At 32.1% G+C, this 123,669-nt stretch overlaps 4 protein-coding genes and 2 long non-coding RNA genes across 9 annotated transcripts; all 6 read right to left on the reverse strand.

Moving 5' to 3' along the window:
- Nucleotides 1–4,843: 4,843 nt before the first annotated feature.
- LOC143055379 (uncharacterized) lies at nucleotides 4,844–19,653 on the reverse strand. Its single transcript, XM_076228515.1, has 10 exons — nucleotides 19,531–19,653; nucleotides 18,722–18,919; nucleotides 15,427–15,539; nucleotides 13,469–13,574; nucleotides 12,124–12,225; nucleotides 10,384–10,548; nucleotides 8,030–8,164; nucleotides 7,010–7,048; nucleotides 6,343–6,418; nucleotides 4,844–5,450 (listed from the first exon to the last, which is right to left on the reverse strand). The coding sequence occupies exons 1-10, from the start codon at nucleotides 19,601–19,603 to the stop codon at nucleotides 4,970–4,972; spliced, it is 1,488 nt and encodes a 495-aa protein (XP_076084630.1). The 5' UTR covers nucleotides 19,604–19,653; the 3' UTR covers nucleotides 4,844–4,969.
- Nucleotides 19,654–25,411: 5,758 nt separating this feature from the next.
- Nucleotides 25,412–40,024, reverse strand: LOC143053982 (uncharacterized). Its single transcript, XM_076226809.1, has 10 exons — nucleotides 39,901–40,024; nucleotides 38,703–39,333; nucleotides 37,770–37,865; nucleotides 36,921–37,223; nucleotides 36,254–36,496; nucleotides 34,910–35,067; nucleotides 32,752–32,893; nucleotides 32,019–32,195; nucleotides 29,463–29,630; nucleotides 25,412–26,070 (listed from the first exon to the last, which is right to left on the reverse strand). Exons 2-10 carry the CDS (start codon nucleotides 39,283–39,285, stop codon nucleotides 25,430–25,432), a joined length of 2,511 nt encoding a protein of 836 aa, XP_076082924.1. The 5' UTR covers nucleotides 39,286–39,333; nucleotides 39,901–40,024; the 3' UTR covers nucleotides 25,412–25,429.
- Nucleotides 40,025–45,256: 5,232 nt separating this feature from the next.
- Nucleotides 45,257–49,806, reverse strand: LOC143053980 (uncharacterized). Of its 3 annotated transcripts, none has more exons than XR_012971527.1 (5): nucleotides 49,168–49,806; nucleotides 47,989–48,052; nucleotides 47,424–47,505; nucleotides 46,586–46,719; nucleotides 45,257–45,837 (listed from the first exon to the last, which is right to left on the reverse strand). It is a non-coding gene; the product is annotated as an uncharacterized LOC143053980 (long non-coding RNA). The 3 variants fall into 3 exon arrangements; XR_012971528.1 differs by having other exon boundaries at nucleotides 47,983–48,052; XR_012971529.1 differs by lacking the exon at nucleotides 47,989–48,052.
- A 955-nt stretch (nucleotides 49,807–50,761) lies between these two features.
- On the reverse strand, nucleotides 50,762–82,720 carry LOC143053983 (putative leucine--tRNA ligase, mitochondrial). 2 transcript variants are annotated; one of them, XM_076226810.1, is made up of 25 exons: nucleotides 82,582–82,720; nucleotides 81,627–81,767; nucleotides 81,124–81,222; nucleotides 80,406–80,534; nucleotides 78,169–78,260; nucleotides 77,555–77,615; nucleotides 76,544–76,633; nucleotides 76,067–76,210; nucleotides 70,687–70,800; nucleotides 68,976–69,098; nucleotides 66,824–66,854; nucleotides 66,029–66,127; nucleotides 65,068–65,171; nucleotides 64,745–64,798; nucleotides 63,418–63,528; nucleotides 59,292–59,410; nucleotides 57,978–58,144; nucleotides 57,252–57,425; nucleotides 56,077–56,171; nucleotides 55,042–55,132; nucleotides 54,204–54,352; nucleotides 53,619–53,696; nucleotides 53,135–53,287; nucleotides 52,088–52,156; nucleotides 50,762–51,028 (listed from the first exon to the last, which is right to left on the reverse strand). In XM_076226810.1, the coding sequence occupies exons 2-25, from the start codon at nucleotides 81,756–81,758 to the stop codon at nucleotides 50,786–50,788; spliced, it is 2,721 nt and encodes a 906-aa protein (XP_076082925.1). In that variant the 5' UTR covers nucleotides 81,759–81,767; nucleotides 82,582–82,720; the 3' UTR covers nucleotides 50,762–50,785. The 2 variants fall into 2 exon arrangements, with proteins under 2 accessions (XP_076082925.1, XP_076082926.1); XM_076226811.1 differs by lacking the exon at nucleotides 82,582–82,720 and adding an exon at nucleotides 82,150–82,222.
- LOC143053984 (uncharacterized) lies at nucleotides 73,459–75,446 on the reverse strand. The gene is made up of 2 exons (XR_012971530.1): nucleotides 75,279–75,446; nucleotides 73,459–73,920 (listed from the first exon to the last, which is right to left on the reverse strand). It is a non-coding gene; the product is annotated as an uncharacterized LOC143053984 (long non-coding RNA).
- Nucleotides 82,721–98,186: 15,466 nt separating the features above from the next.
- Nucleotides 98,187–103,401, reverse strand: LOC143055381 (uncharacterized). The gene is made up of 5 exons (XM_076228516.1): nucleotides 103,152–103,401; nucleotides 102,659–102,827; nucleotides 101,392–101,501; nucleotides 99,251–99,353; nucleotides 98,187–98,654 (listed from the first exon to the last, which is right to left on the reverse strand). Exons 1-5 carry the CDS (start codon nucleotides 103,233–103,235, stop codon nucleotides 98,332–98,334), a joined length of 789 nt encoding a protein of 262 aa, XP_076084631.1. The 5' UTR covers nucleotides 103,236–103,401; the 3' UTR covers nucleotides 98,187–98,331.
- Nucleotides 103,402–123,669: the final 20,268 nt, after the last annotated feature.

Genomic DNA, 123,669 nt, shown 5'->3' on the forward strand with positions numbered 1-123,669 from the left:
TTGCTCTCGTAACTACACAAAACACCTTACAAATATAGGTTTATTTCATGTTCAAGCTACTAAATTGTCTATTCTATTTACTGGTACACTTGGTTCAATAAAAAAAACGTTAAAATGTGAGAAAATGTCACTCCTTGTTGATGTTATTTGGTACCTCAAACTGATATAAAAAAAAATAAGATTAGTAGGTATATGCAGAAGACTTTATTGTTTTACAATGAACAAGAAAGAATCTTTAGCAACGGTCAAAATCTAGAACGTCAAATTAGGCTTTGACCTTGACCTCAATTTCAAGGTCATAGGTCAGTAATCTCAAATCAAAAGACCCCAGGTCAATCACTTGTATGGTTGTGGAGAAATACCAATTTCAAATATAAAAGGGGAGAAAACTCCTTTAAGGGTTGACCAAAACACTTCGACTTAAATGGGTTGAAGTTGCGCTTATCGTAAACAGTTATTTGGAAAACACATCATTTCATTAACTGTTACAGTTTCTTTTGAATATAGATTACAAGCAAAAATTCAAAATTTAGAATATGACCTTGACCTTCAACTTTGACCTCAATTTCTAGGTCATAGGTCAGTGAACTCAAATCGAAAGACCCGAGGTCAATCAATTGTGTGGTTGTGGAGAAATACTGATTTCAAATACATAAGGGGAGAAAACTCCTATAAGGGTTAACCAAAATTCTTCGACATAAATAGGTTGAAGTTGCGCCTTATTGTAAACAGTTATTTGGTAAACACATCATATTATTAACTGTTACAGTTTCTTTTGAATAACATTAACAAGCAAAATTCTAAATTTAGAACACGACCTTGACCTTTGACCTTGACCTCAATTTCCTTCAAATGGACCAAGGACCATTGTTGTGTGAATTAAAATTATAATTACAGTTATAGTTGTTAGCCGGATAAACAAAAAAATACACGATTTTACTGTACACTTTTAGGAAAAGGTCGTCTCGATTAGTATAAATACTGTATGTGTGGTCAACGGTGTGTATTCGTATGAAAGTTTTATTTAGGAATTCGATCCCATTGAGTTTTCCAAGCGACTTAAAAATTCAAAAGTTTTATATTTGGCTGCATACGGTTCAGCTAGTAAGTAAGATAATTCTTTTACCTTCACCCTTAAGTTCTTTTGCAGTAAATGTAACACTGTCTTAATAAACTGATCCTCAAGTTTCCCCAAAAAAAATATAAAATACTGTCTTATATATAAACTTATATTGTCAAAAAACTTCAAAACACTCGCTTATTCTTTTTTCCGTTTATTGTTTTGTTCATAAATAAGGCCGTAAGTTTCTCATTCGAACTCTTTTATATTTTTTATTTTTCATTTTGGGACTTATAACGCTGAATATGTGGTATGGGTTTTTCTAATTGTCGAAGCCCATACAGTGACATATATTTGTTAAATTTTAGCTTCGTCATGTTCTTTCTGGTGGAAGGTTGACTCATTGGCAATTGTAAAAAAATCTATTTCCTTAAATTTTGACTAATATAAAACATCGTCGTTCGTTCCTTTATTCATATATAGATAACTTATTAAAATACACTGACAATTACCTGTTCATGTCAAACTTTTCGTGTTGTTTGTGTGTCGGGGGAGGGGGCTAGGATATTTCCTCTTGTTCGATTTTCGTGGTCTTGTGCATTAGGCCAGAATTTTTTTCCTCTCTTAAATATTCCTTATTGTTAGCTTAATCATGATAAATAATTTAACAGAATGTGTTAAAGTCCCGTTACTTCAAAACGCACGAGAGATTTTTATTTGATAATGACTAAATCAAGGAAAAAAAATTGACGACAGGAACGGAAGGTTAGTTAGTGTGCATAGATGGTTATCAAAGGTACCAGGATTATAATTTAGTACGCCAGACGCGCGTTTCGTCTACATTAGACTCATCAGTGACGCTCAAATCAAAATATTTATAAAGCCAAACAAGTACAAAGTTGAAGAGCATTGAGGATCCAAAATTCCAAAAAGTTGTGCCAAATACGTCTAAGGTAATCTATACCTGGGATAAGAAAATCCTTAGTTTTTCGAAAATTCAAAGTTTTGTTAACAGGAAATTTATAACAATGACAACATTATTGATATTCATGTCAACACAAAAGTGTTGACTACTGGGCTAGTGATACCCTCGGGGACGAAACGTCCACCAGCAGTGGCATCGACCCAGTGGTGTAAATAGTTATCAAAGGTACCAGGATTATAATTTAGTACGCCAGACGCGCGTTTCGTCTACATAAGACTCATCAGTGACGCTCAAATCAAAATATTTATAAGCCAAAGACCGTCTTACGGGTCTTCGTTAACGATGTTAAGAGAGAGAGAAGAGTAAAGGGCGAGGAAAGAATGGTTCTGGTTACACTCTTAAAAAAGATTTATAGCTCAATCTTTGTGTTTTCGTAAATTATGATTTACGAGAACTTTAAGAGTAGTAACTGGCACCTGGCATGTTCCAATACTGTGTACAGTTAGTAAAAAAAAAATATTTTGAGGTTGGCACGTTATGAATATATTTATCAGTATTTTCATTTTGAACTAATTTTCACAAAACTATTGCCTACTATTCTGATCACTGGACATATTATGAATAAAACAATGTCAGCACATGTATGGTAGTGTGGTTGTGGGTTTTTGGTTTTTTTTTTACAGTAATTCGGGTTTTTTGTAACGCTTGCGAAAACGTTTATGTCTAGCGTTACAAAAAACGTACAAAACATTGAAGAGATTAATTTCCAGTAGTCGAAAGGCGTCAATTTTGTGGCGCTGATTTTCTATGCACTATCCGAAATCGTTGTTTACTATATAGTTTATGCACAAAACTTTTACAATATGTTATAAAAATTATTTTGAAACTATCCCTTTTACATTTCAGTATCATTTGAAGACTCTAATATTAGATTTCAAAAAATGTATTGTCATAAATATTTATAACTTTCATTTTTGAGAATCCAAGTAAAGTTTATTTAATCAAATCCAACTATTTACTCTTGATATCAAATCTTAAACAGTTGGATTTGATTAAATAAACGTTATCTGGATTCCAAAAAATATTAGTTATATACATTCTTTGATAAAAAATAATAATTTTGATATGATCGTTCAATGAATAGTTTGAATACACATTTATATCTATCTATATCAAAATATCACTTAAATGAATCAGCATTTAAATTTAGAATAAGGGAATGTTTCAATAAGACAACCCTACAATAGAGCATAAAATAGCCCAAGGCTATTAATGGGACTTTAAAGCAGCATGTAAACTCCGTATAACGAGACAGGCTTTAGCTAGTCCATAAACAATATTGTGTATTAGTTAATAACTAAACTCCGACGCATACAAATGAAACAGAAAAAAAATACTAACATAGATTAGAGGTTCCACCTCAACTGGCACATGCGCCAAACAGCAGCGGTGTTAAACATGTTTTTGTATAACTCAACCCTAACCTACAGCGATACGTACAGTACATATCAATTCAAAATGATCGAGTCCGGTGTTCATTGTGTTAGAATTGGTAGCACAAAAATACTAAGTAAGATGACAAAGATTATCACAAATTAATTAAGGATTACTTAATATTATTGACATGCCAAGACCTCAATTAAACTGATCATATCTAAAAATCAATAACAATCTCTCTCGTTGTGGGTTATTATCATGCCATCGAACATTGTACGAGAACAATATTTCCATTTTTTCTCAAAAACTAGTTTTAGAATAAATGTGTTTATTTCCTATGCAAATCGTAACTTTTCCAAGGTCTTATTTCGCAATAAGTGTAAGCAATGTCGTATTCATATCGTGTTGCATTTATGTTGACTAATAATAATAAAAAGAAGATGTGGCATGGTTGCCAATGAGACAACTCTCCAAAAAAGACCAAATGACACAGAACGTTACCAACTATAGGTCGCAGTAAGCCTTCAACAATAGACATAGCCCATACCACATAGTAAGCTTTAAGAGGCCCCAAAATGACAAATGTCAAACAATTCAAACGAGAAAACTAACGACCTATTTTATAGAGAGAAAAAATGAACAAAAAACAAATATGTAACACATCAACAAACGACAACCACTGAATTACAGGTGCCTGACGGGACAAGCACATACATACTGAATGTAGCGGGGTCAAACATGTTAGCGGGATCTAAACCCTCCTTTTAACCTGGGACAGTGGTGTAACAGTACAACATAAGAACGAACTATAAAAATCAGTTGAAAAAGGCTAAACTCATCAGCTGGATACAAATAGAAAAACATCTAACAAAAACACAGAGTGGACGTAATAAGTTCATTTTGCTATCAAATATGGCAAATGCTTCTCACATTATCTCGATTAATATACCAATATCATATCAACTTTTTGAAAAGGTACCGAAAAACTATTAATCTTATGAATAAATAGACAGTTGTTGCAAAATATCATTACTATATCATTCCGATTCTTTGATAAAAAAAAAAGTTCTACTTAGTTTCACAATTCAGGAAAAAGTTGTTCAAATCTGTTTGATTGCTTTATTTGTGTGTATAGTTTACAAAGTAAATCGTTTCCTGTTTTTATATATAAGCGAACAGTAACATCAACATGATCAAAGTAAAAAAACTTCTTCTCGTGTATTTTCAATTCGTTTGTTTGATGTGTTTGAGCTTTTGATTTTGCCATTTGATAAGGGACTTTCTATCTTGAATATTCCTTGGAGTTTTTGTTATTTTTATTTTTTATCGTAATTCGATATTCGCCTTATATCAATGTAGATCACACCCATCAAAGAACATGATTTTAACAAATTAAACAATAAAGCTTTAATATATAAATTCAAAAAAAATACAATAGAAGTGCAAGGCTGGAAAATATAAAATGTATTTATATTAGCCAAAGAAAAAGAGAGAAAAGTGAAAGTATCACTTGATCGCAACAATAAGTAAATATAGGCAAATATTTATTATAATCTATCATACATGTCATCATCGTTTTTCCGCTTTGACATGCTATTTGTTGCTGTATTGTAAGTTGGATCAGATTCACACCTCGATGCAATAGTTGTGTCGTATATATTGTGTTCTAATGTGTCGTTTGATGATCGTGGAGTTTTATTCAGTATGTCATATTCGCTTTCGACATCAATTCCATCTTTAGAATCTTCTTCTTGTGTAAATTGTTCTACATTCTTGGTTTTCATTGGAGTCGAATAAACATCATTCGGACGAGAGCAATCTTCTCTGTTATCTTTTTCATTTCTTAAACTTTCATCTGGAACAATTTTGCAAGGTGGTAAACACTGTTCATCGTACAGTTTGTTGTTGTACATTTTACTATTTGTAGAGGATGTCTCCGTGTTATGGTCTTCTTTATAAGTAGGAGATTGTCCATTACTAAATCCAAACAATCTGTCATTTGCCTTTTTTGATAGAGCGTTTTTACACCTGACAAGAACAATATTAACATATATACTATTCGATAGTTTTGTTTTTAATCGACAGTAATATTTAAAGAAAGAGTGAAATTCGTTATTAAAAATATTAAGTTCGAGGTTATACGTACTAGTAAGAATTATCTAAAAACAATTTAACAATCAATCTTCAAACGTTCTATTGATAGTTATGAGAGAGATATGTGTGTCGTAAGTGACAAGAATATTTGGATGGTGATACTTTTTTTTATTTATTAACAAAACTCGATGTATAATGGTTATTATTACTTATTTGTTAATAAAGAAATGATACCGATCAAGTGAGTGTTTACGATTGCTCATACTTCATAGCAATTAAATCAGGCCATTTCTCCAATCATGTCTTTCATAAATAAAATGTCGTTAATTTTGAACGCCAATATGACGTCATTTTTAAGATAGAAGGCGTGTCTGTCATCGTCATTCTGCAGGGTAGTGCCGAAATGATGTTTGTTCCGCAAATACGTAATCTTCTTCTCCATAGCACGTGACGATCTTAGTTTTCCAAATATTTTGTGTAGTATAAGATCAAATGTTTTCACCCGTTCGCTCAAAATTAAAACCCGGTGACGCTCGGTCTAAAAGATAACGGGAATTGTGGTTAAGCCGATTTTAATATATCCGTCCTCATTTGTGAAACAGATTTTCCATAACGGTTAAGCAACTCGTAATTGTGTTGCCGTAAAGTGTTTGGAAAGATGATTTCAACTTCACCATTTGGATTTCTTGGTACACTAGCTTCCTTGTAAGCAGCAACCCTCTTTCAGAGAACACTGTCGGGTTCAGAAATTTTCATGAGGGAGATATTTGGTTGATTATATAAAGAAATCACTAACGCATTACTTTTTTTCATACACGAAACGTACCTGAATTTATAAACTATAATCAAAACAATGACGACAATCAGTACTGTGGTGCCTATGACTCCTCCTATGATTATACCTGTACAATAAGTATATCAGAAATTATAGTATGTATCAATGACGAGTTTATATTATACATAAATCAGCGATGAACAATACCGACAGTATTTTAATGAGAATAAGGTGTACAGTTGACATTTTAAACTATCGTTTTGTAACCTATAAATTCGAAATGAATATTGTGAGAATAAAAAGAAAGTTTCTGAATAAGTTTAAATCGTGAGCAGTAAATTGGCCAACATAAAATTAATCAAATTAGGCAAAGACATCAATATCTGTAAAATCAATTTCGATTTTGTAGAACAATATATTGATTTAAAACAAGCAACATCAAACTTCTTTCATATGGTTAAACAAGTGACAATGGATTGTTAAATTTTTGCCAACCTCCCATTACATTGTTTTCTATCTTGATTACAAACTGTGTTGAAAAGAAATTGAAATTTTATATCATAAGAAACTGTTGTTTGACTCTAACCTCGTTTTAGTATGTAATTTATTAATTGACATGGCAATTTTTATTATTCTTGAAGTGAAAAATTACTGAAATGATACTGAAATGCGCATGAAATATACATGAAGTGAGAAAAAGAATGTGTATAGAAGTTACCAGTATGAGGTGTTACAGCCTGATCCAAATAGTCTGTATCTAGCAAAAAGATAGATAATAAGGGATTTTATAAATAAGACATGTTTAAAAAGCTTTGATATCTTAATAATATTGATTTGAAAATGCATCATATTTAAAATATAATAGGTTAAAGATTTTCATGTACATTAACACCATATTACCACCTGTTGATTAATTAGATGATTTGGTTTCTATAAAATGTATCGATACTGAATGTATATGTTACAGACAAAAATATTTTACTGTTGGTTGAACGATCTTGGCCTTTGTATAATTTGTTCATATTTTTTAATCATATTCTTTATATATATTCTACATAAGAAAATTTCTGTACCAAATTGGGAAAATGATGCTCTATAGGTTTGAACTATCGATTTTGCCATTTGATATGGGACTATCCGTTTTGAATTTTTTTCGGAGTTCAGTATTTTTGTGGTTTTACTTTTTATGTGTGTCATGTATATTGAGGAGAAAGCTTTTTCCAAAATATTTTACAAACTATCTTTTGTGTCTGAAATTTTTATAGCTGTGCTTTGATGTATTTATATTTGGTTGAAGCATATTGCTAGAATACGCTATGAATAAAACAGGGTATACAGAAGAGGTTAGAATGTATGACTGTTTTAATCTAATTTTTTTAATAAGGTAGCAGATATCTTAAGTATGAAACAACAGCTGTTCATTTGGTAATACCAAAATATTAAAAACAGAATCAGGAATGTTTGTCATATACAAGTTATAGTAGAAAATATAAAACCCGACGTGAACAAATTTCGCTCAGAAAAATGTATTCTGTGTTATTTTTTTCGTATGTTCATTTAGCACGTACATTATGCTATTTTAGCCTGCAAGAGAAAAATCCTCCTTATCAATGTCTTCACTTATCATAAATGCTTGGCTAATTTTAACTTTTATGAAAGACTTCGTGTTTATATTTAATGCATTATCATTTATCTTTGTGCTTTCAATTCTTAGTTCGTTTGATAAATATGTACTCACTTTTAGCAAATGCACAAAAAAATCCATCAGTCATAGATTTGCAAGTGGTATTAACATGCATTGGATGCACTTTTTGTTTGTTATAACAGTGGTAATATGTGCATTCCGAAACATCCTTTTCGTTGTAAATTTCATCTTTAAACGGTAAATGTACAAAGTAAAACCACAATAGGTAAACTTTATTATAAAGTAAATTAGATATTGTTCAAAATTGATTTCTTTATACTAAAAAGAATTAATAAAAACACATTGCGTTCATCTTTGAGCTTTTTGTCTGTATATAAAATATTTTTTTAATAAAATGATAAAAATGGTTCGTATTTATATTTACAAATCTTTAATTTCAAGTGCCATATGTGGAGCAGGATCTACCTACCTTTCCGGAGCACCTGAGATCATCTCCACTTTTTGGTGGGATTCGTGTTGCTTATTCTTTAGTTTGATATGTTGTGTCATGTGTAATACTGTTTGTCTGTTTGTCTTTTTCATATTTAGTCATGACGTTGTCAGTTTATTTTCGATTTATGAGTTTAACTGTCCCTCTGGTATCTATCGTCCCTCTTTGAAAGCTTTGCTTACAAGAATATGAAAACTATCCGTTCTTGTTTCTGTTCTAGTTATTATGCAGTAGCCTTATTTAATACATATATCAAATAAATGAGGGTTTTCGGTCAGGAACCTTTGTATATATACAGATCATAACATGACATTTTTCAAATCATACCACTTATCAGCCCTAGGTCATGATATCAGCCCGTGAGCCGGTAGTCTCGATGGATGATTTTGACCATGGGCTGCTGATAAGGGGTCTGGTATGGAAAATGTCATGTTATGTTCTTTTTATCATTTACTTCAACAGAAGACTTACAAACAAAAACCATTTTTAAAACTTGATGCTTTTGTTGTAATATTTGTTTTGCATTTTTTAATAATTTTCCTGATTCCTAATATTATTTTTGTATCCAACTTTGTTATGTTTTACACAAATAAACGTACCAGTGAGGTTTATTTTACGGAAATTGCCGAATGACGTCGAAATGTCATCCGACAAAGTTACAGAAAAGCATGCGATAATAACCGGAAGCAGTTGATAACAAAAGTCATATCACGCGGCTACGACATTTCTTCAAATTTAATGAATAAATATATGTATAAATAATTTTATCATGGGGTTCAATTATACCATTATTTTCTATAAGTATTAGATAAAACCTGCTATCTGTAAAGGGTTATCTATTGACATTATAGAGGCAGACTTAAGATAACACACGATCTGTATGTACTCACTTGATTGGCATAGGTGGTCAAGTTTAGAATTTGAAAGTGTATTTACTAGAAATTGGAAACCTCATTTTGTAAAAATCCAGCGGTACATAATCTTTATTGTTGGAAGTTCATCGTCTGATTTTTTTTAGACCAATTTGTAACACTTGTTTTCTCGATAAAAAAAAGGTGGCAATGACTTATTGTCCGAAAATGATGAAAACGATAGTCATGTTAGGACGTAGCTGTAAATAGATATTGGAAGATGTGGTATGAGTGCCAATGAGACAACTTTCCATTGAATTCACAATTTATACAGTAAACCATTATACATTGTAGGTCCAGGTACGGTATTCAAAATTTAGAGTAAATGATTAAATTTATTTATATTATATTGATTTATCGAATGTTGTGCAACTAAATCCACCCAAGAATTAGATTTCTGCTCATTTTTTCAAATGCACAACTTATGCTATAAGTCCTCATTGTGAAATTTAAATAAAAAACAGCGATAACAGCTCTGCTTCTGTGCTTTTGCTATATTCAGTAAAACTAAAACTTGTTTTATATGCAATTGGTCACCTAAGAACTTTTAAAGATGTTTTAAGTGTGTGTTGTGTAATGTGCATAGAGGTTAATAATTTTTCACACAGGGTATCGGAATTAACATATCCATTCCAACCAGTTCATGACAATAATAATTGATCGTGATAGTCAATAACGGTACATATCAACACTGTAATATATTGGTTACCATAATTTAAATAGTAGCTACTTAGTATTCGTGCGCCTTCTCGAATGAACTTGGGTCGCTCAGATTGTCCATCCTTTTTAACTGTGTTTTTGATAGCTGGTGGTAACCTAACATAAGTTTTATTCATCCCACTAAGTAATGTTTACCGATTGAAGTTCGTGTTATGAAAGAAGTATATGGTTAGAAAAAAATAAGTTTTACGTTATAACGAAAATATGGTCAATATATTTATAGTTTCAAATAAGAAATCAAAAGGTCATTTAAAGCTGGAGACACACTATATAAAGTTCAGACAAAGTTCAAAGACTCCCTTTGTATTATAAATTTGAATACTTACGGCCTATTATCTCAGTCCGAATGGTCAATTTTTGAATAGGTAACCATATACCTCCTCTATAGCCTACATCGTAATGCATTTTGCAGGTAGTGTTTAGATTTTCTAGGACAATATTTCTGCATTTTTCTTGGAACATGTTCCAGTATAAACTGCTTGTACTATCACCTGTATATATAAAACAAATACCGGATCATTCATGATTGTTGAATTTCTTGTGATGTTAAAATACCATTAGATCATTCTGAGTAAAATGAACAGATCTCATTCTAAATCAGGAGTAAATATGTTTACACTGTAGTAGAATTAACATTGTCACTTTTACAACCAATTAGCATATACATTTCTTTTGCACTAGATAATATGAATCATTGAAAAGGGACATATGAATACAATTCGAAATTCATTAAGTATGTTTCTATTTAACCCGCCTCCGCTGGGAACTCGCGTATAACTTTCTACTTTTTGCATTATAATACATTACACAGATATATCGGTTAGATCCCAGTTTATTCATATACAACTCTAGATTTAATAGTTAAGTTGACCGAGTTTTCAAGAGCGCTAAATCGAGTTTTCTATGTCTAAAACGTTTGGTAGAGTGGTGTTCTATGACATTTACCAAATGTTCTGTGGCGATTGACCAAGCGTTCTATAGCGTTTGAACAAGTCTTCTATGGTGTGTGGTCAAGTGTTTACGGCGTCTGGCCAAGTACTTATGACATTTTATCTAGTTTTCCAATGCGTTTTAACAGAGTTTTCAAAATCGTTTGATAGCGTGTTCCTTGATGTTTGAAAAAGTTTTCTATAACGTTTGAACCTGTGTTCTATTGCGTTTTGCCAAGTGTTCAATGACATTTTACGAAGTTTTCTATGTCGTTTGATCATGTGTTTTATGGCGTTTGACTGAGTTTTCTATGTCCTTTAAGCATGTGTTTAATTGCGTTTGACCGAGTTTTCTCTGTCGTTTGACCATGAGTTTTGACTTGAGGTGACGGCAATAGGTTTATAACAGTTTTTAATGTTAATCCCGTTTATAAAACAGTATAAGCGAGTGTAAAAATTGGTTCGTACATTTTTGAAAAGAGTAAAAATATACACGAAAATTCATTTTTGGTCTTTTGCTTGTATTACATATATACACTCGGACGAAAAGTAGGAACCATCAATTTTACTTTTTGGAATATTCCTTACAGTGTAACCATTCTCCAAACGAAAGTGTCTTCCCTAAAATTGTAAACATAAGGTTCCTTACAGATACAAGTAGACCAATCTTTCGAGATGACAGCGCTTAATTGTTGTTCTATAGTAGTTGGATTGTAAGATATTTTATTCGAAGTCAATTGACAATATAGCATTGACACCAGACATATCTGTTCGACTTTATTGGGCAAAATTGTGTTTTTTTTTACCAAAACGAATTCATAATCGATATTTACTCTCATTTTGATTTTACATTTATTATAAGTGAAAATGGTCCCTTAAATATTTTTCTTGCTTTCTCCTGTTATAAAAATAAGCATAAAATTTGAAAAATGTATGGTTCAGTCTTATAACTTGGTAAAGGTACTGTTCGTGACTAAGGTTTTCACCAAATAACTGCATGCTCTGTAAATTAATCTTTAACATTCGTTTAAAAATCTATTGGGGTTTAACTTTTTTCCCGAGTGTATATAGTTAAAGAAAAAGACCTCTTCCAGATAAACACAATATTAATGCTATAAACATTTACTAGTTATTTACCACAAAATGCAACCCGTTTGTCCTTGCAAGAAGATGGAAAAGTCTGGTTTTGTTCACAATCAAAATAGGCACAACTATCTTTGGACTGGTTCAACGCCACAACTAAAAGTAAATTAGTATTCAACTTTAAAACAAAATATTCAAAAGATAAATCATGATGTAAATGTACACCACCGATACAAAAGGCAATATGTGTCCAATATGCATTATGGTATTGCTTGCACCCAATAGTCAAGCAATTCTGTCGTTCAAATAATTAACTTGTTTTAATGGCATCACATGTTTCAATTAACCAACTTAAATTATATTTGCACTAAACAAAACAAAAAAGTGTCTTCTTTATTTATAGTTCAACGCAATCGGCAATCTGATCGACTCAATTTCAAAAATGTTCCTCATTATCATTAATCTCGAAACGTTAAATGTTTTATTTTTTATTTATCTATTTCGTTATTTGTTATTTCAGCGTTTCTTTTTGTTGTTACTTGGGATTATTATGTTCGCTACTTCCAGATTCCCAACATTTCGTGTCGAGCTACATATGGTGTGGATGATTTATCACTACCAATAGTTTGATGTAGCCGTCGTGAGATTTGGAAGCTATAACTGCTTTCCTAAAAGAAGTATGGTTGAAATTTTGATTAAATAATGCCAATAACGCTAATGAAGTATACTTCGTGAAACGGGAAGCCTGACAAAATCCCATACGACTCAAATTCTCGAGACAAAACCCTCCCAATTTATGATTACCAAATTTGAAAAATAGTGTAGTAGCAATTTTGTCTCGTAATCATAGCAATAAATTTGAATTGCTTGAATTGATTCACATTTGGTCATTCCCAAGCCTTTAAAATAAATCACAAAAAGGCATGACATTTTGCTAATTGTTTCCATCTACGTTCTTTTTTTGTTCTCCGAGTAATTTGTTTCATACACACCACAACTCCTTTTTTTTTCGAATACATTAGGTTTTGAATAAACAAGAATGTTATAAATTGTATCGCTGTGTTCCATGTGAAAGTCATAATTCCAATCTAATTAAAATCAAATCCTTTAATTTTAATTAGATTGTCATTATTCGGACATTTAGTTCAAAACCTTTAGCAATAGGAACTTTTGCATGTGAAAGATTATCCCTATGTGTAGGATCATGCGGTTTAAAACGATCATTGCATGATCAAATCAAATTTGGAAACGGTAAGACAAAACGATTTTTTTTTAAATAAATGCTGTTGAATTGCCTGAATTAAAAACAATGCAATGATCCTTTACTTTTTATGTCAAATTAAAAACAGGTGATACATAGTTTATAAAGTCATGAAAATTCTATGTAAGTAAAACATACCTTCGTATGAGAAGTATGCCTTCTTTAACTTAATAAATTCACTGCAGTTGTGACTTTCGTGTAGTGTCATCAGTGCATTGTTGTGTAAGCAAACACATTTCTGGTCCTATAAATGTACGAATATGTGTATGCTGATATAAATTACTTCTAAATATCAAAGATTACATAAAAAATTATAAATTTCTTACAATAAATAATGATTCTACCACTGAATCGAGTGTGATACGATATTTATTCACTTGAAACAGTTGAATATTCAAATTTAAAACGCGAGTCTCGCCAAGCATTTTAAATATTTAAAATTTAATTGTCGAGATTTAGTGGTGGAATCTGTTTCTCTGATGATTTTCTAACAATATGCCGGAAAAGTTATTACTTCTTTTTGAATGATCTGCAAAAAGATGAATTCTTTCTATGTGACGTCATCAGGCATGGTCGCTTTTTTCATGCCGTCACTATAGGAAATTCAGAAAGAAGCAAGGAAATTCGACGTCATAATCTGATTTTAGCCTATGAAGAACTGAGATCAAACGAACCACACGTTAATTAAATGTCTTTACACAATGGGTGCAGAAAGGGTTAAATTGTCGAAGAATTAGAGTTATTAGTTTATATTCAAAATGATTAGAAATGCAATATTGGTAGTCAGGATATAACGTTTGCTAATATTAACTGGTACATGACGGGTGTTTCTGAATTAGATCCTATTCGCCCCTTTCGAGAAAAAATTATTTTAGAAATAGATAAAACACATCACAATTGATAGCATCGATACAAGGTGACCTCGACACTCCGTTTAAGGTCAGATTGTCTACTGCATGAAATGTGTCATTTGTGCTTGCAGTCTTATTAACTATTATTATTAACTAATGTGATATACCTGACTTAGGTTTCGGGACTAAAGACAAGAATATATATTGTAAATAAAACGAAGAGCTTTCAACATGTTCAATTTATGATTCATTTACTTTGGATTCAAACGTCAAAAGAGGCTGATACATGTAATCATCACAACAATCATGGTTAAGACAATACAGTTCCTGAAAATACGGATTCAACATAGATATATATATATATATATAAAACACTAAACCGAATAAGATATTTATATGAACACATTTTCATATCAGGCTTGTCAAATTGAGAATGAGACAAAGAAACAAAAAAACAACAAAAAACAGTCCACTAATGGGTTTTTAGCACAGCGATGAAATCCCGCACTCCTAAACTAGCTTACATATAAGGATAAGAAGATGTGGTCTGATTGCCAATGAGACAACTCTCAACAAGAAACCAAATGACACAAAAATTAACAAATAGATAATCGTACGGCTATCAACACTGAGTAAAATTCAAATCGCATAGTCAGCTATAAAAAGCCCGAAATGGCAAATGTAAAACAATTCAAACAAGACAATTTAAGGCCTGATATAGGTACACAATGATATAAGAAAACGAATATAATACACAGTAACAAATGACAATTACTGAATCACAGGCTCCTGGCTTGAAACCGGCACACACAGACTAAGGCGGGATGAACCTAGTTTGAAGGCGTGCAAAGCCTCACCACCTTACCTGGGATCGTGATTTAATACTACAACATAAGGAGAAACTATTAATATCATTTGAAAAGGGCTTAATTCATCAGATCAGTTCAAAGAAAAATACATCTAATTTAAACACAGAGTGGACGTGACAGGGTCATAACTCATAAAAACAATCATGCGTCTAAGACTAAACTATTGATGAGTAGAATTTAAACAGGGGTATACTACTGTTGCCTTTATCTAACATTCAATGTATTTAGTGTATGCAGACGTCATAGGCAGTCAGCGAAAAAACACATGGCGTTGTGCAATGTATATATTGACCAAAACCTTTCATTCAATTTCTTCAAACTTGGACGGCAAGGGAAATAGGATAGAAATGTATCGTGTTTTAATTTTATAACTTACTCTAAGTCTGTAGGCAAAACGATGGAGGCTAATATTCTGTTTTCTGCATAGTGCAAAACACTCTGACAATGATAGCCAGGAAACATCTGTTGTCCTTGTAATGTTGTAGCAACCTATAAGAACATACAAAGTATTAACACGAATACCAACTTAAAAAGAAAATTAAAAAGGAGACGTCCTAAAAAACTGACAACACCAAACGTCAGACTTGATTAACCAATGAATATTCTGCCTTTTCCAAAGAATATTTTGTCAAATATTTAAAGTTTTATAAATGATTATGGATGGCTGTTAGACACCTTTTGAAAAATGAAGTGCAAATGTAAAACGAGTAAAAATATTAATGGAATGATTATGATTCGATATGCTGAGCCGGATTATTAACGTGTTAGTTCCTACAGTAAGACATATCACCATACACTAACTCATTATTCTGTTTTCTAATGTCTTTTCACTAAAGAACAGTAACATATAAATAAGAAGATAAGTTATGATAGACAATAAGACCGCTCCCCATCAGAGACCTTACGACAAAGACGTTTATAACTTAGGGTCACCGTGAGGCAAAACCAATACGCATAGTCATTATACCATATATCGGATTATTTATGCTGGTAAAAAATTTCTCGATTTTCATTAAATGAGGTATACGGAATAGTTTGACGGTTATTATTTTGGCGGATTCATAACTTTTATTCATACCTTATCACGAACACTTTTAAATTGGCGGAATTTATTTTGACGATTTTGTTCTATCCGCGAAAATAAGGGAAAATTTACACCTCGCGACAATAACCCGCTATGCGTTAATTGGCCTTGAAATACCAAATGTAAAACAATTCAAACGTAAAAACTAAAGGCATTTTTTAAGTAATTGAATAATGAACTCAATACGAATATGATATACAGCAAAAAACGACAACCACTGAATTACAGGCTAATGATTTGGGACAGGTAAATACAGATTATGGCATGGGAAATCATGTTTGTAGGGTCTAAACCTAACCTGGGTCAGTTGTGTAACAGTACAACATATGAACAAACTACTAGTATAACCATCAGTTGAAAAGGGCTGAACTCATCAGATCGATAAAAAGAGAAAAACAAGTTAAAAGACACAGACCGGATATGGCAGTGTAATAACACATCCCACCAACAGACAGGCATTAAGTACAGATCTGAGAGTATTTGTAGTTACTGATAGCTCAGCCTTGTTCAAAGTCAATAACAACTAATAAAAAAATCATGTATCGAATACTTTAATATATATCAGCACGCATCAAACAACCAATGGATTAAGTGTAAGGACATCATCAACAGTCATAAAAAAAACATGCCCTTGTGAAATACTAAAATACAGGAATCGACATATTTTAGAACCGTGAATGTGCATATTATATCAACTGAGTTTGTCTCTCATGGTATTTGGAGGCCGTCTAAAACTTCCTCGTGCTTGCTATAAATGCTCCTTTCATTTTTGGGGCGGGATCAATAAACCGTTATTTATACATCAAAACTCTACTGGTTATCAGCATTTCAGATACACCAAAGCAGGTAAATGTACTTCATATCTGAGAAAGAGATAATATGTGCGCTCAATTGAAAAATGAATGTTAAGATCCCCGAAGGACGATGAGATTTGAACGACTCTTTGTGAGGAGGTCTCTTAATGTCAACATTAAATCAATCTTTGTTTTTATGTTCGAATTTAGTAAAGGTTTTAAGTAATTTATGATAAAGAGATTCCTGACTTATTCCCAGTAATCAGTATATTACGCTCAGTGATATCCAAAACGTCACTACAGACACGGGCATAGCAAAAATTACCTTTTTCCTATACTAAGGACAAATAACTTATAGTTTTTTATAGTATGATAATGGCATTAATTTATGTAAATTGTATATTTTCCGTAATACCGGGTAGATATGAAACTTTATAAATTCTTCTTTATTATTGCATGCCTTTCCGTAACGTTATCGCATGTCAACTCGACGTCACTCGTCGAATTCCGGAAAATACACCTGTACTGAAAAAAGAATGATACAATAAAATGCATTTTTTCAGAAATTTTAAAAATAGTTTTTGTTTGTATTTTTTTTACTGCAGAGTATGTGATAAAAAGATTTGAACTTGTACTTGAGATCCACTTAAAAGGATCATTATATCAAATATTATTTTTCTACATTGTTCAAGCATATGATAAAAAAGATCATAACATGACTTTTCTCATATTAGATGTATTATCAGCCCTAATTTAATATCAGACCTCGAGCATTGGGTAATCTCCTGGGTAACTATTGTATGTCCCTACTATAGATTGGTAGTTGTATATCAGAATCGTGTCTTTCTTTGCTGTTTATGGTGTTGTTCTATGAAATAATTACTGCAGACGGTTTTTCGCTTTTAAGGGCATCCGATGCAGTTTCAAGGGAGTTACCTCTCTTTGCTTGACGTTAAACGTTTCGAATTCCCACAAAGCGTCACTTTTTGCGGGACGTTATGCGTGTAATTTTCCGTAATAAGAACGATATTTTGTATAATCAATGCTCATGTTTTCTGTTTCTCACGCATGCTAACTTCTACACCATTTATGTATGCTTATCCTTTAAGGAATTATTGGGGTATAAAACCACTAATTCATATAGCCTCATTGCTTTCTATGTTAAATTCTGCCATTTCAACCATTTATGGCTACTTTGTCCCGAATTAAAATAAAGTGCCAGTTATTTCATGTAAAACTGTACCTGTGCTGAAAAAGTCGACATACCATTAATCGCATATTAGAGCGTATTGGTTCCCGGAAGTTTATATTATAAAAACAGGAACTTTTGATCTGACCAACAACCTTAATGTGCTCTCCTATAAAAATTTCATATACATCTTTATTATTCAAATAAATCTTCCACCAAGGATTCTACAGTGATCCCAAGCCCTCTAGCTTTCATTTGATACCGAAACTACCCAAATATTCCCCCTATTATACAAAGAAACAGCTATATATGCATAGGAACTTTTTTTTGTTTAAAATATGCACTACTTTCTTGTATGTTCTTTCAGACCGGGCCTGAGATAGTGGTTTTATACCTATAAAGACTGTATGTTGACCTCGATAAGTAATTGTTATGGCATTGGGTTACTGTCCAATTTCAGGTTTCTTTATCTAAAATGTATATTTCAAACCTGTTATTGCTTTTTAAAGGTATGACCATCGTCTAATCAGATGACTTTTAATAATTAAACACTGTACATTTAGATATTTTAACATGCTTTAAATTAAATGTAAACTACAAATACCTTCCCTGGATATCCAGTATGACTTTGTGTACTCTCCTGTCCAAAATGTTGAGCCTTTAGCCGAATCAACGTCACCTTCAATTTTATCACATGTTAATGTGCTTTCCTTATATGTTGCTAATCTACCTCCTGCATGCTGACATTTTGTCTGGGCTTCAAACCAAGTACTTGGTTGTCGAAAATACTTTACATGGACTGCTGGAAACATCAATAAAAGAAATCACAATAATAAGTAGTAAATAACAGTAAGTTCTGCAATAATAAATGCATCTATGTATGTTTACAAATCGACCATTCAAATAAAAGAGTAATTAAAATACAGTTTAAAAATCATTGTTCTACACGAATATTTCTTCTGTAACGTTCTTCTAATTAATCTTCGAATTTGTTTCTTAAATTTACAATTTTCTGAATCGTTTGTTATTACCTGCGTCGTCGAATGCAAAGCATGCATGCGTAGATTAGTAATCGCCGGTTAGGCCTTGAGAAGGAAACTTTTGGACAGACCTGCAAACAAGACTAGCACGTTGATTTTTTCTGTGGGTAACTTGAACTAATAAAATAAAAATAAAAATTCAAATCGAAAGTCAAAACTTGTACTTAATTTGTTTCCTTAATTCTGGATTTTCGTCAAAAAATGTCAATTAGATGGATAGAAAAACAGTTAGTATTTTTTTATGTGAGTATTTTAGAAAAGTTCTAACTTCTAAGTCCGGATATTCCCTGAGAGTTCTTTAACCGAAAAAGTGTTTAAATATTGTCTAACTATTTGCAAATGTAACTTTCAAAATATATTTGTATTAACTTACCACTGGCATTATTGATGATCATGGGAAAGACATGGAACAAAATATATAACAATACAAATCCTACATTATTCATAACTGAAAATTGTTTTCATTCTCAACACAAATATTTTATAGATAACTTTAAACGTATAGAAAACATTACATTAATCTAACATCGATCCGATGTGTGAGTATGATAAGTGAACAAGGAAGTTTTAACAAATACAGATTCAATAAGTTTGAACTTACAATATGATCCCACTGATGGAATGCCTACTATTAGATACTAAAGCATTAAACAAGTACATGTTTCCTGGTATATTCTTTAAATTTTAGATTTGTCTTTGTTATTTTATTTTTGTTGCATTTTTTCTTTGAGATTGGAATTTTGCATTTGCATAAAATTTTCATTACCAGTATTATTTGTTTTCCTTTTGCGCAAATAAACAATCTTTTTTTTCTATTTATTTTCATATTCAACTGTTTCTGACGAAGATATACTCGTCATTTGGTCTCTGATGGATAGTTGGCTATGCTGGTTATCATAATAAATCAATTTGATACGATTCTAAAACTCAGTATAGAAAACATCACTAAAACACCTCTAATAATGTGTATGTACAAAATCACAGCATATAAATTGCCTTCATATGTACATTCATTAAACATATTTACAAGTCCGCTCTGACAGAAAATTTGTAAGTTACTGTGAATTAATTAAGCCGTACAAACGTGTTGTTTCATACTTAACGTACTATTTTAACTAACATTTATCTGATATTTTCCTATATCTTTTATTGTCGGGAGAATAGCGATCATGGTTTTTATAATGCCCCATTGATGGGCATTATATTTGCTGGTCTGTGCGTCCGTTCGTCCGCCTGTTCGTTCGTCGGTTTGTTCGTCCGTTCGTTCGTCCGTCCGTTCGTTTAACCGACCGTCTGTCCTGCGTCAGGTTAAAGTTTGTAGTCGAGGTAGTTTTTGATGAAGTTAAGTACAATCACCTTGAAACTTATTACACATCTTCCCTATGATATGATCTTTTTAATTTTATTGTCTAACTATACTTTCTTACCCAAATTTCACGGTCCACTGAACATAGAAATTAATAGTGCGGAGTGTGGTTTCCAAAATATCAATAGTGTCAACAAACTGATTGGAGCAATGATCTATTCCATACAGTTTGAAAAGTCGTGCCGAATGTTTTTTTGATTTTAATTAACAGTTAACTGTTTAAAACAATTGTGATCATACATGGTCATTTCCAATGATATATCAATATTGTCACAAGTAATAACTTTGAATGGAGGCTAATGAAAGTTATTTTTACATTTGGTGTTTATGCAATATGCCCGTGGAGACGTGTTTGGTACTCATATATAAAATTGACCTCTTAAGTCAAAGTAAAACCAATTTCAAGGTACTAGTAAAAAAAATATTGATAGATGATTTAGGAGTTTAGGAAAATTATTAGAGTCTCGCAACCTTATAACTAGAGGCTCTCAAGATCCTGTGTCGCTCACCTTGGTCTATGTGCATATTAACAATGGACACAGATAAATTCATGACAAAATGGTGTTTTGGTGATGGTAATGTGTTTGTAGATTTTTCTTTACTGAACATTCTAGCTGCTACAAATATCTCTATCTATAATGAACTTGGCCCAGTAATTACGGTGGAAAATATTTCCTAAAAATTTACAAAAATGAACAAAAATTTATGAAAATTGTTAACAATTGACTATAAAGGGCAATAACTCCTTAAGGGGTCAATTGACAATTTTGGTCATGTTGACTTATTTGTAGATCTGATTTTGCTGAACATTATTGCTGTTTACAGTTTATCTCTATCTATAATAATATTTAAGATAATAATCAAAATCTGCAAAATTTCCTTAAAATTACTAATTCAGGGGCAGCAACCCAACAACAGGTTGTCCGATTTGTCTGAAAATTTCAGGGCAGATAGATCTTGACCTGATAAACAATTTAACCCCCATGTCAGATTTGCTCTAAATGCTTTGGTTTCATAGATATAATACAAAATCTACATTTCCTTCAAATTACTTATTACCCAACAACCGGTTGTCCGATTCATTTGAACGTTTCAGGGGCAGATTGATTTTCACTTGATGAACAATATTATCCCATGTCAGATTTGCTCTAAATGCTTTGGTTTCAGAGATATAAGCCAAAATCTATATTTCACCACTATGTTCTATTTTGAGCCATGGCGGCCATCTTGATTGGTTGGCAGGGTCACGCCACACATTTTTTAAACTAGATACCCCAAAGTAAATTGTGGCCAAGTTTGGATTATTTTAGCCCAGTAGTTTCAGAGGAGGAGATTTTTGTAATAGATTATTTAGATTTACGAAAAATGGTTAAAAATTGACTATAAAGGGCAATAACTCCTAAAGGGGTCAACTGACCATTTCGGTCATGTTGACTTATTTGTAAATTTTACTTTGCTGAACATAGTTTATCTCTATTTATGATAATATTCAAGATAATAGCCCAAAAACGGTATAATTTCCTTAAAATTGCCAATTCCAGGGCAGCAACCCAACAACGGGTTGTCCGATTCGTCTGAAAATGTCAGGGCAGATAGATCTTGACCTGATAAACAATTTTACCTCATGACAGATTTGCTATAAATGCTTTGGTTTTAGAGTTATAAGCCAAAAACTACATTTTACCTCTATGTTCTATTTTTAGCCATGGCGGCCATCTTGGTTGGTTGGTTGGCCGAGTCAACGGACACATTTTTTAAACTAGATACCCCAATGATGATTGTGGCCAAGTCTGGTTAAATTTGGCCCAGTAGTTTTAGAGGAGAAGATTTTTGTAAAAGTTAACGACGACGGACGACGCCGGACGCCAAGTGATGGGAAAAGATCACCTGGCCATTTGGGCCAGGTAAGCTAAAAATGGTTAAAAATTGACTATAAAGGGCAATAACTCCTTAATGGGTCAACTGACAACTTTTGTCATGTTGACTTATTTGTAGATCTTACTTAGCTGAACATTATTGCTGTTTACAGTTTATCTCTATCTATAATAATATTCAAGATAATAACCAAAAACAGTAAAATTTCCTTAAAATTACCAATTTAGGGGCAGCAACCCAACAACCGGTTATCCGATTCATCTGAAAATTTCAGGGCAGATAGATCTTGACCTTATCAACAATTTTACCCCCATGTCCGATTTGCTATAAATGCTTTGGTTTTTGAGTTACAAGCCAAAAACTGCATTTTCCCCTATGTTCTATTTTTAGCCATGGTGGCCATCTTGGTTGGTTGGCCGGGTCAGCGGACACATTTTTTTAAAGAAGATACCCCAATGATGATTTTGACCAAGTTTGGTTTAATTTGGCCCAGTAGTTTCAGAGGAGAAGATTTTTGTAAAAGTTAACGACGACGGACGACTGACGTAAAGTGATGGGAAAAGCTCACTTGGCCCTTCGGGCCAGGTGAGCTAAAAAGGCACATTAGAAAATTATCTTAAATAGGAAAAACTTAGTTATCACATATCAATAACCAATTATAAATAGATTTAACTTGTTATTTTGCTGACAGGAAAAAAACTATATTGCTTGGTTTAGATATCTTTTATAATTATTGAGGTACCTCTCTTTATTAACCAAGGTAGAATCTCTCCTACTAATCTGTGGTACCTTGATGACCATAGTAAATGTAATTGTATTGATTAATTTTAAACATACTTTTATCATCTTTTTACGTTATTTCATGATGTAAAAGTGAAAGTATGGTTAGAGCGAATATATCTTGTAGCTATATAATTTTGTCGACTGTTTCCTAGCGTTCATGTGGTGGTTGTCGTCTAATACTAAATTATTCTAACTTTATGTCTTTTCATGAATTAGATTACGATAATTTAAATATTTTTTTTTTCAGATTTTACATAATATTCGTTCTAAAGCCAGGCGAATTATAACATCTTTATCTCTAAGCGGGGTAATATACAATGTTGGCAATTTGATTTATATACGGAACAAAAAGTACACATTTAACCGTACCCCTATGTTTGACATTTTTAACTATTATGTCTGTATGTTTTGTTCATGCATAGTTGTCAATATAATGGAATTTGATGCCATCGTCGTACAAGTGAGCAATTCAGCTAGCTATAAATCTAAGTTCAATCCACCTTTTCTACATAAAAAAATGTCTGTACCAAGTTAGGAATATGACAGTTGTCATCCATTCGTTTTATGTGTTTGAACTTTTGATTTTGACATTTGATTAGGTACTTTCCTTTTTGAAATATCCTCGGAGTTCAGTTTTTTTTTTTGTGTTTTACTTTTTGCTTATATGTTAAATTGAATAATCTTTCCGTATTTGTTCAAATCATCTTTTACTGAAAATTATACTGTTGAAATAATTTCCTTTCATAAAAATTGTTCAAGTATCCATAAAGGGTTCATCTAGAATTACAAAAAAAAAATCCGTTCACTTGTTTTAAATTAAATACCTTAAGGTGGTATGGGTGTCTTTCGCAATCTTGAATTGTAAAAAAAAAAGAGAAGTTAAGGTCCAGATTTTCTATCAAGTTAGCAAAATCTGATGCAGGAATGCAGATATTCAATATGAATTTTCATTTAAAAGAAGCAATTTATAAGAATATAACTTATAAATATTAATATTTTTAAGTGTAGATTTTTTTTTGGTTGTTTTCTTTTTTTTTAAATTGGCATTTTAAGGGGAGTTAACTCTAAAACAATGCATTTTCTGAAGGAATCTAAACGGAATTTTCCTATTTTGTATTTTAGCGGGAACAAACGTACGGTGACCCTATCTTTTCTTTCTGAAAGCATTGTCTGAAAGCTATCTTTTCCTCATATATTTTACAATTCTTTCATTTTGTTTACTTTCTAATCACAAAATGGTGTTTTTTCCTGTAAAATCCGTACAAAATGGACACATTTTGTCCAACTTATAGCTTGAAAAAATGCACGGTGACCTATCATTTTTATTGTATTTTTTAACATATATCAATAAATACTACGTTTTGGCAAAGTATGAACAAATTATATCAATTTTATTTTAGACTCCCATATCACCTTAAGCATGTTAAGATGATCGTTGTAATATGTTTCTAAGTAGCAAGGTTTACTACCTTTGACCTTAGGTACACCTCAATACAGTTTGAATAATGTAAATTTGTAATAGAATAAAAAAGTTACGTGATTGGAGATTAAATTTTAAAAATAAAACAATATGGAATTAAACATTGAAACAAAATCATGTTGTTTTGAATACATTAATTCAAATAATAAAGGAAAGTATTTTGCCAATACAACAGATCATTTTATACCACATCGATTGGCTGATTAATTAAGATAAAGACTTATACATGTATGTCGTGTAAATATGTTTAAGTAATGAACTCAAAAAGAATTGAAAACAAACATGGATATTTTTAAACTGTCAGTCTTCTGGGCGATAAAGGAGTGCACACGTTTCCATTTCCATGGATATTTTTAAAGCTCAGTTCTATTTTTTTTTAATTTTCAAATTGTTGAAATATTTTTATTTTTATTAAATAGTGCGATATGATGACCTTTAAAATAATAAAATCCTACAGTTAAAGAAGAAACATTCTGAAACATATATAACTTTTGATTATCATAAGAATTCTCTTGAATAGCATTTAATTATTTTCAATAGCTTTAAGTAATATTTAAATTGTTGTCAATCAGCAATGATGTAATAATAAATAAACATATTAAATTCTAGTTTTTCAAAGCATAGCAGAATACATAGTATATTGATATTTAGAATGATGTTCTCCATTAAGCGTTTCATCTAATTATTGTAAATCCTAAATAAATGTTGAACTTTGAATTAATACTTAAAGATATGCGCACAAATTCGAAGTTTGTTTGAATGTTTGCTTTATTTGGGAATGTGACCAGATCTAACATATTTCATAAGTCTGACCGCTTCAACATGCATGAAATTGAAATCTCTTCTCAAAATTTCTTCATTTAATTCCTGCAGAACAGCACTGTCGACTAGTTGGTCTGCGAATTCCTTACAATATTTAGACAGGTGAAGTTTTTTAAGAATAACAAGTATCTCCTGGACAGATTTCTCATCGACAAAAGACCTGGATGATCCAGCTGACGAGCTACTTGTGGATGAGCAATAATCACTGTCAGACGCACATGTTTCACTGATGTACATATAATTGTCAGATGATTCTAAATTCAAACTTTCGTCTGCATGCATCACACGATAGTTCTGATCCTCTACAACTAAACTTAATAAATCATACGGCCGCGCTGGTAATGGGGGTCTTTTTTCAGCGGAATATTTTTGAGGACGAGGTGGTACCCACTCAGGATCAGGTTCGGGTAAGTCTTCATAAATATCGTCTTGTTCATCACTTACACTTTTACTTTTTTGTCTAGGAATTAGCTTTGGCGGTACATCATTGTAGTCATCGCCATGACTGTAATCACATGGAAGTAAATCTGGAGGTACAGCATTTCCCGTTCCCGTAGTTGTCGCACCTCTTTCAAATTTGGTGAGTTCTGAAAAAAAACAGTGTGTTTTTCTTTTTTAAATGTAATCTTTAATACACAATTTACATATGTATGTTATATCATCAATTCACATATATTGAATGTTTGAAATGTTGAAGAATTAAAAAAAAATCTTATTTAGAACTTCCGTGATGACATTTCTGTCGTGTCGTTCTGAAAATATCAGTTATTTCAAAGTCAAGCGGCCATTATTTTAGAATGAAGCGAGGAAATTACATAACAAGTTTTATGTTTTTAATTATTTCTATGTAAAATTAAAATTGAGAATGGAAATGGGGAATGTGTCAAAGAGACAACAACCCGACCAAAGAAAAGACTACAGCAGAAGGTCACCAACAGGTCTTCAATGTAGCGAGAAATTCCCGCACCCGGAGGCGTCCTTCAGCTAGCCCCGAAACAAATATATACACTAGTTCAGTGATAATTGACGCCATACTAAACTCCAAATTGTACACAAGAAACTAAAATAAAAAATAATACAAGACTTACAAAGACCAGAGGCTCCTGATTTGGGACAGGTGCAAAAATGCGGCGGGGTTAAACATGTTTATGAGATCTCAACCCTCCCCCTATACATCTAGCCAATGTAGAAAAGTAAACGCATAACAATACGCACATTAAAATTCAGTTCAAGAGAAGTCTGAGTCTGATGTCAGAAGATGTAACCAAAGAAAATAAACAAAATGACAATAATATATAAATAACAACAGACTACTAACAGTTAACTGACATGTCAGCTCCAGTTTTCAATTAAACTGATTGAAAGATTATGTCTGTATCATATGAATATCAGGCACAATCCTTCCCTTTAGGGGTTTAGTATCATACCATCATAACATATATGAGAACAACATAACCCGTGTCATACCAACAACTGGTTTTTGAATAAATGTGTTTAGTTCCGATGCAAAGACCCTATAAGTGAATCAATATTAACGCCAAAATATGCAACATTATTATAACTATATCCCTTCCTAATAAGTCTGTCTAAAGGTTTTGTTAGTTTCTGGGGTGAATTCTGACATTTTTTTGCTTTATAAAGAATATTTCAATATAAAATTAGATGTGAAATACATGAACGTATAAGAAGTCTGCATGTTGAGCTATATTTACGAATGATGTCCTTATACCGATGATAAAATTTAGTAAATGTTTTGACTAGTTTGTGATATCGAAAACCCTGATGTAATAATTTTTCAGTAATACATCAATTTCTCTCGTTAAAATCTAAAACATTGTTAAATACACGAGCGAATTGTACAAGTGGAGATATATAAACACCGTAAGATGGTGACAAGGGAACGTCAACATCTAAAAATGGAGAATTAACGATAGGAAATGAAAAATCATCTCTTTTATCATAAATTTTAGTATTAAGCATTCCGTTAGTGATATAGATATCAAGATAGAGGAAAGGCCAGTGGTCATTTATAGTATTAGCTTTATTTAATGTAAGTTCAACAGGATAGAGCCAAAATATCATCCAAATATCTAAAAGAGTTATTTAATTTGTTTATCAGATGTTGTTTCGATGGGTATTTGTTGATTTTTATCATAAATTGTAGGTCATAGCAAAACAAAAACAGGACTGCAATAAGTGGTGCACAGTTAGTCCCCATTGGACCTGACGATATACGGAATCTCCAAAGCGATCAAAAATGTTATCTAGTAAAAATTTAAGGGCAGATATAGTTTCAAAGCATGTCCAATTGACATAGTTTTTTTGTTTATTGCTACTAAAAAAATGACCTAAAAGAGTTTGAGCATATATATTCAAATTCTGACTTTTAAATGCCCATTTAATTAGGTGTGTAAATTTTTTCTTAATGAGAATGTGAGGCAATGTGGTATATAGGGTAGGAAAATCAAAACTTTGAACAGATTCAAAATCACCAATATAAGCATGCAATTTATCAGTTTTTGACACTCCAAAAGTAATTAATTCCACTATTATCGAAGGCCTTATTTGAGCAATTTATTATGAGGTTTCTCATTGTACCAAGTGTAATGGTAAAAATAATAGAAAATTTAGTAGTGGAACAATGGCTTGAAGACGAAATAAATCTATATTTGTAAGATGTTTTGTGTAGCTTCGGAAGCCAATGCATAGTTGGGACTGTCATTGTATTTGGTTCTGATTGTAAAGCGGTAGCTAAAAGTTTATGCTTGTTACAGATGTCGTTTTCTGAAAATGGAGTCAGTTGGAATGTTGGTGATTGCTATCATTGGTGATTTCTTTTTTCAGAACCTCAATGTAATATTTACGTCAAACAATAATAATATTATTAGCAGCTTTATCGGCCGGGATAAAATCAAATTCCTTGGCTAGTTCTTTTAGTTTGTTTGATACGAGAAATAGTTTCATTGTGGTTATTGTTTATAGAAAAATGTTCTTTAAAATTTTGAATACGTATATCAACTATGTTCATTACTGAATTAAAAAAAGAGTCCAAAGATTTTTTGTCAGATTTTTCCCGTTTTATCCATTTCAAACAGTAAGTACGGACCGAGTCGTGGATGATATTACGACACTCATTCCAATTAATAATTGACAGGACGATATTTAGGTTCTTTCCTGAGGAACGGTTTTAACTCTCGGTCTTGAACGATGTTAAGATCTCCTGTTATAACATGGGAAATGGGTCCATAAATGTATTCGGAATTACTACAATTACATGAAGTACGTAGGTGTATTTTCACTGATATTAACATCTTTACACAATTGGCTATAATCAGACACAAATGTCCGGGTAGATTTCTTGTAAATATAACAAATAAGAGGGAGTTCAGTATTATCAAAATATCAAGGAATTTGCTCTTCAACAGAATAGTCGTTAAAAATACCGGCAATATCTACAAAATCAAAACCTTTATTGCTATACTTTATTTTAAGAAAATGTTTTTTATGATCTTCAGGGCGATCAATTTTGGGAAACAGTTTAGAATGACAATATGCCATTATATGTATATACATGTAATTAAAAGGCCGTCGTACATGCTCATGCCTCTCATTTTGAGAATCCGCGTCATTAGTGTCATTTAATTTGTTACATATCTTTATTGTTTTGAGTGTATTTGTGAAACCAAGAATTGTTGGCTGGTCATTGATAGTCCTGCATAATGTTTTCAATAATTTAGAGTTATCATCTATCCATTGTTAAAAACCAAATTTTGACATCCATATCTATTGTGTTTTTCTTTATCGTTGAGTTGATTCCTCAGTGACCTATTCCTTGTAATCCTTTATATTCAATTCGCACGCTTTAATATAAAATTGTTTAGTCCGTATTTAAAATTCGTCTTATGATATCGAAACCCATAACCATGACAACTATACTAAAACACCGTTCCTATATTAAAACATGGTAATAATTGTTTACCTGGACTACCTTCGTTATCTTTAAATTTGATATTCCTGTGTACAAAGTTGTCCATTGATCTCAGCTTAGCCTGGAACTGTTCCTGCGATTTATGTGTGTATCCAGTAATGATAGATACTGATATATCTGGGCATATAGCCACCAATGCTGATACAGGTGATATTACACCTGTAGTGGAAAAAGATCTTATAGGAAAATTACACTCTGCAATGATAAACGTGCTGTTATGTAATTTATAAGTGTTTCTCGTTTCTCGTTTTTTTTCATATAAATAAGACCGTTGGTTTTCCCGTTTGAATGGTTTTACACTAGTAATTTTGGAGCCCTTTATAGCTTTTTGTTCGGTGAGAGCCAAGGCTCCGTGTAGAAGGCTGTACATTGATTATAATGGTAAACTTTTATAAATTGTTATTTGGATGGAGAATTGTTTCATTGGTACTCATACCACATCTTCCTATATCTATAATATAGGTGATATTACAACTGCTATGGAAAATACATTTAGTGAAATGGTATTTTTGTTTATATTTACATGTAAATAGAATTAGCGTCACATTCACATTATTGATGAACATTGCAATATATAAGATACGTGGAAAGATATCAATTGTAATTTTGATGGCATTTGTGACTAAGTGATTATTCATTTTGTCGAGCCTGCGACGAAAGTCGTGAAAAGCGAAATGGCAAAAGTACATTCCGTCGGTTTCGGCGTCGGCGTCAGCATATGGGTCAGTCTGTTGAAAACGTTTGTAAGCCATTAACAACTTTGTCAAACCTTCAGGGAGTTTTATGAAACTGTTTAATTTTCCTGTATCTTACGACTAAATGGGATATTTGTAGTTTATATTATTGCTACGATACAGTCAAACAATAATAACTCTAAAATGTATCAAACCTGAAATTGTTTTACAAATAAACGAACATTCTAATGCAATTAGTTTGTAACGATAATTTTCATTGGACGTTGATAAATATTTTGAGGGGTTAGATTCCACGTTCTACCAGTCCGTAACTAAGAAAGCCACCATTTTGAATTCCGATTTTTTTTGGATATGTAATTTCTCAAAAAATTAACAAGATATTCTCATTTTGAGCCTCAAAATCTTCTTTTTGTCGATATTGAAACCATTATGAAGCGTACGAAAAGTAAAAATACGTTTAAAATTCATGTTTGACATCCAGATTAAACACATGACGTCACACTGTTAAGATGCTAAAAACAATGCGACAGTTTCGCGGACTTTTTCATTAATGCCATTTTTAAGCCAAAAAATAACATTTATTTTAAGATGCGGCATTAGAATGGAGATAACTGTATTGTATTTTAAGCTTGGCCTTCGTAAAACTTGATTTTACTGTCGCAAATATCCGTTTACCTATCTCCGCTCCGCGTCGCTAGGTAAACTCAATTTGCGACAGTAAAATCTACGTTTTACGAAGGCCAAGCTTAAAATACAATACAGTTATCTCCTAATTGAACAGATGTTTCTTTATTATCAAAAAAAGTATTAATCCCGCAAATGAACAGTTCATTCAGTGGATGTCGTTTGTTTATGTGTTACATACTTGTTTTTCGTTCATTTTTTATATAAATAAAGCTGTTAGTTTTCTCGTTTGAATTGTTTTACATTGTCATTTCTGGGCCTTTTATATGTTTCTATGCGGTATTGGCTTTGCTCATTGTTAAAAGCCGTTCGGTGACCTATTGTTTATTTACTTGTCTATCAATCTAAGTATAAAAAAGAAGATGTGGTATGATAGACAATAAGACAACTCTTTACAAGAGACCAAATGACAGAGTACTTCGCAAATATAGGTCACCGTGAATGTTACATAAATTTCCTGTAAACAAAACTTTGAATTTTTCGAACAACTAAGGATTTTCTTATCCCAGGCATAGATTACCTTGGTCGTATTTGGCACAACTTTTTGGAATTTTGGAACCGAAATGCTCTTCAACTTTGTACTTGTTTGGCTTTATAAATATTTTGATATGAGCGTCACTGATGAGCCTTATGAAGACGAAACGCGTGTCTGGCGTACTAAATTATAATCCTGGTACCTGTGATAACTATTTACAGTTTCAAGAAATATGTGAGCTAACATGCCTCACCCAAAATATGATTATAGTTAGTAAAGAGATAAATATCAAAATACTGGATACCTTCTATTTTTATATGTACCAAGTCGGCGAAGATCCAAAAAATATATTACAGAAATCCGTATAAAGCCATAAAAAAAATGTATAATACACATGTCGTCCCCTAATATTACGATTGTTGTTATCATTACATATCTCATGTATCATGTGTATGCCAATAACAGTTATAAATAAGCAAATAAGAACTTCGAATGAATAGCTGTTGTTACTATAAATTCCCTATTCGTATGCGATTTTGTACATTGCAAACAAATTTATTGATTCAATAATGGTATCTGCTACTTGTTGTATTTACAGGTGAGAACTATCTTTGTGAACGGTGTTTCGATTTTTCAACCTATACATTTTATCTTACCTTTAAAGTAAACAATGTTTAAGGAGTTAATAATTACCATCTTCTAAACAGTTCCCTTGTATGTTATCTTCTACGTAAGTCTTCATGATCAGTATATTGACTCCTTTAATACTTTCCAGAGTAGATCTAAGTTCTATGTTGTAGCTTGCGTATCTTACTTGGACTGGCAAATTATTTTCTGCTAATATTTCTTTCATAAGTTGCGGGTTTCCCACTACGTAAACATAATTGATTTATTAAATTTTATTTCCAGACTATGACTGAAGTTTTTATTGGTGATCTTTATTTTACGTGTTTTACTAAATTATCTGGATTTTACTTATTAATTACAGGAACTAAATGAAGGTTTTAATTTTATTAAATTTAAATGTTCTTTGACTGAAATGAATATGACATTGAAAAGTAGTTTCAAGACTGTTTTTAATCAGTACCTCAGCTATGGTTGTTTTTAAACTATTGTCTGGTCGTGATGTTAGAACTGATGAAACACATTTGATTATTCTTCTATTCTCTTGCGATTCGAAAAAACCTTGAGCGTCTATATAAGGACAGTAATGTATCAACCAATCGAGGTGATGATATTAAACTTTTTTTGTTATCTTATTGTTTTTTGAATTCAGCAACTACAGGTTTTACTTTAATGCAACTTTGGTGTTAGAAAAGATACTGCATTCTGGTTAGTTTTTCGTAATCTTTTTTAATGTATTGCAGTTAAAAACTCCAACACACCATTAAATATTTTTTTACTTCACCAGAAAATGAAAAGTTACCTTTCTTCAAACTTTTCACAACAGCAAATTTATATTTTCCATCAACAGGTATACTTAGGAACTCGTCTCTTTGACTTCCAGCATCCGTTGATAGTCTGGCTAGAGCTCTAGGCTGTTGGCATGCTCGATGGAAACGAATTATCTGAAGAACAAAATCATTCAAATTGTATCAATTGATAGGATCTGTTCAAAGGAGCAAAGGATTTCACCTTGTTGAACATTGTGCGTAGTTTTTATTTTATTTTATTTTCTTTCATTTTTGTGTATGTGTTTGGGGACTTGTCTTTGTTAGACGTTTTCGTTGTTGTTGTTTTTTTAATAAAACTTACTTACTCTATTGGAACAATATCCGTTCTGCAAACACAATGACCTTGATTGGATCTATTTTATTTCCAAATATGAAGTTCTCATTATTGCTCAAATGTGTTAATCAAAATAGTTCTCTTCCTCCTGGCATGAACATTTGGATATTGTTCTATTGAAAATTTCTGTTACAGTTTTTGTTAGTTTATCAAAATTAGGCAAAATATCTCCCAAATGCACAGTTCTAATTCCTTCACTTCTCTGGCTACATTTTTTTCGTTTTTTTAATAAGGTTTCGGATTTTCAAAAGTTTGGCCCTGATCATCAGTGAAGAAATTTTTATTGTCGACATGTGCATTTCTTGCAGGAAAAGAGGAACTGTTCATTTTATTACTACAACTTCTTGTAAAGAGTCCGTGTAATCTGTAAATAATTGTCCTGTCCATCAAAATTAAATTATTATACTACAAGACTCAACTTGATATTACTTAAACAAACACATTATACATTTCATGCGTTCGAGCCGCTTTCATGTTTACCTTTAGCACAAAGCTAAATATCTAAGATAACATGGAACCTGTTGCATATCAGAAAACATTATTTTTAATATCACATTTGTTGTAATTTAAAGACATATCTATTACCATACTAGCATCTGTTAATTATTTTATTTTCAAAAAAATAATCCTAAACAGACACGATAAAAATCCAAAATGTTAACTTTCGTCCGATCAGCGAGTTTGCCGTGAATCAATGATGCATTAAAGTTCTTTGATTATATTATCAATTATAAGGCTAATGTATCATGGAAAATAATTTGCCATCTTAAAAAAATGAAGGAAAAAATTCAAAATTAGATGCCACGGTAATTCCAAAATGGGATCGAACAAGCAGTTGGCATGGTCAGAACTGGGATGATGCACGTTCACGTCGCAAATTAAGAATAACAATAGAAAGACTGGCGAGTCAAAATGGTTCAACACAAGATAGATTGGGAAATGCAGACCCCATCAGACGTCGCAATGTCTAAACAGCGCAGCACGTCTTTTACAATTGCGCAATTATATATTTTTTGCGGAAAATACGGCCCATGGAATACCTGTCATCACAACTACAGAATTTCTGATAAGACAGTAGGTCGAAGACTCAGGGCGGACGGACTGCGTCCGTTACGCTTTCTTAAAGGGCCATTCTTTAAACAGCGTCATAGGAGTGCAAGACTTTAATTTTAGTTTCTTGTGTACAATTTGGAAATTAGTATGGCGTTCATTATCACTGGACTAGTATATATTTGTTTAGGGGCAAGCTGAAGGACGCCTCCGGGTGCGGGAATTTCTCGCTACATTGAAGACCTGTTGGTGACCCTCCGCTGTTGTTTTTTATTTGGTCGAGTTGTTATCTCTTTGACACATTCCTCATTTCCTCAACAAAGTTGGAGGTTACACACCTGGCAGCATATCCTGATGTCTCGATTTGTACCCAGATATTTAGTGATGGACGTATGAGACGGTATACCATAAGCAAAAGAATATCCACTGGACACGCCACAATGTTTGCGTTCTACTCTCATTATGAGTGGAACAATATCCGTTCTGCAAACACAATGACCTTGATTGGATCTATGCGTTGTAGGTGGGATGCTGTGGTAGCTGAAACAAGCGCAAAGTGGAATTTCGGGTAATATGTAATAGCGTTGGTCTGTCTGTATATGATCCAGAAACTGTCTGGTACGTAAATTTGTATTACTGTGTAACGTAGAACGTTAAAGTAGTACTTTTTATTGTTTACTGCAAAACGGTAAGATATATTTTTCTATAAAATTGCTGTGTCGTATCATTTCATTATTAAAGCTTACCTGATTGGTAGCATAATCGTCATAATGTGTCTCCCCATTGAACCCCTTTGTCACGATCACTAGAAGTGGTAGATTTTCCTTATACCTTCTGTGAAATTCGGGTAATGTTAATTGTTTTCCCTCAGAATACTGAAAGAGCCCAGGTCTTGACAAAGTAGCTGCAAACAGAAATGAATATTAAAATGGAACAATTTGAAATCAGGATTGGAAAAGGTTATTTGATCTGAAATATTTTTTATCAACAGATTTTGACAAAATTCAAGCCTCTATGCTATTATAAGGCGAAAGACATATGCTATTTTGATACTCTAAGTAAAAAAAGGTGATTTAAAAATGTAAAACACAGGTTTATCTTTAACGCTGTCGATTGGTTATTGTGCCCTGATTCCAAATGACGTCACGTCATTGCGTCCATAACTACAGTGGCTTACAATGACGGTGTTTGTCTTGATAATTTTAAGAATTTTGCTACAATGGCCACTGGTAACAATGTGCAACCAACGATTATCGATTAAGTGCCAGTTATACCTAATTCCGGCTTTGTGTATAACCATACAAAAATAAGGTTAAATGTTAATATAAATTTGTTTGCATTAAATGAAATAAATTAAATGGAAAACGTGATTAATATGTTTAGAATTTATTTGTTGATGGTTAATTAGATAGTTATAATTGGACGTTTTTCTCTTTTCTATAGAACTTAAATATGCGATAAATAAATTAAAACATGTTATTTCCATGTCGGCCCTAGTATCATCCCTCGACCAATATAGGCACTGATAAATGCCAGGTATCATATTTTCCTTTGTTTAATAAAGGCAACAGTAGTATACAACTGTCATAGAATAGTCGTAAAGCAATTTAACTGAAACAAATATGGTTCACAAATCAAAACCGAAAGAAATACATCAATTATAAGAGGAGAACATCTGAACAACATACACTCTGAACTGCTACAATAACAAACGCCAACAAACATAAAAAGGACAATTTCATAACAAGTGCAATATTACTGACTTGGTTCAGGACATTTTAAGAAAACATGGTGGGTTGAACCTGGTTGTATGGTTAGACAAACCTCCCGCTAATATGGCAATGTTAAAAATACCTACATTGGTTTCTCGTGTGTCTTAAAATTTTCTAAATCTTTTAGTGACATATATAAATTTGCTTTATAAAGTTGCTTTTTAAAGTTGTTCAAATCCATTCATAATGACAATTAAAAAAAATTAAGAATAGAACATCTAAGAAATTAAAACGCAAATATAGTATAATACGAAGACGTGATTAAACGGCGGAAAATAACAGCTATTATTCTGTTATATAAAAGAAGACTACACATACCGTTTTCTATTCCAGGTTCAAGAGTGGCATTTATTTCGTGTTTTTCGGTTAAATGCTTTCCATTTGCTATCGTAACAACTGTTTCAATAAATTCCTTCATTCCTTCTTGAAAGTTTTCCTCCGAGGTCAATGTCTCTTTTTGCAAGCAAAATTGAACAGCCAATGCATGGTGATCAATATGCTGTTCTTCTTCGCTCATTTCATTTTCAGAATCACTGTCTGTTTCAATATCACATAATTCATCTGAAAACAGAGCCTTTACTAGTAATGTTTTTTGTGTCATCCTAAATATCAATCTGCCCACAATTTAAATTGGAAAAATTTCATTCGAAGATAACATTGATAGTATTAGGTTTTTCAATAAATTGTAAAATATGGTAATACATGACGTCGGGAAATAATTGAAAAAATATTGCAAAGATTTAGATATTTTTTTTTCAAACTGAGATAATCAAATTACAACATACTAAATAGTGAATGGTAGTCTACTGATGTTCATTTCTTGTATTTGATTATGAAGAGAAAAATCAGGGGAGAAAAAGAAGACTTAAAGAAACTTGTTTCTGTAAGATAAGGATGCATATACATAAATAGAGAGACACAAATGGACTATACACCTTTAACAGCTCATTTTATAGTTGTAACATTGATTGGTTGTAATTCTTACCTTCAGGTTGAGTGATTATAACGTGAATGCTTTCATCGGTGCAAAAGTCTAGATCTATCAGCTCTGAAATTCGATCCATAAATGTGCCTATCTCTATAAAAAAGGATGAATCTTGTTCCAACAATGACTTTATTACTTCAACATATAAAAGTAAACTTCCCTCTGTTGCTCTATCAAAAACAAATTTAAGTTGGCCCTTGTTAATTTCGTCTTTGAAATCGTTCAGTAGTTTTGCTTTCTCTACAGCATCTCCATCTTGAATCTCGGGAAAGATTAAAACAAATGGACTTTTATCACCATCATCTAGGAATACAAATATAAAACAACATATCCATTAAAGATATATATTAAAGACATTTAACACAGTGTATTGATGAAAATAATAATCTTTTCAAGGCAAAAATAATAATCTTAAGTTAGACATACAAGTTCTTGGTAAATATTTTCTCCTGTTATGGTATTGTAATTATAATGCCTATAATGAACATTTCTATAAACCTTCAAATAACAATTCGCATTGAAAGCGTATAAAACAATTTTACAGTCTAATTTGCGTAATTTTATGACATTGCGATACAAATTTCGACGGAGTTTTCCATGAAGCTTGATTTGGCTGACATTAGCATATTCTTCAAGAACTATTCTTTTCCAGGACTTATAATTTTAAACGCAATTTTAATGTACCTTTTTCTATATTTAAATGCGCCATTATGTTACTTTTTTTCTAAACAAAAATAATACATAATTATGCAGCAAAGCTTATGAGGCTGTGTAGCTATTTGTTTGTTTGATTGACTCTTCTTTTATCTACAACTTTATTAAAATATCGGAGGATCTGTGTATACTCACTAGTTAATGATATTTGCTGTCTTATATATGCTGTCAGTCCCTTTTTATAATATACTGTTACTTTTTTATCCTGCTGGTAAACTAGAAAAGTTGTGCCTGGTAAAAAAAATTACATTGTTCAATGGTACATGCTTACTTAAGAATAATACTATTTGCACTCCATTGCATTGATAGGGTATGCTCCTTACACAAGCACTGCTCTTATTGAGATAAGAGGATAAACAGACAGCTGTAATCGACACTGCATAAAAATACAAAGTTTCTATGTCTAAACTTTCAAGTGACTTCTAATCGCGCTCTTGCATCATTAGATGCCAGAATAGTCGTGTGTTCTGTTAATTCACCGGTTGTGACATTTTACTGAGTGTGCATAAATATAAGAGTGTACGTGTATGACATGAGACACTTTTACCTGTCAAAGCACCCGGTATCGATCTTCTAAAAAATCATGCAATTATTTCAGGTTTTTTTTCTGTATTTGAGCCTCAAATTCAAACGTCTTTTGCATTATATTTTGTTTGTATGAGTGTTCGGTTAGTTCAGTATATGTTATAGTATCAATTGCCAAAATTGTTTCCCTCAAAATATAGTTCAAATTGAGAATTCAACACATAATTTCAAAACTAAAAAGATACCCCTATCAAGTTTCAGATAAAACAAACTATATATGAGGAGTGAAAACCTATTAATCATCTTAAATCTTAAACACATAATTGAATGTTGACAATTTGCATGGGTATAGAGTTTTACTTTTATAAAATGAAAAAGAGGCCCAAAAAAAGGATATTCGAAATTTATTGGTCGAAAAAGAATCACAGAACGCCATGGGAAAGAAAAAATAAAATCAAAAACAGACGTACAAGTAAAAACAAAACTGCATAGAATATGCGATCGAAAAATAAGAAAGATGTTATATAGTTAATTAAATATTACCTTCTGGGTTTTCTACAACCGATGTAGCCTCTAATGTTTCTCTAGTTCTGTTTTCGGTAATGCTGCAAGTGCGAAAGTACTCTATTTTCTTTTCGAAAGACGAATCTAGAGTCTTATTCAAGTATTGATCAATTCGTTTTGCAACTTCAGTAAATTCTTTGAAGAAATCAGACATTATTGTTTCGGATATATTGATAGATAATCCATGTAAATATCTATTTCTAGCTCTACGAATTCTTTCAACATCATCCCCAATCTCAACTTCTGTAGGAATAGGATTTGAACCCCAATTTCTTGTTGGTTTCGTAACAAATGTGTTCCTAAAATGCTTTACAATTCTATATGCTAGTGAAACATCCAACACTTGGAAACCTTTGTCTGGGTTCGCCAATTTGTTAACAACTTGCCATTCCTCTGGGGATAGTTTTTTATTAAAGTCCTTTGTTTGAACAATTCTGTCGTATAATGCTTTGGGAGGCATCTGTGCATGTGCGATTATATCTTGAAGCATCTCTGACAATATGTCAGCCACCACTATACTTATTCGACCATGTCGTGCTTGTTCCGGAGTCGCAGTGGCCATTTGTAACCACAATCGCTTTATTTTCTAATTCTGCCGATTCTTCCTCAGCTGAAATTCAAAAATAAATTACTGTATTAGAAAAAAGTTTCTCTATTTTTGTGAACCCCGTTTCCATGGCATCCTCAAGATAATATCTTAATGTTGACACTTGATTAATTCTTTTTAAATGTCAACATTTTTTTATAAAAAAATTCCACCCCAAAAAGAAAGATTTAAAGATGACTCAACTCATAGCTAAGACCTATAATGTCGGAAACCCCAACCGTGAATACTGAATTCTGATAAACAGATACTGTCCGTGAAGAACAGTGTTCGCATGAATATCTCCTTTGGCTAATTTTACTAATTATTACCGACATCAACGTTTCGACAATTTGAAATTATAGTGTACTATGTTTAAAGTACAAAACTGAAATCGGAAGTAAAACAAATCATAGTGTTGTTAAGTGAGGATAAAAATTCGGAAAATCTTAGTTTATTGATGAAATTTTTTTTTTTTAAATAGTTCTTTTCATACCCCAGTTTAGAACTTCCTGAGGTTCATCGTCAATTTGTTGTACATTCATTCGAAAAGTTTGACATTTGTCATTGTGTTTATGTATATATATTACTCACCAGTTGTATCATTGTTGATCATAAAAACAGACCCGAAACAAAGTACAAAACAAAGCAAATCTCAAGTATTTCATATTCACATATAACACAAACTTTTTTAAAACAATACACTTATCTAGATTCGATGTATAAATTAAACATATTAGATTAGCCTAAAATGACTAGTCACTAACCCACCTTATTTATCTATATTGCAGGTATATGTATTTATTTTAGATATCAAAACATCAACAGTCAACAGTGATTGCTGGTACGAAGACGATTAGCAGTTTTTAATCTTAATGCTTTTTCCTTATGTATTTATTTTTTAACATATATATGTGCTGCATTAAATATAAAATGAAAGTACACTTTATCAATGTGTTACATATGAAGCAATTTCCTGTTTTTATCGTCTACCGGACTGCTCAAATCCAAACATTGGAAATCCAGGATGTATAAATACATGAATTCTTGAGGCGAAACATAACAAAAATAAATTTGAAGATATGGAATGTTTGTCGTTCAATAACGTTTAAATTTGTCGATGGAGAATTATAAAAGCGGGAGGTTTGGTTAGCCACAAAACCAGGTTCAACTCACCATTTATTTCTTAAAATGTCCTGTACCAAGTCAGAAAAATGGCCATTGTTATATTATAGTTCGTTTCTGTGTGTGTTACATTTTAGTGTTGTGTTTCTGTTGTGTCGTAGTTCTCCTCTTATATTTGATTAGTCACAAGTTCCCAGGGTCGTCAAGTTGGTTACTTATTCGTTACTTATTCATTATTCCTTACACGTTACCTATTCGATTTATGAATTTATGACTTTCGAACAGCGGTAAAGTACTGTTGCCTTTATAATAGACCTCTGATTAAAAATATAACACGTTCAAGCAGTCAATCCAATTAGTTGGCGTTTCAGAATGATAAGGCAGAGACAGCAAGTACAGAAAGTTCCTGGGAAGCTTGTTATAAAAGAACCACAAATGTTTGTCTTTTTTAATATTTTCCGTAAATTAGTTCTGTACCACCAAATAATCATTATGTCATTTAAATACAAATAATCATAATGTGATTGGTCGGTTGTAATGTTTTTCTTGGTCTAAACTTAGATAGACTGTGTTGCCGTTCTACGTTAGTTCCACTCTGACATGTGCATGCACGATACACATGAATGGAATCTCGAAGAATCAAAAGTTGAAATGGTTAAAAATAATTATGGTTTTATGCGCACAAAGTGTCATTTTCTACCTATTTTTGTTTTAGTTCTTCATATTTTTTTCATACCAGCTGTGTGCTTACTTGATCTGAAAGTCTTAACCTACCTTTCTGTTGACCCATAATGTGTACATGCTCGATAGTTTCCAATAGCTTCCCATGAGAAGGTTTAATCCGATGTCTCCTGTTATGAAACTGCTACGATCTCTGTACGTTATTAAACCATTGAAACAACTAGTTTTGGGTACTGTATTTGGCATTTTACAATGCAAAATATCTGTGCCAATCCAAAATACTCTCACTTTTCAGTGGCAGTCCAAATTTCCAGCCCTTATCCATGTCGCCTTTCTATTTAATGAATTGATAGTGTATTTCAAACTGAATATACATGAATTTATTTGTCATTATTACTTCAATTTCTATTATTATTCGCTGTTATACTGGGGTTAACATGTCAAAATGTAATCATGTTTGATTTTTTTATGTATTTCTCGGTCCTGAGTGCTCTTGCATTTATTTGTACAGTATTTTTGCCATATAGTATTGTCATTTAAGCGGTTTATTGAACATTGCCATAAAGCGCAAGGGTTAGCTAGCCACAAAATCAGAATCAACCCACCATTTTTTCTTCAAATATCCTTTACCAAGTCAGGAATATTGAAGTTGATATCTAATAGTTCGTTTTTTATGCAGATTGCATTGTTGTTTGATTTTTGCTACAACCCGGTGTTTCTGTTGTTTCGTTGTTATCCTCTTATAGTTGATGTGTTTCCCTCGGTTTTAGTTTGTAACCCGGATTTATTTTGTCTCAATCGATTTACGACCATTGAACTGCGGTAAACTTCTGTTGCCCTTTTTATCGTACTTCATCAACTGTATAATATTTGGAATATGAAGCGACTGGCGTAGAAGTGAGAGATTTGCCGCTATAAAATAGGTTAAATCTACCATTTTCTACATAAGAAAATGACTGTACCACGTCAGGAAAATGACAATTGTTATCCATTCGTTTGATGTGTTTGCGCTTTTGATTTTGCCATTTGATTAGGGACTTTGCGTTTTGCATTTTTCTGACTAGGTATAGGCATTCACTTGTGAAGAAAATGGTGGATATCCACTGTTTTATAGCTAGCTTAACCTCTCAGTTGTATGACAGTCGTATTAAATTCCAGATGTAGATGCCAATGTAACAAAACAAGATTGTAAGGCTAAATTGTAATTATATTCATAGTTTGGCCGTAAATAAAGACTCCAACCTAATTATATTATTTTAAGCCTTGTAAGGGTGTTTATCCAAATATTTTTCGAAGAATATCAATGTTCATTAGAAAATGCTATTTTAGTTAAAAATACTTATCAGACCACAGTCCCTTACTATAATTAGAGTCATAATATTTTCATAGGCAATATATTTCTGCTCATCATCTATCTTTTATCTTGCAAGACAATATTTGACAGCATTATCTTTTACCTATTCCTTTTGTTTGCAGTTTATCTGTCTTTTGCAACTAATGAGTTAACATGAGTTGACCCCTACTGTTACTTGTATGTCATGATAATTTTGACAATGCATCCCAAGTATATTCCACCACATATTTTTTTAATGGCTGCTATACTGATGTTCTACAAGTATTCTATTAAATATGCTCATGCCATTATCTCTCATTACATTGAATCTATTTAATGCACACTGATTGATAATTAAGTTCGGGATAACATGATTTATCTATTAGTTTAAGTTGTGTTTTTGAAAAAGCTTTCAGTATCTGCGAGTACCCTTTGATCAGTATTTTGTGTCTTTTGTTTATATTTTAGTTTTGTTTGTGCTACATACCAATCTGTCGAGTAAGTCACTTCAAATTGATTTTTTTATGTTGTGAAATTACAGCACTGTCCCAGGTAAGGGCAGGGTTAATTTCTCACAAATACGTTTAACCAGGTCAAATTCTGAATGTGTAAGTACCAAGTCAGTGGTTGTTGTTGGTTGCTGTCACGTTTGTTTATCGTTTATTGTTTTTTTTATTATTAGGACTTTTTCCTTTGAATTGTTTCACATTTGGTCATGACAGCACCTTTTCATAGCTGACTGTACATTAATGGAGCATTTTTCCTTACAGTGACATAAAGTTGCTTTCCTCTACAACCATTTTGCCTAGCTTTCTAATACCAAATCTACTTATTTTTTCATGATAGCTTTCAGTAGTGAAAGCTCCTTCCATATATTTGGTTTGTAGTTATAAAATTTTGTCACATTCCATAATAGCATTTAAGGGTAACTTAGAAGTAAAAGATAAGACAACCTTCTTGTGTATATATCCTTTGAAGCAATCAATGACAAAATTAACAAAGTTAAACATATATGGGAAACACAAGACAAAAATATTTCAAAATTGATTTTTAAAATGAATGTTAAACATCTCCTCAAGGTTTTGATACTTAATTTAGTTGTTGATGACATAAAATAGTTTCCTTAAGGTATTCGACCCATAATTAGCCAATATACAACAAGCAAAATAATTTACATTTTTATCAAGGATTGTAAGTAGGGGGGTCTAAGAGTTCTTACTATGAAATAAAAATCCGCAAAATATTTGAGGTTAACAGCAGAGCTGGGTTACAGTGCCCCCCCTTTTTTGTCCTCAAATGCCAAATAAGGGGTTTTAATAGGATAGAATTTTAAGAAATCTATATAATATAATTTACTAATCTATCTTTTAAAAGGAACCTTACATGTAACCTTGTAAAATTAAACATAAAAAATAAATTGTTTTTTTGCTATTCTATTTTTAGAACTGTGTTATTGTTACTAATAATAGAAAAAGGAGAAAAGTCTAAAATTTGTCAATTTTATATCTTCACTAGTTCAAAAGTGAATATTTTAGCAGAGCATTAAAAAATGACATTTAAATTAACTTTACATATTGTTCCATCCTAAAAAAAAATTTTAGAAACTTTTACCGTACCAATTTCAAGAAATTTTGATTTAGAATGTCAAGGGCACAGTTCGTAAATGGAGACTTGGTATCCCTGTTCTGATGTATTTTGGTATAATTTATGTAAATTTTTAGCAAAACTAACCATACTTCATATAATCTTATAATAAGAATAAACTATGATATTTATGACATGTAAAGTTCAAAAGGTCAAAGGTCAAGGTCATTTTTGGAGCTAAAATAAACAAAAATCTCCTTTTTTGCTAAATTTTCAAAAGTGTATCTACCTATTGGTCCCATAATCTTCACAACCTTTGTAAATGAAGACCATTTGATGATATTCAAAAGATCTTGGTTTGGTTTCAACCTTTAGGGGTCAACAGGTCAAAGGTCAAGAAATTTTAGGAGCAAAAATTATACAATGACCTCCTTTTTTGCTCAATTTTCTATAGTAAACTTACCTTTATGTACTATAATCTTTCATTACATTTGTTAACTATGATAACTTTATGATATGCATTAGATATAGGATTAGCTTCAACCTTGAGGTCAAAAGGTCAAAGGTCAAGGGTCAAGGTAATTTAAGGACCTGAAATATGAAAATTCTCTCCTTTTTGCTCATATTTCAAAAGTATATAATAAAAAGAAGATGTTGTATGATTGCCAATGAGACAACTCTCTACAAGAGACCAAAATGACACAGAAATTAAGTGATAGGTAACTACGGCCTTCAGCAATGAGCAAAGCATATACCGCATAGTCAGCTTTAAAAGGTCCAAAATGGCAATGTAAAACAATTCAAACGAGAAAACACACGGCCTTATTTAAAAAAAAAAATGATCAAAAAACAAATATTTTACACACAAACAAACCACAACCACTGAATAACAAGCTCCTGACTTGGGACAGACACATACATACATAATGTGGTGGGGTTAAACATGTTGGACAATATTTATGGTTTTGCTACATGTTTTCGATTTTGTCCAATGTGCAACACCAGACATCACATGAAAGCATTAGGGCTCAGACTGAGGATGCATTTTCTTATATTTCACACCAGCATTAACTAGAGCTCATTAAAAAATACCCCATCATTCCTGTTCAACATTGAACTCAGTTAGGTTAATTATCTCCCATGAAATATTTCAGAAAGTGTTTATTCAACTTCATGCACATAATAAATAATAGAAATAATCTTCTTCGATGATATTAATAAACTCTATCACATTTCAATATTTATTTGTACATTATCATGAAAGTATAACATGGTCATGATGGTTCAAAGGATACAAATAAATATTATCATATCTATATATACAATGTACAATCAATATTAAATCTTTTGAATATTAACATTGATCAATAAAGCATGACAATGAGATCAGGATCAATCATACAGTATACCAAATTAAGCAGACCTATTGCTTTTTGAATCTGATACATGGACTTGACCATGGGTACATAACTTTTTTTTAACCGATCCATGAAATGTGGTCAATGTCAAGGGGAAACAGTTTTACAGACATGAGGAACTTCAATTCATGCTCATTGCAAGTATAGATATCATAGTATTCATAAGAGAGAGAATTAACATTAAAAACATTAATAAAAATTGCTGAGTTCAAAATATCTGTAATGTAGCAACAACTTTTCTCTTTAGTCTAAGGTTGGTCAAATCCCACACAATTCCTGTTATGTCTTCAGCCCCTGATGGTATTGGAGCTTTTAGTACCACATTATATCAATACTGGCTGCCAGTTTCATATTCTATCTCTTTGATATGAGAGATAACATCTTGCCTAACTGGAAGTAAAAAAGAAAATTCATCACAAATTAATTAAAACTTTTAAATTTAACATTCTGAAGAAGAAAACTATCACTATAGTATATGGTTGAAAGCAATCTGACTAACAAATGTGTTTTGTGTTGCAACACTGAGAGATGTTCCAGAAATAAATGTAGGGGGATCAGGGGTCAGAAGACACTTTTTATTTCACCCCCACCATGCATAATATTTCATTTGTCATTTCAGTGCCTTTTATAGCTGAATATGTGGTATGGGCTTTGCTCATTGTTGAAGGCCTTACAATGACCTGTAGCTGTTAATTTCTGCGTCACTTGGTTTCTGGTGGAGAGTTGTATCTTTGGCAATCATATGACATCTTCTATTGTATATAAATAGGGGCATTAAAAAAAAGATTGTAAAGTTCTAGATTTCTTTTTTCTTTTTTTTAATAGAAGTTATTGACTTTCAAATATACACTACAGCTCAGGTGGATTTTGCAATGTCCACCCGTCAACAGTGGGAGTGGGCAAACTTTCTAGCTTGTCAACTCTGCCCACCCATAGGAGTGGGCATGCAATTTCTTTTGTTTAATCAAAAGACTTGCAAGTACAATCAATTGAAAAAAAGCAGATAAGCATTAGATATCAATATTTTAACAAAAAAGAGATATTAAAGTTGGAGTGGGCCGGTGGAAAAAGCAAAATCCACCCAGGCTGTTGTGTAGCACTGTTCAAACATAATTGATTTTAATGTTAGCTAACATACTCAATCAGTTGTTTCAAAGTCCAAAGATGGATGTAGATGTATTCATAGGTCTCTCAACATTTGAAAATGTCTGCTTTGGTGTGGCATTTGGTATCTGGTGGATATATCTGCATCTTGATCTCACAGGCTAATTTCTACAAGAAGCAAATTATAGTTTAACAAATATGTAAACAGTAGAGTAATCTGAGTTCACTTAGTAATAGGCATTTTTAGTTTGATAATGGGTAATTTTTTAATAAAGTTCAATCTAGTTTATCCCTGCCACATTCTGTATGCGCCTGTCCCAAGTCAGGAACCAGTAATTCAGTAGTTGTATTTTAATGCTGTATAACCAATAATTCAGTAGTTGTATTTAGTCTTCTCCTTTGAATTGTTTAAATTTATAGCTGATTATGTAGTATGAGTTTGTCTTATTGTGTAAGGTTGTATGGTGACTTAAAGTGGTTCCTTTATATGTCATGTGAAGTACATGTATTGGGGAGAGTCTTCATATTGGCAATCATACCACATCTTCTTATTTTCAAAATGGCTTTGTACCAATGCAAGCATTATGAATATTTTATCCAATTTTATAGATTTAATTTTCAAACTCTATCCATTATAAGATAAATCATGGACAAATAGAGAAACAAATAGACTAAAATTTTGATAGTACTAAGTAGTTATTAGCTTTTAAACAGGTTAGATAACTCTCTAATACATGTAAACATGGAACATGTACATATTATGTGTTCATGTTTCATATCTATATGTTTTAAAGACAAGGCATGATATACATATATGCATGATATAAAAATAAACATGAACATGTATCTTAGAAAACTGCTCTATTTATTACCTATGCCCATCTGTGTTTGTCTGTGTATTAGGTAAATGTAGCATAAGTTCTCCACAGTCATTAACAAGGTTAATTAGCATCTCTGAAATTTAAATAAAAAGTTCCTTGTCATCATTGATACATTGATCATGTACATGTACATATAGATATACAAATGTAAATAAAAATTGGTTATAATACAATGTAAATTGTATCTATAAGTTAAGCTCAGACATGTTTCAAATAATTTTAGGTACAACCATTTATTTCATTCATTTATCAATGACACTACAACAATTGACAACAAAATTGCTATCAATCTGAACACAAAAAAAAACCTGTGTATTATTTAATGAAAATACACACCATTAGTCTTAATACATGTATCATGTTTTGATTATTTACTGACCCCTAATGTACATTTAAATTAACAGTGACAGATGGGAGAAATACATATACAACTGTACAAATTACAAGATACATGTATCTTCATTATCATATAAATGAAAGAAGAGTAATACATGTATGCTACATTTCTTGGGATGATAATCAAAAATATCTCAGATAATCTGCAACTTACATGTACCTTATCAATTGTGTTTTGTAGGTTTGATGGGATTAATGTTACATCTTTAACAAGGATGGTTTCTCTAAAAAATGAAATATAAATTTCTGTTACAAAAATGTTCTTCATTTTGATAGCACATAGATAAGGAATGTATATATGTAGCAGTACAATGTACATGTACATGATGATGAACATCATTTGTACATGTATGTATGTACAAATGATGTTTGTTAGTTTATAATACAAATTTTCTTACCAAATATAATAAAGTGAAAACTGGACATATATTAAAAAACACATACATCTTATAATAGAATAATATTTGTTGTAAAAATGCTATTTGCCAATGTACATGTACATGATGTAATAAAAAGAACAAATAATCAAAGAATTCAAATATTGAAAAGCTTTACAACTTGTGACCTTACAACGCTGAAAATTAACTCAGGGACAATGCACCTTGATGAACTTGTGTCTTATTAAAGTATCAACTTCTTCTTACATTCATAGAAATTAAATAGAAAAAACTCCCAGATATATACATGTACATGTATGAACGGCCAATTGTTTGTTTGCTCTTCATTTATGTTTCTTTGTATCCTACATCATGTACATGAGCATTTGACTTTTAATCAAATACTGATTAAATTATCAGATGATTTTTAGATGGATATTATCAAATATATATTACAGTATAGTCATGCTAGTATATACATGTATCAATTAATTAGTGTTGTGGCAGTGTCTGTGTCAATGTGACAAGTTTAACAGCCATTGATGGTTCATGCTACATGATGATCATACATGTATATTGTATGTGTACCATGGCAATTCAACTTTTGAACATGTTGAAGGGTAGCCTTGGCTTGAATCCCTCAATTGTCTGATAGCTTGCATGTTTTCCTATTTAATTCTACTGCACTTTTGTTTAATGCTTTCTTGCAATTGTTATCAATATGTTTGTATTTGTTTTTTGCCTTGACTTGGGTGTTTGTTCCTAAATTATTACAAACATATAAACTGACAGACCTGGATTATTTTTTAAATAATCATTTTTTTCATACATGTATCTAGTTTAGATTACTATGACATCTAACAGCTGTTTTGCCAGACAGGCTAGTGTAGTGGGGCATAATTAACATGACAATGTTGTCCAACTCAAGTTTTAAAATGTTTTGATTTGTAAATGCAAATTACCTGGCACCTGCTCAAAGTTTTACACTGAAGCTTGGCATCAGCTTGGCCTTTGGTTTACTAGGTTCTCCATGTAATAGGAACCATAAGGAAGTCGGTTCAATTCCATCCAGATATACACTTAACATATGAATACAGAACTTTAAAACATAAAAATGAACGATCCATTCAAATCGTCTCCCAGAGCAGATCGCCAGATGAAAAGGACAAGTGCGTGATGTGTTTACATTCCTTCTATCAACTAATCTTCCTATGCCGGTACAACATATTTGACAACCAGTTGCATCCAAACTGCACACATTATTTCTGCATCACGATAAGACGAAGAGACTTAAATCGGCGTACTTTTTTTTGGTAAAACGCCTTCGTCTGTCTTGGCAGCCGACCGAGTCGTCCATATTTGTTTACCATAACTTCTGTTTCCGGATTGTCAAAATTGGACAATTTTTCGAAAAAATGAGCGTTTACTCTATAGTTAATGAAAATATACTTCAATTAAGCCTTTCTGATATTTTAATCGTCATTCTAAAAATAATAACTATACTTTCGCTTACTAGGCGGAAAATACCGAGGTGTTGAAAAAATTGACACCTCGGTAAACTCCGGAAAATTTTCCGTAAATCTTTATTATGGGTCGGATACCTTAAATAGCATTCAATGACAAAAATTACGAATTTTATATATAGGAAACATCAGCAAAATATTCTGTCTAAAATAGATTTGCATATTTGTGTGCATTAATGGTGGAAAGTTGGATTGATGATAACAGAAAACTGTTAGAGTCATGTATGCACAAACTAGATATCACCTATAGCATTCAAAGACAAAAAAGACAAGTTCCAAAAAATGGGCAAAATCTCAGGGGAAAAATCCATCCAACTCTGAAATTCAAATGGTTGTCCTACAAAATTCCTTCTTGTTTAAATTTTTTTCATTAAATATTTTTTTAACATGCAAAATGTATTAAGATTGAAAACATGTAGAAGGAAACACTAAGTCATCAATGCTCTTCAACTTTTACTTGCTTGATTTTATAACTATTTTGATCTGAGCACCACTGTTGAGTCTATGTAGAGGAAATACGCATCTGGTGTATATAAGCCTGGTACCGTTAATAACTATAGTGTATTTTTTTTGTCTGCCTTGTTTTACAATTCGAAAGTAACTGGTTAAGAGTTACATTTGAGTTTGGCAATACATAACACTGCATCCCCCCCCCTTTCATGTGTTCCAGATTGAGGATATGATGTACTGCTCTTCCCTTTGCTATGCCTTTTGCATTGTGGTCATAAAAATTATGAACATCATTATTGTACTCATGACTTGGAAATCAACCAATCAAAATACTGGATTTGGTGTTCCAAGCACAATGTGGTTCTCCAAGTACTGAGTAACGTTTAATGACCGAGAGAGCAAGCCTTGCTGTGATAAACATTTGAGCACTATCATCTTACCTAGATTCAAAAATCAACCAAACAAATTATTAATTTTGGTGTTTGAGCACAAATTTTGTTACTGGTAACAGTTTTATGACCAATGGTCCTGGATTAGATAATTCTTTTTTTGGGGTGGAAAAAATTAAGTAAAAATAAAAATCTTATTAATTTTGAATTTTATTAACTTATTTCTTTTTCCTCTTCTTATTTAGTTTTCTAATGACATCCTCATCTATAGTAGGTATACGATAATCTATAATAGCTTTATAGTCTGACTTCACAGTTAGATGTACACTTTTCACTGTATGTTCTTCAAAATATCTCTTATATACAGGGTGAAGATTGCTGATTTGTTGTGCTTCCTCTTTACTCAAGGTGTTTAGTATGGGGTATGGAACAGTTGTATCAAATACCATCTTATTATTACACTGAAATTAGAATATATTAGAAATATGTTATAATAAAACAGAATCTGCTGGCTTTGTTTATATTCGTGATGATGCTATTTATGTTTACCTTTACTTAAAGAGTCAGTTGTCCTTTTAAAAAAAGTTGAAAGGTCTGAAGGTTTGAGTACCAAACAAACTTGTTTAAAGCAATCACATTTTGACAAACCAAGTCAGCCTGTATTTGTTTTTTGTTGTTGTTAGTTCTTAACTATAGTCTGTTGTACTGTTATACCAATATTTCTGCTGATTCTTGTTCTTTTCATATAAAAAGAATAATGTGGTTATGTTATCACTATTAGACAGAACAACTGATTTCTTTGTTAATTCAAAAAATAAATGAATGGTTGATTTCTCATAAAAGTTTTTTCTGCTGTTTCAGTTAAATATTATAGTTATATTGTGTCACAGATAATTTTTTTTTCGTTCAGTGTAAGTATACTTTTTTTTGCCAATATGTGTTTTTGATTGAGTTAAGCCATTTCAATTGATATTTTATAGCGTCTTTCTGTATTTTAATGTTACACCACTACTTCAGGTTAGGGTGAAGATTGGCTTGTAAATATTTTTAAACCCCTGTTCAGGGGTTGCCATTTTCACGGTTCATAAATATTTCTAGTTTCTCTATTTTCTTTATTTTCTACATTTGAAAATGCCTGTACCAAGTCAGGAATATGACAGTTCTTGTCCATTCGTTTTTGATGTGTTTTGTTATTTGAATTTGCCATGTGATTATGGACTTTCCAATTAGATTTTCCACTAAGATCAGTATTTTTGTGATTTTACTTTTCACAGTTCATAAGTATTTCTAGTTTCTCTATTTTAACAAAGATTAGACCGTTTTTTTATGGTTTTACACTACTCATTTTTGGGGCCCTTTATACTTTGTTGTTCAGTGTGAGTCAAGGCTCTGTGTTGAAGACCGTATTTTTAACTATAATGGCTTACTTTTACATATTGTGACTTGGATGAAGAGTTCTCTCATTGGCACTCATACCACATCTTCTTATATTTATTGAGCAACAAAAGAACTTTACTTACTTTTACATTAAGAACCATGTTACAATCTTTATCTAATTCTGGCCATGCCTGTTCTTGCACTGACTGATTCTATAAAGAATAAAGATATATTATTCATTGATGACCTGAAAATGTATATCCATCATTTAATGTTCATCAAAAATATCAAAGCAACAATAAAGAATGAGTGAAATGTTGTGTTCCAAGATAACATTTAAGACTGCAATAAATATATTTGTTTATTTTCCTTAACAAACTAAGGAATGTATACAAAGACATTCCAACTATTGAAATATAAAACAAGAATGTGTCCCAAGTACATGGATGCCCCATCCGCACTATCATTTTTTATGTTCAATTGACTGTGAAAATAGGGGAAAATCTCTAATTTGGCATTAAAATTAGAAAGATCGTATCATAAGGAACATGTGTACTAAGTTTCAAGTTGATTGGACTTCAACTTTATAAAAAAACTACCTCGACCAAAAACTTTGACCTGAAGCGGGACAAACGGACACATGGACGAACAGACACACAGACGGACAGACGTCAGACGCACAGATCAGAAAACATAATGCTCATAAATGGGGAATAATAAAAACAATAATAAATCTTGATTATTTAACATGTAATGGTATATGAATTTGAGTCATTAACTGCCAAAGTCATTCAATCTTAATGTATCATCAATAGGGAAAAAACTTCACCCAATGTAATTTTTTATGTCATAAATAGAACTGATTGAATTCACAAAGGATACCCATATTCCCTTACAATAATACTCTGAGAATACTTTTAAGTAAGTAAATTCAATCTCCACTTTAACATGATTGACAAGGCTTATATTCTGAAATGTTTTACAAACTTTTAGGAGTAATGCACTGACAAGGCACATGGATGAACAGCCAAACAGACACACAGATAGATGGATGGACATAATGTTTCCTATATATCTCCCACTTATACTGTGTTACAGAGGTTTAATTAAAATTGATTGCATCAAACTTGCCAACAAATTAAATCAGTTTTTGTAAAGATAAAGTTTAATACAGATATTTGAATATGTACCATATCACATGTAGAACAGGAAGTAATTCTATTGGTATATCCTTCCCATAATTCACTGGCAAAAGATGGAGATATTGGAGAAATCATAATTATAACTTCTGCTAAGGTCTGTAAAAACATATCACTGTTTACAGCTACTTCTATAGGAACACTCTGAAAAAACACATCATTAATTATAATATAAAATATGAGAGACAGTATCCTAATGATTAAAAAATAAACATTATCAAAATCTCTGTTTACTAGCTATCCCCTTCTAAATAAAATAAAAACTTTAATAATAGTAGTTGTTAGGCACAAAGAACTAAGGGGAAGAAGCTAACAGGTCAAATAAAAGTAGAAGACTGGATTGACAGGTCTTTGTTTAAGCTGTTATCGAGTGAGTTTGCATATTAAAAATGTGAAAATAGTAGGATTCATTCTACAATTTTCTCATCCTGAAAATGGTTGACATTTTGTCCATCTGTCAAGAAAGTCTACTTACCCTTAAGTATTCAGTAAGTTGTTGCATGGCTGTTATTGCTACACTGATCATAAATGTGGTCTCAAAATTGTAGTTTATCTGAAAGGGAAATGGAAAAATATTAGTGTTAAGAGGCTGTCCAAGTAAATATCATGCAAATCCTATGATATGGGTGGCACAACATAATTTTTTTCCCACTGAATTTTTTATTTCAATGCAATGTTTATATCATAAAAAGGATATATATGTGAAAGATATTTTTGAATCAACAGTGGATGGCTCAGAAAATGATTTTAAAGTTAACTAACAATGCAACAAAATTTTGTACAAAATGAAGAGTTATCTCCCCTTTTTAATGAATTTTCAGTGTTCTTTATTTGTTGCAGTTAATAAAAAAACAAAATTTAACTTTGAAAAAATATGAATTTGTAATATGAAATAGATGAAAATATTTTGAAAACAAAATATGTCATGTGCCATCCACTGCCTGGTTTTTCCATGGACACCCTCTTAATTGAAATATCAGACAGACTTTTGAAGTCACGGATAAAACTGACAAATTATCCTCAAGACAACCGTACCATCTCATTCTATATCACAGCTTACCTCAGCCAAATGAATATTTCTGACTTCTTTTATTTTCCTATTCCATTCATCAATATCCTGAAATGCAGTGTCAACCTTATTATAATTCTTTAAAACCATGGTAACAAGACTCCATACCTTCCCTTTCCAGTTCAAAACACCTTTAAATTCTGAAAATGAATATTGATAGTAATAAAATTGAGAATGGAAATGGGGAATGTGTCAAAGAGACAACAACCCGACCAACTAAAAAACAACAGCAGAGGGTCACCAACAGGTCTTCAATGTAGCGAGAAATTCCCGCACCCAGAGGCGTCCTTCAGCTGGCCCCTAAACAAATATATACTAGTCCAGTGATAATGAACGACATACTAATTTCCAAATTGTACACAAGAAACTAAAATTAAAATAATACAAGACTAACAAAGGCCAGAGGCTCCTGACTTGGGACAGGCGCAAAAATGATAAAAAAAAATTGATAGTAAGTATATATAGTCACAAAAAAATAATAGAAAAAATATACTTATTCATTTAATATCAATTTTTCTAATTTCATCAAATTTACTGCATTTAACTAAAACATAAGGTCAGGGACACATATATTTTTATTAATAATAATGGTGTCATTTCATATAGGTAGGTCATTTGATGATATATCTTCTGCTTAAACCCTGCTGAGCAGGAACCAGTTTATTGTTGAAAAAGCATACGTTGACCTATAAATATCTTTTAGAGTTTTTTCTGTTATTGGGTAGCGAGTTGTCTTACTGACTTCTTTTATTCATCATCAAATTGATCTCCATTACTTTATTTTTCTTTTTATTTCATAATAATTTATTTTAACCATATCTAATTTTACCTGTATTAGACCATTTTCTGTCAGACTTAGGAGCCACATTATAAACTATTGTCATTCTTGTGGCAGACACACCATATTCATCAATAATTTCCTGTAAATGGGGTAAAGGGTTAGAATCAGACCTGCATTATAAACATATAACTTTTGTAGCTAATCATTGTAACATTTCTATTATAACTACCACCTATGAGTATCTCTTCTTTAAAAACAGCTGAATCAGAAGAGATCTTCAAAATCGGCATTATGTAGTTATGACAGGTCTTTTTTTAGTTCCATAGAATATCATTCATAATAATTGTGCCCTCAAATTAGTTTTTTTGTTGTAGAAAATATCACAATTCACATTTTAGATATTATAGAAAAAACCTCAAATTCAATCCTGTGAGCTTAAATTTCTCCAATTGAAATTCATTTGAATGATGTAGTATGATTGCTAATGAGACAACTCTCCACAAGAGACCAAAATAACACAGAAATGGACAACTATAGGTTACTGTACGGCCTTAAACAATGAACAAAACACCATACTGCATAGTCAGCTATATAAGGCCCCGATATTACAATGTAAAAAAAAAATCAAATGAGAAAACTAACAGCCTAATTTATGTAAAAATTGAACTAAAAACAAATATGCAACACATAAACAAACAACCACTGAATTACAGGCTCCTGACTTGGGACAGACACATACTTGGATCCCAATCCCCCTAACCTGGGACAGTGGTATAACAGTACAACATAAAACAAACTATGAAAATCAGTTGAAAAAGGCTTAACTCATCAGATGTGGATGTGGACGGGTACTTTTACATCCCAACAACAAAAAGACACTAGGTACAGATCTGAGAGTATTCGCAGCTAACTGACAGCTAGTTCAAAGACTCATAAAACTAATAATTTATCATGCATCTAAGACTAAATTATCAATCCGTACACATCCAACATCCAATAGTTTCGTGTAAAGAGGTCATAAACAGTCAGAGAAAAACATGAACTTGTGCAATGCCAAGTTATAAGTATACATTTTCTACCAACCTGAGGGTCTACACCATTATACTTGGATTTGCTCATCTTTTCCCATTCTTGAATTAAAGGCTTGCCAGTGGATTTTTCTACAGGAGATTTGCGATCTGCAACATAACAGGCATTTTTTTTTTTTTAAGATTTCAAAAACTTACTCACCATGCTTTATGGAGCCTATATTTTAGTGCCAGGAAATATTTACTGATTTCCTAACAATGAGTCCATAAAACACAAATGCCTTACTCACACTATCATTTTCTATGTACAGTGGGTCGTGAAATTAGAGTCAAAATTCTAACTTTGCATTAAAATTAAAATTAAATATATCATATCATAGGGAACACGTGTACTAAAGGAGTAGGTTCATTAAGACCCCTTTTTGGCCCCAAAATATAGCAGTTTTAGAAAATTGTGAAAATGTAATCTTTAAACTATATTTTGGAAAGTAAAATGCTTCTGCTACATTAATATGAGCTGTTTTTGACAATACAATGCACAAATATCGTGTTCTAGAATCATTAAGTCATGCTAAATTACTGAAATCTTAAAAATTTTAGCATTTTGGTTAATTTTTAGACGGTTTCCGTCTAAAATGAAAGTGGCCGCATTCGTGTTCATTCATAATATTGAAATGTAAGTTGTATTTGATGATAATACAAAACATATATAAAGGTTGAGGATGAACTCGGATGCGGCCACTTTCATTTTTGACAAAAACCATCTGAAAATTGACGTTTTTTGGCATATTTGATAGATTTTTCATATTTAAGCTTGAATTAGAGGGTTTTAATGACTAAATCTGTTGAAATCTTTCACACAAACTAATCGAATCAATTGAAATAGACACTTAAGTGTTTAATAAGTGTCCAAAAACTTTCGTTAGATGAACCTGAAATTTGAGGCCAAAATCGGCCCTTACCGGACCTACTCCTTTCAAGTTGATTGGACTTAAACTTCATCAAATTATACCTTAACCAAAAAACTTTAACCTGAAGCAGGACAGATGCTTACATATTTTCTGCTTTTGTCAGGGAATTTGGATTTTAAGTATCTTTTAAAGAAGTCTTATTTTCTATTCTTTAACGATCCAGAAAAAAAAATTATGAAATCTAGGGCTTTTTTTTTGGAAGGTGGTGTTGTTGTTTTTGGATTTTGTTTGTTATTGTCTAAGAACAGAAAATACCTACTAGAAAAATCAATCTCTTCTGGTTTCAGATATTGTCCTGTTTCCTTAACTTTATAGCTCTGTCCTAATACCATTCCTTGAGGCAGTAGATTTGTGAATGGTTCCCTGTGTGATAGGAAACCAGCATCACACAGGAAATGGTTAAAAAATCTGGCAAAGAACATGTGTAAGGTAGCTGAAATATAAAACAAAATTACAATTAAGAATATTAGTTGTCAAAATTAGATAGAGAAACAAATACAAAAATATTTAAGTTACTTTCTAAATACCGGTAAGAAATTTAGTAGAAGATAAAATTTTTAGGGGTGTTAGGGTCCTGATCATACTCATGAATGAAAACTTCAAAATGATTGAGCTGAGAAATGAGCAACTAATCAAAACAGTTAAACTAAAATATTATCTCGTTAGCAAAATACAGTTTTAAAAAATCATTAAAACAACCAAACATCAGAAAAAAAAATACCAAAAAAACACCAGATATTTATAAAGATAATAGAAATCATTCAATTACTTTTTTATAATAAAATTGAATGAAATTAAATTAGTTTTCATTTTGAATGTGCTATTCTAATGTATTTGCACAAAGTCTGACAGAGGAGAAGGGGGAGCATGTTATATGTTAAAAGTGAAGAAAAAAATAAAACTGTTTGTGATTCATTGTATTTTTCTGTACCGGTAAAAAAAAAAAGTTTTCAGTTTTTTTGCTAATTATGAATACAAAACAAACCATGTTCCTTTCCACCGATATACAGGTCGACAGGCATCAGCTGATTGGCAGCCTCTCTATCAAATGGCAGACTACTGTTGCTAGGGTCAAGGTATCTAAGGAAGTACCACGAAGAATCAACAAATGTATCCATGGTATCTGTTTCTCTGGTGGCATCTCCTCCACATCTGAATCAAAAAGAAATTTTTAGGTTTGAAACTTGAATGTATGTTTTATAGAACTAGAGGCTCTCAAGAGCCTGTGTCACTCACCTATATCTACTGTGGTTTGGAAAATCATGTTTAATAAGGTTAAAATCATAATGAATAGTATTAGTTACCCTAATTATGATTGAGACCAAGTTTGGTTTAATTTGGCCCAGTAGTTAAATTAAAAGCAGAAGATTTTTATGCCCCACCTACGATAGTAGAGGGGCATTATGTTTTCTGGTCTGTGCGTCCGTTCGTCTGTGCGTCCGTCTGTGCGTCCGTCCGTCCGTTCGCTTCAGGTTAAAGTTTTTGGTCAAGGTAGTTTTTGAAGAAGTTGAAGTCCAATCAACTTGAAACTTAGTACACATGTTCCCCATGATATGATCCTTCTAATTCTAATGCCAAATTATAGTTTTGACCCCAATTTCATGGTCCACTGAACATAGAAAATGATAGTGCGAAGTTCAGGTTAAAGTTTTTGGTCAAGGTAGTTTTTGAAGAAGTTGAAGTCCAATCAACTTGAAACTTAGTACACATGTTCCCCATGATATGATCTTTCTAATTTTAATGCCAAATTATAGTTTTGACCCCAATTTCATGGTCCACTGAACATAGAAAATGATAGTGCAAAGTTCAGGTTAAAGTTTTTGGTTAAGGTAGTTTTTGAAGAAGTTGAAGTCCAATCAACTTGAAACTTAGTACACATGTTCCCCATGATATGATCTTTCTAATTTTAATGCCAAATTATAGTTTTGACCCCAATTTCATGGTCCACTGAACATATAAAATGATAGTGCGAAGTTCAGGTTAAAGTTTTTGGTCAAGGTAGTTTTTGATGAAGTTAAAGTTACATCAACTTGAAACTTAGTACACATGTTCCCTATGATATGATCTTTCTAATTATAATTCCAAATTATAATTTTGACCCCAATCTCACGGTCCACTGAACATAGAAAATGATAGTGCAAGTGGGGCATCCGTGTACTATGGACACATTCTTGTTATATTATAAAATCAGTTTGAATAGCTTTGGACATGGTTTGGAAATTACAAATATATGCTTTTATATCAAAATATATCAAAATTGGAACAAAGTTTTCAAATTATCATTCATACATTGACTTACTTTGGACATTTAACATTGAGCCATTCTGTGGCATGTGTCAAGGGAGATAATCCTTTCTGTGTCAGACTTTCTAACTTTGGCAATTTAACTGGCAATTCCTCTTGTGGCACTGGTACTATCTATGACAAATAACAAAATAAATCTTAAATAAATAATCAAATAAATCTATGAAAAAGATGTTTTGGGATTGGTACAAGTACTGATTAACAATGTTTAAACATGCATAAAGCAAAAATGGTGTGCTGTGATGAGATTTTAACCAATTAAATTATATAAATAGCACAATTTCACTTTCTAAATTCCTTTAAAATCTATAGATGAAAATACTGTATTATTGTGTATTCTGATATGACATGCTTCTTTCGCTTAGAAAACAACACCGTGATAAAATTCTCGATATATCTATACATAGCACAGACTCAGAGACATACATAATAAAGAAAAAATAACTTTTATTCTTATTTGGATGCATAATAAAAAGAAGTATAATACACAAGAGCTCGGAGAAATCAACAAAATAAAAATAAAATAAAATTCTGTGAAAGTCTATTAATGATTTTGGTGCATTGAAGTCATTTCAAAACCTGACGTCACACACATGAAAACGCTGGAGTTGAAAGTTACGCTCAGGATAAAAGTCTAATGTCACAGCCCAGGCCATGTGTAAATTTCAAACAATCTATGGCTTCATGAATTATTTCTTATTAATTATTTAGATTTACAAAGACTGAACATAAAAAGTGAGTATAATTATTGCAATTTTTGGAAATGTTTCATACAGATATTTATTTCAGACATCAAAGTGTGATTTCTAATTATTGCAATACTTAATGGACTATTCACATTTATAAAATCCTCACTATAATTTCCGAATTTTACAGCAGCTTATTTCACAATTAAGTGACAACCAAAGATAGCACAGCAAATTTTTTTCTTCAGATCTTTATAAAGAAAGTTTCAAACAAAAAAAACTTTGTCATATAATGTAAAACCAGATGCTCCGCAGGGTGCAGCTTAATACGACCACAGAGGTCGAACCCTGAACAGCTCGGGCAAGTATGGACACAACATTTAAGCTTGATACAACTCTGAATTTGGATTGTGATTAAATAGTTGACACAACATAGGTTCTGACACAGAATGGATGTGGTCTAAGAACTTAAACTTAGAAACTTAAAAATTTTAAATTGGACATTTACCTATTATGGTCCAATATCCAAAATCTTAATACATGGTTAGATTCAGCATATCATAGAACTCCAAGAATTCAATTTTTGATGAAATCAAATAATGTTCAATTTTAGACCCTTTAGACCTCAATGTGGACCAATTTGATAACCGGTCCCAAATATTAAAAATCCAAATACATGGTTAGAATCAGCATATTTTAGAACCCCATACATTCATTTTTTGTTGAAATCAAACAAAGTTTAATTTTTGACCCTTTGGACCTTAATGTAGACCAATTTTAAAACGGGACAATACTGTGCAATTGAATATTTCTTGCTATTGCGCAAAACTGTACATTGAAAATTTCATGCTACTGTGCAATATTGTGCAATTAGATATTTCTTGCCATTGCACAATACTGTGTAATTGAAGATTTCTTGCTATTGCACAATACTGTGCAATTGAATATTTCTTGCTATTGCGCAAAACTGTACATTGAAAATTTCATGCTATGGCGCAATATTGTGCATTAGATATCCCTTGCTATTGCGCAATACTGTGTAATTGAAGATTTCTTGCTATTGCACAATACTGTGCAATTGAAGATTTCTTGCTATTGCGCAATACTGTGCAATTGAAAATTTCTTGCTATTGCACAATACTGTGCAATTGAAAATTTCTTGCTATTACACAATACTTAATATAATATTTTTGGACCCCGATTTGGACCAACTTGAAAACTGGGCCCATAATCAACAAGAGTGCACACGCTGAAATGTCTCGCCTTCTATACTAATCATTGATATTATGTTGATAGTATAAAGCTTTATTACAACTGTCATGACTGTCTCATAAACTTAACATTAACCAAGATAACTAAACAAAGACCAATGAACCATGAAAATAAGGTCAAGGTCAGATGAACCATGCCAGGCAGACATGTACAGCTAACAATGCTTCTATACAACATATATAGTTGACCTATTACTTATAATTTTAGAAAAATAGACCAAAACGCAAAAACTTAACACTGTGCAATGAACCATGAAAATGAGGTCACGGTCAAAAGAAACCTGCGCTACTGACATAAAGATCATAAAATATTTCCACACACCAAATATAGTTGACCTATGGCATATAGTATTAGATAAAAAGACCAAAACTCAAAAACTTAACTTTGACCACTGAACCATGAAAATGAGGTCAAGGTCACATGACATCTGCCCGCTAGACATGTACACCTTACAATCATTCCATACAACAAATGTAGTAGACCTATTGCATATAGTATGAAAAAAACAGACCAAAACACAAAAATTTAACTATAACCACTGAACCATGAAAATGAGGTCAAGGTCACATGACATCTGCCCGCTAGACATGTACACCTTACAATCATTCCATACACCGAATATACTAGCCCTATTGCTTATAGTATCTGAGATATGGACTTGACCACCAAAACTTAACCTTGTTCACTGATCCATGAAATGAGGTCGAGGTCAAGAGAAAACTGTCTGACAGACATGAGGACCTTGCAAGGTACGCACATATCAAATATAGTTATCCTATTACTTATAATAAGAGAGAATTCAACATTACAAAAAATATGAACTTTTTTTTCAAGTGGTCACTGAACCATGAAAATGAGGTCAAGGACATGGGACATGTGACTGACGGAAACTTCGTAACATGAGGCATCTATATACAAAGTATGAAGCATCCAGGCCTTCCACCTTCTAAAATATAAAGCTTTTAAGAAGTTAGCTAACACCGCCGCCGCCACCGCCGTCGGCGCCGCCGGATCACTATCCCTATGTCGAGCTTTCTGCAACAAAAGTTGGAGGCTCGACAAAAATCTAAGTACATGTTTAGATTCAGCATATCAAAGAACCCCAAGAATTCATTTTTTGTTAAAATTAAGCTAAGTTTAATTTTGGACCCTGTGGCCCTAATTCGTTGGGACCAAAATTCCCAAAATCAATCCAAACTTTCCTTTTGTGGTCATAAACTTTGTGTTAAAATTTCATAGATTTCTATTAATTTATACTAAAGTTATATATTGTGCAAAAACCAAGAAAAATGCTTATTTGGGACCTGTTTTTGGCCCGTAATTCCTGAACTGTTGGGACTAAAACTCCCAAAATCAATCCCAACCTTCCTTTTGCGGTCATAGACCTTATGCTAAAATTTCATAGATTTCTGTTTACTTATACTAAAGTTATTGTGCGAAAAAACAAGAAAAATGGTTATTTGGGGCCTTTTTGGCCCCTTATTCCTAATTTGTTGGGACCAAAACACCCAAAATCAATCCCAACCTTCCTTTTATGGTCATAAACCTTCTGTTCAAATTTCATAGATTTCTATTTACTTTATTAAAGTTAGAGTGCGAAAACCAAATGTCTTCGGACGATGACGACGTCATACCAATATACGACCAAAAAATTTTCAATTTTTGCGGTCGTATAAATACTTAATACTTGTGGAGCCATATGACCAAATGAGATCGAAAAAGAATAGCAAAATGCAACTAAGGTCAACTTTGCTATACAATATCAATTATGCCATTAATGAAAAAGCCATCCTAAATTATTTTTCATTACAAGATGAGTGTGGACTGTAGTTATCATTTTATGTTTTCATCTTAAACTTTTATCTAAGGGCTGTTCCAGAAAATACTATGTCCCCCCCAGGGACGGCACTTTTTTTTAACCCCCACCACCCACAGAAATAAAATTTAATTAGAACAGCACTCCCTTTGCATTTTGGTATTTCAAATACAACCACCCACATAATATTTAAAAAAATTGCCTTCCCTGGGGGGGACATAGTATTTTCTGGAACAGCCCTAATCAAGTTTTAATTCATATGTGATATTCCAAAAAGTGTAGACATGAAATAGGCATTGGATTATCTCCCCTGGCAGTGTAATCATAAAACTTAAAATGCAACAGACCTGACATTTTGGACAATGAATCATGGGTATTGGAGTTCCCCAATACCTCTGTCTGGATATCAGCCAATCTTTCAGTTTTTCACTGGTTAATTGACCACCAAATCCTTTTTCCTGAGAAAAAATAAATGAGGATTTTCAAAAATGTTATGGTAAACAATTTATTCTAAAAGAAAGAAAATCTGCATGCACTGCTATCATGCTGTCTTTGTTAACTTTTTTCAGTTTTGTAACAGTAAAATGTGTATACTTTATTTACCTAATTAGAATTATGACATGCTATTTCCATCCTTCAAATTATGTGATTTATTTTTACTATTTCAGTATCTTCATGGTACATTTTCTATAATGATTATATAATTTAGGATGATTAAGCATTATATTTCTTTCAGTGAAAGTCTAAGAATTAATTGCTAATATTAATTAGTTTCTGAGATGCTGTAGTTATCATTTAATGAAAGAAATACACCTAATCGCTATTTATTCCATTCCAGATAAGTTCTAAAATTACACAACTTTTTCATCCAGTTGAAGCTATCTGGGACCCTGTTTAAACAATTCACCATGCATGATACTTTTTAATGAGACCTGTTTAAACTACCGTAATACTTCAAACAAAATATTTTTTTACTTCAATTTTAATTTCAAAAAAAGTGGATCATACTATATCAAAGTTTCTTGATGATCACTTTCTAAGGTTTTTTCTCCCTCAGCTCACTACTGATGACCTCCATTTTTCGGCCGGTGACCCAAAACAGGAAGTTGTATAAATGACTGTTTTTCCCGGAATGGACTAAATAGCGATAAGGTGTATTAATCAGAACTACATGTATCAACTTATGAGGAATTGACTTATCAAGGTAACTTTTGGAAGTGAAAAATAAAAAAAAAAAAAGATTTAAGACTAGCATTAGTTCAATAAACACACTATAGGGTTTTGTCAGTATAAATATGTTAAAATATCTACAATTTGACAATCTTAAGTACTTTGCTCATTTGTTGGGCTTACTCACATTAGATTGACATTAGCAACTGATATTGTTCCATATTAATTTTTAGAAAACCAGTTTATCAAAACTTTCCAGTGGCTTGTGTATGTTGTGAACACATTTTGTAAATATTTGAAAATATTGGAGCTTAGTACACATGATATTCCCTTGAAACAGATTCTGATATAACCTTTAAATTGTAGGTATGATTGCTTTAGTCATTACTTTAAAGTAGTGTTATTTATATAAATAATCAAGTTTTACATAATAAATTAGTAGGATTGTCTATTAAAGGCAAAATTTGTCAAGCATTGTTCGCTTTTCTAAAAAATACTTCATACCTTTGCATAACTGCAGATTTCTTGAAATGCTTGGTTTTTAGTCAGACCTGAAAACTGCAATTAGTATGGTTTATAGAACAAACATGTTTTATTTCATATCATCAAAATATTTACTTTTATATCATCAAAATATTTCTTATTAGTTTACTATTTTCACCAACATTTTACTTATAAAGATTCAATTCAACAGGTGAGCAAAATGACCTGTGGAACGGCACAATAAAATATCAGCATACATTAGTGCCATATACACATATTCTTTCTATGTTTTAGCAAACAATGAAAAAAGTAGCAAAGTGTGTTCAAATTAAGCTCATAATTACCTGTTCAGAATTCATAATGTTGCCATCAGAGTCTATTACCTCCTTGAAAGTAAATCCAAATTTCTCTGCACACTCTAGATCATGTTGTGATAAACTTGGTATGCCTGTAAAAAATCAAAATCTGCTCAGCCTAATTTTAAACAATAATTCTAAACAAATCTGCCCTAATTTTAATTGACTTTGTACTCCTCATGCTATATTTCATGTAAGTGTAGTATGTTTATAAATATTTAGCCAGGTTTTACCATAGTTCACAAAATTACAGGGTGAAAAATCATAATTGATAGCAAATGAATGTAGACTGTTTTTGACTAAAAATGGAACAATTTAATGTAAAAGCATCACTGAACTGTTCTTTTTACTAAATTTTTACTTGTGTTTTTTAGATGCCGGCTCTATTGTTGATCTCCATACTCTTGAGTTTTCAATCCCTAGTTCTTGTTTGAGTTTGTGTTTTTCAGATGCCTGCTCTATTGTTGATCTCCATACTCTTGAGTTTTCAATCCCTAGTTCTTGTTTGAGTTTGTGTTTCTCAATCTTTATTTTTCTATGTATTGTTTGAGTACTGTTTTTTTGTGTCTTTTCCTGATTTTCCTTGTTGCAAAGGTAACATCTGGCCTTGAAGGCATAAAACTTTGCTCAGTGCTCGGAGCACAAAAATCATGCTCGAAACATGAAATCCAGCAATTTGATTGGTTGATTTTCGAGTCTGAGTTCAAAAATCATGCTCGAAAGTTTTATGACCGTGAGGCCTGGTTTTATTTGTCCAATGTTTTTTGTTAACGTTTTCTTTCTTTTTTGAATATTATTAAGTATTTATACATAAATGTAAATTCAGAAATTTGTGCTATGTTTTTATTACTGTGAAAATTGAAGCTACCCTCTCAATTGTGTCTATTCATCAACAATTACTATTAAACATAAATATTTCTAAATTTGTTGTAGTTCTTCTATAACCTACCTAAACAGGCTTCAATCATTTCCTCCTGAGAGTTTGATATAATTATTGGTATTCTGTCCCCTGTTATGGGATGAACTGCTTCTATAGTCAGTAATCTATCTGAACATAAATGAAAAAATAAAAGTAAGAAAATGCTGACATTTTAAATGTCTTTGCACAATTCCTGTTTAACCTTTTTGAATATAACTTGCATGAAGATTGTTCATGCCAAATGTACTAAAATTCTTCCATGTGTACAATTTTAACTATAATTCTTAAACTTTTGCTTTGTATTGTTTGTAGTGTTTAAAGCCACTTTCACCTTTATTGCTATTAGTGGCAGCCAGTTATATTGGTGAATAAGAAGGAACCATTAACCTTTGGTAGAAAAACTGACAATCTTAGTCAATTAAAATTGGAGTCAATGGGACCTGTCACAGGATAGATTTCAACTCCCAACCTCATTGTTTTCAGGCTAGTGGTACAGCAATTCAACTTAAGACTACTAGGCCACATAGGCCTCTCTGGCTTTTGGTGCATAGCAAAGAATCCAATACCATCTACAACATATCTTTTCCTTTCATTACCAATAATAAATCCAAACATAAAATTCCAAAATGTGTTTGACACAAACTCCTTTACAAATGTGATTGACACAAACTCCTTTACAAATGTGTTTGACACAAACTCCTTTACAAATGTGATTGACACAAACTCCTTTACAAATGTGATTGACACAAACTCCTTTACAAATGTGATTGATACGAACTATGATGTAAATCTTTAAAAGAATATTGTTTCGACTGTAAGCCTTACCTGCTGATTTGCTTTCACCTGTATCTTTCAACTAAAAAGAAATGTTGTCATGATAAAACAGATTGTAATTCTATCTATTTTTTTGTGGAGTCTTATGGTGCCAATAATTTTTTCTGTAAACATTTCAATCAGTATTGAATTTTTTTTCTTTTCTGAAAAGTATATGCTTATAATTTTTTAACAAACAAATCTAAACAGGGAAATTTCATTTCATATTCAAAATACGAGGAGGTATAACTTAAACATTAATAAAACTTCAACAAAACAATATAGATGTTTTCAACAACAAAAATCAAGTCAACAACAATGAAAAAGTACAAATGCTATATGTCAATACAAAAATACTGGCTACAATATATATTAGCAATTATTGAGCAGGGATGACTAATTTTATATAACTTGAATACCAAATTCTCAGTATAATATAAAACCAGGTGCTCCGTAGGGTGCAGCTTTATACGACAGCAGAGATCAAACCCTGAACAGTTTGGGCAAGTATGGACACAACATTCAAGCTTTATACAGCTCGGAATTTGGATTGTGATCAAATTTTTGACATAATATTTTCTGACACAAAACACATGTCAAGGTCTTATAAATCTATTGCACAATATTGTGCAGTCAAAGATTTCTTCTTCAAACTTTTAAAAAATTTGGAATTTGAGAAATTTGGAGGAAAAAAAATTGAAAACTACTACCACCACCCTTTTTTTCAATTAGTGTTAAACCTGACATTTCTTTATATATAATTTACAAGTAGTATAAAGGAGGTAAATCTGAACATACCCAACATTGCATGTTAAATGTTTTTGAATTACCTCCCTTACACTGATTTTAAATTTTGACCAGAAAAACCTAGTTTTCGCCTTTTTTGCCCATAATTCCAAAAAAATTTAAGCCATGACCTCCCAAAGTCAATACTAACCATTCCTTTATGGTATGGAACCTTGTAGTATAATTTCAGAGATATTCAAACACTTGCACACAAGTTATAGACTGCAAACTAAAACTAAAAAAATGCTTATTTTGGACCTTTTTTGGCCCAAAATTCCTAACCTTTGGAACCATAATCCCAAAAATCACTCCAAACCTTCTACCTGTTGTATTAAACATTGTGGTATAATTTCAGAGCAATTGAAAACTTATACACAAGTTGATATCCTGAAAGTAGAAAAATGCTGGTTTTGGGCCCCTTATTCCAAAACAGTTAAAACCATCATCCCGAAAATCAATCCCAACCTTCCTTTTGAGGTATTGAACCTTTTAATAAAATTTCATAGAGATCAATTCACTTAAACTAAAGTTATTGTCCAGACACCAAATGTGTCTTCAGACGACACAGACGACGACATCATACCATTATACAAATGCAAAATTTGTTTGCGGGCGTATAAAAAAAATATGAAAAAAATATAGTAAAAAAACATTATTTCTTAGATAAAACATACAAAAAAAAAATGTGTGTGTAGGGGGTGTTAAAGTGGTATGCATCTTCAATAAGTTTTTGGGGAAGTCCTTTCAACCTATTCCATTGACATAAATGAAAAAAAATCCATTTATTTTTTTTATTTTGGAGAATTTTGTGTCACACCTTGTCTTATGAGATTTTATTAGTTTATTAATAACTCTTTTAAACACAGGAAAATTTAGAGATTGGCATATAATAAAGACACCTATTTTGTGATGCAGACTGTCAATAACATGTTGTTTTATAATAGTTGTTGTCTGATATTTGAATCTCCCGTGTCCCCTTTTCATTTATATTTAAACCATACAATAAAGAGTAAGCAAAGTTTTCTTAAAAGATAAATCTGCCAAGACTTGTTGGTAAAAAATTAATCAAAAATCAATTTTAGTTGCTCAGGTTTATTCCATTTTATTTTTTTTGATAATGGTACACATTGCTATTTTATATATAATTTGATTTGAAATGAAGTTGATAAACATAAGTTGATTCTTTTAAGATAGTGCTTTGTAATCTATGTTTTATGTATTTATGTATTTTATATATTTTTAAATGCTTAGAGTAATTTTTTTTTATTATATAATGCGCTCTATAAATATTGTATTTATTTTTTACATGTCTTAAAATAAAATGACAATGGTTTTATAAAAAAAAACATTTTCCTTTTTGTGTAACACCTCTGCCTACCCTATAATACTGTGGATCATTAAATCTGTGGTCTGGAGACAGAGCTATGTGAGAAACACCATATAGAGCTTCAGGATGATCTGTAAACACAGACAGGGGATCAGTCATTGTCTCATCTCCATTCTACAAAATACAAGTAAATGTCTATCATATTTGAGTATGGACAGTGCCACATATACTTTTAATCTTCAATTTAACTTTCAACTCAAAAATGTTAGATATTTTAAAGGTTCTATAATTAATTTACAATTTCATTTTATAAAAAAATTACTCCCATCAAACAATTGGTTCTTTTTTTAAGGTTAATAGTTTAATTCTAATATGATGTCCTTCATTCACTCTGTAAACAACACCGTGATAAAATTCTCGATATATCTATACTTACCGCAGACTCAGAGATATACATAATAATGGATGTTAAAATATACCTCCCACGTAAATCCACATGTATTTGAACCTTCTTTGCAAATGCTTTGCCAATTTTATTGTATTAGAAATTGTAATAAAACAAAAGACAAAAGAAGTTTTATTTTTATTCGGATGCATAATAAAAAGAATTAATATATATTGCAACTAGTTTTGTTTATTTCCTAAATATAGTAACACAGCTATATTTTGTGCAATGTCAATTTCATCATGGAACACTTTCTCTACAATCAGGGGTTCATTAAGGGATAAAAATAAGCTTGATATTAATGTTACGATTTTAAAAGCTATCAATATACTAATTTAAGTTGAAGTTTAAAAACAATATTTAGTCAATGTCACAAAAATATAAACTTTTTTGTAAGCATCAAAGTTCGTATAATATTGTATTAAAATGGAATTTTGAGGTAGGTTTTGATTTGTTTTCTATCCTATTGCATTTGATTTCAGCGAGTCAGCATGGCATCTCCTTCGTTTCAAAAAATGTCAATTTTGGATTTGACGGTAATTTACGAGAAAACATGTAAATTAAAAATCGGAAATATTGGGTTTGAGAATTAAACATATTTTTACTAGCAGTTATTAACGGAATAATCAATGCAAGCTAAAGATTTATGAGAATATTTGAGCTTTATCTAACAAGGAGTTAAAAAGAACAGCTACACACACAGCATATCAATCCTCGCTTCAGTATTTGAATGAACTTATTTGTCCTATTAGAATAGAAATAATTCATGGAAGCCATAGATTTGTTGTAAATTTACACATGGCCTGGACCGTGATATTCGTTAATTTTATCCCTCGCTTATACTCAGGATAAAATGCAAATATCACGGCCCAGGCAATGTGTAAATTTCCAACAAATCTATGGCTTCCATGAATTATTTCTTACTTATACCATGAATAATGAGATTTCCTTTTTTTCTTTAATCATTATTTTAATCAAAAAACAATACTATCAATCAAATTGAAGTTTATATTGAAATCACATAAATTTTCATGTTCTCAGATATTTTGACTGAATAAAGATTTGCTATATAATTCAAAGAAGTAAAGGTTTCAAAATAATAAACCAATAATAATACAAAAACTGTCAAAACAAATTAACTTGTGAACTAATATATACTGAAGATGAATGATCTAACCATTTCTAAAACCAAACAAAAGCCAAAATTTGATCCCAGTATTTCCACTAGTTTTGGCAAATAATAAAGAAGAAAAATGAATTAAAACTTTTCAAATAAATTTTAGAATATTGGTCCTCTTTCAATAATTATTCTGTTACCTTTAATACAAAATCTAGCCTGGTACCAGTACATTTGCCAATCCAGTTCCTCTGTAAGCTTATGATGTCTCTCCAGTACTCAGGGTTTAATTCCTTTAATCCGTCAAACAAAGACTGGAAACAAAATTAAACAAAGCATTGTTAATTCTTTAATAAAACTTGACAACAAAGAGATGCTATTCTATGTTTATGTTTTTAATATTTTTTTTAAAAGAAAAATTGTCAACAAAGAGATGTTATCTACAAACAATGTCTACATACATCTTAAATCTTTAAATTGTTATCAATGTAGTCCACTCATACGTTTAATATTAAATGCCTTCAACTGAAATCATCACAGCCTCATACTGGTACATGTGTATGTTTTTCCTGGTTTTTTTTATCATTATATGTTTTGTCTTTTGATATAACCTAGTATCTATCTTTCTCAATCTCCTTTGATCTTTTTAGTAATTTTTTTTGTATTATGCTTCTCTTGTGAAATTGGACTCTATGTCTTGTAGAAAGAGAAGGTATGGTAATCAGACTTATATCACTGATGTTGCCTAGGAAACTAGGAATAAACAGATTATGAGTGGTCTTTCAATGGCAAGGATGTCTCTCGGCTACAGCTCAGCTCAGGGCAATAATTATCTATAATTGCAAATGATGTTTTTAGTGATACTTCTTTCGTTTTTTAGATACTGCAAAAAAAGAATGTCCATAGACACTATAATCTTTTTCAGCAAGAACCTGGTGAAATAACTCATCTGAAGTCCAGTGTACTTTACTCTAATCAGAGACATATATACACAGAGATTGGCAACTCCGTGAAATCCCGTTAAAGATCGCGGCCCGGGATGAGATTCTCGTCGATAAATATTAGAACATGTAATCAAGTCAGGGATGAATAACCTCGATAGATAATCAAGAAAAGCAATGGGAAAATTATTTCAGATCATATTATAATTTCTTTTCTAAAAAAAAACTTCTTGAAATCGTTATATTCATTTTTATGTATTTATTGAGAAAAATATTTTTTTCTGCATTTCATATAATTTAAAAATTCAAATCTGGTAATCATCAATTGTTATTACAAGAAACTTTTCTTTACCGCATATCTTTGCAATAGTTTGCTCCTTAATTACACAGGGAATTCACAGGTGTGCGATTACGCAATTTATTGCCCTCCGATCACCTGAATTTTGCCGGAGGTGAAGTTCTATATGGATTATTACTTGGTAATTGTTTTTAAAACTAAACAAATTCTGACATATTATTTTAACCATGACCAGAACTTTATTTTAACAGAAGCACTGGCCAATACTATAGTATTCAATCAGGAAAACAAAATGTCTTTTAACATGTCAAAAAAAGAAATGAAGCAACTTTTTCATAAATAAAAAATATGTAGCCAGTAGAATTTTGTATTGTGAGAAACTGATTTTATATCTGTTTTTAATTTAATTTTAATTTTTAATTGTCGATTTGACCTAGAATAAAATTATTTATGGAACCTTTGCATAAATTTGATTTTCCTAAATGCACGTACATTATAGTGTTGTCGAAATCACTATTTTTGCTGCCATGAAATATTGAATATGAATCTGTCATTATTTGTAGTTTTTTTTAAGACTTAATATCACAGACTCTGATCAAAAACAATTTGTATCATAAGTACATAAAAATGCCCTGCTGAACTGTAGAATTTTAATGTTTTGCAGTGGCAGATCCAGCCATTTAAAAAAGGGGGGGTTCCCAACCCAGAGTAAAGGGGGGGGTTCCAATTATATGCTCCCATTCAAATGCATTGATCGGCCAAAAAAAAAAAGGGGGGTTCCAACCCCCGGACCCCCCCCCCTGGATCTGCCACGGTTTTGTTTCATAGATCACTGGAGTACTACAACATTCTTATCTTTACTCTTTCCTATCGGGTAGTGAAACTTGAGTTTGAAATTAGAAAGATTTAAAATTGTGCACAAGTTTTATCTGATCTTTTGTGGGTTTATGTTGTTCAAGGTAATTTTCGGTGCAGTTATTTTCTTTTCATTTGTTATTTTTTCCTCTGTGTTACACGACCTTGTACTTTTTGTATTGCCCCTTGACATCTCCTGCTTCTGTTTAAACCTTTTCCACCAATATCTTTTATTTAAAACAGATGCCATCTGTTTTAAATAAAATAGTCTCATTCCCGGAATTTGTTATACATGTACAGTAATTCATTTTAATATCAGCTTTTTTATAAACATATAAACTGCTTGGTCTCTTCACACAACTTATGTTTAGGACAGATGGCATTAATAGGTACATACATGTACCAAGTTATGGATATATAAGTACATGTTATGTGCTTTTGACCTTCACAAGAATTCTTAAACATTCATAGATGTGAGCGACTAGTGTACAGTAGTAGAGTGAACATTTCTTGCTTCTTTTTCTACACATTTTGTCATTTCATGTAAACAATTAAATATGTTACTTTCCATGGAGAGGAAGGAATTTGTGAAACGAAATATTTTGCTATTTAGTAATGTCAAGATATATCACAGGGGTGTTGTAAGATAAATGAACAGTTTCTCTTTTTTTACATTATGCTACCTTTATGCTACAAGGGTAGCATTGTCCATTCTCATGATGTACAAAGATATTATAGAGTGGCCTTCCAATGATAGTCATACATGTAAATCATTGTCTCATTAGCAATCATACTACATCACCATATTGTTATACATGTACATGTATGTAAAAACTATGTACATGTATACTTTGTAAACATAAAGAAGACAAATGAAGTTGAACACAAGATATTTATTTGCTTTTTTATCCATCTGCACAACTGCCACTGTATTACTTCTGCTTCAAATTCAATAGATTGAATGCAGAGTCTTGTATTTGTTTTTAGTTCAATGGTCTCGCCATCAATTGCACAAAAATCGCATACACATGTACATCAAGTTTGGCATATGAACTACAATAGTATGGTGTTTTTACAGTCAGGATAAGCACATGTAATTTTCTCTCTTACAAAACCATTGTTAAGTTTCACATTGATAGTAGTAATCAGTCCACTACATGATAGTGCCATCACATTTGGATAAAGTCATCACTAATAGTTGTTCCTGTTTGCCAGGGAGTCTTATTTTCAATCAGAAAGACTTGGGAGTCCTACATTCATGTATGATATTATATCTCTTGTATGCTGCACTGTTAGGTAAATTTGATCAACATCTTTGTTCTTTTATAACATGCAGGATCCTGTTAAAAAAAAAAGCGGTCAGATACTGAATGTAAATATATATATAAAATTGTAAATGTCATCAAAGTGGTGGAAATAATGAAAAAAAACAATTTTTATACACAAATCCAGTGTCTTGTGAAATTAAATCATGTGATGGGTACAATTTTTCTCTAAAGATGGACAAGCTTATAAACTGTAGCCATGGACAGGGGTCTGTCTTTATATTGAAGAAAATTAACATGGCCAACACCTAAAATACTTATTTTTAATCGTAAATTGCATCAAAGTGGTTGAAAATATGAAAAAAACAACCTGTATACACAAATCCAGTATGTCATAGGAAAGTAATGCATGTGCTGGGTACAATAATTATCTGAAGATGCAAAAGTTTATAAAGTGTAAATGGACAGGGGTCTCTCTTGATATTGAAGCAAAACACCATGGCCGACAGCTATAATACTGATTTTTAATTGTAAATTGCATCAAAGTGGTTGAAAATATGAAAAAAACAACCTCTATATCCCAATCCAGTTTGTCATAGGAAAGTAATGCATGTGATGGGTACAATATTTCTCTGAAGATGGAAAAGTTTATAAAGTGTAAACAGACAGGGGTCTGTCTTGATATTGAAGCCAAAAAAAACATGGCCGACAACCAGAATACTGATTTTTAATTGTAAATTGTATCAAAGTGGTTGAAAATATGAAAAAAAACAACCTCTATATCCCAATCCAGTTTGTCATAGGAAAGTAATGCATGTGCTGGGTACAATATTTCTCTGAAGATGGAAAAGTTTATAAAGTGTAAACAGACAGGGGTCTGTCTTGATATTGAAGCAAAAAAAAACATGGCCGACAACCAGAATACTGAGTTTTAATTGTAAATTGCATCAAAGTGGTTGAAAATATGAAAAAAACAACCTCTATATCCCAATCCAGTTTGTCATAGGAAAGTAATGCATGTGCTGGGTACAATATTTCTCTGAAGATGGAAAAGTTTATAAAGTGTAAACAGACAGGGGTCTGTCTTGATATTGAAGCCAAAAAAAAACATGGCCGACAACCAGAATACTGATTTTTAATTGTAAATTGCATCAAAGTGGCTGAAAATATGAAAAAATCAACTTATTAAACAAAAAACAATATGTCTGGGGGAAAGTTATTCATCACACAAATTGTTTTATTCCTTTTCGAATGAAAATGTTTTGATAAAAATTACGACCTTGTTAAAAATTTTCATAACGTGCATATCGGCCAAGCTTTTCCCTTATTATATACTGCAATAAAACGTTAATCGTCGCAATATTTTAACTAATAACTACTACAAACTGAATAAAACAAGGTAATTCATATACGAAATTGAAATATATACTTACATTATGCTGTTTTGAAATGCTTGATGTAAAATAAAAATTGAAGCGAGGTGGTGTACTTGTCGTGATAGAATCAAAATGGCGATCTCGTTAAAGTCTCGTGTGATGCGATGTTTGGATTAGATTTCGCTGACCACTGTTACAGTTGCCAATCTCTGTGTATATATGTCTCTGCTCTAATGCAAGGATTCTGTTAAAGGTACACTTTTAAGGGCTCACATGATGTGTAAAGCAGAGATGAAAGTTCCTCTTGTCCACAGGAAGATACAATCTGTATGGCTGCTTTACAACTTAAGGATGTTCTTAGGTGAGGTTTTGGAATTCGTGTCAAATGTTCGAACTCCTTGGCTTTTTCCCATATAATGCAAGGTAAAATATTTTGCCCCATAACACCCATTTATTTTTTCATATAAGTCTTAATAGCTCATCAAAGGTCATTTGCCAAAATTTTAGAAGATTCTTAATTTTCTATCTTTTGTTTTAAGACCCAAATAATACCAATGCAAATAAAAGGTAAAAGTCCGATTTAGCCTTTTTCCACCATATTTTAAATCTCAAATATCTCGAAAAGGAGGTCCATGACCTATCAATATTTTTAGCTTATCTTTATCTTTAATTGATGCTCTACCAGCTTATAGTATCAATTTCAAATTCTTAATTTATTAATTTTTACCTAACCTCACCTAAGTACATCCTTAATTTCAACCCTTATATACCTAAGAACTGCAATCAATACTATATTCTGTAAACCAGCTACTAAAAAGTTTCTAGACTTGCATTTCTGAAAATACCTTTGAATAAGCTGTTGTTTTGATATACCATTGCCTCAGGTACTTTTTTTCCACTTTGGCCCCTGACCTCCAAGAATGACCCTGATCGTCTATTTGTTCATTGGCTAGTACTGTTTGGTCAATTGGATCCCAGTTAACAAGTCCCTGTGAAATCACAAAATTGAAGAAAAAAATGTATCTTCAGTCAAACTAATTCACTTAAGTTTGTGTGGGACTTCATTTAAAATATAAATATAAACTACAAAAAAAAATGTAAAATTTATGGTTTTGAAAACTGTAAGAATGAGAAAATGAGCAAATCAAGTTTTTTTTTCAATTAATTTAACACTTTAAAATATTCAACAGTAATCCAATCACAATGGTTGAAAATAGTACATTAGAATTAAATAAACTCTTCACATTTTTTTTATTAAATTCTACAAACCTAACTTGTCCTAATCAAACTAATTGTATTAGTGTCACATCAACAACACTTACCTCCCTTTGATAGACAAGTCCAGCTTCATACATCTTGAGGAATATAAACTGTGACCATTTATAGTAGGATGGATCACATGTAGACAGTTCCTACAGGGGAAAAAAATGAAGAAAATGAATGACAAAATAGTCAAACAGATTATAGAAAGAAAAAAGAACAACTTTTAGTTCTTTGTTATAAATGCATTTTGATGGGTTCCTCTCTTTAAATGATGGGACCACTTTATTTTTTAATATTCTAAAAACTCAGAAAATTGTTTGCATTCATAAAGTGCCATTCCAAAAATCTAAAGGACAGAAATAAATTAAATATTTTATTTCTGGAATTGCTATATACAAATCATGCCTTCATGTTTTAAAATGTGATTATAGGATTAAACGACTTTTTAAAGGAATTTATTGGTGTGTAAACTCAACCAATTCACTCACTAACAAATAAAAGTCCAAAGGACTTTATGTTTGTGAGTGACTTAGTCCAGTTTATACACCAATAAATTCCTTTAAAAAGGCGTTTAATCCTTATAATTCTTTAAAATTGGAGAAAGGGAATATATTTTTCTACGCTTGTTACCTCTTTCACACGTAAATTGTATATTTATGTCATTGAATAGGCCTGGCGCATGAATATATTTGTTGGTTAACGCAAAAATATGTACTCAATAAAATTTGCTATCTAGTAAAAAGTAAACTCTTATAATCATTCAAACAAACATTTTTGTGTATAATTTTTTTTAACAATTAACGTGTAGTGAAAATAAGTTTGTTAACGTCGGTTTTATTATTGCCGTCATCTTGTTTACATTGGTTATGAAAAGAAGTTCGGTCAACTTCATCTATCAAAAAATAACCAACTTCAAGATCAACTACAGGAAGTTCTCTCAACCAATCATATCAAAGTATTCCCTAATATGCAATTCATATAAGAATTACTTCTAGATAATGATATAGCAACCCTTTTGTATTTTCAATATAAGAACATTGCAAAAACTTAAAATCCTTGTATTAGCTTACCCTTTCCCAATCAAAACTACAGTGTAACTCTTCAAGCTGTTTCCTCATACTTTCAATGTTACTGAAAAATAAAATATCTTATTTATGAAAGTCATAACAGAATCAAGAGCAATGACTCAACATGTATCAATATATAGATAAAGAGAGTTAATTCAGATATGATGTCCATTTAAAATTTCAATGATGAAGGTCAAATAATTTTCCTCTTACATGTACATTTGGATCATGTCTAAATAACATCTGTCAGGGTGAAACAATTTTCACAAAAGATCTTACAAACTAAATTTGATCAAAGATATATTGAAATGCTTAATGACTTTCTAGCATTTTTTCATATATGGCATTTTGTAAATTAGCCATTGGAACTTTTGTCTCCCATAAAACAGGTGTTTAGCATGCATAGGTTAAGTTACTGAATAATACTCAAAGCTATAAATATTCAGAAAACATACAAAAAAAGCCCCCAGTTTAAACAGGTTTCTGTTCTACACATGCTTATGTATAAAAAGGTTTTACTATTTCATTTAAAAGATGTTTTTACAAATGCATGCGTGATTCATAACTGAATTTTGTAGTATTTGCCAGCTGCTTAAAGATATTAAAAAGTGAATTACCTTTTTGTCCATTTATCTGGCATTTCTTGTCTTTCAATGGCAGCATTTTCTGCAGGTAATCCAAAAGCATCCCAACCCATTGGATGAATAACCTGTTCAAAGTAAATGTATTAATCCTGATCAATTGAAGTACTACTGTTAAGGTATGGATTTGAAATTCAATACGGTAAGAAATAAATTCAAAAATTATTTTAAGGTTTGTGTCTACCGTTTTTTGGTATGTATAAAGCGCACATTTATACCCTAGGTCATGTTTCTTGAAAGAGGGGTGCGTGTTATACATGACTACAAACAATTTCTTAGTCTTTTTTTCAGGTCCAAATTCCGAAAAAGAAATTTCTAGGTGAAGTGAAGAGTACGGAATATTTTTGCTAAAACCTCGATTGTTTTTATGTTTTACATGTTATAATTGTAATATGTATCGTATTGTTCTTGATTTGTCATGTTTTATTCAAATAAAATACATTTTATATCTTTGTTGTTACGTTTATTGTGTAAATTTGTCCATCTGTTTTGCAATCCGGAAATTTGCCAAGTCTTAATTAAGACACAATACAGCTTTTGCTGTCAATTAAATTAGCCTCTGTGTTCCTTGTTGTCATAACTTACTGTTTTCGTATGTGTTCATCATAGAGAGTTGAAGAAAAGTGTATGAAAATTGAATAAACCACGCTCATTTTGAAAAGATAAACCGCCATTTTTTCTAATGTATTGATCAAGTGATCGCAAGTCATGTGGGTCAGTCATGTGACTTAATATTGTAAAGTGATGATTTACTCTATGATAAATTTATTAGGAAAAGTACGTTTTTACTTTGTAACTTTTCAACTTTTAAACAACTGTTTAAAACCATTCAAGAAATTATGATTGAAAACATTATAATCCCATAATTGTAAACTGAACGAATTTAATTAGGAATAAGGTCAACCTCTCACTGATTTGTTTTGACATCGATTAGACCTGTTGATTGAGGTGTGATAATCCGGATTAACAGCTAGAATCATCAAACAAAAAATAAAAACAAGGAGATTTTAACAATTTATTACAGCACTAATGACATTAATTATAATTATTAGACTGATTCGTAATTATTTTATTGTTTGAATCAGAACAATAATTTGGACATTTAATCTTGTCCTTGATACTCAAACCATTTATTTAATTTGGATTAAAATATTTATCTCAATCTAATAAAATTCTTATTCATTTGTTAGAATACTTTCAATTTCATATTTATTACGTATTCCGTACGGAATTCTCCGACATTGGTGTCCATTTAAAAACTTCCTGTTTACCGATAAACTTCCTGTTTGCCGATTTTGGAGCCATAACTTTTCCGAAAATGTCTAGGAGTATTATATGACCAATAAACTTTTTTCTCTTGTTTCTTGGACCACAAAGGGGGTGCGCACTATACACAAATGCGCACTATACATACCAAAAGACGGTATGCGAAAAATGTGTATTTTTTGCAATAATAAGAACTCACATTCTGATATCTTATACACATATCTGTAAGAACTCACATTCTGATATCTTATACACATATCTGTAAGAACTCACATTCTGATATCTTATACATATATCTGTAAGAACTCACATTCTGATATCTTATACACATATCTGTTAGAACTCACATTCTGATATCTTATACACATATCTGTAAGAATTCGCATTCTGATATCTTATACATATATCTGTAAGAACTCACATTCTGATATCTTATACACATATCTGTAAGTACTCACATTCTGATATCTTATACACATATCTGTAAGAACTCACATTCTGATATCTTATACACATATCTGTTAGAACTCACATTCTGATATCTTATACACATATCTGTAAGAATTCGCATTCTGATATCTTATACATATATCTGTAAGAACTCACATTCTGATATCTTATACACATATCTGTAAGAACTCACATTCTGATATCTTATACACATATCTGTAAGAACTCACATTCTGATATCTTATACACATATCTGTAAGAACTCACATTCTGTTATCACAATAATTAATCTCTAATATTTCAACTGATCCAGATTCGAAATAGATCTATCTGAATGGATTACAGGATCATTTTTCATAACCCAAAATTTCAGAGTCAACCGAGAGTAAACTTACAAATTCGTTGCTTTAAACATTTAAAATAAATCTAAGGATGGAGTTTGCTGTTGTTTACATTTTACTGCTGTGTAAAAATTTAGCTAATTATAAATATCTTACCTGTTTGCCCTTTAACCTGTGGTATCTAGCCATACAGTCACTAAGTGTGTACACACGTACATGTCCCATGTGTAGTTTACCACTAGGATAGGGAAACATGGACAGTACATAGTATTTCTCTTTGTCAGACTGAAAAAACATAATTATTGTATAACATCTCTTTTTCTTGCACATACATGTGTGCAATCTCAGACATTGTGTTTTATACAAAAGGGTCAAATTATGACTTGTTGTCTTATTTCTAACATTTTATTATATAAAAAAACAATAAAACATCTGCCCCTTAAGAGTTATCAATATTGTATTATTGGGTTTTTTGTCAGTTTTTGTTTTTTGTCCATTTTCATAAAATCAGTCAGTGTTAATAACTCAAAATCACTCATCTCAGCTATTTTGTGTAACAACAGGAAATAAGAGATAGATTTCTATGATATAGTAAGAACTCTGAATTAAGACAGCACTGTAGTACCAGTAATTAAATGATTAATTTAATTGTCCTATTTAACTCCAATTTAACCTTCCCATCAATGCTTTTTTTCTCTTATATACAGAAATTGCATAACTTTTTACATACAAGATGTACAGTTCTTAGCAAAAAATTCAAATGAAATGCAAAAATACATAAAACAGCTGTTAATTTATGGTTCATGTGCTTTGTTATGTTGCTATCTCTCTGATGTTTACCCAATAACAAGGTATATCTTTATAAACTAATTACCTTCAAATCAAACTTTTGTCTGGTTTTATTCTGTTCTTGTATTTTGGGATTCCAGTACTTTTCCAGTTCAATTCTTGTTTCAGAATTATATTTTGCAGGCTGAAAAAAAAAAGAGTTTGTATCAGTTTTCACCCTTCCTGCTTTCATACTGTACTCCATACATTTTTCCTTTAAAACTTTAGTATTAATTATATATAAGGTATATACTTTTGAATTATAGTCAGCTTTAAGAAATTGGTTTGGTAGCGTTGAGGAATTTTTTGTCAGATGTTCAGAATTCAGACTCCTTGTGAAAAATATTTTTCTCCATATCAACCCCTTGTTTTTTCATAGAAGACTTCAATAGCTTATCTGCTTATGAAAGGTCCTTACTAAAATTTAGGCAGATTCTAGATTTCTTTTTTTACAATTTGAGACCCAAATAATGCCGAAATTTTAATTTAATTGAAATATATTTTTGTCATAACAAAATTATTCATTCACTCTTTTTCTTTATAAATTACCCATATTTTGGTTTTACTGTATAGATTTCTTGCTGCAACAATTCTGTATGAACTAAAATCCAAGTTAAGAATTCCTGGGTTTGTCTTCATGAATCTCCACTGGCACCAGCTAACAGGTAATTTACATCTCATATTTTTGTCCTGCAATATAACATGTACATTAACTTCTGTATCTTCAAATGTTTTAATCTGTTATACGATGATATACAAGGAACCTACATACAAGACAAAAGAAATCAAATTACTTCAGTTAAATTAACTTTTATTTTAAAGTAAAAATAACATATATCTCATAGTTATATAATAGTCTCTATAATCAATAAAATCAGTATTATACCATATAAAATATGTAAAATGTAGTTTCGGGTAATATCTATCGATTCTCAATTTAAAATTGCGTTTTCAGGAGTTTTTCGAGGAATCAGTGAACCAATCTATTTATGCTTAGAAATGTAAATGCAAAAAGCTATACAATATCTTTATAAGATTTTATTGTCACAAAAACTCCAGTCTTAACAACAACCTTTTAAATCTACATTCGCCAGCTCGATTTTTGAAATGTTTAGTTAGATTCTGTGGGCCTCTACACTACAGATGATTTTTACAGATCTGAATGGAGAAATAAATATGATAATATGATTTACATGAACAGCAACAAACAACCACAGAATTACAGGCTGTTAACTTGTGACCGGCACACAGAGAATGTGTTAAACAAGTTTGATGGTGACATCCCTCTGGCCCCCCCCCTTTTTTCCCCTTTTAGGAACCTGGGACAGTGGTGCAACAGTACAACATCAATCTAAAGTTGGCTATACATTAATTGACTTGTTCAAGTCATATTTTGTTTTAACATAAAGGTAGATAACCCATGAAACATTCAAATAATTTAGACCTCTACATTCAGTTATTTATGTCTGAGCTCTGACTGTTTGTTAAACATGTTAAAAATAATCTTTTATCTTTCTTTACAAAAGATGTCAGATAATTGTCCTTTTCTTTCCTTATGTTGTCATCACAACTCAATCAGCTAGGAAGAAAATGACAACATAAAAATTAAAATATACATAAAAATGTGATGATCATGGAGGCCGCCATTTATTTTTTAAAGGGAAATAATAGACTGACGGTGCGTCGGGAAATAAGTAAACATGATAAAAGAAAAATGCAGTTGTTATTTTACCGGCTCGTCAAAATAGCGTTTTATACAAGATTTTGCCATTTTGTTCTTCTTCATTCAAATTTTTCAGTATCATTAATTACGAATAGATTTTTTGGGAAAAAAAGTTTTTTGTTTCCAGTTTTGCAAGGACGTATATTTGACGTATATCCTCGATACTCTTGAATCCACAAACATAGGAATTAAAATTGGAACCAATTATGTGGGTTGCCCAACGTGCGCAGATGACATAATGCTATGTGCTGGCTCAGAACATGATGCCTCAACCCAACTACGCATCATTGAAAACTGTACCAAAAACGATCGAGTAAAGATAAACAGCAAAAAGACTGAAATTCTAATGATTAACAAGAAGAATAAAGATATAAATCTTCAACTTTTTAATGAAAAAATAGACGAAAAGCAAAACATTAAACATTTAGGAATTGAAAGACAAGAGAAAAATAATCCAAATGTAGAGAATAGAATTTCTGTTGCAAGAGCTACAATGTATTCCCTATTAGGAGCTGGATTACATGGAATAAATGGTATAAACCCACTATTATCGTATAAACTATGGCGGACTTATGTTATACCAAGAATGCTCTATGGAATTGAAATTCTCAACATTACTAAAACCGAGATACAAAAATTAGAAGCTTTTCAGAAAAAAACTTTTAAACAAATTCTATCCTTACCACAAAGAACTGCAGATGCTGCTATCTATATCTTACTCGGAGCCGAATCTATTGAGCAACTCGTACATAAAGCTGTCATTTCCCTATTTCTAAGAATATCAAAAGATCCCAACTCAATTGAGTGTAAAATTGGAATTAGACAGCTAGCTACAAAAGATGATAAATCAAATAGTTGGTATCTAAATGTGGACAGAACTCTCAAATCTTATGATCTTCCATCCGCACATGAGATTATACTAAATCCTGAGAAAAATTGGAAACGATTGACTCATGAAGTTATAGACAAAACCTGGAAAAACAAATGGACCGAATCTGCTAGAAGCAAATCAACACTCAAATATATGGAAGTAAACAACTGGAACTTTAAAAAACCAAACTTCTGTTGGAGCAGTGTCAGAGATAATAAAAGAGATGTTAGCAAAGGGATAATAAAATCCAGGATACTTACAGGACAGGGGCGGACGCAGGAATTTTCGAAAGGGGGGGTGCTAACCCAGGGCAAAGGGGGGGGGTGCAGGGGGGTGCAAAACATATGTCCCGATACAAATGCATTGATGGGCAAAAATAAAGGGGGGTGCGCACCCCCGGAACCCCCCCCCCTGGATCCGCCACTGCAGGAACTTACAAAACCCAAAGTATTACCAACCGATTTGACGGAACAAAATCTGCAGAATGCAAATTGTGCATGGTAGGACCTGAGGATTATAAACATTTCCTAATCAACTGTGAAAGTCTGAATTGTGTGAGAAAAATTCATCAAGATAGACTAAAATCCCTACTAGAGGATAATCATATCCACTATTGCAGTATAATTGATTCTGATGAGGATCTTCTAGAATTGTTGGTTGACTGTTCTAGGAACGACCTTATAACTGTGCCTCAGCAGAGAGACTTAGAACGAATCTGCAAAGACTGGATCTATGCATTGCATGCTAAAAGAACCCAACTTTTGGAAAACAAATGAACAATCAGTTGAGTTCTGAGCTTAAACTACAAGTGGCTGTCAGTCGTGGGAATGTAACATACAACAAGTATTATACTACTTTGTCTATATACTTAATTAATACTAAGTAATTCATAGTTAAACCATAACTAGAGCATATGTATTAATTACCCCTATAAAAATCTTATAGACCCAAATTCTATTGACAAACTCTACTGTTTTACTTAAAACTAATTTTTACAAGTCTCTTGTTTTATTCGTATCCCTTACCATTTTATCTTTTAACTACATATATTTAAACTTATTAAGAAACCATACTAGTCCATAAATTTAACCAATTACTAGTACAAATTAGTAGTTCCTTTCACTTTCCGTTGTTAAGAGAATATAAACAACTGATAAGATTACTTTTATCCATTTTATAATTTTAAATGTATAGTGTACATACAAGTTCCTGTTTTAACTAATTTTTAGTTTTATCCTATTCTAACTGTTAATATTATTTTAAATTTTAACCAGATGATAAAATTTTAAACAACGCAATTTTAAAAATAAACAAAATTTTTAAATGCGGTGACCCTGCAGATAGGGTGGACTTCCAGAAGAAGAAGAAGAAGTTTGGGTCCTACTAAAATGCGCCCGGGAGCGCCCGGGTGAAGAAAAAGCGCCCGGGGAAAAGAAAAAGCGCCCAGGGAAGTAAAAATAGCGCCCGGGGAAAAGAAAAAGTGCCCGGGGAAGAAAAATAGCGCCCGGGGAAGAAAATTAGCGCCCGGGGAAATTATATAGATATTTTATTGGCATGAGACAACTTTGTGTCCGGTGTCATATGGTATTTTGAACCCCATGGTAAATTGACCCCGGTGTCATATGGTATTTTGAACCCCCTAAAAAGTGAACCCGGAGTATTTTGACCCCGGGGTCATTTTTCACATATGGTATTTTGAACCCCCCTGCGGTATATTGAACCCCCCTGTTTTTGATAAATAGTATTGCAGATAATCTAATTTACAATTTATTGGCTATCATTTTTTTTTATTTGTGGTTTTAAGTAGGGGGTTCAATATACCGCAGGGGGGTCAAAATACCATGGCTAAGCAAAATTTTCAACATATCTTTTCCAGCATGTAAAACACATACAAACTACTTATTGAAGTATTATAACTATGTTATGGAGTTAGAATAGCTTGAATTTTTGAAATTCAAGGTCTATAGTAGGATGTTCAATATACTGCAGGGGGTTCAAAATACCATGGCTAAGTAAAATTTTCAAAATATCTTTTCCGGTATATTAAATACATACAAACTACTTATTGGAGTATTATAACTATGTTAAGGAGTTAGAATAGCTTGAATTTTTTAAATTCAAGGTCTATAGTAGGGGGTTCAATATGCCGCAGGGGGGTCAAAATACCATGGCTAAGTAAAATTTTCAAAATATCTTTTTTCAGTATATTTAATACTTACAAACTACTTATTGGAGTAATATAACTATGTTAAGGATTTAGAATAGCTAGAACTTTTGAAATTCAAGTTATATAGTAGGGTCTTTAATATACCGCAGGGGGGTCAAAATACCATGGCTAAGTAAAATTTTCAAAATATCTTTTTTCAGTATATTTAATACTTACAAACTACTTATTGGAGTAATATAACTATGTTAAGGATTTAGAATAGCTAGAACTTTTGAAATTCAAGTTATATAGTAGGGTCTTTAATATACCGCAGGGGGGTCAAAATACCATGGCTAAGTAAAACTTTCAAAATATCTTTTTCAGTATATTAAATACATTCAAACTACTTACTGGAGTTTTGTAACTATGTTAAGGAGTTAGAATAGCTTGAATTTTTGAAATTCAAGGTCTATAGTAGGGGGTTCAATATACTGCAGAGGGTTCAAAATACAAAATTCGAAAGACAGATAGTACTGGATCACAGTTTATGCTGAAGATTTATAAAATGTAAGACATCAAAAGACATGTTTTTCAAAAACGATATCAAAATGAAAAATGTAAAAAAAAACTTAAATTTCACAGATAAATATCAACCTAATCAATATTAAGGATGTACTTAGGGGATGACCATTTGATATTCTGGGGGGGGGGGGGGCAGGAGGATTTGTTTTTGATCGGTTATTTATTTTTGTAAACTAAGAGGACAGATTATTCATTTTCTGCACTATTGAAGCAAGATTTTTCATTTTCATTAAAGCAAGGGACTGATTATTCATTTTCACAACCATATTTTTGATATTCGAAAACATACAAATTTTTTTGATTTGTTTATTATAAATAATACATATAGTATAGTCAAGTCATTATGTACCATTTAATTAGATTAACCATCCCCCTCTGCAGAAATGAATCTTTTAAATTCCCAACTGCATATACATGTATTGCATACATACACAGTATTGAAGTTTAGTTATAAGTAGGAACTTTTAAATGTATTGGCAAACATACTACGCCGAGCGGAGCGAGTCAAAAATTTTTTTGAAGGGTTTTGGAGCCACTGAAGGCCCAAGAAGCTATAGAACAAATGATGCAAAATCATGCTTTCTGGGTGTTCCGAAGACCCTTTCATAATCTGAAAATGAAGTTTTGTTTTAATAATTTTTTGACAATAATTTGGTCTCAAAGCAAAATGTATAAATTCAGTGCAAGACTGAAGTTTCTAGGGACAACATCAAAAGATCAATGTGCATGATAAAGCAAAAATGGAATTCACATAGTTAGGCCTGTGGCTGTTGTTTTTTTTTTAAACTCATGATCAAGTTCATAACAAAATTACTAGATTACAAAAGGAATGCAACACTAACAGAATACAGAAGGGCAATCAATGAACAAAAGACAAATAAATAAGAAACATTGATCCCGAAAAATCAGGGCTATAAGTCTGAGGGAAAACAGAACTTTCTTTTTGCAAGGCCGTGAACACAATTTGATATAGAGACAAGCGTTTGGTTTTGAATTTCCTACATGTAGTTACGGCCCTGTTAAAATAAAGGTAAGGTAAGGTTTCCTGAGACAATATACCTCAAGTTAAATGAAACCAATTTTCAGACATTTCAAGTATATTTAAATAATATTTATACTTCTGTTATTAAAAAATTTGGGAAGTGTTTCCCGATTTTTTTTTGGGAAAAAAGATGAATTTATGAAGAATCTGGTGCCATCTCATACTTTCGATTAGACCTGCTGAGTTATTTATTTTCTATACATTGCAAGTCAGGTAATTTATTTTCAAACTACCACAGAACAAACCACTTATTTTTGTGATTATCAAGGGTGAGTTATCTATTTTCAAAATCCTCCTGCCCCCCCCCCCCCCCCAGAATATCAAATGGTCGTCCCCTTAGGTGAAGCAGAGACATATAATACAATTGTATTATATGTCTCTGGGTGAAGTTTAGGAATTTGTGTCAAATATTCAGACTCCTTGGCGTTTTTCCATACAATACAATGTAAAATATTTTGCCCCATAACACCCATTTATTTTTTCATACAAGACTTAATAGCTCATGAAAGGTCATTTACCAAAATTTTAGAAGATTCTTAATTTTCTTTCTTTTGTTTTGAGACCTAATAATATCAATATGTTAATGCAAATATAAGGTAAAAGTCCGAGTCAGCCTTTTCCCGCCATATTTTGAATCTCAAATATCTCGAAAAGGAGGTCCATGACCTATCAATATTTTTAGCTTATTTTTATCCTTAATTGAACCTCTACCAGCTTATAGTATCAATTTTAACTCCTTAATTTATTAATTTTCACCTAACCTCACCTAAGTACATCCTTAAAAGAGTTACACATAATAAATCAGCAAATAAAGCAGTACTATGCATGTACCGCAGTTAAAACAAGGGGGTAAAAAGCAGGAGTTTTGTTTAAATTTAAAACTAAGCAATGAAACCCTGATAAGCATTGCCATTAAAACAGTTGTAGTTTTATAAAAAGATATCATATATCTTTATCAGCATCTGCATAAAAAAGGTGTTCACCATGCAGTTGCTAAAATATTAGCCCTCAGGCACTGATCATTTTTAAGTAACAAAATATACGTTTTGATCGAGGACAATATCGTTCATGATTCTTATATATACTCTCATTTATATTTATTTACTTATTTATATACAATTTTGATGTCTAAAATGCAAAAGTGCAAGAACCGGCACTTTAGATATAGCATTGTACATATCCCAATTTATATTAAGGACAAAACAAGTAATGATTTTTTTTATGGAAAAAAATTATTGTTATATAATATTATTATTTTATTCTCCCGGGCGCTAATTTTCCTTCCCCGGGCGCTTTTTCTTTTCCCCGGGCGCTTTTTCTTTTCCCGGGCGCTCTCGGGCGCTCCCGGGCGCTTTTTAGTAGGACCGGTATGTTTAGTTATACGTCCTTGAGTTTTGGGAGAAAAAAAAAATTTTTTTTTTGACCCTGAGAGAAAATTGTTTGTTTCACCCTCAGCTGCCACTATATATGTAATGCTAAAATTGAAAGGAAAAAATTGTTTTTCGAAGAAGGCAAAAAAAAAAGCCTTTGTCCGGGGGAAAATCCATACCCAACCCCTACCCCCATCCCAGAAAATCAAATGGTTGCTGTCTTACTTTAATGCAAAATAAAATTCAGTGACAACTTTTAATTGCACTTTACAGCATTGCATACATTTTTATTTTTTTATTTAAAATGTCAGTTTCTACACATACAGCTCTGCATCCAGTATGTTGCAACGTGTACTCTGGCGCATTTTGGTGATCTAAGCAGCCATCCCAAACAACAATGTGCTCGTCAGTATTGCATACTGTACAATTCCATTTTGCACTATCCCTTTTTGGAGTTCAAGAAACGTCTGTCATGATTCATACGAAAAAAATATTTGTTTACTCTTACGATGTAAATTTATATTGTGAAAGCAATTCAGTGATTTTAACATTTGCCGACAAGTTTAAACTGGTGAAAGTCATAAAAAAAGAAGATGTGGTATGATTGCCAATGATACAACTATCCACAAAAGACCAAAATATAGGTCACCGTACGGCCTCTCCCCTAACCCTTTTTAATTTCCATATATTATGTGATTGTAATTTCGTTCCAATTGGCGAATAAAATTAAACCAAAAACTATAAAAGGTTTAATTTTATTAAATCTAACGTACATTGAAGTGCATTAGTAATGTAACAATAACGCAATGTAACCGTAGACACAAATATTCGAATGTCACAATGAAAAACTTAATCCAGGTTCAATCCACCATTTTTTACATTTGAAAATGCCTGTGCCAAGTCAGGAATATGGCAGTTGTTGTTATTTCGTTTGATGTGTTTTATCATTTGATTTCAAGTGCCATTTGATTAGGGACTTTCCGTTTTGAATTTTCCTCGGAGTAATTTTGTGATTCTACATTTTTCATTATTATTCTGAAACAAAAATCTGAAATAAGACGAGCAAAATAGATTAGATTATAGTTCAGTGGTTTGACCCATTCATATGAACCATATAAAAAATAATATAAAAAATACAAAATATTGACTCGACATTTAATATATTCATTCATTTTACACTAAACTGTAAACTGTTAAAACAGAAATATTTATAGGACTCATAACTATTGCCAATTTGAGGGTTCCAGATATATGGCAGATGCCTAATGTATGGTAAATATGACGTCCTGCAATCCCAAAGTTAACGGCAGTTTTTTTTTTTTAGGATCCTCATCTATGGCAAATTTTACTGTTATTCCATATCTATGGCGGATTTCTAGTTTTCAAGTCTACGACAGATTTTCTGCCAATGGAAGAATCGTCAGTATTTATCTGGCCAATGCCGGCTTCAAAGTTGTCTCAAGCAAGTGGAAATGTCCAAAGTTAACGAAAAAATCAGTATAAGAAAATCAGATTAGAGGTTCGTCAACTGGAGCACAAGCATAACCATTTGTAAAATGAACCTTCCTTAATGGTCAACCTAATCGTGATGACAACCACACAATTGTCTTAGTAAGGCATGAGAAGTGAAATATACTAATACAGACTTTAAGAATGAAATGACGTGCTACAGGAAAATAACCATATAGCTGACTATGCGGCCAGTATAGGCTTTGCTCATCGTTAGCGGCGGCACAAACATAATAATAGTTACTTTATATCAAAATCTGCGATAGATTCGGAGAACCAAAAAACTGCCATAATTATGATTTGATTGGCATTTGTGACGTCACGTTTACCATATATTATAGATTAGGAATTTGTCATAGATCCGTGTATAAACCCATGCATCAAAGATATTTTTATGTTTAAACCTTGATAAAAAAAACTCTTTCTAGAACTAATTAACAAATGTCTTTCTTTTCCATGCTCTGTATCAGATCTTCTTGTTATTTTTTTTATTTTTATTTTGTTATGTTGTGTCACAACTATAAATATGTACACGGGTGTCATTCGGTTAAACGAGAGAATTGATCGTGAAAGAATATCTAACGGTGGTCAAGTATTGCGAGACGATCGTGAAAGCTCTGGTAACGGATCGTGAAAGACATTTAATGTAAATTCTAGTTCAGATTCTGTGAAAAAATCGATAAATTTCTAAAAGCGGAGAAACAAATCCGAACAAAAAAATATGTCTGTCGAAATGGTCCAACTTCCTTAACATTACTGTGCAAAAGATAAAGAAAATATGCAGTACTTTATGAAAAAACACAAAAGGTGCGATGCATGTCTATGGAATTGATTAAAGAAAACACGCTATTTGTTCCTATAATGGTCGTATTTCAATATATCATGATACTTTTTTTAATTTAATCTTTGATGCATCTGATTGTACAGTAAAATAAAAGTTTATTCTTCCCTTAAAACTGTCAAATTGTTTATGAAAACCTTGAATTTTGTTGAATTTTCATAAAACTTGATCGAGAAAGATCAGGCAACGCATTATTTTGATAGTGAAAGATAATGCATGACCAGACTTAATACTAGTAATCAGAAATCAATATTTCTTTTACCACTTGTTATAGCTGCAACTGGTTAAAGCCTGTAACTATTTTTATTAGAATGAACATTAAAGCTAGTATCATATTTTTTCTTCAAATTCAACACTTTTCCTCGAAAGTAAAAAAAAAACATAACTGAAAACGTGTCTAAATCAGTGTGAAACATTCAGCTCTGAGAGTCGGTCTAGTACAATTCAGACAGACCGCCGCTTTTAGCCAGTAATATGGGTATGCAACGTTTAAACCACATTGATAACCATCAGCCAAAAACTTATAGCAAAAACAGCATCTTTTATGAACAATTTGAGAGAGCGAACGATAACAAAAATTTTGTGCACCAGTACTTTCTAAAAGTTCTGTGTATCTTTATTTATAACGTAGCAGATGTGGATTGATTTCCAATGAGGTAACTATATACTACAGACTAAAGAATACCAGATATTATCCCCGGCTTAGTATATATCTAGGATTTTGATTGGTTAACGCACGTCGTTACAAAACCCATAGCCCCTGGGTGTTGCTAACCCATATCCCCGGACGTTGCTATCCATTTACCCGGGGGATGGCACGCGCGTTTATACGCTAACGGCGTCCATATTGAAAATGGCAAAGCGTTTTGCTTCTCACACAGAAAATGAAATTCTGGACAAAAGATCAAAAAATATTGCGTCATCAACAGAAAAAGCAAACAAAAGGGCTGGTAACTTATTACGAGATTATCTATCAGAGAAAAATGAAGACACACTGTTTGAACAGTATGGGCCTGTTCGTCTAAATGATGTTCTGAAACATTTTTATCTTGACGGCCGTAAACCAGACGGAGAAATGTATAAAGTAAATTCACTGGATTCATTCCGATACTCTCTAAATAGATATCTAAAGGCTCCCCCTTTTTTAAAGGAATTTGACATTATGAAACATGAAGCCTTTAATGAATCAAATCAAGTATTTAAAACCGCCCTTACAGAATTAAAAGCCAACGGAAAAGGAGCCACACAGCACTTTCCAATAATATCAGAAATTGACAGGACAAAATTGTACTCTTCAACTTTTATGCAAACAAACTCCCCTACTGGATTATTAAACAAGGTACAATTTGACATACGAATGTACTTCTTTAGACGAGGTGCTGAAAATATGGATAAGATGACAAAAGACACCTTTATAGTTAAAACAGATCCAAAAACAAAAACAAAGTACGTGACAAAAGAAATAGACGAACTTACCAAGAATCACCGCTTCAATGACAAGGAAAATGTAACTGCAATTATGCCAGAGCAACCTGATAGTCCGTCCTGTCCAGTGGCAGCTTTTCAGAAATACATTTCAAAATTAAATCCTAAATGCAACAGGTTATGGCAAAGACCACTGGGATCTTTCTATGAAGAGTCTGCTTCTTGGTACTGTAATTCTCCAGTTGGTCGTGACACTTTGGCTCAATTTATGAATAAGTTAAGTAAACTTTGTTCATTATCACAAGTTTACACAAACCATTCAATTCGAGCGACCGGTGCAACAATTCTCACTGAAAGCAGGTACTTTGCTGATGCACAAATCATGTCTGTCACTGGCCATAAAAGTGTGTCGAGTTTGGCAATATATCAAAGAACTTCCGACAAGGCAAAATTTCAAATGGGACAAATAATTGATGCTGCAATGAATGGAAGAGATCCTGAAATAAATGCATTACCTGCCCCAAATCAACAACTAACATTACCTTCGCCTGTTCAACCGTTGGCACTTCCCACTTCGGCTAGATCCTCAACAATGGCGTCCACTTCACAAGTAACGCAAATGACAGAGTTCAGAAATCAGCTCTCTGGAATAAACTTTAATGAGTTGTTCAGCAACTATGACACTGTTCCACAAATGCCAGTTTTCCATGGTTGTTACATTGGATCCATCAACATAAATATGAACAACAAATAAATAACTTTCACGTCCGTATGTAAAGAATATTGAGTTGATCCACATTTTTTCACTCATTCAGAACAATAACAGTCTATTTTTCCTAAATTTCGTGTTGTTCCAATGAATAAATTATACTCTGTTGATGATCCATTAATATGTGTAATTAAATATGTAATCCTCAAACGATTTTATCCTATTATTCCAATCATTTACATTGATTTTAGCAAACTTGGCCTCCACGTCGTCAATGAAAGACACTATTGACCTAGTTATGCAAATGACCCACGTTGACGTCACATCGTCTATGACGTTACGCTCTCGACATGAACCGCCAAATATGAATTTATTGAGTTTCTCTGTCTCTGGATTAAAAACGTCTTATATTTCACTACCTGTAGGGTTCTACCAAAGGTAGTACCCTACACCCCGTAAAAAATATGTGAAATTACCAAATTTCAATAAAACTTTTTTGAATAATGTGAAAAACGTTGTTTTCACGTTACACTTTGTACCAATATTTCCCTAAAAATCGCCCGATTCGGACTAATACCGGGGATATGAACGTAGATAACTTATAGTATATTTGCTGAACGTCTGTAATATCAAAAGTTTTACTAGAAGTGTCAAATACGCTTAAGATTGTTAATGGTTCATAAAAAGAGGTCATCAGATGAACCATGCCATACAGATCTCTACAAACATCCGATACACCACATATAGGTGTTCCTATCCTTACAGTACGGCTTAGAAACTGACAAATGTAAAAGTCATGGTTGGCCAATTAATTCGAAACATAACGTCGAAAGTATATGAACCCTGACCGACAAATTCAATTGATGTCATATATGAAACATGCAGACAGACAAGTACACGGCCGTACATCAAATACCGTGGCGCTATAGCATACAGGTACAATACAGATGTAAGCGATAGGCCAAACAACATAAAAAGAACATTGCCAAATGATGCATGATAATGAGGTCAATGTTATTCGAAACCTTGCAGAAGTAAAAAATGTACACCTTACAATCATAACAACAGACAGTTATCCTATATAGCTTAAAGAATCCGCGATACGGACTTGACCACAGAACTAAACCTTCATAAAATTGAGAATGGAAATGGGGAATGTGCCAAAGAGACAACAACCCGACCATATAGCAGACAACAGCAGGTCACCAACAGGTCTTCAATGCAACGAGAAATTCCCGCACCCGGAGGCGTTCTTCAGCTGGCCGGCCCCTAAACAAATATATACTAGTTCAGTGATAATGAACGCCATACTAAACTCCAAATTGTACACAAGAAACTAAAAGTTAAAATAATACAAGACTAACAAAGGTCAGAGGCTCCTGACTTGGGACATCCATTGAAATATTAATTATCATATATTTGAAAAATAGTTTGAACGTCTTCGTAGCATTAGATCTTTCACGATCCTTTTCACGATCTTCAAAACAGTGGTACGTGATCTTTCACGATCCGAAAAATCAATTCTGTGTAAATATTTCCTTTTTTACTAAGTTTCAGATTATGTTTATACAAAATAATTATGAGAACAATGTAATTCATTCAGATAGAATACTCTTATTCGGAAAAAGTAGTTTATTTTTTTCGAATTTGTGAAAAAATCATGTTTGTTTACATTTTTTATGTCATTGAAATGTCGAGAAGCAATCGGCCTTTTGTTGTTTTGTAAAAACTATTGACTTTTCAAACTGGATTTTCTCACATACTGGTCGTAATGTTGAAGCATTTTGACAGACAGTTTTCTTTTGTTGTAAATTTGTCTGTGTAAATAATCAAATAAGATTATTAAGTAACCTTTCATATGTCTTCTCGATTAAATGTCTTTCACGATCCGGTAACAGAGCTTTCACGATCGTCTCGCAACACTTGACCACCATAAGATATTCTTTCACGATCACTCTCTCGTTAAACCGAATGACACCCGTGATGTAGTTTTATGACAATAAAGATTTGAATTGAATTGAATTGAATTGAATTAAAAATGTAAATTTGCGTATATTTGAACAAAACAACACACTTTCTTCTTCGGTTACAGAAAACCATCAACACACTGATGTTTGATGTAAACCCGATATTTTTATAATGAATTATAATACAAGAACATTTTATATAGATATAGGAAGATGTGGTGTGAGTGCCAATTAGACAACTCTCCATCCAAATCACAATTTATAAAAGTAAACCATTATAGGTCAATGTACTACCTTCAACACCGGGAGCCTTAATTGGCTCACACCGAACAACAAGCTATGAAGGGCCCCAAAATTACTAGTGAAAAACCATTCAAACGGGAAAACCAACGTTCTGATCTATATAAAAAACGAGAAACAAAACATTCACAAAATGGATTCAGAAAAAGCAACAAGTGCTTATATTAATCTGTCTCCTCTGTGATATTTCATTTTTGTAGTTTCAGATAAAACAGTTACCAGGGCCGTAACTGCATTGAGGCAGAGACATATATACACAGAGATTGGCAACTCCGTGAAATCCCGTTAAAGATCGCGGCCCGGGATGAGATTCTCGTCGATAAATATTAGAACATGTAATCAAGCAGACATATATACACATGTGTATATATGTCTCTGATTGAGGCAAATGAGGCAAATGCCTCATGTTGAAAATTAAAAAAAAAAATGAAACAAAAGGTTGTTTTCATATCAATTTTTTTTTTCATGGAAAGTGTCTTGCAAGAATCAAGTTCTTTTCACTCTGATGTTTTAGTTTTCAAAGTTGTTGGTCAATTGTTTGTACTTCTGTGTCCCGGGTTTGTCTTTGTTCATTTATTTTCCTGCTTTATAACTATATATAGTCTGAGTGTTGATTTTCATTTGTAAACGTAAACGACTTTTACATTGAAGGGTTAAACTTGCATTAAGTCGTGTTCAGACCCTTCAACAGAAAATAAATTGAGGAAACGTGCACGGGACCTAATCGCACACAAAGTCAATGCATAGAAACAATACAAAGGATCACTGATCAAAGTTTTTATTCCTGTTCTTCTTCTTGATAGTTGCTGGATGGTCTTCAACAATATAAGAATCATTAATACCATAAAACAAGGTCAAGGTGATCCTAAGTGTCGACTTAAGCAGTACTAGTACTAAATTGATATAACCGCACTGTCACTATATTTAAATCTAGTCATAACAAGAATGTGTCCATAGTACACGGATGCCCAACTCGCACTATCATTTTACATGTTCGCTGGACCGTGAAATTGGGGTCAATACTTTAATTTGGCATTAAAATTAGAAAGATCATATCATAGTTAACATGTGTACTAAGTTTCAAGTTGATTGGACTTCAACTTCATCAAAAACTACCTTGACCAAAACCTTTAACCTGAGCTTCACACTATCTTCTTCTTTGTTCAGTGGACCATGAAATTGGAATCAATACTTTAATTTGACATTAAAATTAGAAAGATCATATCATAGGGAACATGTGTACTAAGTTTCAAATTGATTGGACTTCAACTTCATCAAAAACTACCTCGACCAAAAACTTTAACCTGAAGCGGGACGAACAAACGGACGAACGGAGGCACAGACCGGAAAACATAATGCCCCTCTACTATCGTAGGTGGGGCATAAAAAATCACCTAAGTCTAAGCATAATACAAGACAATAACAGACAGACAAACAGATCCGGTTTTAATGATTATGAGAAATACGATTTTTGCAGTTTATCCTACATATCGGTCTATTAATGTTGTCAATAAACCTTAAAGTCTTAAATTACAATGAATCTACGTTTTTGCTTTGAGACCAGAATATTGTCGAAAAAATAGCTAAAATTATGTGCGTTTCAATGTAAGAAATAGTCCGGGAAACGCTTAGAATCACACGGCACGATTTTGCCCAGACCCCTCGCCAAAAAATTTGATTTCATTTTGCATCACTATTAAAAAAGGCTAGTTACGGTCCTGCTATTTTGTACTGTTACACCACTATCCCAGGTTAGAGGGTTGGGATCCCCATAAAATGTTTAACTCCGCCACATTCTGTATATATGTGCCTATCCCAAGGGTGTCTCGTTGGGGGGGGGGGGGGGGACGGGGTCTGATCCCGGATCCCGCTTATTGTTTTTGTCAGATTCCCGTATCCCTGCTTGTCTTACGGCATTCGCAAGACATAAGGAGACTGATAAATAGCTTACTGATGTCATAGATTTTATAAAGGAATGATAGGCATGATACAGAAACTTCAAAGTGTGTCATTTTGTGTGTTTGTACCTGTCCCAAGTCAGGAGCCTGTATCTCAGTGGTTGTCGTTTGTTGTTGCGTTACATATTTGTTTTGTTTTTTCGTTCACTGTTTGTTCATTAAAAAGGCCATTAATAAAAAAAAAAAAGAAGATGTGGCATGATTGCCAATGAAACAAGTCTCCACAAGAGACCAAATGAAACAGAAATTAACAACTATAGTTTTCTCGTTTGAATTGTTTTACATTGGTGATTCTGGGGTCTTTAAAAGCTGACCAAATGGTATGGGCTTGGTCATTGTTGTGGCTATATATTCTTATGAAAATTCTGGATCCGGTTTTTTTACAAATTGATGTAGTTCAAATAAATATTATTTTCTATTCATCTGCTCCACAGTCAATTCAGGAAATTTTTCAAAATCTATTTCCTGCTTTCTGCTTGCGGCTGGCTTCCTGTTATCCGATATTTTGAATTGCGAGTGGACCTTTGTGTAGCACAAAATGACACTTCTAATTCTAATTTTAAGATATGTCCTTAATTGTATTTTTTTTTTACATTGTTGCATTTTGTTTTTGAATATAGAAACTTTTTCTATAGATATGCATAAACACTATAAAACAACACCGGATTAAAACAAAACAAAATTTTAATAACAAAAGCTATAATCAATAACTAAGTGAACAAAAGAAAAAATAAACAATTAACAAAGTGAACAAAAGAAAAAATGAACAAATAAATAAGTGAACAAAAAAAAATCATAATCTCTATAAAAATCAAGAACAAACTGGATCCCTGTCTTCAACATTCTGGCTACAGCAGCAGCAGAAAAGTCGTTTGAACTGTTTCCTAAAACGTTGAAATCTACCGATGGAACCACTGTGAACTGGTATTTCAGTCGGATCTGATTTGGTTGGTTCATTGAGCAGAAACTGGTTCATTGATTCAGTGACTTTATGACTTGTGGACTTTGATAATGATGTCTCATGTGTTTCTTTTGGTGGAGTAAAAAATGGCTTAAGTCTTGGTCTGGGTAATTCCTCAGTATCACTGAGTGTGTACCACTCACTGTTCGATGTTCTTGCTGTATCTGGTTGGTCTAAAGAAAAATGATAAGAATTAGTTATAACATTAAGTTGTGTTGTATTTGAATCAATACAAAGTTAATGGTCGATCCTAGATCACATGGCAAATGGTTCTGAATAATCGATCAATACGATAAGATAAGATAAGTTTGACAGGCAAAATTTAAATTTTCAGATCATCAAATCCCCCAAAAATGGAAAACATCATCAGTTTTTCTTTAGTGTAAGGACTTGCAACCATGATTTTATTACAACGCATAATTTATAAACTTAAATCATGCTTTAAACGTAAAAGTTTCTTTTGGATGGAGAGTACCATGACATTCCGTTAACTTTGCATGCACGTACAAAACTTGTGAAGAGTAAAGTCCACCAGATACGCTTTTCAAATTACAAAAAAAAACACCAAAAAGCAGTGTGTTATTTAGAATATCTTTAAAAAGAAAATGTTTTTTGTCAGTATTTGTATCTGTGCAAATGGTGACTTGTTCAAATTGTTCAAATACCTATATATCATAATATGTTTCGACAACAACAACAACACACGAGAAGATAAATATTGTTGAAGAGTTAATAAGTGAAATGTTAGTGGTATTATTTAGGTTGTTACCTTCTTCTTTCGCTCTGTTATCGTCCAATAAGGACAAATCTAGCTTTAGTTCTTCTGAGTCTACAGGCTTAGTACTTATATCAGCTGTCGTCGATTTGCTTCTCTGAAAATAAAAAAAAAATCAATTTGAATACTATTTCTTCATCAAAATAAAATATCAATTGTGTGTAATTTTTAGAAAAAAATCTAATTGTCAATGCTAAGGGTAACGAAACAGAATTGATATGAAAGAAATGATATAGAAGTTTATACAGTTACCTGTATTGATCTGCAGGGGCGGATCCAGCCATTTTAAAAAGGTGGGTTCCCAACCCAGAGTAAAGGGGGGGTCAAACTATATGCTCCCATTCGAATGCATTGATCTTCCAAAAAGGGGGGTTCCAACCCCCGGAACCCCCCTCCTGGATCCGCCAATGGATCTGAGACACGGGACAGGCCAAAAGTATTCGTCACCTTCATTTTTTGCTATCTATTCATATAAAAACGCATTTTTTCCAAAAAATATTTTGAGGGCATTTATGGTTGGATTTTGATCAACAAGGCATTAAAAGACGTAGATTTGTCTAAAGTATGTTTGCTTATTTGGTAATAGTTTTGTCCTCAGGGGTTTTTGTTTTCTCTTGATATAAACACATACAATAAATTTTTATAATTTGATTTGGTTGAATATATAATGAATTTCTGAACAGAAAATAATATTTGTGTGTATCTTGTGAAAAAATAAAAATGATCCACAAAAAAATATATACTAGTCAACAAAAGACTACGATACACGACTTTGGTATAAAATTTAACAAAAAGTATTTAACATGAAACAAAATGAGATACACCATTTTAAAAAAGCTTCCATTTGCAATGTACGCACAAACAATATGAAAATTAAAACCTGTCGGAAAGTAACTAAATTCCGTGAAAACGATCATAGGGTGCAAATTATTTTTGCGGAAAGTCGGATAAAAAATCAACACACAATTTTCTAAGTACTGAATGGATTTTCAAATTTGTTTAAAAATATTCAATATGCTATTCCAGTTATGTTCATGTTGTAATAAATGGGTCAACATAATGTTTATTTTCATTTTTGGTAAAAGAAAAAAAGTGTTTTTTGAAATCTCAAAAATGCAAAATTTTTTTTTTTTTTTCGTCTCAAATCAATGCTTTAGATATGAAAACAATACAACGCTGTATTTGGAACTTTCGGATTAGTTTTAAGATTGTTACCGTTTTTTGAATTTCACTTTACACATACTGTCTATGGTAAATCAATTGATAATGTATACATTTTAACGATTTCTCGTGGGGCAGAACTTTGCCTTACAAATAAACGAAGAAACTGTATGATTTTTAAAAAAGAATTTATGGCAAACATTGTCTTTACCTCTAAATGAGAGGTTTGCATCATTAGTTGGAACTTCTGTTTTTGAAAATAAAATTTCGCCAAATAACGTCATGAAAGCAAAATAATGGTTTTTTTGAAAACAGATTTGTATTTCCATGGTCATTAAATATTACTACCTTCAATATTGGTCCTTTAAAAGGAAAACTTCATCTTTGATTTGAAAAAAAAATCGTGTATCGTTTCTTTTGTTTAATAGTATATAACCAAATAAACATGTGACGATTCTGTTTCTTTTAGTACCAAGTTGCTTAAAATCACACCAAAAATTACCCCCAAAAAATGTAGTTTTATATACAATATATAGGGTACATTTTCAAGTGATGAATACTTTTGGCCACACTCTGAAAATGAGATACGGGATATATCATATGACAATAAAAATGCTATCAAGCAATATTATCTAACCAGAAATATAAGTTCCATAAGTCAATAGATTTAGAGTTTTAGTTTCAACTAAAGTTTGTTCTTCTGCATGTGTATCTTGTGAACTAGTATGTGGTAGAACCAGTATCGGAATTGGGTATGCCGAGACATGTAATTGAGTGCTAGAATTTAACATGTCAGGGTCTCTATATTCTCAAGCTCTCTCCTTTTAATTTTCCCCCAACAAGTTACCATTTTGTGATGCGTTTTGGAAAAGTATTTTTTGCAGTCAAATTTGTGTTTCAAGCTTCTTGAAAGAAAAGAGAACATTAAAATGAATATACTGCACTAGACAAGTTATCTCATATCATATATTTACCTTGAATATCCTGCTTACAAAGCGACTGACGGAACCTGTTCTCTTTACTTCATTGTTTCTGTCGGCCTTAAGTATTGCTGCATCACTACTAGTTCTTATGCTGATATGACCTATTAAATTAAATGTAGTAGTTTAAGTATTTCAACCTTTGTATTTGAGTGACGTGTTTAAACATAATTTTTAGTGTAAGGCTTTGCTGCTGACCCTTTTTATATCCAAATAGGGTAAGTGAAACCTATGCCGGGGATTTCGGTCGCCGGAATACCCTATTTTTCGTCAATATTATCTATATACTGATTTTACAAACTCTCTATGGATACGTTAAAACTTGAAAGGGGGGGGCATAAGCTAATTTATCGCATAAAGTACTTTTCCTTCCCAGTTATGAATAAAAAATAAACAATGGAATAAAATAACATTGATAGATGACGGTAGATTTTTAGAGTTTGCTTTCCTATATTTCTCTTAATTTTTCAACATGTTTCTTTCTTTCAAAATAACTCATATATATGCGATATCAGTTGCATGCGTAATTATGATGTAATAGTTGCAATAGAACTAAGATTTAATGGTTTGAATTAATGAAATAAGAAAGATGCAGGTTTAATATATCATTATATAGAGACAACTATACAATTTAGAACAATGCTCATATAGGAGTAAAACAAGGAAAGGAACATGCAACATGCAAAGCGTATAGATAACGACATGAAATAGCGAAATTTTTTTAAAAAAATCAATCTATAATTAACAATGGATGGAAATACAAGGAACAATACCACCTTAAAACAACAAAGACCAACTACATAAAAAGTAAAGTTCTATACATTACCTTACAGTTTACATTAATCTTAAATGCGTGAAAATATCATGATTTAGTTACTACCTTTGTTCGTCGTGTGTATAAAACACGTATAACGTTAAAAAATAAAAATAAAAGTAAAATCTATATTTAGTTTCCACATGAACCTTTTTCGTCTGTTGATATTCAGCTGAGGTTCCAAATTAGCCATTGCTCGCTAACTTAAACATTTATAGTTGCTAATTGCGGTTTTCATATTATAATAGTACTATTGAGAACATCAATTAGAATTTCATTTCTTCTAAAAAGTGTGCTTCAAATTTACTGATATATTTAGCGTATGACCAGATTATAACAATTTTCAGCTTAACTTATTTTTTCGCCAAATAAAAAAAAATATGTTTCCTAGTCCACGTCTTTACTTGCAATATTACTATTTCAAAGATAACTTATTATAAAACTTACTTTTTTCTTTATTTTCATCTGTATCCGCTCTGGGGTTTGTAGCATGTGATAGTTCAAGTTTTCGCTGGAGATCTTTTTGTTTTTCGGTGAAAGCTTTCACTCTCTCGTGGAGTTTTGAGACTGAGGATTTCAGCATTATGTTGTATTCAGTATTGCTGCTGTTTGGATACTTTAAAATAAACAAACCAATAATTAAGCATTAACATTGTGTAATACACTATTCATTTTCTTTTTCTACAAAATCGAAACAAACATTCTAGAAATCAAGTGAATACACATAGTCATGAATTAACTTTTTAACAATTTACATATCATATGATTTTGTACATGTATTATAAAATCCAAAAAAAAATAACATTACCAACACCAACAACGACTCGTTGGAACAGTTATATAATGATTCAAATTTAGGACTTCGTACCAATACATACTGATTTATTATTTTCGTTATTTATTTAAAAAGGATGCAAAATTATAGTTTATTTTTAAATACCAGATGATACTGCTCTTTTGATGGACCTGGTTCATATGAGGCCGATAATGGACTGACTGCTGGTTTATGAAAATCCTCAAACATTTTCCTGATCTGTTCCTGTCTTTTTTTTTCTCGTCTCTCTACTCTTTCTTCTTTCCATTTTTTCTCTCTTGCAAATGCTTCAATAAGTTTTTGTCGCTCTGCATCTCTAACAGATTGGAAGAACGCTACACGGTCCTCCTCACTAGCTGTTTCTTCTGTATCTAGTGCCTCTGTTTCTTCTGTATCTAGTGCCTCTGTTTCGACCTGATTTGGCAAAATCTCCTGTGTAATAATTATTGGTTTTGATTGGACGTCCTGATTTTCTACTTCGTCGACTTGTGTGTTCATTGTTGACATAAGTCTATCAATCTCTTTAGTTCTGTCATTTCCAAAGAAAGCTACTCTTTGCTCTTCACTCGCTGTGTTTGTGTCATTTCCTTCAGCGTTTTGTTCTTTCATTGTTGCAGCAAGTCTCTCAAACTCTTTTGTTCTGGCATTTCCAAAGAAAGCTACTCTTTCCTCTTCACTCGCTGTTTCTGTGTTCTCTGCTTCTTTTTGTTCTTTCATTGTTGCAGCAAGTCTCTCAAACTCTTTGGTTCTGGCATTTCCAAAGAAAGCTACTCTTTCCTCTTCACTCGCTGTGTCTGTGTCCAATGTTTGTTGAAACGACACTGCATCTGATTCCGTTTCGCTGCAAGCAGCATGCAATACAGATAGGATAAATCCGCCCAAGTTGCGTTCAAAGGTCGCGTTATCTTCATCCATACCTGAAAAAAGCACAACGGATATATTAAAAGCCAGGATGACGGTAAAAAGTAACATCATATTATAACCCAACTTTAACTACGGGTTTGATTGTCCCATATCAATTTGACAAGGTTCGATTATCCAAGTCCGCTCATTCAAACAAAATTTCAGTTTAATTTTATATTCCATATTTCCAGCATTTCCTAAATAGTATATCCGAAAATTTTCCTCATATACATGTACAGAAGTATCAATCTAAAGCGTGTTTGCTCTATAGTGCCGAGTAGGAATTTTGTGACCGCCGAACTTTAAATCACCGTTTTTTGAATTTATATTTTTTCATTGTTAACGTCAAACATAGAAATAATTTGAGCCTAATAACTCGTATTGCCCTAAATCAAGAGTAAGGCGCTAAAACTTTCCTGAAATACCAACAAAGAGCATATTCTTTTTAATTCCACTTATTTATAATACTAGTAATTGTAAAGGTTTTTCATATCTCCATTAAACAGTAAAGGCATAATTAGATCGTCATATACAGTATCGTATTACTAAAAGTTAAAAGTCGCGTAGTCGGCCGAGGTGAAAACGAGGAATGGGTGTTCAACTATATAGTTTTTTTTACCCCTGATCCTTTCCTACCGTATGTGCAAAGCTGAAGAGCACACAAACAAATCATACATTTGAAACCAATCGTTATATATAAGTACATATTGTGAATTACGAACAATCGAAAAATGTTGAATGCATATTGTGAAATTCGCAATGATTACAAGTTTCGATTGCATATGTCGAAAAACATGTATTCCAAAAAGACGCAGTAGACATGCAATAGTGGAATTTCTAAAATAAGGATTAATATCAAGATATATCCCAATGCAATAATAAAATTTCTAAAATAAGAATAAATTATACTTACTCAACTCTTTCATTTCCTGATTCATCTCCTAGATTGTCCGAAATTCTATTTTTTCTTCTCGTTCTCTGTGCATTAAATAAATATAAACTGTTTCGCTCGACAACAACGTTGCTACTGAAGATATTATGACGTCCGACGTCAATCGAAGTCGTCACTAATTTTCACCTTACTTCGCAACGGAAAAAAACGCTAAAGTATTTGGAATAAATCATCCACTGTAATGTACGTTCTCCATAAATTTTAATGCAGTTTTGAAAATTGTAAGCGAGGAAAGCGGAAAAAAATATAAATTATTAAAAAGCAGTAAAAAACAATTTATACATGATCTTACGATTAATTTTCTGAAAAACCTGACGATCATTTTTGAGTTATCGCTCTTTAAATGGCAATATTTAGCGAATTGCGCAATGTTTTGGCTGTCAAAACCATCACTACTTAAAAGTTCGATATAATTATTCTTATATTATTTAGTACATATAGAAGAATTAAACAACAAGACTACAGAATGTTGAAGTTTATAATAAATCTAGCGTACATTGCAGTCTTTAATGTAACCGTCAGGGGCGGACCCCAGAACTTTTTTTTAGAGATGTATATATGCGACTGCGAGTTGGTGTTATTCTATTTGCAGGGGGAGGGGGTTCAGATCCTCTATATATTCCTATATCTTTTATATTTTTGTTTTACTATTTATTTTTTACTAAATAATTAGAACTGTATGCTAGGGCTTTTAGAGTAATGTATAGGTCCCAGATTCTGTTACAAAGTAGATCTTATCAATATAAAATAGCATTTTATTGATGATTATTTATGAGGAAATGTAAATTCATTTTTACTGGACCGGGGGGACCGGGGTAAAACAAATTGTCGATTGTTCTTGAAAATAAGACGTTCCGTTTAAAAACAAATCTTGTATGGTATTGAAATACAAATAGTTAAATTTGTTGCTGAATAAATTCACAAAACAACAACTTTGAAGAACCAGATGCTCCGCAGGGCACAGCTTTATACGACCGCAGAGGTCAAACCCTGAACGGTTGGGGCAAGTATGGACACAACATTCATGCTGGATACAGCTCTGAATTTGGATTGTGATTAAATAGTGGACACAGCATTGGTTTCTGACACAGAATGAATTTGGTCTAATGAATTTTTTTTTATTACTTTTGAGCATTTTGCTATGCTGCTGAATATTAATTTTGCCCCCGCTAGCATATAAGGTTATAAAGGGACATAACTCAAGAACTGTAAAAGTGAAGCTGCCAAAAATTGAACTTAAACTGAGTTTAGAGGTCATAAGCATTATATACACATTTCATTAAATTGAGTTGAGACCAACTTTAGTTAAGAGAACAGAAACTAAAAAATTCTTCATTTTTTTCCATTTGTAAGCATTACCCTTGAATGGTAATCGAAGTGCTTGTTATCACTGAATGGTAAAGATTGCTTTAATTTATCAGTTGGTAGTAAAGTGAATATTGCATTGTATATTGTAAATAGCATTGATCAAGTTAAGTTGATTCAACTACTATTCTGGACAAAGAAAGATAACTCCAATTTTTTGAATTTCATAAAGCATTGATTTTAGGTGATTCAATAACCATTCTGGACAAAGAAAGATAACTCCAATTTATTGTCTTGAAACTACAAAAATTCTTTTTTTTGGCCCCTTTTTGGCCCTTTATTCCTAGACTGTTTGCCCCATAACCTTCAAAATACATCCCAACCTTCTACTTATGGTATTAAATATTGTGGTACAATTTCAGAACAATTGAAATACTTATACACATCTATTTTCCTGACACTAGATAAATGCTTGTTTTTGGCCCCTTTGGGCCCCTTTTTGGCCCTTTATTCCTAGACTGTTTGCCCCATAACCTCCAAAATACATCCCAACCTTCTACTTATGGTATTAAATATTGTGGTACAATTTCAGAACAATTTAAATACTTATACACATCTTTTTTCCTGACACTAGATAAATGCTTGTTTTTGGCCCCTTTGGGTCCCTAATTCCTAAACCTTAGGGACCATAACCCCCAAAATCAATTCCAAGCTTCATTTTGTGGTTATAAACATTGTGTTAAAATTTTTTTGTTTTCGTTTTACTTATACTAAAGTTATTATCCGGAAACCATCCGTCTTCCGACGACGCTGACGACGCCGCCGCCGACGACGACGTGATACCAATATACGACCGCAAAAACTTTGGCGGTCGTATAAAAATAAGAAAATACATTCACAAGAAATGTTATTGTGGGTACTGTATTTTGGAATGAAGAGATACCCAAATATAGATGTATACCAACATTATCGATATTAACCATATATTTGTACCTATTCTCTAAAAGGATAGATCAGAAATTTCATCTGGTAATCGATCTTTATCTGAATTGTATTATAAACAAATAAAAATTCGTACTGTTCAAATCAACATTAAATATATTTAACATCAAAGCTTTTGCAAGGAGACATTACACACAGGCGTCAATATTTACACACCCACCGATAAATTGTCATAAATCACGCATGTGGACGCTGGTATTAATTAACGGCCAATTTTGGATTATAGCTCTTCATCTTTAATATAAGCATTTGATTTCAAATAGTTTGGCCACGAGCATCACTGAAGAGACATGTATTGTCGAAATGCGCATCTGGTGCAAGAAAATTGGTACCGTTAATTTTATTAGGAAGTCAATTCAAGCTGTGAATAATTTCCGCTCTAGATAAGAAGATACAGTAGCAATAAAATTATATTAGAAATCTATTTTGGTGACATGAACTGATTCAAGATAATAACCAAAAGCTGCAAAATTTTCTTAAAATTACCAATTCAGGGGCAGCAACCCAACAACAGGTTGCCTGAATGGTCTTAAAATTTCAGGGCAGATAGTTCTTGACCTGATGAATATATTTTACCAATAGTCAAATTTGCTCTTAATGCTTTCGGAGATATGAGCCAAAAGCTACATTTTACCCTATGTACTATTTTTAGCCATGCCGGCCATCTTGTTTCGCGGGCGGAGTCATCAGACACAAATTTAAAGCTAGATACCCTAATAATGATTGTGGACAAGTTTGGTTAATTTTGTCTTAGAAGTTTCAGAGGAAAAGATTTTTGTAAAACATTACAAAAAAATACGAAAAATTGTTAAAAATTTACTATAAAGGGCAATAACTCCTTAAGGGGTCAACTGATCATTTTAGTCATGATGACTTATTTGTCGATTTTACTTTGCTGAAACAGTTTATCTCTATCTATAATAATATTCAAGATAATAACCAAAAACGGCAAAATTTCCTGCAAACAAAAGTGCACACGCTGAAATGTCTCGCCTTCTTTACTAATCATTGATATTATGTTGAAAGTCCTTAATATATGGGCGTTTTTCAATAAAAGCGTTCCTTTCAGACCTAAAAAAAAATGGAAAATCAACTAGTCTAAAATTTATTTTCAAGAGTTATTTTGAATACCTCTATTATAGACCTGTTTGTAAACAAAAAGTGCAATCTTAAATACTCTTTAAAATGATATTATTTTCATAATTTGTGTACTGTTTCGTAGGGGACTTTTGTCCCCTGCGAAACTGCTTCTAAACACACATATTTTTGCTATTTTAAATGTTTCCTATAGACATTCCAGTTTGTTTATGTTATATACTAGAAAAATCTCATTTTTTTCTGAATTGGAGAACCATTTTTTATTGATAAAGATTAGCCAGTACTTCAAATATGAAGGTACAACACATGTTACGTAGTGGACATTTTGAGGCGTTTCGTAGTTGACAAAACCGTTTCGTAGTGGACAACAATTTTCGTAGTTGACATCAACCCTATTCTATGTTAATAAAAACATAATAAAAATTACATGAAACTAACCTTTATTATTTGCTTTGCACGAATATAATTGAAAAAAAGAGTAAAAAAAGACTGCATGGTAGTGGTAGTGTCCACTACGAAACGTTTTTCTCCCAAACTTGTTTCGTAGGGGACCGTTTCGTAGGGGACGTATTCACATGTTTTATTTTTTTCTCACAACCCCAATATTGCAATAGTAACAAGACTGACTGTATTCATCAAAGCGTTATTAAGCTGTACACTGATATTTTTTTCATAATTTTAAAACCAGTTACTGAAGGAGATTTGACCCGTTTCGTAGTGGACATTTACAAAAATACGGTATCACTCTGGTCCATTTGATGTGCTCAATTTTTCTTACCAACAGTTTAATTGCCGTTATAAAAGCATCACTTCTTTTGTAAGACCCTAATGTTTATATCTCTTGCAAACAAAAAATTACATTGATTTTATAAAACTGTTTATAAGCAAGTTTTAATGACTTCGTTTCGTAGTGGACATTGTGTTAGGGACACACCTTCTAAAATAAAAAATCCTATGTTAAAAGCTGTTTATTAAAATATGTTGGCTCTAAACATACTTTTGAATTATTAAAGAACTTATATTAAGTAAAATTAATATTTATTTCTTCATTTTTTTACGATATTTGAGAGTATGAATGTTGAACAGGCGGTCTAGGGACATGCCATTTTGGTTGTTTTGGACCCTTCAGGATTCAATATCTTATCAATCTCTCTAAAAAATAAACTGTTTCTTTGCTTAAAAATGTTATATCTAATTCAATGTACTGACTACACAAAAAATTACTTGCAAAGATCAAACACATTTTTTTTTAAAGTGGCTGGGACAAGAAAGTACGTTTTTATTGAAAAACGCCAATATAGCTTTATTGCAACTGTCACATAAACTTAACATTAACCAATTAAACTAAACATTGACAAATGAACCATGAAAACGAGGTCAAGTTCAGATTAATGTACAGCTATCAATTCTTCCATACAACAAATATAGTTGACCTACTGCTTGTAGTTTAAGAAAAACAGACCAAAACAAAAAACTTGACACTGAGCAATGAACCGTGAAAATGAGGTCAAAGTCAGATGACACCTGCCAGCTAGACATGTACACCTTACAGTCATTCCATACAACAAATATAGTAGACCTATTGCATACAGTATAAGAAAAACAGACCAAAACACAAAAACTTAACAATAACCACCGAAAATGAGGTCAAGGACATATGACAACTGTCAGTTGGACATGTACATCTTAAAGTCCTTCCATACACCGAATATACTAAACCTATTGCTTTCAGTATCTAAGACTAAAACTTAACCTTGTTCACTGATCCATGAAATGAGGTTGAGGTCAAGTGAAAACTGTCTGACAGGCATGAGGACATTACAAGGTACGCACATACGAAATATAGTTATCCTATCACTTATGATAGTTTAACATTACAAAAAATCTTAACTTTTATTCAAGTAGTCACTGAACCATGAAAATGAGGTCACGGATATTGAATATGCGACTAAAGGAAACTTCATAACATGAGGCATCCATATACAAAGTATGAAGCATCCAGGTCTTCCGCCTTCTAAAATATAAAACTTTAGAAAAGTTAACTAACGCCACCGCCGTATCCGTATCAGTATTTTTATGTCGAGCTTTCTGCGACAAAAGTCAAAAATAAAAGAGGCAGCAACCTAACAACGGGTTGTCCGATTCATCTGAAAATTTCAGGGGAGATAGATCTTGACCTGATAAATAATTTTACCCCTTTCAGATTTACTCTTAATGCTTTGGTTTCAATGTAACTCGAATAATTCAAACCATTACGGTCTCCGATTCTCTCCGCCTTTCGAGTTAATGATCGATAGGGAAAGTAATATAACGACTGGATTATTCGGGTTAGTTTCAATGATATAAGCCAAAATCTTCATTTTATCCCTATGTTCTATTTTTAGCCATGGTGGCCATCTTGTTTGGTTGGCCAGGTCACTGGACACAATTTTTAAACTAGATACCAAATGATGATTGTGGCTAAGTTTGGTTAAATTTGGCCCAAAAATTTCAGAGAAGATTTTTGTAAAAGTTAACGACGACGGACGACGACGGACGCCAGACGCTAAGTGATGGGAAAAGCTCACTTGGCCCTTTGGGCCAGGTGAGCTAAAAATGGGTTTTACAAAGATGGTATACTGGAAACATACATTTTTTTTGCCTAAACTTAAACATGCATATAATATCATTGTCTATTTTATTTTAGATGTGGTTAATCATCAAGGATCACATCGTGACTGGGTGCACCTTTTCAGGTTTCTATAATTGGATTTTTCGGAGTATAATCAGATATTTTATTCCAGTCTTTAATTGTTTGACAAAAGAAAGCCGGTCGGGAAATATGTAGCTGATCAATCTTTATAACACTAAATTTGTCTGTATGGCGGAGTCTTTACGTGAAACTGAAAGTTTCTACAACTTCAAAAAGTGATATTCGCGCAGGGTGGAATTTAAAGTCTACAAAGCCGACATGCACATTGCTGTATCACCCGTTTGATTAGATTTTAGGGGTGAGGAAGGTAAGATGAAATTAAAAAAAAATATAGAAAGGACTGGACTTTTGAGTAAAACAAATAGTCAGAATGAGACACTTTGCAACAACAAAAAAAGGCAGGATGACAATTTATTTAAAAAAAATCAGGATAGACTAAGAAAAAAGGCAGGACCGAATAGAGTAAAAATAAAAAGACAGGACAAACATTTTCCGATCCTAGCCCACACACCCACCCCATAAAAACCAAATGATAGCTCCTTTACCCAACTCTTCATTCCAGCATTTTTTTTTTGTCTCCAATATTACATTTCAATGTTACCGTAGTCAGTGCTTATGATATATTTACCTTTTATAGCGACAGTTTGTTGAGTGTGGGCGTTCCATTTAATATGTAAGTCTAAAGAGATTATGATACCTAAGTATTTTGCATGTTTTACTGATTCTAAAATCTGTCTATATAGCTTGTGTAGTAAAAGTGGATGGGAATTCTATCTAATTGTTGTTATGTTCATGATGATACACTTGTCTAGTAGAAAGACATAAGCCAATTCTTCATAAAGCTTGGAACAGTCGATTTTGCGATTGAATTTGTCTGCAGATTATCATGCCCATGATTGTCATCTGCGAAGAGTGGGTTTGACTATGTTGGATCAAGGAATTGAATATCTAAATATACAATTCCTGGGTTGGATGTATTCTGGTAGGTCCTTAAATAAGGAATAGTCCGCATGATTGGTCCTAGCATTCATGTTACCCTTTATCATGACACCTGATGTGACTGGTATTTTTTAAGATGACATGTTTTCTAAAAGTAGCTGATTTCTGTTTGAAAATAGATTAATCATCCCCTTGATATCAATTTCTTTATAAATTTATTTATTTACTTATATACAATTTTGAAATCTAAAATGTAAATTCAACAACACTATCTACACACTTTAGAAGTCATATTTTACCAGAAATTACGATGATCTGAATTGTAAATTAATAAATGTTGTCTATGGAATCGAGTGCAACCTTTTCGGATTGGTATACCTCAGTGAAACGAAAGGAAGGCTAAACAAACGTATGTACTGTCATAGATCAGACATTAACCTCAATGCAAACGAAATTCCGTACCAGCATTTTAATCAGCCAGATCATTCCATCGTTTCTATGACAGTTCGCATTATCGAAAAAAACATACCATAACTCTAACAATTCTTATCTTGCAACGCCTCTCCGTAGACAAAAAGAGGACTACTGGATTAGACAATTGGGAACTGCGACACCATATCGTTGCAATGACAAAATTGATGGTATAGGTATTATATCTAGTCCTTCATGTAGCTCGGTGAATGTGATGAATATTTTCAACTCTACTCCTCGACGTAGACGCAGTCATGGTCATCGTCATTATACATCACCTACTCTGCATGATGTCTCTATTAATGACTTGCTGCCATTTATACAAAAGTCGTTAGGTATTCATCACATTTTCACGAAACTCTATTCATTACCCCTTTCTAAACTTCATTCTTTGTTCAATTTATGTTTGGAAACCACTATTACAAACCCTCATTCAAACCAATACAAACTTATGTACAGCTATAATTTCGGATATTACAAGTCACAGGCTTTTCAAGCCAGTCCGCATTGGAAAAGATGAAAAAGAGAAAAGATCGTTCCTTAATCTTTCCTTTGCCAACAAAGGGTTCGATGGCGTCAACTTAGGTAATATCCCACATCATAAATTAGTTCAATAAAAAATACCTCCTTATTTCAAAGATCTGTCTGTATCAATCATTTCTTATATCTATACCGTGATTATTATTATGCCAGGTAATGGGCTAAGCGCTAATTCTCTTTCAGAATGGATTAAGGCAGTGAGGTCGTTGATACAAATCAGAATTAAGAAACTGAATGGGTCTATCAATGCCCATGCTACGTCAATCTTTAAAGACCCAAAATGTTGCAAAACACTTATCCTACCATGACAATTATGTTGTTGTCCCCGTAGATAAATCCCCAAACAACATCGTTTTTGTGTGTAAAACTCATTATATTAACTGCTTGATAAACGAATTAGGTATTGACAAGTCACTTAGAAACTCAACATATACCCTCACGACACTTACCAAAGAGGAAATCCTGTATAATCATAGGTCTGTTCTATGTTCCTTTGGAATTTCAACCAAAGATGAAGAACTGGATCTTCCATCACTGTATTGGATACCTACACTACATAAGTGTCCTTACAAACAACGGTGTATTGCTGGGTCTTCCAAGTGATCCACGAAACCCCTTTCTAAATTATTTACATCTGTTTTATCAGCAATCAAAGACGGGCTTCAAAGTTATTGTGAAACTGCCTTTTCTAGAGGTGGCCAGTAGCCATGGCGTTGTCAGTTTATTTTCAATTTATGTGTTTGACTGTTCCTCTGGTATCTTTCGTCCCTCTTTTAGATGTAGCATCGTACATATCCCCATTTATATTATGGACAAAATAGGAAACTTTTATTTTTATAAAATACAATCCCGGGCGGTTCTTAGTAGGATCGGTTTTACTCTGAACGGTGCGAGTTTACAAATTTCCCAGTGTACCGGTTGATGATTATCTCCCTTATTTTGAAAAAAAACCACGCCAACCAAAACAACCAGTTATTTGATAATGTAAGTCAGATAAAGCAAAATTGTTATGCTTTATATCTTTTATGTTTTAATATATCCAACTTTCGAACTAACCCAATAATAAATGTTCATGCATAACTTTATAAACAATTTGGAAACATCACTTTTATGACCATGATGATACATTAAGTTGAATCATTTTGCAGTTTCAAAATCTACTCCATTCTAACCTGACATATGATGTTAAGTTACATGTATTATCATTTTTGGTGTAAGAACAAAATCGTTATTTGGAAACCTGCGCTGGAGCTCTGGCAATATCATTATTTGAAAATCTGCGCTAAGCAATATCATTCTCTGAAATCAGCGCTGGTGCGCTGGCAATAGGCAATATAGTTATTTGGAAATCTGCACTGGTGCACTGTCAATATCATTATTTGGAAATCTGTGCTGATTGACCAGAGAATTTGTACAGCTTTAACTATTGTCTTCATACATGATACAACAATCGTTTTTCCATTTTGGTGCCAGGATGGCGTAAAAGCAACAAAAAAAAAAGTAACCTCTTAAGGTCAAGTAACAGTAAATGAACGCCGTCTAGCGGATTCCGCGAAATATTGCGACGTTTTGTACGAATTACGTCCCTTTGACCAGATTTTGCAATGTAAAAATTGCACCCGGCGACTTTTCGATGTGACAACGTCAACGGTTTTGACGGAAAGTATGTAACTTCTATGAGAATGAACTTGTTTTTCTAAAATTAAAAATTGAAAATGAATATGAAAACAGTCCTGAAGACGATCTTCAAAATGAAAATCAGGACGTAGGGTGGTAGAGTTTGTATATCTGCCGACCAGTTAAACATGTTAAAACAAGTGTGAAAACTGTTGCTCACTACTATTTCTACATAATTGTGATGAGAAAAAACAGTGTGGTCTCGGAAGTATTCTATATGTTGTATGTCAAAACTGTCCTTTCAAAAACCCTATATTCACTGGGAAAAGACATCGTCTAGCAGAAAATAAGCAGAAGGGTTGTTTGGGACATTAATACTAAAGATTCAAAAACTTAGTATTGTACGGTAAGACTATGTATCCCATATTTTGAAAATTATCACACCAGTCGGAACAAGTAAAAATATTTTCAAATTAGAGAAAAGGAAATGAACCACATAAACTAATACTGGTCATAAATTCGCCGCTGCTGTCAGTCAGTCATAGATGGCACTAAACTATATTAATACACTTAAATTAACTTTAACCTTGTTCATGTCTGGAACAATAGTTTAATATTCATACACAGTTTTTAGACTATAACAAATTAAAAATAAACAACAATGATGTTTCACGATCATTAATCCATCGCTACATTTTGTATTTTAGGGTTTCATGATTGCGAAATCTCGGACTTTAAAACATAAAATCCAGAGGTTCCGAATTTATAGAAATTTCAATCCCGCCATCCCGAAATTTGAAAAAAGAATAGCCGGATCCAGAAAGGATCAATCCCGAAATCCAGTGCTTAAAAAAACCCGATCCCGATGTCCCGTTTAAGGTCCCGTTTAAGGTCCCCCCTCATTTGTGTAGATTGACTAAATAACAAAACACAATATTACCAGTCATGTCTCAGCCTGTGTGCGATTGTTTTTTTCTTGTTTTTTTTCGGTTGGGGAGGGGGGGATATTTTTGTAGGCATATTAAACATAAATATGTACATCTGTTTTTAGGTCATATCTCAACCTCCATATATTTGTTTTTACACGATGTATTTTCTGGAAAATACACTGTACTACAAAGACCGTGCAATGTCTTGAGAGAAAGCGAAATTCAGAGAGAGAAGCACATTAATTTATTGTCACATATAATTAGATCTCAAAGGGAGTTGCAGAATAACGGATACTGGCGAATGTCAAAAATTGAACAAAAAAGTTTGCAAAATTATAAAGAATAACAACGGAAAATAAAATAATTATTAAAAGATAAAGAACATTTAGGTACACACTTCATATGGACCATTAAAAATCGTTGGATTATCTCGGTGTTACTGGTCAGTAATGAATAAAAAATCACTGGTCAATTTAAAGGTTGTTGTAAGTGATGCAATATATTCTTATTTTCCTGTTCCCCTTATATAACTTCCAGTTTTATTAAAGTTTACATCCATCAAAGCCTTAGTTTAATTTAGTTTCCTGTCATTACTACCCCCCTTTATTTGTCGCATGTCGCGTATCATGTACTGATTCTATATATACTTCGAGCATACATATGTACACTTATGGAACAATAACCATTTCGTAAACTTTTAAAACGTTTTTGACTTGTATACAATAAATTTTATACAGAACAAAAAAGATATTAACAAAGATGTCAGTTTGTCTGCGTGTTTTACTTGTTAACTTGAAGATGTATTAATAACTACACGACACTCTTTCAAGAATTTGTAGAATCATTGATATAATGTTTGTTTATATATGCGATATTAAGCAGCAGTATATGGACAGAACACGTTCTGTACTGATATAGTACCAAAACACAAGCTATTACATGTTCCGCTGCTAAAAAATCCGGTTTTTTTTCAAAAGTGGCCAAATCATTATCGGAACGGATAAAAAGTGTAAACAGATGACTTACAAGATAGTCTAAGAGATTTATGAATTTGTTACCCAAAAATGACAAAGTTCAACTGTCTCTCATTAGAGCAAATATTAAAAAAGATCAAAACCTTGACCACATGCAAACAGACAGCAAAGTACGTTCCATGATTCAAACTGTAGATGTTTTGCGGAATAACTATAAACTATAAAGGGGGCGGACGGACGGAAGGACGGGAGGTCAGATGGAATGACGGACGGACAGACGTACAGGGGTAGTTGAAGGGGGCATAAAAAAAAAATAGCTTCAATTACATCTTTTATTGCGTCAACTTGTTGACAGTAACCCTGATGATTTCTATTTTTATACAACGTATTTTTGTCTGAATTAGTAATTGTTTTAGATATGTATATTAATAATGAACATATATGTACCACATTTTTAACAACGTATAATTTCTTTTTAACATGTTCCATAAAAGAGGGGTTTACGGAATACAGAATAATGGGCAAAAATTGCAGAATAAAATGCAAAAAAGAAAAAAAAAAGAAAAAGTGTATAATGGGGTGCTAAAATATAAAGAATAAAGAATATTGGTAATACTAAATAAAATTTATGATAATTATCCAGACTCTTATAATAAAAAGAATCTATCAATACGAAACACATAATCATCGTGCATAATCAACACGAAGAACGTTGGAAATTATAAGCATGATAACTTGACGTTATGTAATAAAAATTACGACGTCACGAATTTTGATGGTTTTTTTTGCCAAAATGTTGTGTTTGCGTCGCTTCTACAGGGAAAACGAAGTCGGTGACCATATTTTTTTTAATATCATCTAATTCGTAAGACAAAGAAGAAATCTATGGAGCGGTTCTCGTGATTTATACCAGACACCGAAAATTGTAGAAGGAAAATATAGATTTACCCTATATATTCAATGTAATTTAGTACCCTCTGGGACCATTTTAAAAATGGATTTTTCTTGAAAACGAAGTCGGTGACATATACTTTTTTTACATTTTCTGATGTATATTTTCAATATCTAATAGAGTTCTAAATTTTTAAAAAATCTATGGACTAGTTTATTTACTGATTCTTGACCTTAAGACGACCTAATTAATTAGACTTCATAAGAAGATCACTGTATGTTTTACTCTATCTTATTTTGTGTTACTTTAATCATGTTAATAGATTATTTTTAATTGACATATATTTTTAAGATATGTAAATTGAGGATTATCATGTATAGTGCAAATGTATTGACCAACAAATAACTCAGTTTGTGAGACAAAATGATGTATGGATTAATTATGGGAAAAAGAATTTTCAAAAGATCTATACTGGCTGATCCTTTTTCCAATCCCATTGTTCATGTTGTTTACATATCATTGATTTAAACGAAAAATCTGATGGAATTGATAATTTAAGTTGTCTGCATGAATATTTTTTTTTTTTGTAGAATTTTAGCTCCAATATTTTGCAGTGATGAAATTTGAAACATAAAAAATGCTTCATTTTATAATCATCAAATAAACTAGAAATGATCCATGTAAACTTGTTGCTCCTTTAAATAAACTTATTCTAAAAGGTTACCTATTCAACACTGTAATAAGATCATTGGATATTGTTTTTATTGGTATAAATATTGATTTTGTTATCAGTAAATTAAAAGCTAACTAAATATTCCTAGTATGTTATATGTATATACATATCCATGGATCTGCAATCTGTCAATACCTGTAACTTGGCATTGCACAAGGTCATGTTTTCTCTGGCTGTTTATGATGTCTTTACACTAAAATTGGATGTTGGATGTGTATGGATTGATAGTTTAGTCTTAGTTGCATGATTTTTTTATTACTTGTTAGTGGCTTTGAACTAGCCATGCTAGCTGTCAGATAACTGCGAGTACTCTCAGATCTGTTCATTGTGTCTTTTTGTGTCGGGATGTATAAGTACCGGACCACGTCCACTTGTATTTTTGTCCATCTGATGAGTTAAGCCTTTTTCAACTGATTTTTATAGTTCGTTCTTATGTTGTACTGTTATACCACTGTCCCAGGTTAGGGGGAGGGTTGGGATCCCGCTAACATGTTTAACCCCGCCACATAATTTATATATGTGCCTGTCCCAAGTCAGGAGCCTGTAATTCAGTGGTTGTCGTTTGTTTATGTGTTACTTATTTGTTTTTCGTTCATTTTTTTACATAAATAAGGCCGTTAGTTTTCTCGTTTGAATTGTTTTACATTGTCTTATCGGGGCCTTTTATAGCTGACTATGTGGTATGGGCTTTGCTCATTGTTGAAGGCCGTACGGTGACCTATAGTTGTTAATGTCTGTGTCGTTTTGGTCTTTTGTGGATAGTTGTCTCATTGGCAATCATACCACATCTTCTTTTTTATATGATATTGCAATTTGCAATACTGCCATTATTGCACTGCACAGCCATCAATGCCATCATAGGGAAATAAAGTAATAGACAGTAGATCTTTCTGTTTATTTGTCTAATAATTGTTGTCACTCTGACTCTTATGTTTCCTGTAAGGTTGTAAATTTCATTTTTTCACATGTGCTTTTGGTATACATAACTTAACTTTAGTTCTGTCAAGCAGAAAGAAGAGATTTATTAAACATTATAGTAAGAAAAAACTTTGTTGAAAAAAGTTGATTTTGAGAATGCATTTAAACTTAAGGCCACACCAATTTGATTCCTTGTTCGACGGACCCGCCCGCACCTATTTTTTTCAAAACAGAATATTTTTATTTTTTTTATATTCCCGCTTCCCGCATCCGGAAATGTAATCATGTCCATTTCCCGCACCGTTTTTTTTGTAAATATTATAAAAAGATATCAACATTTGTTTTTAAAATCACAGTCTAACCTGTATATAACGATTTTAAACATAAAAGCACCCCACCACACTGTGTAAATATCTGTGAGAATATTTGTTTTAGCATGAAACCTATTTATCAAATGTGAGAGTGCTCCGATGTAAATTTGTAACAACGGGAATACCTGTAAAGAACAAAAAATTGGTTTCTTTCCCCCTTACTTATATTCCCTATCAAAACATGTTCGTTGTTAGAATAAAGTACAAAGAACTTCTGAAGGATTTGCCTTCAACTGCAATTATATTGTATGCTGGCGAAACAAACTATCCATAGCCGCTGCATGTTTATGCACCTGTCCTGATTGATTCAGGGGCCTGTCGTTCAGCAGTTATCATTTGTTGATGTGGTTCATTGGTATTTTCCTGTTCTGATATATAAATTAGATCGTTGGTTTTCCTGTTCGAATTGTGTACGCTAATAATTTTGGGGTCCTTTTTAGCTTGCTGTTTGGTCTGTATCAAAGCCCTGTGTAAAAGGCCGTACTTTGACCTGTGTTTGTTATTATCAGGTTGAGAACAACCCTCCCTCAGACAAGGGGTAATTTTACTGATGTAGAAAAGAAAATAGAAATACCAAGGATATGTATAGTTCTTCTATACAAAACCTTTGAAAACTTAGAATTTTGTACTCAAAAACAGGAAAGTTACATCATATGTTAAACAACTTTTTCTAAAAGAGGGGTCCACTTATTTTGAATAATATTAAACTGTTAAAGTAAATGTGTTAACATGGTTAAAGTCCAGGAATATTACAAAAATTCTTGGACATGTTTTGACCATTTAATACCAGATAGATATATAGTTCTTTGAGAAAATATGAGCCCTTTTGTACAAACAAATATATTATATTTTATATTGATCCCTCATAAAACATGTAAAAGTGATATTTATAACATTAAGGGGTTGCCCCAAAACTGATTATGACTTGGATTGAGAATTGTCTCATTGTCAGTTACACATACATATACCAGATTTAATTATTTCTTGGTGAACAGGGAAAAAATACTTCAGAAATTAAAGAAATGTCAAAGTACAAGTGATAAATCAAGTTTTAATATTGTCAAAACCTACTATTTTATGTTTACAAAAAAAATTATAATCACTCGCCTTTACTTTTCAAGCTTCGCCTCAAAAATTTTCAAATTAAATATTTTTTTATTAAAATTTTCAAATCGCTCGCTCGCCCCAAATTTTGGAGTCCAAAAATCCGTAGAACAAGAAATTAAATTGGTGTGGCCTAATGGTAAAGATTTCCAGACCTACATGACTTATGAATCAAAAAAATTAGGATTTAAGACTGAAAATATGATTTTTTTTTTCACCTCATGAGTTTTTGATGAACGTGTTATGTTTATAAATAATTTGGGTAAAAATCTTACTTTTTCAATTAAAAAGTTTAAACTGACTATTGTTATATTGAGAATTATATTTTCTTTACACAATCATAATATTTTCAAGTAAAAAGAGTCTGGATTTATTTTTTGGCATAATGTTAAATATGTATTATGAAAACCTTGAATGAGTTTGTAAATCTATCTAGTATGTTTGTTATCTTTGAGAATAATTGGTTATAACCTTTTGCTAAATCTTAGTTTTTATATAAAGAAAACAGATAAATATACTTTGAGCTCATAAGGCCAGCATAGCTTTTTTTTCAACTTAGCTTACATTGTTTATGAACATATTTGAAGATACTGTCGTCTGAATTATGTTTTCTCAATCAATCATAGATACTTGAAATATATATTTGATAAAAACCGAGTAAATAACAAATTGATCATTGATTTACATAATTGTCAAATCACTGACACTATTGATAATCTCCTTATTAAAGTATTTGTCATTACATGACATTTTTAATTATGTGCACTACAATTAAAACAAACAATTTAGAAGCTGTATTATGATTTCTGGTTGTGCCATGTGCCATTGTCTGTTTGTATACCCATCCTTACCAAGGTTGTGTCATGTGCCATTGTCTGTTTGTATGCCCATCCTTACCAAGGTTGTGCCATGTGCCATTGTCTGTTTGTATACCCATCCTTACCAAATGATTTCTGGTTGTGCCATGTGCCACTGTCTGTTTGTATACCCATCCTTACCAAGGTTGTGCCATGTGCCACTGTCTGTTTGTAAGCCCATCCTTACCAAATGATTTCTGGTTGTGCCATGTGCCACTGTCTATTTGTATACCCATCCTTACGAAGGTTGTGATATGTCCCACTGTCTGTTTGTATGCCCATCCTTACCAAATTGCCTATAACTGCTTACATCCAATTCATTTAAACTTTGGTGGATAGATGTCTCATTGGCAATCAAACCAAGTCTCTTTATTTGTATATTGAGTTTTGAATTTGTTTTCAGGTACAAATTTTCAATGTATTTTGAAGATTTTTGTCCAAGTTGTGGTTGCATCAACACAAAAGTATACCTTTACATGTACAAAAAAAATCTATTCAAACTGAACTGTTCAAAACTGTGTTTGTTGTCTCCCTTTTCACATATTTGTATTAACCTTTTGCAAAGACTTGAATAACTGTTTCAAGCACTTCACTGGGTCAAAACAAAATTTTCCAACACTTGCAAATAAATAAAAAGAAGATAGAGACAGAAATACTGGGTACAAGAATTGAATATCATACATATAAAAAAGAAGATGTGGTTGTTTCATTGTTTCAATTTATTTTACCTTGTAAAGTTTTACTAAAAAAAAGTAATCTTTCATTTACGACCATTCTTAAAAAATCCCAATAATAAGTGCACATGATAATTTCTGATTTAACTGTTAAGTCATTGTATGAAAGGAAAGGGACGAAATAGTTCAATTTTAAGGAAAATGTTTAAGGTCATGGTCAAAGCTACATTTACTAAAAAAGACTTCCAATAAAAGCATTTAGCAGATATTAATTGATTCAATATCTTTAGGTACTCTTGTTGGATTTTGATAAAACTTATACATATTTATAGAGGGTACAAAATATGGATAATAACTAATAACTTTTCAAGTTTTCATTGTCCCTCCACCCAAATGTTTTGAACCCTTGAATACCAGCATGAAAACAAAACAAATCTTACAAGTTGTTCATTTTGTTTTCTGTCTCAACAATTGTGCTGTTTAGTAGGGGAGCATCTGTGGTCAACTTTCTATTTGTTTATATATCTAAATTTATGGATAAAATTGTATTGTTTTATCTCACAAAAATTGTAAAATGCAGATTGTAATGTTGTTACCTGCTCTGAACCCCTTGAAGACAACAGGTGTTTCATTTTTTTAATGGCTTATAAATGCATACAGTAGGTAAGTATAAATATATATATACAATTCAAAGATTGATATAAAATTATACATAACATGTTAGAGTAACATTTTGTATTTTACAAATAATTATGTAAATTTGTCACCTAGAGTAGAAAATAGGGGTCAGAATTCATAAAGGTTCATATGCATGAAAAAATTAATTGTAATTGTTAAGTAATTATAATTATGTCTGGTTAAACAGTTAAAAATTGTCATTTCTATATGAAGATTCAGCACAAATCTATAAAATGGAATGAAATATTTCTTGTTTCATAAATATGTAAAGGGGTATGATTGCCAATGAGAAAAGTCTCCTCTAGAGACCAAATAACATAGAAGTTAAGAACTATGAGCATAGCCCATACAAATTAGCAAGCTATAAGGCCCTGAAATAACAAATGTAAAACAATTCAAAACGGCCCTGAAATAACAAATGTAAAACAATTCAAAAAGACCCTGAAATAACAAATGTAAAAGAATTCAAATTAAAATACAATACAAATGGCCTAATTTATGTACAAATCAAGTTCATTAGTACCAGAGAGATTTAAACAATTGCATTATTTGTATCTTGTAGGATTCAATGTTGTCATGTCATACTTATTAAGTGTAAATGCTAAATGTGCCTGGAAAAAATTGTACAAATGACTTTTTGTTTGTTTTAAAGTCCATAACAAATTTTGAAGGTCTATTGATAATCATCCAATTGTCCATATGATAGGAATACTGGCATTTTTAAGCCCTCCCTGCTAGGAAAAGGGGACATTGAGTAAATAAGTGTTACCCTTGTGCCTTTCTCAAACTTTAGTTTACCTCAACAAAATGTTATAAAACTTATACACAATGCGTATTACCACATAACACAGATCAAGCATCACATGTACTGTTCATCAGTTATGCCCCTTTATAAACGTAAAATTTACTGAATTTTTTCGTTTCTGTTTTCTATCTTCAGTTTGCCTCAACCAAATGTTATGAAACTTTAAAAACACATGTAGAAATATACATGT

This window comes from Mytilus galloprovincialis, chromosome 12 (genome assembly GCF_965363235.1).
Source record: "Mytilus galloprovincialis chromosome 12, xbMytGall1.hap1.1, whole genome shotgun sequence".
Lineage (NCBI taxonomy): Eukaryota > Metazoa > Mollusca > Bivalvia > Mytilida > Mytilidae > Mytilus > Mytilus galloprovincialis.

Coding starts and splice junctions, on each gene's coding strand:
- LOC143055379 (XM_076228515.1), bottom strand. CDS start 19,603: ATGAATAATGTAGGATTTGTATTGTTATATATTTTGTTCCATGTCTTT. Junction 18,920..19,530: donor GATCATCAATAATGCCAGTG/GTAAGTTAATAC, acceptor TGATGTTTCCAG/CAGTCCATGTAAAGTATTTT. Junction 7,049..8,029: donor TTTTTGTGCATTTGCTAAAA/GTGAGTACATAT, acceptor TCTTTTTGCTAG/ATACAGACTATTTGGATCAG.
- LOC143053982 (XM_076226809.1), bottom strand. CDS start 39,285: ATGGCCACTGCGACTCCGGAACAAGCACGACATGGTCGAATAAGTATA. Junction 37,224..37,769: donor ACAGCAAATATCATTAACTA/GTGAGTATACAC, acceptor TTGTATTCCTAG/ATGATGGTGATAAAAGTCCA. Junction 35,068..36,253: donor TGAACCTGGAATAGAAAACG/GTATGTGTAGTC, acceptor TTCTGTTTGCAG/CTACTTTGTCAAGACCTGGG.
- LOC143053983 (XM_076226810.1), bottom strand. CDS start 81,758: ATGAGATGTAAATTACCTGTTAGCTGGTGCCAGTGGAGATTCATGAAG. Junction 59,411..63,417: donor TTCATTGTCCAAAATGTCAG/GTCTGTTGCATT, acceptor TATTTGTCATAG/ATAGTACCAGTGCCACAAGA. Junction 58,145..59,291: donor CTCAATGTTAAATGTCCAAA/GTAAGTCAATGT, acceptor TTTTTGATTCAG/ATGTGGAGGAGATGCCACCA.
- LOC143055381 (XM_076228516.1), bottom strand. CDS start 103,235: ATGTTTGAGGATTTTCATAAACCAGCAGTCAGTCCATTATCGGCCTCA. Junction 99,354..101,391: donor TTGTAAGCAGGATATTCAAG/GTAAATATATGA, acceptor TTTTATTTTCAG/AGAAGCAAATCGACGACAGC. Junction 98,655..99,250: donor TAACAGAGCGAAAGAAGAAG/GTAACAACCTAA, acceptor ATTTTTCTTTAG/ACCAACCAGATACAGCAAGA.